A 129,850-nucleotide genomic window follows, 5' to 3' on the forward strand; every position below is an offset into this window, starting at 1 on the left:
ACGGGAGGAGTTGGCCACCAGAAACCAATCTGAGACTCGTATGAATGCTAGACTCTAAACCCAATCACAGTTATCCAGTTGTGAACTTCTAGTGATGGCTTCTAGACTCTAAACCCAATCACAGTTATCCAGTTGTGAACTTCTAGTGATGGCCAGACTCTGGTGGGAAAGGTGGAAGCTCACCAGCTCATTCCAGCAAGCAAGAACATATGAGCAAGCTTCAGAAAACGGGGTCCCATGATAATCAAGTCTGGGGGGTGGAGGTAGAGAAGATGAACTGGAGGGGTGCTATGTTTTGCAGGTGGAGTTGTTCAGGAGCCATACCTTGGCCATGGCTGCCATCTAGTGGACAGTTCTCCATTTGATCTCGCTTTTGCTCCACAACTACAGTGGTGCCTCGCAAGACGAAAAGAATCCGTTCCGCGAGTCTCTTCGTCTTGCGGGTTTTTTCGTCTTGCGAAGCAAGCCCATTAGCAGATTAGTGCTACAGTACTGTATTAGCGGCTTAGCGGGCTTAGTGGATCAGCTGATAAGCGGCTTAACGATAAGCTGATAAGCGGCTTAACGATCAGCTGATAAGCGGCTTAACGATAAGCTGATAAGCGGCTTAACGATCAGCTGATAAGCGGCTTAGCATCAGCTGTTAAGCGGCTTAGCCATCAGCTGATAAGCTGTTTAGCGGCTTGGGAAAAAGGGGGGGGGAGGAAAAAAACCCCGCAGGAACATTTTCGTCTTGCGAAGCAAGCACATAGAAAATTCGTTTTGCGAAGCACCTCCAAAACGGAAAACCCTTTCGTCTAGCGGGTTTTCCGTCTTGCGAGGCATTCGTCTTGCGGGGCACCACTGTACTCTCTTTCAGACATAAAATACTTTCCTGACTCAGTTGTGGCATACCCCTGGTGCTAATATGCTTGGTTAACCTACATCCCAGACATTGTAAATCAAGCCTGGTGACTGAAGAGGACTGAGTCAGAGGCTCAGAAGAAGCAACGGTGCTTTCTTTGGTCTCTGTTGAATTCGATCTGGGATCAGGGCACAATTCCTCTGGTTTTGTCTTATCAGTCTAACAAGATTCCACGAAGAAGGGCAACACTTGGATTTAATCTGCACTGTACAATGACAATCCTGGGGCAGGGGACGGGACTCTGTGGCCCGCCTGCTCCCCTGCACTGCAAATAGGTGTGCAGGAAGTTTCTGTGACTTGGATAACCTTTGGAAGTTGACCAGCAGCCAAGGCCGGCCCAAGACAGTTTGTCACCTGGCTCCCTCAGATCTACAGCAGGCTCAAGGGGAGAACAGAGATCTACATTGGGTTCTGCTGCCCCCATGAATCCTGCCACCTGAGGTCACCTCACCTTGCCTCATGGGTGAACTAACCCTGCACATTGCTGACTTGGATGGAGAAGGGGAGGTGGAGGGTATATATGGATAAAATGGTGTGTGAGAGAGAGGCTGGATGATGTTTGGACATTTCCATATTTTGAACTGCAAGCAGAATGCAGTATTTAGGAGGGAAGATCATATTTAGATGTGTGCTCAGTGCTCAGCAAGCATGGGTGTGGGGAGGAGATTGAAGAACGGTGTGTGTTGTGGACACGGATATATAGCCAGTATGAATTTTCACAATTCAGTTCTCTGACCAAAGAGTGGGTACCAAAATTCGCACATTAGGAGAAAGAGTGTGTGTAAATGGGCATGTGTCGGGGGGGGGGCGAATATAGCATATAGAAATGGCTTGCCTCAAAGATTGCAAATATGTGTACATTAGACAAAGCTGCATGCAAAATTGAGTTTATCAAAAGGAACACCCAGGAAAATGCTGGGGAATTTTCATGAGGACCTGTAAAAATAAATGATCCTGAACTGATTTAGCCCTGCATTTCAGAGGGTTGGACTAGATGGCCCCTGGGTACCTTCTAATTCTATGATGTTGAGAACAGGAGAGGTGGGCAGGATGGAGAGAGGAACTGAAATTAACAGATTAGCCCTTCCCTGCCTCCAAGGTTGGGGTCCTAAAGGGAGCACAAAGCGCTTAAATTCTTTGTGATGCTTGAATAGAGAACTGGAAGCAGCGAGTGTTTAGTGCCTGGTGATCCAGCCAGCTTTCTTGATTCTTTGGTCTCTAGCAGACCTTCCCAGGTTAGAGGATACTGGCCTGCCATTGGGTGTTCATAATTCTCATTATCCCCTCACCCTCCATTAATATTTATTTGCTAGGAAGAACATGGTAGACTCTGCAATCTCAACTAATGACTTGCTTGGCATTCTGGCTTTGAAGGCATCCATTTAGCGGTACATACAAGTGAAGGTGTGAAGGGAGAGAAGAATGATTTACCGCAGGAAAGGCAGTTAAAATAAATGTCTGCAAGGCCAGGCACGATCCTGCTAATGGACGAGAGCTGCAAAGAAATCACTTTGGCAAATTTCTCTCCCCGGCTCCTTTGCACTAATAATGTTGTGGAGAATCGGGAAAGCCAAGGATTTGGGGCCTGCAGGGATGGTGGTGGTGGTGGAGGAGGAAGAAGCCCCCAGCATGATCCATGCAGAGAATTAATGGTGCAGAGTATTCTGAAAGGAGACGGAGAGAAGTGGAGGAGAGTGAGAGGCAGAAAAGTGCCCTGGTGTTTGGTGGGCGGCCTCAGGGAAACCAGCAAAGTGTGGCATACCCTCCAACATTTCTCCAGTGAAAATAGGGACGTCCTAAGGAAAAGCGGGACATTCTGGGCTCAAATCAGAAACTGGGATGGCTTCTGTAAATCCGGGACTCTCCCTGGAAAATAGGGGCACTTGGAGGGTCTGGTGTGATGCTGTGGTTAGACCAACGGCAGCTCATGTGTTGCCTGTTAGGATATAGTTCTGTTCCACCTTAAAAGGGAACATGCATGACTATTGTATGTCACATGCCTGTTTACTTCCAGCACAGTCTGCTGGGAACTTCTGTTTGTATATAGCTTTTGTGTTACTGCTGTTTTGCTGGAGACGAAGGGAAGCAGACATGTTTTCCTCTGTTCCTGAACTATGCTGAATAAAATGCAGTACATTATGCTGACACATTTCTCTGTCCGCCTCTTCTGCTGTGAGAAGATTTATGCACTCTGCTGATAGAGCATGCACATGTCTCTAAACGTATCTGAGGCTCATGTCGCTAATTGATGCTGTTCCAAGGGAGATTGGCTGCCGGCCAGTGGCTGGAGCCAGCCAGATGCCTGCCTGATGCCTCCGTCTTCCCGGCAGTATCCCAACATTGCCTTCCAGATGTTGGAGCCCCAACCAGCGAGACTGATGCTCAGGGAGGATGGCAGTTCTATTCAAAACAACTTCCAGGATAAGCTGCTCTGCTTACATGAAAAGAGCAAGCAAGTGGGAGCCCAGCTCACAGGGGATTCCCCCCCCCCACTTCAATAAGAAGGACCACCAGTGGCTCAGCACAGACTTTGTCTACAGGAGGGCTGGACCTAGACATATCAAGGAAGTGATTCACTTAAACGCATTGTAAACTCATACAGGGAAATCCGGTAGCGAAAGACGGGACTCCACAGCGCCCTCTGGTGTCACAGTGTTATATTGCATATACAACGCATATATGTAAAACACTTTTTCTTTACCAATCTAGCTGAGTCCCAAAGTCTCAGGTGGATTCCTGGTGTCCCCAAGGAAAAGCTCACCAGGCCTTGTCCACACTGGGTATTACTGAGAGCCAAAGACTTCTGGGCACCGTTCACGTGACATTGTCCTCAACTGGAGCCAATCCCTCAATCCTGGGAAAACCTGAAAAGCAACATGCAAAGCCAGCCTGCTTCAACCTGGCTGGGAGAGATACCCTCCTGGCTGGAATGCTCCCAGAGCTGCTGCCAATCAGTGTAGACAATACTGTGCTAGATGGTCCCACGGATTTGAGTTGGTTTAAGGCTGGGCCCAGTGTTTCTATGTATTATTTTACTGTTAGCTCTAGATTTTATTCTATTTTATTATTAGTATTTTATTTCATAAAAAAAACAACCCCAAAAATCTCAAAGCTGTTTAGTTTTTAATTTTATGCACTGGCAGTGCACATGCCTTCGTAAACTAACTAGTTCTGATTGATCCCAATCGGGGGAAATAAGTAGCCATTCCACGTGGGAAATGCTAACAGTTTGGGGTGGTTTTTTTTAAGAGATACGTAGCTAATGCCGGGTGTTTGGTTAGTGCTTAAAAACGATCAGATGCTGCCATCTAGCGGCACACATCTCAAATTGCAGTTGTCCCTTTCCTTCGAAGACCCTGCGTGCTGAGTTCTTCCCATGGCCTTAGAGTAGTACGCAATGTGTGGGGAGTGGGAAGAGACTTCCGAGTGCAAGTGTGCTTGCACCACAGAATTATATAAAAGCATGACTAGTGCATGGGCAGCTTTACATTCAATCCCTTTCCTTATTGTACCTCCTCAGAGTAGATATGGGTAACATAACTAAATCAGAATGCACGGCCATCGTAACCCTGTCCATATAACTTAGGGGAGGAAACAAGGCAGAATGAGGGTGCCACACCAGTTCCTTTCCTTTTAGCTTTCTTCCTTTCCTCCCGGTTATCATAGGAGCCAACTCCTAGGGCAGGCACAGGTAAACTCGGCCCTCCAGATGTTTTGGGACTACAACTCCCATCGTCCCTGACCACTGGTCCTGTTAGCTAGAGATGGGGATGATGTGAGTTGTAGTCCCAAAACACCTGGAGGGCCGAGTTTGCCTATGCCTCTCCTAGGGGCTTTGGGGGCTTCGGTGCTCACAATAATTTTTTTGAGAGGGCTGGGCCCCCACAACGTTGATGGGCATTCCCATTCAAATGGGGTGTGTGCACTGCATCCTGTGCTCAGTTATGTGGGGTGGGGCTTACCTGGGCCCCCAAACTATTTTATTCAAGTTGGCATTCTTGGCTGTTGTTCCTTATCATAAATTGCATGCGCACCCAGGATTAGACCTAATGAAATCAATGGGCCTATCTTAGTCGTGTCCATTAATTTCCTTGAGTCTATCCTGAATAATACTTAGGCCTTGTCACAATGGGTGCCATCCCACTATATGTAGAACATCGAGTGGAGCTATGCAACCGGTGCTATTTTTTTAGAAAAAGAGGTGTTGGGATTTATCGTGAACGCCTCCCTTGTTCTCTTAGAATGGCACTGGCGCCCACCTGAGAGGTGCCAGAACTGAGTTCCAGTGAGTTCTAGCTGAAAAAAGCTGTCACTCGCTGTTACTAGTGTGAGCTCTAGGTGGCGATAGCACATTGTTATTGCCTTTTGCATCACATCGAAAAGAGAAGAGCTTACCTTTGCTCTTTAAAATAAACATGCTTATTTGCTTTGTTCGGTGGCTACCTGTTGCAGGTGACTTCCAAGGCCCCTCCTGCTCTCCCTTCTTAGGGTTTCTTATTCTTAAACCAGATTTGGACTGGGTACCCCTTCAAAAAAAAAAAAAAAGTTAAGGTGTTATTAATGCTCATAAATGTGTCACATTGTTAGATAGATAATACTGATTTTTATCACTTTGGTGTTTGCCTCCTTGAACTACTTTGGGAGGAAGGATAGGATAGAAATTTTAATCATCATCATATTAATAGAGAGCTGCCCTGTGCAAAGTAGGATGCGTTATAGTTGGGGGTTAACTTGTCCCCCCTGCGCCATTTTCCTTACAAAGAAAGGTAAATGAATTGCTATTCACCTCCAGTGGATATTCAGAAGTGATCCTATTATCTCCAGCAGTTGCCTTCTGAACCTTTCTACAGGTATATGAAAGCCATATCCATCTCATCTCATGCCTAAGGTGATCTGCATCTTGTCAGTTAGATGTTGCAAAATGGGCAGGGTCTGGACATGTCTCATCCTGTCAGGGCTTAGCAGATCAGAGACACACAGAGAGAGATGCTCCCAATTTTGCACTGATGAGCAACAGACTGCACAATATTCCCTTCATGTGGAATTTGTTGTCTTTTATCTGACAGTGGCTTCAAACAGCAGAGAGAAGAGGCTTGAGTTCTTGACCCCGGTCAGTAATCCAGGTTCCCTTTGTAACTTTGAGCAATCAGCTGTGCCTCAGCTTTCATTTCCCCATCTGCAGAATGGGAGGACTATTGCAATGACGCCTCACAAATTAAAAGTACAACACTGTCCAAACAAACTGTAAGGGGTACAGGTGGCAGAGGAAATTAGGAGCTTCAAAAAGCATTTGGCCCATAGACTTTCCTGTCTTGGTCCTTAACAACTAATCCATAGCATGCAAGTGTGTTTAGTCATCTTTTTTTTTTTTTTTTTTTTGCAAAATCTCAGATCTATACATCTCTTTCCATGCAATGATGACACCAGGCTGGCAAACCACCTTATGCTCTGGAAAATACATCTGCTGTGACAGCAGCAGGGGCCTTTAGGAGGAGAGACGGGACTCATGGGGAAATGCAAATGACTAAGACTTTGTTTACTTGAAGAGGCGAAATCATGTCTCTGTACCACTTCATTCAATTGTATTATGTACTTTCCTGGAATAATTGCAGAGTTTCAGAAAGGGTTCCTTCTGTCTCCTTCCCCCCCTTTATAGCTGAGTGGAGGATCTTTTGTTTGTTTTCTGAGAAGGCAGCGCACTGTCAGTATTTCCACAAAGCCAAAGCTCCCTGAGTAAAGCTGCAGGAGCCAGGACTGATTTTCAAAACCTGCTGTTTTGTTTTTAATTAGTAAGATCCAAGGATGCGGGTGGCGCTGTGGGTTAAACCACAGAGCCTAGGACTTGCTGATCAGAAGGTCGGTGGTTCGAATCCCCGCCACGGGGTGAGCTCCCGTTTCACTTTCCCAGCTCCTGCCAACCTAGCAGTTCGAAAGCACGGTCAAAGTGCAAGTAGATAAATAGGTACCGCTCTGGCAGGAAGGTAAATGGTGTTTCCGTGCGCTGCCCTGGTTCGCCAGAAGTGGCTTAGTCATGCTGTCCACCTGACCCAGAAGTTGTCTGCGGACAAACGCCGGCTCCCTCGGCCAATAAAGCAAGATGAGCACTGCAACCCCAGAGTCGGTCACAACTGGACCTAATGGTCAAGGGTCCCTTTACCTTTACCTAGTAAGATCCAGTATTGGTTCCAGGTTTCGGAGGAGCTTCGGACAAGACACCCTCCTTCAGTGAGTCTCTTTCCTCACTGCAGCAAGCCCAGGGCGCTCTTGTCAGTGGGGCCATTTCTTGGGCACGGGCGCTTGGTGGACACCTCACCATGCCGACCCCTGGTGGTAGGGTCTTAAGGTGCAAAAACACCTTAAGCTGCAGGATTCCTGCTTTGATGTTATTGGCAAATGGCTACAGAGGATTTCATGTTGGACTGAGGGCTGGGTCTCCTGCACCAGTTATTGACTTTAGTGCAGGAAATGAGAGACTGTGCCCCACCTTCACAAGAGCGGGAGGTCGCTGGGCCTGGCAAAGGCAGCAAGTCTTCTGGATGCCTGTTGCTGGATGACCCATCTGCTTGCTGTAGCCTGGAATCTGACACTCTATACAGTGGTACCTCAGGTTACAAACGCTTCAGGTTACAGATGCTTCAGGTTACAGACTCCGCTAACCCAGAAATAGTACCTCAGGTTAAGAACTTTGCTTCAGGATGAGAACAGAAATTGTGCAGCTGTGGCATGGCGGCAGTCGGAGGCCCCATTAACTAAAGTGGTACCTCATGTTAAGAACAGTTTCAGGTTAAGAAAGGACCTCCAGAATGAATTAAGTTCTTAACCCAAGGTACCACTGTACATAGAAATGGTCTCATCTGATGGGCAGAGACTCTCCGGGGTCTTGGACCAAGAGCGGCTCTTTCCATCACTTGTTACCTGAAGTATGGGGATAGAGATTCGAGAGATTAAACCTGGGACCTTGGGTTTTTTTTGTTTTTTTTAAATACAGTGGTACCTTGGCTTTCAAACTTAATCCGTTCCAGAAGTCCGTTCCAAAACCAAAGCGTTCCAAAACCAAGGCACACTTTCCCATAGAAAGTAATGCAAAATGGATTAATCCATTCCAGACTTTTAAAAACAACCCCTAAAACAGCAATTTAACATGAATTTTACTATCTAACGAGACCATTGATCCATAAAATGAAAGCAATAAACAATGTACTGCAGTCACACAATCAATCAATCAGTAGCTGAACTGGCTTCCACACAGTCACAAAAACAAAACAAAAAGCCGCAGAAACAAAAATGCAAAATAAATAGCAAAAACAGACAGACCTCAGCATAACACTCAAAATGGAAGTGTGGCACTCAAATCGGAAGTGAAACACTCAAAACGGAGCATGTTTGGCTTCCGAAAAATGTTCACAAACTGGAACACTTACTTCCGGGTTTGCAGCGTTCTGGTTCCAAGTTGTTCAAGTACCAAGGTGTTTGAGAACCGAGGTACCACTGTAAAAACATTTGCATTCGGTTGATCTAACCAATTAATTGGCTAATGCATCACTAGAGTGGCACTCCCACATAGTTTGATTTAAGTTACTTCCATTTAAGTTGACTGCCTCCCTGCTATGTACAGGACCTGAAGTAAGAAAGACAAAAGAACTCTCTGTTTCCTTTTCCCTCAAATCATACGCTGTTTTTGTTCAGTATTCTCAGTAAAGTGCTATCAGAATTTCTCTCTCACTCTCTGAACTCTATCTGTGCTATTTATATGACTTTTCTAACCTATAGACACATGTGCACCTGGCTCTTGGAGGACGACTGGCTAAAGAAAGGGCAGCTGCAATTTCAGCACCGGACCAAGAGACAGCACCTCTCTTTTATCTAAGTCCAACCCAATCGCGAATGGCTCATCCCATTACAAATAGCAAGCATGAGAGCCTCACTGCCTGGTCATGACCATGGTAGGGTTTAAACCCCACCTTCCTTCCATTCCTCTGTAGCTTCCATCTAAGCTGGTTATTTATTTTAATTTTAAAATATACCTTGCACCCCAAGACAACAAATGGTGCCTCTAGCCAAACAGAGCCTTAAACGCTTGTTGAGTGTCTAATTCAGAGGAGAGTGAGGAATGACAACCAAAGGAGTCAGAAGTTTAGTTGCCCTCGGTTCATTTGCCTGGAAGGAATCCAGGTGGCCACCCTGAGAACCATATCCAGCCCACTGAGCTGGCCAAGATCGCATAGATTGGCATAGACCTCTGTCTAGTGAAACTAATCAATGGCTAGGAGGAACTTCAACGAAGGCAAAACTGAACAAAAGAAAAATGAAATGTAGAAGATAAAATCCAAAGTCAGAGGGGTAGGAACCGGGTTGTAAAACTTCAACTAAATTGTTAAAATCGGGGGTTGTTGGCAGGTCAAGCAAACTCAACGATTACTCTGCATTTTATGTGCTGCAGTGGTAGCCAATTTGGAAAGCCAGCATCACTCTTTCTAATACCAAACTCAGTGCTGTCGGGCATTGAGGATTGGAGCAAAAAAAGGGCCATTGGGAATGCCCACTAAGGGAATGGGGGGGGGTCGTTTAACTTCGCAGCTGGTCTGCTTTAAGACCCTGGTAAAACCTCTCTGTTCTGCCAGAGATGCAGATGTTCTGCCAGACAACGGAGCTGGAAACATTTTTGCTGCTGAGTAGAGCAGTATGAAAACAAACCAAAGGACCATTTTTCTCCCTCCTTGTTAAAACCACGAGGAAAGCAGTGGATTTTGAGGGAAAGGGTTTCAATGCATGTTGGGTTTTTGCTTTCAGGACAGGGCTTTGGGTATTGACATGGGCCACCAAGTTTCAGAAAAGGCACATACTATAGAGCAGGCATAGGCAAACTCCAGCCCTCCAGATGTTTGAGACTACAACTCCCATCATCCCTAGCTAACAGGACCAGTGGTCAGGGATGATGGGAACTGTAGTCTCAAAACTTATTGAGGGCCGAGTTTGCCTATGCCTGCTATAGAGGCTTTCCTTGTTTTCTATTGATAAGAGGGAAGGTCTGTATTCTTTTGAAAGGGTATTTCACTGGGCAACTGCCTTGCAGATGTGTTTTCAGACTGGATACCAGTATCAGTCGTTATATTTAGGAGCTTTGAAGGTAAACTCCTTCTCGGTCATGGAGCTCAGAAATTTAACTGAGATCCGGGAAATAAACTTTGTGAAACCTGAGGTCTTAAAGCCAAAGCAGAGCTCTATGCAAATTGCTGGCTGTTTTGTAAGTTGGTTTAATTTAAATGAGGGGGGATTGTGGACTTCAACACAGCCTCTATTCTGCACCCACCTCAGACCCAGACCCTCTGACCCAGCACCTTCCTCTGAAGTCTAATCTCATAAGGCTTTTCAATGAACAAATGAAACATTTTGCAGCTCATTAAAGCTCCAAATGAGATTCTAGTTGCAATCCATCTGGTGAAGGGGAAAGTCCAAGCAAAGGGCACTAGGGAGCGAGGAGAAGAGCTCCAATTTAGTTAGAATACAAAAAAAGAAGTGTGTGGGGGGGGGAGAAGCAAAAGAAAATTCAGCTTGTACCTTGGTGGTTGTCTTTGTCCATGGAGTTTTCTTGGCAGGGATACTGGAGTGGCTTGCCGGTTCCTGCTCCAGGTGGATCACATTTGGTCAAAACTCTCTCCAATACTTTGGCCACCTCATGAGAAGAGAAGACTCCCTGGAAAAGACCCTGATGTTGGGAAAGATGGAGGGCACAAGGGGAAGGGGACGACAGAGGACGAGATGGTTGGACAGTGTTCTCGAAGCTACTAGCATGAGTTTGACCAAACTGCGGGGGGCAGTGGAAGACAGGAGTGCCTGGCGTGCTCTGGTCCATGGGGTCACGAAGAGTCGGACATGACTAAACGACTAAACAACAACAACACCTTGGTGCTGATCTATATGGGCTTGCTAAGAAGAGCCCGTGCTTGGCTAAAAGACAGTGGTGACAAATGCAGGACACCTTGTCCTCTAAGAAACTGTGGCTAAGTTTGTGGCACCTCAGGAGCCTATTTTTTTTTACTATAATGCCGAGTAAATTTCAGATTATAGCCCTGGCTAGGGAAGCTTGTGGCACTGAAATATGTGCCTCTTCCAACAGAGGAAATTTCAATAGCTTTGGAAAGGAAGAAAGGGGGAATTTGTGAGCGGTGCGCATACTTAAGAAATGTTGTTACAGTTCTTTCCTTTCCTTGTTGCTTGTAACTAAAGGCCAAGTGAGATGACATATTAGCTGCATTCTTCTGCCCACAAGTAAAGGTTTTTTTAAAAATTAAAAAAACAAAAACCCACAAACTGTCAGCACGGCAGCACGGGTGCCTGCTATAGGTTTGGACCCTAGTATTGGGGTGCAAGGTAGATTTTTAAGCCTTTGCATCTCTGCTAGAGTATTGATTTGATACCACCATCGCTGCCACCAGTTTGCACAGAAAAACAGCAGCTCCCATTCACTTCAGTGGGAACTTTCCACCTTATACAAATTGAATTTTTTTGGGGGGGAATAGAATGGAATGGCTAACAGCTCTAGATACTGCAACATTCTGTTACAGAGCCCCAGAGAAGGTCACACATGACGTCTGGGGTTTATTGGAATCCGAGGTTGCAGTAACAGGGCCATCCTGGGATGTGAATGATCTGAACTCCCTCCATCTAGATGCAGGTTGTATATACAGTGGTACCTCGGGTTACATACATTTCAGGTTATATACACTTCAGGTTACAGACTCCGCTAACCCAGAAATAGTACCTCGGGTTAAGAACTTTGCTTCAGGATGAGAACAGAAATCGTGCTCCGGCGGCGCGGCGGCAGCAGGAGGCCCCATTAGCTAAAGTGGTGCTTCAGGTTAAGAACAGTTTCAGGTTAAGAACAGACCTCCAGAACAAATTAAGTACTTAACCCGAGGTACCACTGTATGTTTAAATAAACCATATAGCATAAAAACAACACAGACCCCCCCCAAACCTTTTTCAGGTGAGCAGGCCATAACTGCACACAGCATTCCAAATATGGTGACACCATAGATTTGTATAATGGCGTTATTATATTGGTGTCTTCCTGCTCTGAGCTGTCGCTGTGCTCACTGTGGGAAGCCAAACCTTTAGTTGTGCGTAGTTTGGGGCGATGCCGTGTGAGAGAGACCCTTTTTGCCATGCGGCCGCACAGTCCTGAACTTCAGAGAGCAGAATGGCAGATGGAAGACCCATAATCGGCTCATAATCGTCAAGAACATGAGCCAGGGAAGACCATTTGGGACAAGTTGTGGGCAGGATGAGATGTTTATCCTGGTTGGCATTTCAGTCAGAAGAGAGCTACAAAGCAAAACAGACCCTCGGAATATGGAAATTTACCAGGCTGCCCCTCCAACCTTTAAGCACAAATGTGCATTTAAGTGACTATACATCCAGACCCCCTGGAGAGAAGCCTTTACAAGCCCTGAAATGGGAGAAGGCAGTCTGCGTTTATGAGAAAACGAGAACGCAGGCTGGGAGATTTTTAATATTTTTTTTTTAATACCGCACAAATAAACTATTCAGTCTTTGGCTGTCAATGGGTGATTTCCAACACACTGCCTCTTGTCTTCTGGGGCCCAGTTTAATTCCACCATATGAAATAGCAGTTGGCTCAGCGTTCCCTCCAGCAGAAAATAAAGCTAGGTGAATGGATAGGAATGACTCTGTGGATTTCAGCATGGGGCCCAAAATGCATGTTGGTTCCATTACCTAAAATGTGAGCTGTCTGGAAGATGAGGATTTCACATTCATCTTTCCTGAAGGAAGGAAGGGTGATAAAATTGCTAAATTGTCAACTTGGAAAGAAGAACTTTTTAAAAATATGCTTTTCTCCTAAAGGTAAAGGGACCCCTGACGATTAGGTCCAGTCATGACTGACTCGGGTTGCGGCGCTCATCTCGCTTTATTGGCCGAGGGAGCCGGCGTACAGCTTCTGGGTCATGTGGCCAGTATGACTAAGCCACTTATGGCGAACCAGAGCAGCGCACAGAAGCGCCTTTTACCTTCCCGCCAGAGAAGGTATCTACTTGCACTTTGACATGCTTTCGAACTGATAGGTTGGCAGGAGCTGGGACTGAGCAACGGGAGCTCACCCCGTCGCGGGGATTCGAACCGCCAACCTTCTGATCGGCAAGTCCTAGGCTCTGTGGTTTAACCCACAGCGCCACCCGCATCAGTACACCTCAGTAAAATTGGCTGTATCAGGCCAGTGGCCCATCTAGTCCAGCATCCTGTTCTTAGCCAGCAAACAACAGCATTTCCCCCAATTATGTTTCTCAGGAACATGCATCCAGAAGTTTACACCCTCTGTTAATAGAAACAGTACACAGCCATCATGAGTAGTAGCTATTGATACCCCCATTCTCCCTGAATTTGTCTAAACCCCTTCTAAACCTATCCAAAGAGGCTTTAATGGATGGTACCCAGCCTCTTCCTCACTGTCTCACCTGAGTGGTACATGCCCTGGTTATCTCCCGCTTGGTCTACTGCAATGCGCTCTATGCGCTCTACCCTTTGAAGGTGACTCAGAAACTACAACTAATCCAGAATGCGGCTGCTAGACTGGTGACTGGGAGTGGCCGCCAGGACCATATAACACCAGTCCTAAAGGATCTACATTGGCTCCCAGTACGTTTCCAAGCACAATTCAAAGTGTTGGCACTGGCCTTTAAACCCCTAAATGGCCTTGGCCTGTGTACTTGAAGGAGCATCTTTGGCCCCCATCATTCAGCCCGGACACTGAAGTCCAGCTCCGAGGGTCTTCTGGTGGTTCCCTCAATGCAAGAAGCAAAGTTACAGGAAACCAGGCGGAGGGCCTTCTCAGTAGTGGCACCTGCCCTGTGGAATGCCCTCCCATCAGCTGTCAAGGAAATAAGGAACTATACAACCTTCAGAAGACATTTGAAGGCAGCCCTGTATGGGGACATTTTTAATGTTTAATGCTTAATGTTTTATTATGATTTTGTATATGCTGGAAGACACCCAGAGTGGCTGGAGCAACCCAGTCAGATGGGTGGGATATAAATAATAAAATTGTTATTGTTTTTAATAGAGTCCCATTTCTTTTGCACCACTTTTATATTCCTGAATTGCACAAAAGAACTAATTGCTAACAACATTTCACACTTCAACACCTTTTCTCTAAAGGGACTTTGGTGGAATGCCCATTTTGCTGATGGGCAAACCAAGGCCATGTTGAATTATTAAACCGGAAAATTAGCAGTGACCCATACGCTTCTAGCCAAGGCAAATGGAGAGGAATCAGAGCTCATTATTGCTTCTTCATGCAAGGAAAGGTTACCGATGCTGAAAAATCTCTCTTCCAGTTTTCTGGGCGAATGTGTGAATTACATTCTTGAATGTGATATAATTTTGAGTTTAGGTTCCAGTTCAGCGCACGAAGAAAGTACAAAAGGGTGCACTATAGTGCTGATACGCCTGCTTGATTTTCTAGATTTAATACACAGCAAACTGGCAGTAAATGTGAATCATTATCTTTTGACAGAGAATGATGGTTTTGCTTTGCAATATCAATTGAATGCTCGTGGGCAAAGATTCTGCCCTAGTAGCTGTTGAAAATTCTTGATTAGTTGTTCGGTGGTGACGGTTTCCCATCTTCGCTGTAGATCTTTGCCTCTTTCCTAATCTCCCTTGTCATATATATTTTCCTATTTGAGAATGCCATTAAAAAGCCTGGCTCTTTAAGAGGCAGAAACTGTTGCCTTTCCCTCTATAAGTGAACGGGGAATGGAGATGAAGTAATTTTACTGGAGGTTTATGAAACAGGCCAATATTATAACGATGATGACAACGACCTGAAAGAATCTACTGTAGAGATTTAATGACTGGCCCTGGGAATACCAGAGGCAGCCCATTGCCATGATATTGCTTTGGTGGTTGATACAGATAACTGTCATTATGTATTAATCTCATCTGGGAAGAAAACTATGCACTGTTCTGCAAATATTGAGGAAAATTCTGCAGGCAGTCTTTTTTTTTTTTTTTTTTGCTGCTAAAGAGGGGATAAGGTCCGTATAGTTAAAGCTATGGTTTTCCCACTAGTGATGTACAGAAGTGAGAGCTGGGCCATAAAGAAGGCTGATCACCGAAGAATTGATGCTTTTGAATTATGGTGCTGGAGGAGACTCTTGAGAGTCCCATGGAATGCAAGAAGATCAAACCTATCCATTCTTAAGGAAATCAGCCCTGAGTGCTCACTAGAAGGACAGATTGTGAAGCTGAGACTCCAGTACTTTGGCCACCTCATGAGAAGAGAAGACTCCCTGGAAATGACCCTGATGTTGGGAAAGATGGAGGGCACAAGGAGAAGGGGACGACAGAGGACGAGATGGTTGGACAGTGTTCTCAAAGCTACCAGCATGAGTTTGACCAAACTGCGGGAGGCAGTGGAAGACAGGAGTGCCTGGTGTGCTCTGTCACGAAGGGTCGGACATGACTAAACGACTAAACAACAACAAAGAGGGGATGGAAATAGTTGACCACAGCAGAACAGATAATAGGGAAGAGTCTTCCCATCTTAGCAATTGTCACTCAGAGCTACTCAGGTGGACCTTATAGATCAGGTATAACCAAAGACGGGCAAAAACAAAGTTGTTGGACTACAACTATCTCTGACCATTGGCCATGCTGGCTGGGGCTGATGGGATCTGGAGTCCAAAACTATTGTTGGGGAACCACGTTGGCTACCCCTGTTCTGGAATCTGTGACAATTGTATGAAAATCAATATGCTTACATGGGTAACTAATACAGTCAAACCTCGAGTTGAATGTTCTCCGGGTTGAGCACGTTTGAGTTGCGCTCCGCGGCAACCCGGAAGTAACGGAGCACGTTACTTCCAGGTTTCGCTGCTCGCGCATGTGCAGACGCTCAAAATGATGTCACGCGCATGCGCGGAAGCGGCGAAATGCGACCCGCGCACGCGCAGACGTGCCGTCACGTCTTGCGTTCTGTTCAGGATACGAAGGGGGCTCTGGAACAGATCCCATTCGCATCCCAAGGTACCACTGTAATCAGTTTTATACAGAGAAGGAAGGAAGGAAGAGATGGTGATGAGCTGCTGTGGTGTAGTGACTGGGGTCTCAAGTCTAGGACCTGGGAGACTGGGGTTCAAATCCCCACTTGGCCATGAAGCTCACTGGATGACCTTAGGCCAGCCATTTTCTGCCTAACCTACCTCACAGGGTGGTTGTGCGGATAAAAACCGGAAGGGGGAGAACTGTGTATGCCACTGTCAAACTCATTGTAGGGAAGCTGGGATATAAATGCAATTGAAAGATGACATATCGTATCTCCCACCTGTGTAAATGGCTATATACTGGACAAACTGAAACTCCCATTATCAAAGTAGTTAGAATAGGGAGAAAGCATATTTGCTAGTGGAACTCTATTGTCTTCTTTTTGTGCAGTGGCAAGGACGTTGATTTTGAAACGTTGGCACACAGAACGAGTTATTGGGGGCAGCAGAGAGTTGGTACCATTTAGTGTTTGGTGCACAGAGCATCCAACTTGGAGGTGGGAGATCCAGGTTCATATCCTTTCTCATATGTAAAGCTATCTCTGAGCCTTAAATTACAACCCTCCTGCCCCAAGTCCTATGGTCATTCTTTGAAGCCCTCAACCCCAACCCCAAGTGAATCATGTGATATCCAGAAATGGGCCTCTCTGCCCAAGGAGGCTTGACAGGTGTCATCTTGGTTTTGATTTCAGCAACAATGCCATTTTAATTACCCATTTTTAATTCATCAGCTGTGCTGTGGCATCTTATGCATGCTTACTTGGTAATAAATCCCAGTGTGTTCACACAAGAAAAGGGTGTGTAAGAATGCAGCTTTAGTGAGCACTCTGCTGACTGCTGTTTTATTGTGTTGCATTACTATTGCTGTTTGGTTTTATCGTGTTTTTAATACTTTAATTCTGATTGCTCAGAGACCCTTCCTGGCTGAACTGTTGAAGAGCAGTAGCGTGAAAGGTTTTCAAAATACCAGAAATCTACCTCACAAAATTGTTGTGGAAGTAAAATAGCAAGGAGTTGGGGGGGGGCGGGGAAGTGGGAACACCACCCTGACCTCCTTGAAGGAAAAGCAAGATAAATATGTGTAATAGGGAACAGCAGACGGGGCTTTTTTGGTGGCTTCAGCTGTGAAGAGGCCTCTCTTGGGAAGCCAGCCGGCAACTGCTCTGCACTCCCCCCCCCCTGCTGTTTCGGTGTAGGTTGTGATTCTGCTGTCTGCTCTCAAATGATAGCATTTTAATGCTTTCTGGTGTTTTTTTTGTTTTACTTGGTTTCATCAAAATTGCAACTGCCTCCGGGGTCCTGTTGAAGAATGGTATAAATCAAACATATAAATAAAACCTACTAAGATGAGCATATCAAAAACAAACATACCCAATGTAACACATTTTGGGGGATACACTAAATCCACCAGGACTTGGTGAGAATGGAGTGTTTCTAGATCAGTATTTTTTTATTGGGTTTTTTTTGTATATAATTTTTATTAAATTTTCTGTTTTACAATTTAAAATACTCATTTTACACCCTTAAGATATCAATGACTTCCCTTCTTATTTTTCCATGGTTCATTCTGCATATCATAAATCCTGGCATATTTTACATTTTATTTTTTTTAAAAAATACCATTCAGTATTCCATTACTGCATCCAGCAAAACTTATTTACACTGTTGACTTTATCTTAATGCTGTCAGCGTTTTCAGCTGTACATAATTATTTCCCATATATTCAATAAACGTTTTCCAAGCTTTCAATGTCAGTGTTTCCTATTACAGGGACTACACGGAAGCTTAAAACCTCCTTGCTTGGCTATAAACTTCTATAGGTGAAATGCCGTCGGACGTGGTGCTTTTTACTAGCAGTCTCAGCTGCAAGAGCGTGAGCCTTAGGAGGAGAACGTGAGAATCCCTTTCGAGCAACCCGTGTTTAGACATCACAGCGCTGAGGTGCAAACAGGCGGGAGAGACTTGTCTCCGCCCACAGGCGCGCGGCTCTTCCCTCGCCTCCCTCTGAGGCGCCAATGACTTCTCCTTTCCCCTTGGGCTCTTTTGCGTAGCCACGCCCCTCCGCTCTCGGGGCTGCGCGCTGGGCCGCCATCTTGGACTCCTCGGCGGGGGCAGCGCGGTTACCATGGAGACCGCCGGGACGCGGCGCGGCCTGTGAAGGAACCCAAAGCCCGACTCAAGTCCGTCCCTGGTATTTGCTCCTAATTTTGAGCCTTTCAGCACTTTTCCTAACCGAAAATAGTAATTCCCGAGTCCTCCACCGGTATTCTGGGGAAATAGGGACTTAACTTTGGTACATTTAGCTCAGTATGGTCCGCACTGGCTGGCAGCGGCTCTCCAGGACTTCAAGGCAGCTCTAAGGGGAGATGTTGGAGCCTGTCCTCAAATCTGTGTACAGTATTTTTGACTTGGGGGGGGGGGGCAAAAAGTTGTTGAGCTTTTTTTGTGGGTGGGTGGGGGGAGATCGCAGTTGAGTTGTTCAGTTTTTGGGGAGATCCCAGATCATGAATATTTTATTTTAAATGTAAATAAAAATAAAAATAAACCCAGGGGTCAGGCATCTGTTTGAGGGTCAGGCTTTTGTTAGGCGAGGCAGAACCTCATTTTCAAGATTTATACGCAATTTATACACTCTGTGTGTGTGTATAGTCAGTGCTTTTTTCTGGAGGGGACGCAGGGTTACGCATACTCCCTAAACATTTTGTGAATCGTTGTACTTTTGTCCATTAACTGTATTTATTTTTCCCGATTTGAACTATAAAATGCTGATTTTCTTGAGTCAAAGTGAGAGTACCCCTAAACATTTTTTTAAGGAAAAAAGCACTGTATATAGTAATTTATAGACTATGGAGTGTGTAGCCAGAATCCAACTGGTGCAGCTTAAGCTCCCACCACCCTAGTGGAAGTATGGATATATAAAAAAACCCTTCCCTTGTTGCTCTTCTGCTTGCCATGCTATCTGTAAAAGCAACAGATGCCAACAACAGAGAGAGGGGTGTCCCACCTGTTCTGCCCCCAGAAGAGTCAGTTTATTTAGTGATAACAAATCTGTGTATTAGTATTAGGTAGAAGGAATAACCATGCTAACCCCTTTAAGAAAAAATAGTGCCCCCCCCCCTTTTAGATCTCTCCCACCCCCCAGTTTGTCTGCAGCAATGGGAAAGGCAAGGGCCTAGAAAGTGACTTCTTCTTTCTCATCCTTGGCACTGCCCTGTAAATAGCATCTCTCCCCCCCCTTCCCTGAAACTACACCCATTCTTGGATGCTCTCAGCATCTTCTTTGTCTTCTTCCCTCCAGCTGCTCCCACAGTTCCAGCTTTGCCCTGGATTGGCTTTGGAACACCAGAAATTAGACTCCCCCATCCACCCTTTTTTGCAATGCTAAAAGTGTTTCTTCCACGAGGGCCTTTAGTAGAAGGTTTTGCACTATTGGGACATATATAGTTTTGTTAGATAGTAATTCTGTACTGAGGATTAGTGAGCTCTAGCCCTGCCTCGGAAGTGTCCCAGTAAAAGCCATGGTAGTAAATCTGCTTTGCATGTCTGCAGCATAGGCAGAACTCAAAATTAGCATAACGTAAGTTACTGTTAGCCATTTCTAATGAACCCATGAAACAACCACAAGGTGGCAAGCTTTAGACATTATGAAATAGTTTGAGATGTTTTATAATTTTTCCTCTTCTTCCTTTCATACAGATTGTTTCAGTATTTGGGGTCAAGATGTCTAAAGAGCAGGAAGAACAGGATTTGCAGAAATTCCTTAGAGATGTGGATGAAGTTAGTAAGTCAACCATAAGTTTGTTTGAACAGTACCTTGCATGAGCTGAGCACCTGATTTTTCACTACAGCATCCTTTGGTGCAATTATAGGGAGGTTCTCCTTCTTTCCTAGAGAAGTACCCCGCTCAGCTAAAGTGGGAGAAATTGAAATTACTGCTGAGCCAATTTTTCTTGAGCTCCACTGTAAACATACTTACACTGCCTTTTTAAACAACCCCCAAGTGTTTGAGAGTGGTTTGACCCTCTTAACTTTGCCTTTCAGCTTCCTTTTTACCAATTCCCTCATTTTGGGGAAGTTGCCTCTTTTGAAATCAAATGTGATTGTGTTTGATTTTCTTGGCAATTGGCCCTGTGCATGTGGTTGCTTTACCTTTCTTTCTGTGAAACAATAATAAATGGCCCATTAGTGTTCTACACCTGAGGCAGCTGATGGCAAGAAGAAATGACTTTCACTACACAGGGATTTCAACCTGGATTTTATAAGAGGAAAATAGGAAGCTGCCTTGTATCAGGTCTGACTGCCCATCAAAGTCCAGCATTCTCTACTCTGACTCTCCAGTGCCTCAGAAAGAAAGAATTCCACTCCAAAATAGTCTCCATCCCAAAACCACTAAAAGACAGCCTCAAAGTAGAATCATACCGCCCAATCTCATTAATAAACCAAGACTACAAGATATTCACATCAATCTTGGCCAACCGCCTAAAAATCTTCCTACACAAGTTAATAGCCCCAGACCAGACTGGCTTTGTCCCTGGCCGCAATATAACAGACCCCATCAGGAAACTACTGAACCTGATCGAACAGAGCAAGGCAACCAAACTCCCATTGACAATTATGTCCCTAGACATCCTCAAAGCCTTTGATTGCTTAGAGTGGAAATACATATTAGCAGTACTAACTAACATGAAATTTGGCCCCAACAAATCCTCAAACAAATATACTCCCAAGCCTCAGCAAAATGCAGAACTAACAATATGGATTCTAATACTATAGCTATCCAAAGAGGCACGAAACAAGGATGCCCACTGTCTCCCTTCTTATTTATCCTGGCTCTGGAACCCTTAGCAATCCGCATCCGAGCAGCCACAGACATCAAGGCAGTGGAAATAAAAGGCAGAACCTATAAATTAGGGCTCTTTGCAGATGACCTAATGGTCACAACACCAGACCCCATAAGCACAGCAACCTCCCTAATCAGAGAACTCAACACATTTGCAATGGTGTCGGGCCTACAGGTAAATTTTACAAAGTCAGAAGCTATGTGCTTCAACACCCCTCCTCACACCCAAAAAGAACTCACGAAGGTCACCAAAATAAAACTTTGCCACACCAAGTTCAGATACCTAGGGGTACAAATAACCAGAAACCTCAATAAATTGTACCTCCACAACTACAAGCCCCTGTGGCGACAAATTAACAAAGACCTAAAGAGATGGAATAACATGAATTTCACTCTCTCAGACAAAATAGCCATGATCAAAATGATCACACTCCCAAAACTAACCTGCCTATTCCAAACCCTCCCAATCTGGATCCCCTCAACCCAACTTCGCAGTTGGCAGAGAAAACTACACTCTTTCATCTTCTCACATAAAAAACCAAGAATAAGCCTCAAATACCTGCACCTCCCCACCTCAGAAGGAGGATGGGGAATCCCCAACATAGAAGCATATTACAATGCCAACCAAATACGCCATATAATCCCATATATAGTAGAAGATGAGACAAAACAATGGGTACACCTAGAGAGGGACACAATTGAAAATACCTGCACCACAACATACCCACTCCTCCCAAACAAACTAAAGAAAATTCCCACAACACTTAACAGGTACACACAGACCATGCTCAAAGCATGGAAAACACAAATAGGCAAACTATCCCCAACCCCATCCCCACTAATCCCCCTGGCGTACCACCCATTATTCCACCATGCAGCACAAAACCTCCAGATAAAAACCTGGCAAACCAAAGGCTTATATCGCCTAATAGACTTTTATAAAAATAACAAACCCTTGTCAACACAAGAAATACAAGACAAACTAGAAGACACCCAAATGCCCTGGTTAACACAACACCAACTACATGCCCTCTTAAACAACCCAACAGTAAAATCAGCAGCAACTAGGCCCCTGACAACCTTCGAAAACCTCCTCCTAACAACAAAGGGAAACGGCAAAGGGACGGTATCCGCAATATACAAAATACTACTCCAAAATCCCGCAAATCCCCTAGATGCAATCAAAAAACAATGGGAGAATGACATAGGCTATGAGATTAACCCCACTCAATGGACCAGAATGTGGTCTAAACCCCCCTTTAAATCCATATCAACGAAAAGAAAAGAACTCACACTGAAACTCACCTACAGGTGGTACCTAACACCAAGGAAACTAGCGCTAATACACCCAGGAACCTCACCAAAATGCTGGAGAGGGTGCACCTCCACAGGCACATACCTCCACATGTGGTGGGAGTGTCCCAAAATCCAACTATTCTGGACAACAGCCATACAAGAAATATGTAAAATAACTAAGCAAGTAATAGACATCACCCCAGAATTGGCCCTACTAAACATCTTCCAAGACAACAATGCCCATTTACACCACAAAGAACTCATAACCCACCTACTTTCAGCAGCCAGAAACACCATAACCAGACACTGGAGAGACCTGTCAGGAGTAAACATGGACCAATGGTACCAAATAGTATGGGAAACAGCCCTACTAGAAAAATTAACTAATTAACTGAAACTGACACGGGGACAGACAGAAGAAGATGGCTCCCCTTTATCACATACACAGCCCAACAGGACAATGACAATAATCCACCAACAGCATACAAATCAATATGGCTAACCTGATCCAAAACACCCACCCACCTCACTCACACACGAAAACAAAGATCACCACAGCCAATCACAAGCAAACAATCACACCCTAGGCCAACCCCAACCTCTCTCACCACCAAAGGAACACAAGTGAACAACACAAGCAACGCTGACACCAAACTCTACATACATTAAACATAATAGAAACACCGCCACCCGACCCCACCCCCATCCATCTTCCCTCTCTCCACCCCCCCCTTTCTTTTTTCCTTTTTTCCTTCTCCCCCTAATGCCTCTACAAATGAAACGGATTTGTAAAAATGTTACATGGGGGGGAAAAATACGAGGCATTACACTTACTTCTGTAAAACAAGAAAATCCTTAATAAAATATTTAAAAAAGAAAGAAAGAAAGAAAGAATTCCCATTAACTAACTGATTATTTAGATCGTAGTTGCCAGAGATTGAGCCTGGGTCCTTGTGCAGGCAATACGTGTTCTCTAGCATTCTGCTGTGATCCTTTCTTAAACTCAGTATTTTATCCTCTTTGCTGTACTGACTGATTTGCTGAATTACACCTATGATGAAATGAAGCGTTTATATCACACCTTTCATCTGTGGTACAGCACACAGAGTTCTCAGTGGGTCTCTATGCAGGGACTGACCAGCCCCAGAATTGCTTAACTTTGATGAGGTTGCTGCTACATGTGCCTTCAGATCATGCCCTGAGTAATGAATCCAGTGCCACCTTTTAGAATAACATCTGTCAGGAAATGAAAATTCTGTGTCACTTAACGGGCTAACATTGTTGGTCCCTTTGAAATTAGTCACCTGTGATGAAGCTGCAGCTCCCCTTGACCACTGGATAGCACCAGAACCATCAGCTTGCATGGATTTTAAAATCAAGAGTTGCAAAACACTTTATTTAGGCAACACATTTCCAGCCATTATCTGACAATTCAAGTAGTATGTTCCAGCTTACCCTGAACACCTTCCTAAAAGAATTAAGAAGCATAGGAAAGATATCTTGAAAGCACCAAGATAGTGAAAGAAGCAGATGATTTATTACAACAACTCTTTCTAGTAATAGTGTTCAGAGATGCAAATATTTGATCACCAGACTACACAGCATTACAGCTATATCTGACAAGTTCTGCTGTCGGTAATCCTTTGATTTACTTGTTCTCTGTGTTGCAAAAATTGCGTTAAAAATTGATGCTAGCAACTGCTCTCATGACAATCAATAATTTAAAAGCCTCCTAGTTTGGCTTTTTTTTTAAAATGCTTATGAGACTATGAGCTTGACAGCTCATTCCATACAATAATTTTGGTAACTCTTTGTAAACATTATTTTATTTACACAGTTTCAAAATCTTTTTGAGTTAGATAATCTGAACCCTGAGATTTGGAAAAAGAGCACAGAGCTTTATAGAAATATGCATAACAAATAGTATTTGGTGACAAGCAATGCGATACGACAATAAATAACCCACCTTCCCGCACAGACCTCCCCGCATGGAAGGGGAAGGATGACTAATGCAAAACACTCCTACCCTCATTTGCAAAACTGTGTATCAGTATTATAAAAATGAGATTCTTTGAATGTTATTTATATCCTGTCTCAGTTGCTGAAATGCTGTTCACTTTGGCTAGCCTTTGGTTTATTGTACCTAGCACACTATCACATAAAATCTCTAGCTCTGTGATATAAAAACTGCCCTTTTCTGCTTCTTCTTTTCTTCCTCTTCTCCTTGTCTTGTCCTAAGGGAACTACTACTTAATACAGGTTTTATATTTCCAAAATAAGTGTTTTTCTCCCCAGTTTTTCTCTATGGTGGCATCAGTATAGAAAAATCTGAAGCTTTATCAGAGTGACATATCTGTAATCTAATTAATTTTCTGCTCCAGCTTCTCCCCACACACTTTTAAACAAAATGAGGGAGAAGATAAAGGTACAAATACAGTGATTATGCCACCATTTTGTTATGAAAAGATTACTGAAAGCTGTTCAAGGATATAATATGGAAATAAAAAAACCTATATTCATCATTTATGTAGAACACTAGTATATAGTGATTCTCACATAACTCTCCACTCCAGACATCAGACTGAAATATATTTACAATTTCACAAACTACTTCACATGGATGGTTCACTGGGTGACTTTGTTAAGATTCAAATACGTATTATTTTAAGAAATCCCCTTGTAAAAGCAGAAAGGAATTGTCAGTCATTGTGATGTATTTATTGTTCTAATATTGTCTGACCCGTATCTAATCAGCTTCAAATTTTGTCTGAATGTGTCTTTGCTGTTTCATGCAGCATAAGCTAAATTGTTCAAAATTGCCAGTCCCATAATTTGCTGTACAATTCTCTATAAGTCCTAGGTATTTGGTTTATTTCCCAGTGTTTTGGAGAAACAATTCTAGTTGTCACAATCATATAAAAGAGGAGAGTTGCCTTATCCTTTGTCATCTGTCCTTTACTGTATGACTGCATCCTGTGCACTCCCATGGCTGATTTGTAAAGCTGTGTACACACCATGTTAGCCCCAGTCCACATCTATCTTGTACTTTTTTGAGACACGATGCATTTTCATTCTTTTCTCCCCAAATCAACTTCAGTGTTTCAGTTTGAAACATAAGCCACGTGAAGACATCCTTGTTGGGATACTGCCAGGGAGACAAAGTCCATCATGGCCCCCAAGTCGTCTCCGGACGTCCATCGATCTCCCGTAGACACGCAGTATCAGCAGTTAGCGACACGAGCTCCAGAAATAGCTTGCCACATTCCAGAGCCGATGCACGCTCTATCAGCAGATAATGCACAGCGAAAGATGCATGCAGGAGAGCATTATTTACAAGTTTATTCAGCGTTGATCAGAACAAAGAAAACATGACTGCCTGCTTCATTGTCACAGACACAGAGAGAGAAATGAAAGCAAAAAAACACAACATAAACTTCCTGTGAACAGGAAATACGCAGACTCTGTGACTCACAAAGCCTGCTCCCTTTTAAGGTGGAACGGAAATATCCTAACAATCCTTACCCCCTCTCTGCCCACTGGTGTGGACAGACAGCAGATGACATGGAATCCCATGTACACATTGTACTGATGTGTAAATGTGATTTACACAGCAGGGAATAAATAGCCTTGCTGCATTTTAAGCCAGTAATGTTTGCACAGCCTGTGCTGGAAAGAAAACTTTAGGGAAGCCTTTTCCAACCAGGTGTCCTTCAGATGTTTTGAATGACAACTCCCATCAGCCCCAGCATCATAAGGTAATGCTGGGCGAGGGCTGATGGGAACTGTAGTCTAAAACATCTGAAAGGCAGCAGGCCGAGGAAGACTGCCTTAGTATCAGCATAGAGTTTAAAATTTATTGCTTCTTGAATTTCTTTCCTGAATTTCTTTGTTTGTGGTCCTCTGCAGCCGTAGTGCGGCATTTTTTAATTTCCTCTGCTGTCTGCTTTACTTGCAAGGTACAGACAGGGGTTGTACAGGTCATCTGAGAAGACGGGAAGATGATGGTTGTTCTTTGTTTTGGTTTTGCTTTCTGCAGTATCCCCAACTCATTTCGCCTCTACCACCTCGTGAATTAGAACTGGCTTTCCTATTCATGACTTGGAGAAATCTCAATTATTGCTTGGGTCATCCATTTTCATATAAACACGAGTGCAACAAAGCCAGAACTTCAAGGAGAGCAGGCGTCCAGAACAGCCAATCTGTTCTGCAGAGATAAAATGCTGACTTCAGAATTAAATCTTGGCCTAGTTGCACTGCTTTGCAAAAACATTTCTTTTTTATATCTTTCTCAATGTTTTGAAAGTGGTGTACATCATGCCAACTTCTGAGAAAGCCCCCAAATTAAATCTGAGCTGAGCAATTTGTTCAGCATTGAGTCTACATCAAAATGTTACTTTGCCAGAGGGCAGCACCTGGTTTGCATATTTACAGTATTTATTTATTTTTTAAAAAAACATTGTTTGCATATTTGAGTCATAGGAAGTCAACATAAAATATTCCTTTCTTGAGCATGTTGACTACCACTCTATGCAAGTGATGGGTGAGTATCACTTGAATTCTAAGTTCATGAAAGTTAAAAATAAATGACAGAGAAATAAGTATTTCTAAGGGTCTTTTTAAAACAAACAAACCAAAAACCCAATATTACAGTTTTCCTTTTGCCATTCCAATTTAAAACACATCTGTGCAACCACGAGGGATAGAAGATTTGTTTTCCTACAAATATCAGATTTGTAGGATTCTAGCTAGAACATCACATTTACAACAAAAATCATATTATATGATTAACAAATCAGTGTGGCATTTATAATCTATAAAATGATATTAACAACACTAACAAAATAGCAACTAAAAGCTAAGCACTGTTAAGTTCATCCACACGTTCTCCATGTCCCCAAAGACTATGGTCTTTATTAAAATACACATAAAATACACATAATGCCCACTGTTAAGCCAGCTCAGCCAGATACTGGCTGGGGTCCTTGGGTAGTGGGCCGTGGTGGAGATGATGGGGTTCTTGGGCCTACCACTAATGGTAAGGTGGATGCTGACTCTGGGTAGCCTGCCCCGTGGCCCCTTTGATGAAGAAGTTTTAAGCTTAGTTATTAATCTCAGGGTTGTGGGCTTGAGCACCATTTGGGCACAAGATTCCTACATTGCAGAGGGTTGGACTCGATGACCCACGTGGTCCCTTCCAGCTCTATGTCTTTATGATTCTATATGTTGCTCTTGATAATCAGGAGGTCCCTTCCCCCTTGAGGAATTCAGAGACAAGCCTGTCCCTCTAGTACTGAGTTGGTGTAGAAGCCGACCAAGAGGTCCAGCAGTGCCTGCTTGCTCACGATGCTCTTGCTGTGTGGTGGCCCATCCACCAGCAGGTGCTCCAGCTTCTGCCACACCTTGGTGGCAGCAGAGGAGGCTGCTGCTGAGGGCAGGCAAATTTCTATTTGGCTTAGCTTTTCTCTGGTTGGTGTGGTTTGTTATGCTCTTATACTTTGTATTACCCGAGTGGCTTTTATTGATTTGTTTGTTGTTCTTCTTATTTGTCCTTTACTTGCTCGTTGCCCTGGAAGCCATGTGCAGAAGCAGTGGGATGTAAATTTCTGAAGCCTATTACTCAGGGCAGGAGTGAACTCCTTATTTGTCTGACAACTTTTCTATTCCACGCTTAATTGTTTCGTTTTTCTTCCCGTTTCCAGCCAACCTGATTCAAGGCCTGAATTCCACAGACCCTTCTATCCAGGAGAAAGCCATTGCAGACACAGAGAAAAGATTAAACTCCACTGCTGTCAAATGTGAGGATAAGCAGAAGCCCACAGTGGACAGAACATGCATCAATACACGAGCCCCGGTAAGGCTACGCTAATCCCCGTACCCTGATGGTACACGGGACTTTGAACAATTACATCTTGTACTTTTAAGCTATTATATAGCAAACCAGGTGAGACTTCTGTTTACAGGATGCCACTTTTGCCTTTTGTCGAGTTTCTTTTCTTGGAAAAACTATTTAAGGTTTCTCTGTATGCTGCTAATTGCTGTATCATTTCCCAACGTTGCTTAAATGCACATAATATTAAAACAAAATGCCACTGTTACTTGAGAACAGTGTGTGTCAATATTAGGAGAAATAATATCCCTTTTATAGCCCTTTCCTGCTGTTTCCTTGCTTTGATTGTTTGTCTCTGATTATTGTGTTTGCCCATTCTCATTGACAGTTCAGACTGTACTTGGGTGTAGCTGACTGAGGCCTGCATCCACGTTGGCAGCACAGTTAGATGTTAGTAGATTGGCCTATGCCACTTCTGACTGCAATTGAGGGCTGCCATTTTTTACCTTAAAAAAAACCTGCAAGTTGAAAATAGCATTCTAGCCCAGTCTTCTTCTTCTTGTGCTAATTTTCTAAGGGTTTTTTTTTTAATGGCATTCCCTAATTTGTAGCCTGCAGTGCAACAGACCATTCTGTCATTTTTGGGACCCTGTAATCTCACCCTATTTTGCAATCTAAAGACAGTCTGACCATTCTGTGACTATGGGAATCCGTCATCTCATTCCACCCCATTGTTCTGCATGTTTAGATACAGACGGACTAACTTCCTCAATCAGCTGTAGCAAAATTAAACTGGCTCCAATTATGAAACTCACATACTTTTTTATTCTGGGCTAGTAGAAGCTTGACAACCCCCCCCCCCCCGCAAAAAATAAGTAAATCACTGAAAGCAGGAGTTTTCCTCAAACTGGGACGTTAATTATGAAATGTACAACAGCGTGCCATTATTGCTGTTTTAAAGTGCCAGTCCACAATGGCAATTTACCCTATTGAAGTGTCTGCAAAATCCTTCTCCAAATTGATTTTAGTTTCCTAAGCCCCGAATTACTGGGTGGGAGTTTGTTTTGTTTCCTTCCCGTGGCTTTTAATGCTCCTGACGGAATTAATTTTGACAGCTGTTGAAAATGTTCTTCTTTTTGAGGTTATTATAGGTTATTATTATTTTTTAAGTGGCTTTGAAAAATGAGCCTCATTTTCTTTTCATGCAGCAGGTACCATTAAACCCCCCCCACACAGCCAAGCAGTATGTTGCAGCATGCTCTTTTTTCCTCCGAACTTGCAACTAACTTTTTGCTTTGATGCACCTCTTTTAGGATTTGCCAGATCAGCAGGAAACAATGAATCCAGGTAAGCGGCTCAATACGTTGCTCCAGTGTATTTTAAACTGGGAGTACTACAGGAATCTCTGTGATATGCAGGTTAAACAAAGGATGCATACATGTATTGTAAGCAAACTCTAGCCCAGTTTCTACATTTGCCCATGGGTGGGTCTTGAAAGAAAGCCATATCCCAAGAGACTCCTCTGCTGTTTTCATTTGTGGGGACACATGGAATGAAATGGAACAGATCCTGTTCCACAGATTGGCTGCCCGTCTATTGTCAACCTATAGACCGGCTACCCCATCAGATACATACACCTCTGTGAGGACGGAGTGTCATGGTAGTAGCAATTCTGATGTTCTTTGTCAGAGCCCTACGATTAATTGCACATGAGTTAAGGGGTGGGCAGTGTTGACATGTCCTCAGACTCTTTCCCCTTTGCCTTGATTGGCTCCTTGTTCCCTGTATCTAGTTGAGGGACTGGAATGCCAGTTATCTCTACTAATCCTGAGACATCTTATACCATTAAAGCCACTTTTTCTTTTAAATTCCCAAGTCAGAACTGGTTTCATTCATCTACATAACAAGCCCAGATGGCTTGCATCTTCAGTGTGTGAAGAAGTGCTTTTCAGTATCTTTTAATCACTTCATTATGCAGAAACTAGAAAGACCCTGTCGCCTAGAAATGTGGGTTTTTTGAAATGTAGGGATTAAAATCACTATCAGCGCTATGGGTCTCTGTTTAAATGGAAGCTTATTACCCCTGTTCTGATTTGATGTCACATTAATGAAACAGCCCTTTTCAATTTCCATTTCACATCTCAGATATGGCTTTGCTCTTCAATTTTACCTTCATCTTTCCCCTTTCCAAAGCGATCAAGCTCTTTTTGTTTGATTGAACTTGCATCTCCACTTTCTTGGCTTTTAGAGAGTTTCATGGCCGTTTTAGAAAAGGATGCCAAAGAGCGAGCAAGGAAAAGGAAGCACAATGAAGCCTTAGCAAACGGTAACAGTTTGGTTTTGACATGTCAGGGGAAGGGATGGGAGCTGTCTAGAAAGAAACCTTGGTTTTATGTGATGAAGCTGTTCTATTTTATTTATTATTTATTTTACAGATTTATAAACCACTGTGCCAAAGCTATTGAAGTGCTGCTGAAGAAATACAACCTGTGCCGTTAATAATGATTGTGCAACCTGTACAGCACATAGGCGACAATTATTCACACAATTAATATTCTTGTTCACCATTTATCAGATTTGTGAGAATAAGACAACTACTTACAAAATCCCCTGAAAACTTATAAGCTATGTAAAATAAAGTGAACTTGCAGTATCAGATTTTACTAAGTTCTTACAACTTCTTGACTCAATTTTTGTTTTTTCTTGTTTTTAGGTAAGTTCAAGAAGAAGGTAGGTAATTGACAGGGCCAGTTTATTGGGGTTGGCTGATAGTCCACTCCCTGAGCACAGTTTTCTGGGCTTCCTCAGTAGTCTTAAGCTTTTCAGTTCTTTATGCTTAAGCCAAGAAATTGTTTCTATAACTACATTTAGCGCTAATAGACACATTAATGGCTCAAGACTACTGAGGACGAAATAGCAGCTCTTCAACTTTATGGATTGCTAGGGCGAAACAGGGATAGAACGCTGGCACCCTGTCTTTCATCTGCACTTCACAGCTACCAGGAACATCGCTACCTTCTTGAACTTACCTAAAAAACAAGAAAAAACAAAAATTGCGTCAAGAAGTTGTAAGAACTTAGTAAAATCTGATACTGCAAGTTCACTTTATTTTAGATAACATAAGTTTTTATGGCATTTTGTAAGTAGTTGTCTTATTCTCACAAATCTGATAAATGGTGAAAAAATTTTTTTGAACAAGAATATTAATTGTGTGAATAATTGTCGCCTATATGCTGTACGGGTTGCACAAAGCTATTGAAGTAGCATACCATGAGATAAAATAGAAAAGATAATAAAAACCAGTGCTACAGTTGTACACATAAGATTTCATAAAATGTCTGGGTCACACCTCAGGCTACAGAAGGAGGGTCCTGCCACCACAGATTCTGTGAACAGCACTGATAAGGCATAGTCAAAGAATAATTGATCATTTGACTGCTCATGTATCTTCAAATATAGTTTACGGTGGTCAAATATTTAATAACATCAGGTTATTACAGCTCAGCAACGGCAACGAGAGTTGATGAAAGTTTTAACAGGATATGAGAATCTTGCAGCTCAAGTCCTAGTTGTTTATTGTGAATCAGGATGTTGTTCATACCCCCCACCCCACCTACTTTCCAACCAACATTCTGGGTCTTACCTAACAAAGGCTTTTTATGCATCTGGTTATCATTTCCACAGCACTGAAAGAAAAAGGGAACGATGCTTTCAGCAAAGGGGACTATGCACTGGCTATTCAGAAGTACACTGAAGGCCTCAAGAAGCAAAAGGATATGCAGGTGCTATACACCAACAGAGCACAGGTCAGTGTGGGGCAAGAACGACAAATGGTGGCCACTCTATCCCCACAGCAGGTAGTTGATTTGGTGATCTAATCTTGAGTTTGAATATAACCAGTGCTAAAGATAAAGCCATAGATTCATGGTTGCAATTGAAACAGACCACCTGGTTTATTGGTAAACGATGCTTTATCTGGAAAATAATATTATTTTCACATTGGAAGATTATGAACTTGGAAGGAAAACATGGCAATGTTATTCTAGTCATTTCTAACATTGGGTCACCAACTCCTGCCTGATCTCCTGCATTTGAAATGCATTCATTTTCTTTATGCATTGCATGGTCCCCAGGACTGTATGGCCTTGGCTTACTTTTGCCCTCCTAGTACCCACCTATCTGCCAACACATCGCCTGCTTCTCTCATGAGAATTGCACAGCTGAGCATCAGTGATGCCCGTTTTCAGGCAAATTTTGACTTTGGGAATTGGCATAGGGGCATTTTCCATTTCCATCACAACATTTTCTGGTGCCCCACAGAATTGTCTAAATTAGCATGTTTATTTAGCAAGCAGTGCTAACCACTGAAACTTTCAGGCTTGCCAGATATTGTATTTGCGATTTCAAATTACGTCCAATCATGTGCAGTAGTCAGAAGCATCATCTGCTTATGCAATCTGGGACCTGGATATTCGAAAGGTTTCCTCTGCCTATGTGAAACCATCCCAATGCCCTTTTAAAATGTGTTGGGCTATTGGGTTGTAGTTTTTATTTTGATTATGTATTTTGTGGTTTTATATTCTGTTTTTATTTTGGGAAATGGCCTGAGACCTGCGGGCATAGGGCAGTATATAAATTCCAATAATAATAATAATAATAATAATAATATCATCCAAGGTTGCCATTTCAGGTCCCCTGCCCCATGCCCTGCCAAAAAGAAATCAGACTCTCTGGGCTTGTGCCAGAGATTGGGCCTTCTCCATGCTGGCACTAAGATTTTGCAATTCCCTCCCCAGGGATATCCAACAAGCCACATCTTTGTCTATTTTTACATGGACTTTAAAAACATCATTGTCCCTAAATGTTTTTTTTAATGTTTGTTTGTTATTGGTTACTTTCTTTTTATGCTGTGCTGCTTTATTAATTGTGAGATTTTGTTGCTTTTATTATTTTAATTGTAAATTGTCATTCAGCGAATCTGTTCTTAAAAGGTGGGATATGCATATGTGTCAGGGAACTGCCATCGGAAGGAAGGGAGGTGAAAGGGCTCACACAGGTTGGGAGAGACTCAGCAGCTGAAGAGGGAACCAGTAGGGGGAGAGGAGCTGAGCTGAGGGAAAGTGAGCTGGAGGGATGGCTCAGAGACACTTCCAGCGAAAACAGTGGGGAGGTTTCAGGACCTCCTGTAGGGACACCCACTCCTCGCCGGAAACTGTCACGCAGAGAGTCCAGAAGACGTGTTTCCGTTAAGGAGCTTTTATGTTGGAAGCGATTCCGAAAGCAACCACTGTCGGAATCTGCTAGTGACTAGAGGAGCCATGTCTGAGGGGCTCCGTCACAGACAGAGGTTTGTGGACTTGAACAAACTCTGAGGGGATACGATTTTACGCACAAGCAGCTCATCATCCCATCACAATATGTAAAGTAAAGAAATCAATAAATTGTGCTAGTTCTTATGGATACATAAGAAGGATGCATATATAAGAGGCATGACAGGTTCAAAAGAAAAGTATAGATTGGCGGGATTACCGGTAGTATAGCACAGTGGGTTTTAAAAAGGGGTGGTATTCAGCTAAGTTTTGAATACACTGTTGTTTACATTAGTCTGTCTCGAGAGATAATGGAGTGCACCTCTGGGGGTGAAGTCAAACCACTGTGTTAGCAACACCAACATGACCTCCCTGGAGTGCAATCCTAGGCAGTGTGTCGTCATCTTCTTCTTCTTCTTCTTCTTCTTCTTCTTCTTCTTCTTCGGCAATCACTCGTAGTCGAGTAAGATTGTTTTCCATAAACACGATTTTAACAATGAGTCTGTAAGTGACTGTGGAGGGCAGTTGTGTGTATGGAGGTCCTGGTCTACCCAGACGACAAGGCCCTCATCTTGGCCTCGCTGATGTGGTCCAAAGGGGAAAAAAGAGCAATACGTTTGGCACCAGCTTGACTGTAGGAGTTGACAGAAGGAGGCGTACAAGGAGCCATGCATCCGTTTTGGAGACTCCACTCCAGATTTGTGTAGGGTTTAATCCTTAGCCTTTTCTTTTCCCAAAGATATCCTGTAGTGTAGTGGTGGTTTAGGATCAGTGTTTCCTTCTCCTACCTTCCCAGGTTGATGAGCCCCATCTGCCCCTTTCTTCCCTCTGCACACAGCAGGTGTAGTAGCTGCCTTTTTAACAGTTTGACCCACTATTAGTTTCATCTGCTCAATCTGCCAGAGTCTGTCTTCACATGCAGGGGAAGTCCCTAACTAACCAAGGGTTACCCTCACCTGGTTGACCAGTCGAAGTCGTATCTCAGGGTGTGGCTTCTGTCACATGCTGACAGCTTCTAGGTGCCACAGGTGATAGCTGAGTGCAGGATGAAGACCAAAGGTAAAACTCAAAGTGTTTGCCAACCAATTTCCAACCAATACCCTTTTGGAGGCACAAGTAATTCAGCTAAATGTGCATTACAGTTGCTCCTTTGAAATGTAGCCAGACCTTCAGCACCTTCTAATGGGAACATAGACATAGTCTTTGTGGGCCTTTCTAGAGTCTAAGCATGTTCGAAATGAGCTACAAGCAGCTCTGTGCAATTCTTGCGTCACCTTTCACATTCCTTATAATAGGATTTGATGTGCTTCATTTCTTGCCATGTTCTCAACAATGAATATTAATAGGATATCTAGGAGAAAATATGGTCGAAAGTTACTGGCAGAATATTGCAGACTCTGCTCTTTGACAAAACTCATTCAATTCCACTTATCCTGCATTCTGCTCTGTTAAAGGGGATGCAACTCAGGCATGCTACATGGCTACTGCTGACATCCTGAAAGATGCTAAAAAATGAAGCCAAATTCTCTGGTACAAAAGTGGTGTAAGACAGTGTGCATCTGTGGCTCCTTGGGGGCTCTTAAAATATCAGAGTCCTTAGATATTTGTGTGTGTGTGTGTGTGTGTGTGTGTGTGTGTTCCAGAGTATCCATTAGAAGGTGAACCAAGCTTTCCTGGTCCCAACATGTCATAGGGTTGGGGAGCTGACAGGCTTTACACACTGGAAAGCATGGGGTGTGTCGGGGCAAGTTGCTTCCCTTCCCTTGGGGTATATCTTGGTCACCAGGTTGTCCACTACAGTGCCTAACTGGCAGCATAAAAACTCCAGGACACATTATTTGAAAGCTCACAAAGTGCCACTGCTCATCCTTCATAAAGAACTGTATGCACTTCACATCATGAGTGGAACTCTCCAGATCTGTACTGTCATTTTGTCAAGCATTTTAAGAGGCTATTACATCATGTGGTTGGTCACGAACTCTTAGATTCATCTCTCACAGGACAGCCAACTGATGCAAAACACATCTGTAATATTGTAGTTTTGACCTGCAGCTTTTTGAAGAGTCGGATTCCTCTGATTTAGGACTTTAACTCTTAAATGCCTTTGTAGGAGGAACAGCTTCTGTTCTAATTAATGGTGCTTTTGACAATAATTGAAACAGGGCTGGAATTCATTGCCTTAAACCCAGAGGCATAGAGGACCCTTTCTGATCATGGGTTCAATGCTTTTTGACCTCTCCCTGTTTTCTCTGGTTTAATTTAATTGAAGACTCTGTGAAGGTGTGCCTGGGAGAGTAAGGAGCATCTCTCAAGGGTTACTTTTTGTAGCCTTTCCAGAGTGTGTGCAGGTTTTATCACTTTAATTGAGTTTAATTAATTAGCTGAGATCAGTTGAATACTTTGAACAAGGAAAGATTCACAAAAATGACCTGGCCTTTAGTTAGCAACTGTACTTCAACTTATAGTCCTCTGTCGATCCATTTTGTTTCAGGCCTACATCAAGTTGCAAGACTATGAAAAAGCTATCAGTGACTGTGACTGGGCTTTAAGGGTAAGAGACCCCCTACATTTCTCAGCTGGCCAGTGCTGAAGAGGGAAAGTGTTGGGTACATTCAGCCTAGTGATGTGTGAATGAGACAATACAGGTGATGGAGGGACTGGGTAGATCCATCTTCCAAGCTATTAAATACAAACCAACCATTAAAAGAAAAAAGTACCCCAAGGAAAGTTTAGGCAGCCAGATGAGCCACTTTTCATGGCACAGGGAGGTAGTAGCTATTCTAGAGCATTGTGAGAAAACTCTCACGCTTTTCCAAACCTCTGTGCTTAACAACCCTTTGTTGCCATGAACCTCTCTGTTGCTTTGTGATGGCACTTACAGATGATAGTCAGGCCAGGTAGATGAGGATCTGCACTTGGATCAAGGGGTCCTTGCTGTTAGGCAACCCAGTCACTCTCTCAAACCATATTGCTGGTGGTAACATGGCTATCATGACTAAGCTACTAGTCTTGAATATATTACTTCCCTTACCAGTTGTTGGCTATCACAAATGGGGAGAGTTCCATTACTCTCATACCTTACTGGTGGGCTTCCCAGAGGTATTTGGATGACCTCTGAGAACAGGATGCTAGACTAGATGCACCATCTAGTCCAGTAGATGTTCACATGCCTGTTCTATAAAATGGAAATCTCAGGAGGTCAAAATGTGCTGAAGATTCCAAAATTATTCGCAATTAAAGAAAGGTGTTGCATTGGTTATGATTACTGGATTAAAATTAAGTCCTATGCTTCCTTAAGAGACACTGAGTTGTCTTCCTGGACACAGTTTCTGACTTTTCATTAAAAACCTAAATGAGATGCTAGATGTCCCAGAGCAGAGAGGTTTAACATTTATATCTCTCCTTTATGGAACAAATCTCCCAATTTCTCATTTGTTTCAATTCAAATATTTAATTAAAGACTGATATAATTCATGATAAATTAATTATCTTGTGACACTTTCTAAGATATGTGTAAAACTTGAAGATTAATATTCTTGTTCAGTTCCCCGAGCATATGTGACATTGACATATTCACTTGACACCCGGAACAAGGAAGAGCTGAACGATGATGCATTTTAAGTGATTTTTTAAAAATCCTGATTTCCATTAAGCAGTGCATTGCTGACAAAGCTCAATTGTGTCACCTCAGATATATTAAGATATTCATGAGTTTGTGGCATTCACTTAAGGCAGAAGAGACCAGCTGATCCACTGCCATTTGAAATCTGATTTTCTTGGTTCTTTAAAAAGCCCACAAAACTTATACTGGAGTACAGGAAGTCAGAATACTGTTCCAGCTAGCTCAGTATTGTCTACACTGTCATTTGCTTTCGGGGTTTCAGGCAGCGGGTGTTCCCAGCCCTCCCTAGAGATGGAACCGCAGACCTTCTGCATGCAAAACAGATGCTGTTCCGTGAGCTGGGGCTCTTTCCTCCAATCAGCAAGGGCCTGTTTCCACTCTCATCAGTATTTATGCAGTCACCCTGTGAGATTCACTCAGCCATAGGCTCCCGTATGACCACCTGGAGTGATTCCTCAGGCATTTGTGCTCCTTGGCCTGCCAAGGTGGCACCCTGTATTTTCCCTGGAGGATTCCTATGCTAGGGTTCCATAGAATGTCTTACAGCTTGTCCCTCCACAGAGCTGGAAGAGGAGTTATGCCAGGCAACTCTTTCCTGGATTGCCTGGGAAATGCACTCCAGCTGCTACTTCCCATGTAGTCAGCTTGCTTATTAGTTGCAGATTAAAGTGCTCTTCCAAGAGGTCCTCTATGTTGTATGTGGGTGGGAGTGATGTTGCTGTTTTTGGCTGAGAATCTGCAGTTTCACAGCCGTAGGGTTAATCTGGTTGTGCATTTCCCCAACTCAGTTCCTTTCTCTTTGTCCTTTCTCGATGAATAATTTCTGCTTATTTTGTCAGGGTTCCAAGGGTATAGCCCTATATCCTGATCTGACTAGGATTTTTCATCTCCCGCCAGTCTTTACTGGCTTTTGACATTCTGTGTTTGGGGCTGTTCACTCCCCAAAGCCAGAAGGCACATTAACGCCACTTCTTGCAGCCCTGCCTGTCAGTGGATGTTGAGTGAATGTTGTCCTTGGCTGTGATCCTGTAAGTACCTGCAGCCAAAATCTCCTTTGTCTTCCAATGTTGGTGTTGCTGTCCCAGTCATTTGCCTTTAAGATGAGAAGAAAGACTAATGTCCACTTAGGATTTGAAGCCTTGAAAGCTTTCTGAAAGATTGTTTTTCCTGCCACTTGTAATATCATAAGTGATGTTGATTTAGCGGGGTGAGGGTGGAAGCACTAGACAGCAGGCCAGCAAAGGTGCAGCAAAACATCTGCTTTCCCCAAAAGTCTGGTGAGTATCTGTCAGTATAAGTGATGACCACATTTCAGTATAATTTCCTGCCAGGGTGGCTGAACAGCGTTTTAGATGTCCTGATAGCAGACACCTTTAAGAATTAGATCAATCTGGGAGCCCATCAGTTTGTTGTTGCAGCTTACTTGGAGACTCTGCAGATGTGAGATTTGGATTGTGGGACCAGCCGTTTGACCTTGACTTTGAACAGAAATGTGTTGGCAGGAAGGTTTGGTGTCTGCCCTTGGCATGACTAATGCTTTGCTGGAGCAGCTGCATGAGAAAATGAACTTGATGCATGAAAAATTGGACCTGATGAGTGCTGTGGCCAGTGAATATGATTTAACAGGGAATAAGGATAAAGAAGTTATACAGCGATCAATTCAGGAACCTGGTTTGACAAGGCAAGTCCAAGGGCAGATGGAGAAAGAAGAGGCAGTGATTACTCCTCAAACAACACAAATGGAAAGATCCAAAGTCCTGCAGGAACAAAAGCTACTGTGTTGGAAGATTGAACTTGGAGACTGCCGGGAAGTATTTGAAGTCAAGGAAGCTTTTAACTCTAGTGGGACTATGAAACAGGTGAACAACTATCTTCTGGATAAATATTTTTTGGATTACAAAGATGAAGACGGGGAGTGGGACTGGGGGGAAGGGGCCAATCTGATGAAGGAAAATGGAAACTATTACCGGATGGAACCCTCCGGAGACCCACTCCCCAAGAAACCAACAATTGACAAAGAAGTGCGCAAGCACAAACAGGAACAAAAAAGTTTGCAGAAGGGGCCTAGAAGAGATTTAAGGGCCTCGGACATTAGAACACCAGATTGATGGACTGGATGTAATGGACAGAAAGGACTGACATGACCCGAAACCAGGAAGAAGGGACGTTGGATAAAAATTAGAGATATCAAGGGAAATTCTTTTTTTAATTTTGGAATTACTGCAACATTAATGAAATTTGAGGGAATATGCTGGAAAGGAATTAAATTGGCTTTAGTAGAAATGATTTTAAGGAGATATGTATGAATATGATGTAAATTTTGAAAATTTAAGATTTTTAAGATAAGATAAGGTTAAAGAGATTGAATAACAGACTATATTAAAAGATGGAAAGGTTATTTTGATTAATAAATAAGAGAGATTGTGAAGATTAATCATTTAAATTAAAATTGAGAAACATGGGAAGAATTTGCTGAAATAACGAATTAAACTAGAATACAAAAAGGGAGGTGTGAGGAGGTTCAAGAATTAAGCAAATGAAAAGTTGCAATCTGAGATTTGTATCTTTCTTCTTTCTTTTTTGGGTTTTTTCCTCTTGTTCTATTTTTTGCTGTATATTTTTCCTCTTTTTTCTTTTTTTCTTTTTTTTCCTCTGTGTTTCTTGTTTTTCTTTTTGTGTTTATGTATTGATGAAATTTTGAATAAATATCACTCAAAAAAAAAAAAAAAGAATTAGATCAATCTATTTGATTTAACTTCTTGGGCCCCAAGAGAAGCATTGCTGCCTTCTAATTACAACATACCTGCTGCACAGGTTCACCGTTCTGTGCTCAGGGCTTGAAAAAGAAACACGACAACAGACCATTACCAGCTCTTCAACTGCCAGTCCATGGTTTCCCAAACTTGGGTCTCCTCCTCTTTTTGGACTACAACTCCCATCATCCCTAGTTAGCAGGACCAGTGGTCAGAGATGATGGGAATTATAGTTCAAAAACTGTTGGAGACCCACGTTTGGGAAACCCTGTTTCAGTCAATCTGGAGACATTTTCAAGTGGCTAGAATGTGGTTTCTTAAAAACTTTGTTGGCTGCCTTGTGTTTTGAATCATGGCCAAAGTCCAGGCTCCTTAGCATCCTGCAGTGGCATTCCTTCTAAGGGTGGTAGGCAGTTGGTTAGCATGGCATTTCCCTATGAGTCTGGGAAAAGCTGGAACTCAAGGGCAGAGCACATACCTTGCATAGATGAGGTCCCAGGTTCAATCCCCAACAGCATCACAAGGTAGGGCTAAGAACGTCCCTTGCCTGAAACCCTACTAGTCAGTGTGACTGGGTGGGCCAATAGTCTGACATGGTATAAGGCAGCTTCCTGTGTACCTGGACTTTGTCCTGGCTTGGTGGGACACTTTATTATAAGATAGTACTCTAAAGGTACGGAACAACTGTCAGTTTGTAGTAATTGACTGTTGCCGTTATTGTGTAGTGCCAGGTCAATAGTGGAGACCGATAGCTGAAGGCTTAACTGAATAATTCTGTTCAATACAGTGTGATGAAAAATGCATCAAAGCTCTCTTCCACATGGGGAAAGCATATTTGGCCCAGAAGCAGTACAGTAAGGTAAGACCTGTTGACTTTTAGGCATTCATATCTGTTCTATTCCAGTTTAAACATTCATTTAGACAGTTATCCAGAATTCTCTTGGTTTTCACACGGCTGACTTCTGTTTGTTCTTACATGCTTATATGTTTTTAGAAAGAAAGGTGAGCGCCAAAAAGAAGGTATGCTAAGCAGCCTGGTCCTGATGAAATCATGTTCAGAATGTGTAGGTTTGCTGCTTTTGCAGTTAACTTGCTGACAAAAATGTTGCAAAGCTTTTTTATGGGTTTTATTTTAAATCACTGGTTGTCTCTATTCTAAAAGGAAAGGAGTTGATCCATGTCTGGGTTGGAGATACCCAGGAGAAAAAGTAGAATTTCCTTTCTAGTGCCTGTCTACAGGAATGTTTGATAATGAATAGATTCAGATCAGGCAGGGAGGGGAAAATGTAACCCTTTCTTGCCCTTCTTTAAATTTAACCTATTTCCTCTGAAGTCAGTATTTGCATTGGGAGGAAATCCCCCATTGATGGATCTCCTGTAATTGTCCCTCCTGTAAAATCTTGCCCTTTTTCTTTCAGTCCAGAGAATGCTACCTGAAGATTTTAGACATTGATCCTGGAAAGGAGAAGCTGTGCAAAGGTAAGGAGTATAAAGAGCCTTTCACTTTCCTGCTGCTGTCATCCTGCTGTCGACTTTAAACTAACTTCCTGAATTTTGAAACACGATGTTTGTACTTTTGGCTTGCTGCTACTTAAGCACCAGGACCCGACACTTAATTGGAACACCGTGCTTTACGTTCACTGAAATCCGTTCCATTAGTTTTTGCTATAGGTTATGTGTCCTGTTTAGGTCTACATCCCCCACCCCTTTGGACTTTCAGACTACATACACCAAGTAGACCTGGAGGAGAAAAGGCAGCACGAGGAGGAGAGGGCCATGGAGGAGCTTGAATCTGGAAAACACACAGCTGTGTCGGTGAAGGAGTTGCTCCAGAAGCTCCGCATCCCTGATGAGAACATTCTGTACTATGCGGATGGGATTAGGCTTCTGACTGCATTGATGCAAGACTGTGAGTACCCCCAGGATGTGCATATAAGTAGCAGGCCTCATGTTTGAGAGGTGCTCAGCACTTGTGACCTGAAATGCTGCTTACTGAAAGCCTCAAAGAACACTGTTTTGAGTGGTTTGTGCTATGCTGCTTGCTGCTCCCTCTGTCAGCCCTGACTTTAGTGATCTTGTTTCTTATCTCTGGGTATTGGGTGAGCATGTCATGATACTTCTCTGACATGATTATCTTTGAATTTGTTACAGGCACTGAGCAAGCCTTATTTAGGACAAACAATGGCTTCAGTATCATCAATGACAACGCAGTCGTACAACGGTAAGGTCTCTCAGGTGAAGAGAACAGAAGGGTGTTACAGGCCAGAGCAATAGCAAGTCTATTTCCAAGAAACACAATCGCCCGTATGAAATTCAGATGGGCTGATCATCCGATAATGTGGCAGCCAGTTGCAAAGTTTTACTGACTTCTAGGTGACCCTTTGCACACACACAAAAATCTGCTCTTTTGGATGTGTAAAGGAAAATTGACTTTGGTGCATCCTCCATGCTCCTTCTGAAGGCTTAGTCTTTTTAATTTGTCAAGCCTGTGGGCAAGTGTAGGTTAGGAAAGCATAACATAAAAGGGTATCAGATCTAGGAGTTCTAAAGCACCACATTCACCCAAGGCGGAAGACCTCCACTAGTTTCAGCCAAAGGCAGTGTACACTTTGCTGATTTTCACCAGGAAGGGATTTCAGGCCCCCTTTGCTCTAACTGCTGGAACTTTTTCTCAGTATCTCTTTAATGTTTTTAGAATCAAAGCAGAGGATCTTCCTGCAGGATTTATGAGCTCCTTGCTTCATAGTGTTTCATTTTTGCAATGTGCTAAGTTGTACTTCTTGAAAAGCGATAACTCTGGTGACTTTAAGTGCTACTCTCAGCTGCCTAAATCTGACGCCTGGAGGAGATCAAAGACATTTGTTCACTGCTGATTTCTTTTTAATTCTTTCGGAAAACAGAACAAAGAGAGATCCAGGGGAGCTGTAAGTGGAATGAGTGAATGCGAGCAAAAGCCGTCTGTGCAAAATGTAATAGTAACTTGAATGGTATCTTGAAGTCTGCAGTGATTCAATCCATTAGGATGGGAAGAATCTTTTAATGGCCTTCTGGGAGAAAACAGGAGGCCTCTTGTAAGGCACCTGGAGAAATGTTAAAGCTTAGAACTGAGGTATAAGAACATAGGGAGCTGCCTTATATTGAGAAAGACCATCAGTTTTTGCTTTCTAAGTAGACAGATAAAATCCTGCACTCTCTGCTGGTGTGGCCCTGAGTGGTGTGGGGGGAACAATTTTTTTGCCAGCATAACATTGCTGTGTAAATAAATACATGGCCTGGCTGGGCAACATCCAGCCTGAGAAAGCACCTTTCATGATTCAAAAGCCTGCACCAATGTTTTAAACCCCAGTTTGTCCAAACAAAAGGCTGTGCCTCACTTGCTTCATGTTTCCTTGTTCTGTGGGACCAACACATCTCCTAGGACCTGCCCCTCTCCTTGATGTTTAATGAACCTGTTTATTTTCCAGGGTTTTCCACACCAAGACAAAATCTCCTGATGAAGTGGAGCTGTTTATTTCCATTCTCCTTCTGTGGCAAGCAGCCTGCAAAGACAATGGTAAGCAACATCAATTATTGTTAATGTATTATGAATACGGCTTTGACTCTGCTTGGAAGCATTGTTTTTAGTGATTCACTCCTGCGAGTGCTCATCTTTCCAATATCCTGCAACAAAGATTTGCAGGTCAAATGTAATTACGGCAAGTACAGCATTAGCAGTGAGCCTCTGGACTTCCCAGTAACAACTCCCTGAGGCCCTTCACAAAGCTTCTGCCCATTAAACTTTTTATATTCAATCTACTTCTGGGAACTCCCACCTTGGCCTCCTCTTTGCTTGTGCTTGGACCTCAGGAGCACTTTCTTAGCTATTAATAACTAATAGTCCTTTGTAGTTAATAATGGCAGTGGTGTAGCAAGATTACCCCAGGGGAGAGGTTTTGCATCATCTTATTGTCTTTTATGTCCATGTGGTTCTGAAAATCCTTGACTTAAGTTATGTGTCAGTGCCAGATTGAAATGGTTAGACATGGCTCAGTCTCACATTTGTGTTAGACAAAGGAGTCTGGCTAGCGTCAAGCTTTCTCTGAAGGCATGTTCTCAGAAATGAGATGGTTGCAGGATAGAGCCAGAGGGACCAGAGGTTTCTTTCTTTAGGGAATGGACTTTCAAAAAGATGGTGGAGAGAAATAAGCTAGACAAGTTTCTGGAGCATGAAGTTGTTCAAATTAAGCCTTAAGCTGCACTTCTTGTGTCCTCCAGTGATGCTTGAAAGGTAGGACTAAAAGAGACATGTGAATTGCTTCTCATGTATGAATGAGATATATAATTTGCCCTTTAGAAATGGCACGAGGGAGGAGAGAGGGAGGGAAAGGGAGTAATGGAGAGTGCAGACAGAACACTCTTCCTTTTACATTACTCCTACAGACATATCCCTCAAGCAGATGACAGAGCAGTGCTCACATAGCTGAGTGATTTTGGAACAGAGACAAAATTGCTGACAAAAGACTTTCAGAGCACCTGGTGGAGCAAGCTGAAATTTTCTTGTTTTTCTTTCTTGTTTTCTTTTCCAGAGGAGAACCAGCGCCTACTTCTCACTCATCCTGATGTCAACCTGCAACTTCCTTCTCTGTTGCTTTCTGAGGTGCCCAAAATCCAAGAAGAGTGCTTAGCCCTGCTTTCTCTCTATGCAGAAACAGAGAATGGGAGGATCCTGTTGGTCCGACACCTGGACACAACTAGGTATTGTATTTTGACCTGGCTTGCTTAAGCAGTCCCAGTCCTTCTGCAGAAACAAGGAAGAGCAGGAAAAATTGTCGGGGCTGAAACATTCATGTTGGGGCTCAGTCTCTGAAGCTGAGATCACGAGCAGTACAAGCATCCTACGTATTTTCAGTCCCAGTGTTAGCTTTTCAGACTGCTTGGAATGGGACCTTGGTTTTTAAAGTTTGAGGAGCATTCCTTCAGCATCTTTTGCTTTTGGATTGGGAATTGGGCTTGTCTTCATTGAGTCTGACTTGACTTCCTTTTTTCCAGTTTCTGAAGAATCTTGCATTTGGCCTTGGGGCTTGCACTTCACTTTCCAGTGTTTTGTCAAGCAGCCACTTACTGAGGGGTGGGGAACAATTTTCAGATTGAGGGCTACATTCCCTCATGGGCAGCCTTCAGGGGCCACATGTTAGGGGTGCTTGAGGCAAAAGTGGGCAGAATAATAGGTGCGACAGAAGGGTACATTCTAGCCACACAAGCACCAGAATTGCCTGCCTGCCTCCTTGTATCTCTCTCACCCCTCTCTCCATCCAGGCAAGCAGGAGACCTAGTCACAGTTAAGCACTTGAAGAGGGGGACATATTCTGTAAGAGTTCCAAGGGCCAAACAGAGAGGCCCAGAGGGCTGGATTTGGCCCCTGGGCATGAGGCTCCCCACCCCTGTGCTCATCCAATCCTACACACCAAGGCTGTCCCTTTGGGTGGAAAGCAGGAAAAGGAATGGGGGTAGGGAGATTCTGCTTCCTCCTCCTTCAGCAATAGCTCCTTCCAGAGAGCCAGTGTGGTGTAGTGGTTAAGAGTGGTAGACTCGTAATCTGGTGAACCGGGTTCGCGTCTCCGCTCCTCTACATGCAGCTGCTGGGTGACCTTGGGCTAGTCACACTTCTCTGAAGTCTCTCAGCCCCACTCACCTCACAGAGTGTTTGTTGTGGGGGAGGAAGGGAAAGGAGAATGTTAGCCGCTTTGAGACTCCTTCGGGTAGTGATAAAGCGGGATATCAAATCCAAACTCTTCTTCTTCGTCTCCTTCGTGCTGGGCACCAGAGTTCAGAAGTGCCAAAGCACTTATAGACAAGCTGAAGCAAAATGGCTGCTCCTTAATTTCTTTGGGGAAACGCACATCGATCTCCCTGGGTCCTCCCACCCACAGTAATAAGTTTGCTGGTAATAAAGAAAAATTCCCACTGAGAAAAAAGAAACACAGTCTCTGGTGTAAATGACACCTCAGTGGTGTAATTAAAAGGAAAACACTTCACTGTTTTGCATTGTTTGTAAGCCTAGCCAGGAATTAAAAGGCATCTCAGTGTGTTGAAGAAGTCCCATCTGGTATCATGGTAAAAGGCTGCGCTCTTGCCTGCTTGGAAAGTGTGGTTTAAGCTTGTCTTGTTTTGCTATAGCCCTACATGGCGGATGGAGCAGGAATTTGCAAAGGTTTAGCAGAAGGTGAGGTGTAGATGAATTTGCAGCCGTTCGGGACTCAAAGCTATTCTCCTGGCATTGAGGATGATGGAGCCACCAAGACAGTGGCAGACTGAATTCCTATCTATTCTCTCCCAGCTCTACCATAGCTGCTGTATTCTCTGGGTGTGCTACATTGCCGCTATGGCAGATGTCAGGACCAGGGAGTGAATGAGCTGCAGCTGCTTTCTCTCTTGCTGCTTCTTCAAGAGATTTAAAGGTCTATCCAGTGTGTCTGAGAACATTGCTCTCGTTAGGGCTATAATACACAGGACAGAGATGACATTTTGTGCTAACAACCTGGTTGTTAAGCCAGTGCATGAAATGCTAGGAGTGAAGGAAAACACTTTTTTTAACCTAACTGATGCTACTCAGATAAGATAAGTCAAGCACAAGGGACATAAAATTCTTACTTTTGCAAAATGTGGTAAACCTCATATTGAAGCACCTTTTTGCAGTTAAGATACCAGGCATATCACTACAATTGCTTATATAAGCATGTGTTTCCAACTGCAATCAGGACAGATTTTAGTTATTGACTTGATCTTGGAGAAAAAGATCCACTTGCATTCTTCTTGTGCTTCATTTGGACCTTGCATCAATATTTTTTTAGTTTTAAGCTTGTGCTAGTCGATTTGGAAATTGGAATCAATAACTTCTAGGACTATAGTGCCACTGTGCAGCATTAAAAATGTGTGCAAAAGGGATAATCCACTTCGATTTGCTGTTTTTAACTTGGACAATCCCCCCAATTGAAGAATGACATAAGTTTAAATACATCATTTTGAAATCACAGAGGAACAAAAGACATTTCTAACACTTGTACCAACATTTTATAACATGAAGTTCCGACACTGAGGCAAATACATTTTTTTAAAAAAAATAGAATTTCTATTCATAATGCAGCTATATTTTGGTGAGTCAGACTCCTTTGTCCACTTCTGTAGAAAAGACTCAACACTTCACTGACCGCTTACTGTTCCAGATGACATAATTTGCCTGTCTACGCCAATGAATTGCTTGTCTCACCCACCCACTCTAGCTATTTCATGTGATTTTCTTAGCATGAAAGAAGGTGCATCAGAGATACTTGGACTGATAGTTTTCATTGGGAGAGTGATTGCTTTGAGTATAGCTTGGGTTTGTTTCCTTTCAGTGATAAGAACTCACTAAAACTTAGTCCTGTTCTCCCTCCTCACCTCTCTGTCTGTCTGTATGTCTGTCTGTCTCTCTCTCCCCCCTCCCTCTCCTAGGTGCCTAGTACAAATAAAAATTCAAGGTGACTTGGAATTCAAATCCAAGGCTTAAGCAGCCCAATTGGGATTCTACCCTGCTTGCTTACCTCTGCTATCTCGCTGACCCAAGACATATTTGGCTTTGTTTTTCAGGTGGCTACACATCTTTATGTCCTTCATCAAGGTTTTTGACAGCAGAGCTAGATGTGCCTTGAAATTGCTGACCAGCTTAGTCCCAGAGGAGAAGTAAGCTGCCCTTCTTAGATTCCTTCCTCATCCAGAACTAGTTTTGGGAGTTTACTGAATCCTGACAATCATGACTAAACTGTAGACTGCTTTAACAGGGCAGGGCTTGCACCCTATCTCTGAGAAGACCTAGGTGGCAACCACTAAGATGCAAATCTCTAAAGAGTCATCTTGATTGGAATAGTTTTATGGAGGTTTGCTTGTTCAGAGGCAATGTATTGATGCCTGCCAATTGCTAGGGAGCAACAATGAGGGAAGGCCCTGGACTTCAAGCCCTGCTTATGGCCTTCCTGGAGGTATCTGGCTGGTTGTTGGGAGAAGCAGAATGTTGGAATACACGAGCCCACCTGGGTCTGGCATTGGTATGCTGTCTCTGACAATGGAGATTCCATAGGGCCATCATGACTAGCATCCATTGAAGGCCTTGTTCTCCATCAGTTTGTCTGTTCCTCTTTCAAGGCCATCGGAGTTAGTGTTCATCACCATATCTTGTCTTAGTGAATTATGACACTGAGTCAGAGGTTTGGGCATCTGTTTGGAAAGGCTTGGCAGGCTTAATATGTCCCTCCAGTCATCTGTGGAAGAACAAGAGCCCAGGCATCTGGTTGGCCACTGTAAGAACAGGATGAGTCATTGGCCTGATCCAGCAGGCTCTTGTGTTCTTAAGGTCTAAAGATCAGTCTCACTTTGTTACCAGGTTCAAAATTCAGTGCCGTATCAAACTCTCCACAGAGGCTTTGCCACTATTCATAGAATTACTGGTAAGAAAACCTCTCTCTCTTCCTGAATTTTGCTGCTGCAGCTTTGTTTCATTTCAAATTTCTGCAGGGATTATTTACAGCTAAAACTGAAATCCTTAACATAGATCTGGAAGATGATAGGCAGGATGAAAAGTTAGAAATAATTGGAGGCTGAATAAGGAAAAAGAAAAAACAAATGGGTAGCTTGGATGTTTCCTGAAGCTCTTTTTGAATTCCCAGATTTGTCAGAGGGATTGTGAAGGTGGCAGGTGGGCATGATGAGTTTGGGTCTTGAGTAAGCTAGGCAGTTGCTTGTCTTTTGCCGTACCCTTGTGCCTAACTCTGGTGCACTGAGACTGGAATCACCATGGAGTCTGACTCTCTGGATCCGTGAAAAGGGATCCTGAATCTGTTTCTAAGTACTTTTACAAATAGTAAATACGAAATCATGGTAAGACAATTCAGATAGAACTTTAGGTTCCCAAGGTGCTTCTGTCCCTCATCAGTGCTTAATCCATTTTTGTCCTCAGCAGTGGGGAAAGAGTTTGTTCATGGGTTGTGTTGCACACTGGAATTCAGTTGTTTTAAGCAGCAGCCCTGGAAATCCCTCCACTGCTTCTGGAGTTGAGTGACAAGGACATGGCATGAGGTCCTCATAACAGCTTGATGAAGCCGTTTCCATTAAAAAGAAAATTGCATTGTTGGATTGTTTTCTGCTGATCTCAGGGCTGCCCCCACAGAGATTTGGCATTTCCTCAGGAATGTTCATTTCCAAATACTGTAATGAAGGAATGAAGGATTATTTTTCAGTAGAGAGGGAATCTTCTAAAATTTCTAGTCTGGTTGTGGAGTATTATCGGTGGATATACAAGAAAATTCACATTGTCCCAACCTGTTTTCACTCATTTCAAAAGAGTTCTGCTGAGACACTGAACGAGCTGGGCCTCGCCCATTGCATTGCCATCATGGGAGACATGTGCTCAGACGTGGTCATCCGAATGCAGATGACTGAAAGCCCAGATTGCTGGCAGGCCTGTTTGAGCTTTCTGGTGAGTAGGTGTGACCTGGCAGCATGCTCTCCTTTGCATTGGCTGGGTTTGTCCCCTCCCGTCTGGTATGGACTGGGGTTGCTTCCTTCTCCTATTCCTACCTTTGCTTCTCCTACTGTGCTACCCTATTTTCAATATTTAATTCTTGCTTCTTAAATAAAACGCAAAAGTAAATACTGTCAGTATCATCAGCCCACAGGCAGAGGTACCTGGCCTCCCCCGAGGCAATTGAGCGAGATACTGTTGTTTACCGTCCGTCTGCGACTCCCGGCAGGCTAGGTAAACAAACCCGGCGATCCTCCTCAAACGTGAGCAGGACACACCCTCCTCCTTCCTCCCTCCCTGCATTCCTTCCCAGGGAGGGGAAGAAGAGACAGACAGGAGTCCTTTCTACATGTTTTATTCCTGTCACTCAACAGTACATAGAAATGTGACTGTTCCCTTCAGACTCCATCAGAAGAGTCTCACACTCCTCCCCTGTACTTCCAGTACAGGTCATATGACACACTGAGCTAACATCCGGTGCTCAGTACAGAGAATAGGCTCCACCTTTTCTCCAACAGTACATCTGCACTGTTTTGCATTCCAGCCATCTGGAGCTGGCTTTTGCCTTGGTGCTTTTTCCCAACATCCTCCCCCAAAAGCATCAATAGGCAAAACATGATCCAGAGAAGAAAACAAACAGTTGTTATACATATAACAGTCCCCTGTTGTTTCAGTTCCACCCTTGGAACTCCCCACCACTGGTTTCACCAGTGTACCTCTCTGGTTGTCTGGCTTCCAAGGAATGAGTGCTTCTGCATTACCTTGGCTAGCTACTCTCTGTTGTGTCTTTGTCTCTGACTTAGACACTGCTTCAACCTGCTTTGAGTTGTTAGCAATAGCAACACATGCAACAGCTAAGTTAGCAAACTCTTTTGAGTACCTCTTTGGTGGTACACCCTTTGTAACTCTCTCAGACCTGCGTATGAGGTTCTGATCCTCTGTGCTCACTGGTTCAACCTTTGGACTCTGTTGAGAACCAGTAGCAATCAGTGGTTCTTCCTTCATCTGTGAAGGTCTATCCATTGTGTGAGATTTTCTCTCAATGACTGTTACAACTGAACTCTCTGAGCTATCACTGTCATCGTCAGTACCACTGTAATCTGTGACATCAGAAAAATCATCATCATCATCTGAATTGCCACCTGTGGGAAATGTCTGTACTACCCGCTCTTGCTCTGGAGCACTCTCTAGGAACTTTGTGAGAATCACCTGACCAGATTCAGACAAAATTACTCTGTAGAGACCTTTTTCATATCCCACAAAAATGCCTCTGGCATTCTTTACTCCACCTGGAGCTTCTGTTCTCACATGAGACCCGAAAACCTTAAAGTAGGCAACAGAAGGTTTTCTATTGAACAGCTTCTCAAAAGGAGAACATCCCAACTCTGTTGAGACCTTTCTCAACCACACATGAAGATAGGACGCTAGCGATTCGGCCCAATATTCATGTGGCAAATGTGAACTCAGCAATTGCGCATGCATCCCCTTTTGCAATTCTTTGTTCACTTTCACACAGACCCCCTTGTTCCACGCTTCTTGCGAAACTGCAACTTTGTGGTCTATCCCTTTTCCATCCAGGAACTTCTGAAACTTCTGTAACAGAAAAATTTGTTTCTCATCTGTGAAAAGACAATCAATGTTAGCATCATGCATATTATTAACCTTGTCACAAAACTCCTGAAACTTTTCTAAAGTTTCTTGCGGTTTCTCCATCATATAAACCCAAGAATAATTAGTGAAACAATCCACACACAAAAGGTAATATTTTGCATTGCCCCTAGATGGTTCTAGAGGACCAATCACATCAGCATACACCCGCTGAAATGCTCTGTCGACCTTCTTCGTCACCTTCCTGGTGCTCACACTGGTCACACCTGCAATAGAGATTTCGTTAGAAACAGAAGAATTACATTTCATGTAATCACTTTGATCAAAAGTCAACAAATACAGTCCATCTTTCTCTTTGGCAGTAAGAAACAGTTCTCCATCTTTGTAGATCTTGCAGCTTTTAGCATCATAGGACAGTTTCAGTCCTTTCTTTGCAATCTGCGACACGCTCAGCAGATTAAATCTCAGTTCTGGAACCAGGTAAACATCACTTATAGTCAAGTTCAGACTCTCAAGATACACAGTCCCAATTCCAGTCGCTTCCAACTCCTGACCGTTGGGCTGTTTCACAGTGAAGCTTTGCTTCCTCAACGTCGAAAATAGTCCTCTGTGCGGGCACATATGAACCGTGGCGCCCGTGTCAATTATGAACGAGTTCCCAACATCTGGCGTGGTTCCTTTCGCCATCATAGCCTTTGCAGGTTTCACCTGGCACTTGGTACGGCTTTTGCCTGACGCCTCAGGCTTCGTAGAGCTGCTCTTTGCTCCTCTTGACTGGCGCGGCTTCTTACAGTTTCGCTGTAGATGCCCAGTCTGTCCACAATTGTAGCATCGGACAGCACTCAATGCTACTCCATGCTCCCTAGTAGCATCAGCAGTGGGGGAATTAGAACTCTGTTCTTCCCTCCCCCTGTCAGCAACACCCATTGCACCTTGTTCAGGAACACCAACAGTTCCAACAGCCACAGTTCCTGCACTCTCCCCTCTGGGGTCAAAGCTCTCCTCAGCTTTCGTTGAGCTCTTAGGAACTTGGCCAGCATCATGTTGGCTCACCCCTTCTGGGGTAGTTATCCATCCAGACCCTGATGAATAACTGTCTCTGGTTAAGGGAGATGAGTTAGGCAAGCCTCCCCCTTCTTGGCATCCATTTTGAAGCCAAGCCTTCAGCTCACACTGTCAAACAAACTGTAAAATCCAACAGTTGTTTTTTCCTTTCTCACGCAGGCAAAACTGCAAGTTGTTTACGCTTTTTGCACCTGGCAGCTAAACTCAGGCTGCTATTGAAAGTCCCTTCCAAGGGCACGTAAACTTTGTAGCCAAAACACTCTCTGGTTTTGTTTCGCTTTTCTCAAGCTTCATAATCACAGTCCAGCCCCTTTGCCAGTAACTTTCCAACTTTCCGTTACTTAGCAACAATGCATTTCAATAGGACTTCTTATCTTAACCACAAGAATTTGTGGAATGCAGGCCTCTTCTCCCGGAGCTGTATTTTTCCAAAACGCAGCTCCCCGTGAACCAGTGAATTAATCCGACTGCGTTCACACTTTTAGCCCGAAATGCAGCATACCTTGATCTTTGTTGCTCTGGAAAACACCTCTTCTTTCCAGCAGCTGTCTGTTGAGCCTCTGGCATCTTTCAGACGCTTGCCTTCTCCCTTGGAGCAGAGGAGGACAATCCACCAGCCTCTCATGCAGATGTCCGATGAATCGCAACCATCCGAAGGCTGCCATATGTGTTTGTATCATCAGCCCACAGGCAGAGGTACCTGGCCTCCCCCGAGGCAATTGAGCGAGATACTGTTGTTTACCGTCCGTCTGCGACTCCCGGCAGGCTAGGTAAACAAACCCGGCGATCCTCCTCAAACGTGAGCAGGACACACCCTCCTCCTTCCTCCCTCCCTGCATTCCTTCCCAGGGAGGGGAAGAAGAGACAGACAGGAGTCCTTTCTACATGTTTTATTCCTGTCACTCAACAGTACATAGAAATGTGACTGTTCCCTTCAGACTCCATCAGAAGAGTCTCACACTCCTCCCCTGTACTTCCAGTACAGGTCATATGACACACTGAGCTAACATCCGGTGCTCAGTACAGAGAATAGGCTCCACCTTTTCTCCAACAGTACATCTGCACTGTTTTGCATTCCAGCCATCTGGAGCTGGCTTTTGCCTTGGTGCTTTTTCCCAACAAATACTGAATGCAAAATTGAGCTGCTAAGACATATCCCACCCAATAATAATCAAACACAAATGTTGATGCAATCATGGATAGAAAGCTCCAGAGTCATTTTTTTAAATGTGGCTTTTTGAAATGACCCTATAGAGCAGGGGTCAGCAAACATTTTCATCAGGGGTCTGGTCCACTGTCCCTCAGACCTTGTGGGGGGCCGGACTATATTTTGAAAAATATAAATATCCTGCAAGCCAGTCCCGCAGCTGCCTCTGGACCTGGAGGAGGAACGCACTCTGCACACTCTCAGGAGCACGTCTTGGCGGCACGCGCTCACCGGCGTTGTTGACAAGCAGCAGCTGCTCCGTCGGCCCATCCCCCCGGAGCTCCCAGGCGGCGGGCACCACATGCTGTAGCCCACCATCCAAGGACAGGTCAGCAGGCAGGCCGCGCAATCGGGGCACCAGGCAGGCGGCGCGCAGCTCACCCACCAGCTGCTCCAGCGCGGCCGCCAAGCGTGCCACCACCAGCAGCGCCGAGCCGGGTGCCAGGCATGGGGCCAGCAGGTGCGCCAAGCTCTGGCTGAAGCCCCGTGATGCACCCATCATGATGCCCATGGCGCAGCCCAGTCCCGCTGCCTGCCTGCCGGCCTCTCCATCCATGGCCGTGCCAGATTTACTTCTGTGTGTGTGGGCGGCGAGGTTTCGGATTGGCCCCAGGAACTTCCTGCAGCCAATCCAAAGCTGTGCCAGCGTCACCACGCCCAGAGGCGTCCGCGGCTTCAGATTGGCTGCAGGAGCTTCCTGTAGCCAATCTGAAGCCGCACCAGCGTCACTGCCTGCCCAGAAGCCATGCCAGCATCGCGGAACTCAGTCCCCACATGGCAAGGCGTCCGCAGCACGTGGGGACTGACCGAGCAGGTGGCAGGGTCCGCGGGCCGGATTTATGAGCCGGGGGGGGGCATCTGGCCCCCGGGCCGGAGTTTGCTGACTCCTGCTATAGAGCATTAACTTAAGTCACTTTTGCTTTAACCATACTCTTCCAAAGCATTAACTGTTTCAGAAAATAAACTTCATTCCTCACAAGTAGAAGTTTGTAATCTCACCTTTGGAATGGTGTGGGAAGACAGTCAGCTTGAAAGGGAAACCCCACCAGAAACCTTCCTTTCCTGTTGCAATGGAAAGATGACCACCTTTAACAACCTGTCACTGTTTTAATGGCATCATACTCTCTCATCTGGATCTACTACGGTGTTATGGTCTCATGTAACTAACTACCTGAAGTTGCCTCATACTGAGTCAGACCATTGATGCAAATAGTCCATTAATGTTTGTGTAGTAATTGGCAACGGCTCTCCAGGGTCTCAGGGAGAGTAAATTCCTTTTCATCCTTTCATCTGGAGATGCCAGGAACCGAACCCAGGACCTCTTAAGTAGAAATATGTGCTTTGCCTGCCCCAAGGAGTGGTCAGATTCAATGAGTGACCAAAAGGGGAGTGCATAGTCCCTGGAGCAGGAAATATGAGGAAGCTATGAGCCCCAGACACTGAGATTTCCACATACCTGAACTGTTTTTGGGAAATCCTAGTGTGCTTATTTTGTCTTCTCCCTGTGAAGGATGAGTGCTGGAACAAAGGCAAGGCCACCAAATACCCAGAGTGTCTCTATGCACTGCTTGGCCTGATGATGAACCTCTCTTTGGAACCCAATTTGCTCCTTCAGGTAAAGTGTCGGGCTCTCTCACCTATCCTTTAGTTGATTTGTTGGTTTCCCAAAGTGGATTTGAATTTAATACCTTTTGTCAGCCTTCCCACCTCTACTGCTGTAGCTGTGAAGCTGTGTGTGTGGTCTTTTACTTTCCCAGAATGTGCCACCCCCAGTTCCTAAGGACAGGTGCACCAGCCAGTGACCTCTTTTTTAAAATTAGTTTTTATTAATGGTTTCTTGTGTTGCAAAACAACTAAACGGGGAAGTATCAGCTCCACTTTTTCAAAATTCATTTACATTTAGTGAGACACACTTTTGTCATAGACATCTTGCAGTTTGGGGAAGAGAGAAAGGGAGGGAGAGAGATGGGGGTACTGTTTTTCGTTCTGTTTCATAGTGTTAGCGTAGGGATTTAGGTCAGCATCACGTTGGTAGGCCCTTTGTTTATATTTTTATTTTTATTGACAAGATAGGGGGTCCAGAGCTTGGTTCCTCCCCACAATCAAAGAGCAATGGCAGCATCACATAGGATACGAAATAAACTGTGGTCTAAACCACCATTTAAGTTCATCTCAGCCAAAGGAAGAGAACTCACTCTGAAATGTATCTACAGTATAGATGACATCTAAACACCACAGGCATTATTATTATTATTATTATTATTATTATTATTATTATACCGCCCTATACCCAGAGGTCTCAGTGCGGTTCACATAAAAAGATCACAGTATATAAAATAAAAATAAAAGCAACAACCCAATAATACCCCCTCCCTCCAAAAAAGAGCCACATTTTTAAAGGGTATGGGATGTTGATCAGGTCAACCAAAGGCCTGGTTAAACAGGAATGTTTTTGTCATGGATACACCCAGGAACTTCATCTAAATTCTGGAGAAGCTGCACCTCTATAACTTGCCAAAATCAGGCTTTTGGCTCTTGCAATTGCACATGAGTCCACTGTAATTGTTATTTAATATTATGCAACTGCATCATCCATGTCCTTGACACTTGAGAAAAAAGGAGAGGGCAGGATAAGTTGGGATGAGACATAGAGTTCTATCTAAAGTAGTACTGAGTTAAAAGTCACCGAGCTGTTTGCTTGTTTCACTGTGCAGTGTTTTGGGCCAGTGGAACGCTGTTGCCAAGAGAATATATGAGCAGGTTGCTGGTAATTTGGTTACACGATAGGTGGCATATTATGCTGTTCAATGAATTTCCTCCGGTGCAGCTGTTGCATTCTTCTGTTGTGCTGCATTAAAACTCACCGGTCTGCTAGTACACAAGTCCTTGCACTTAACTGACGGAGAATGTTAGATGCAGTCCATAGTGACAAGCATTGTCTCCGAGAAGGGATCTGAATCAAAAACTGTCCAGTCCAAGTATTAATTTACTGCCCTGTGACTTAGAGCACTGTTATATGTCATACCTCAGAGGAGCCTTCCTGCTAATCCAGTAATTAGGAGCAGTAATTAAGCTGCTGTTCTCAGCTGACATTCTCACCTTATTGGTTCTTTTCAGGATCTTGCCATAGAGATTTCTGGGAAATGCATGTCCCTCTTTGACTGTAAAGAGGGAAGAATTGTGACAGTAAGTGGTACTTGAGTTGAAGGAAAGTGGTAGGATTAATGTGTTTTGTTGCTCTCACAGTGCTGTGATGTAAATTTGTTTTCTTATTGAGGTTTAATTATATATATGTTATATTATTATGTATTATATAATGTTGTACTGGCTTTGGTTTTAACAAAGAGAGGGCTATAAATTGCCTACATAATGCTCTTATGTCTATTCTTATCGTCTCTTGAGGAAGCATGCAGATTGGGACTGGGATGTTGCCAGAAGCAGAAAAAGGTTTGGGGGCAAAGGCAGTGGGAAGGAAAGAAGCAGGGGCTAGCTTGGAATGCCCACACGCTGCCTGCAGAGGATTATAGCTCAGAAATGAAGTAGCAGTATGTAACTGGTGAATCCTCCTCCTTCTTGGGAGTCACTTGTCTTTGCTCCCAACCGTGATGCCTTTGCCATTCCACTCTGGCTTTAACTAAGGATTTTAGCTTGGGAACTGAAGCACAAATAAACATAGGAGTTGTCCTATAGCCTGAGCTATGCTTTGTCTCAGATTAATACCAAAACGAAGAGCCACAGTTTGTCAGGCATGATGAGCTTCCTTTCCAGATAATGAATGTTGAGTATTGGCTTGCTGTTTTATTTTCTGCCTTGACGATGTCTATCCAGCAATATATAAAAGTAAAAGGTCCAGTCAGCTCTAGCAAAGGACCATGACATGAACAAATATGATAGCTTGTTTTTTTGAAAGAAGACAAATCAACTTCTCTCTCTTACTGCCACCTCCAAATTTCTTCTCCTTAAGCGAGCAGTTGGGCTTTTAAGTCACATCCTGCCAATAAGTCCAGAGGCACGGGAAGAGGTGATAAAAGATGGCGTGGTGAGGAAAATGATCAGATTTCTCAAGGTAATTAGCCAATTTCAGGTTTCTATAACATCTAGAAAGTCAATGTTTTCATGACAATGCCCTGTACAGTGAAGGTATAGTTGAACCTGGGATATAGGAGCATAGGAAGCCACCTTTATACAGAGTCATATGATATCTACACTGGCTGACAGTGGCTGTCCAGGATTTTAGCCAGAGCTCTCTCCCATCCCTACCTAGAGATCCTGGCGATTGAACCTAGGACCACGGGTGAAACTAGGCTTTATTTCACCTGGGTCAGATCCAGTTTGGCACTCCCCCATGTGTATTTGTGGACGCACACACACACACACACACACACACACACACACAGAGGCTGGGAGCCTCAATGGCACCCGTCTGGAGGCTTCACCCAGGGCAAAAAACCTGGCTAGCCGCCCCCCCCCCCCCCGTTACAGCTCTGCCTGGGACCTTCTGCATGCAAAGGAGCTGCAGCCCTTCCCCTGCCTTATATTGAATCTGAAGCAAAAAGCACTGGGTACAAAATGGACCCTCTAGTTATACAAAAACTAGGGCTGCTTGTTACAGACATCTCTCTTTCTTTCCTGAAAATGTTAACACTTTAAGCTATATGGAATCAGAACTTTGATGCATCTAGCCTGGTACTCATTGCTGTTTTTGCTATAATGGAGCAAATTAGCCCAGCATTTGCCAGTTCTGAATTGATAGTGTTTTCCCAAAGTCTGTCTTGCTACCTGCTGCATGAGATGCCAGGGACTGAACCTGTGGCCTACAAAGCATGTGCTCAACCACTGAGCTATAGGCCCAACCTTTCCTTAGTATATATACACCTTAGAAATAATGTATGGGATTGCCCAACTACCTGCACTGCTATTCCGGTCCTCCCCCTGCTGCTCCTTCCCCTAAGTTGGCAATGTTCTTTCCAGTAATTTCTATAGTATTTTTGCCACCCTCTTCTGCTGAAAAAGGAGAACATAAGATAGCTGCTGTCCTCAGCCTTACAATCTAAAAGAAGGAGTTAATAAAAGGAAGGTACCCTGAATACGGCGGTGCGGATGGCGCTGTGGGTTAAACCACAGAGCCTAGGACTTGCTGATCAGAAGGTCGGCGGTTCGAATCCCTGAGACGGGGTGAGCTCCCGTTGCTTGGTCCCTGCTCCTGCCAACCTAGCAGTTCAAAAGCACGCCATAGTGCAAGTAGATAAATAGGTACCACTCCGGTGGGAAGGTAAACGGCGTTTCGGTGCGCTGCTCTGGTTCGCCAGAAGCAGCTTAGTCATGCTGGCCACATGACCCGGAAGCTGTATGTCGGCTCCCTCGGCCAATAAAGCGAGATGAGCGCCGCAACCCCAGAGTCGGTCACGACTGGACCTAATGGTCAGGGGTCCCTTTACCTTTACCCTGAATACATTCAGTGCCCTGAATACATCTTAGCCCTTTAAAACCAAGGGAGAGGCAGCAGTGCACCCACCTACAATGGTACTCTCACTGCTTTCCGCTTCCTCGCCCAGGAATCCCAGAAGTTGTAGTTTAGTGAGGAGGTTGAGATACCTCACCTCTTAACGTAACTATTATGTCTGGATGGAGTTACAGCAGATAAAGGATGCTTGGAAACTGTATGAGATTCATAGCATTGCTGTGCCTCACTCCTAGCATATCCAGTCTGCAACCATTTGAAGAATTCTAGGCATTCCTTTGGCATCTTAGCATGGCAGCAATGAGGTCAGTGCCCACTTTTGCCACCATTCCATCTTCACCCATGCAGGCTACTGCATGCATAATATAATGAATAGAATATAATGAATAAGTATAAGATGATGAAAAGCAAAATTTAGAAAATTGGCTTCCAGGTGGAAAAATCAAAACTAGAAACAGAACTGTTAGAACCCAAAACTAAGATTTTGTCAAAGATGTATAACCTGCTGTTGAAATGGAATACTAAGGATGAAACGGTGAAATCTGCTATGATTAAATGGGCACAAGATGTTGGACATAATATTATGTTTGCTGACTGGGAACAGTTGTGGACCACAGGTATGAAATTCACGGCATGTAATGCCCTAAGGCTAGGGACGCGGGTGGCACTGTGGGTAAAACCTCAGCGCCTAGGACTTGCCGAATCCCCGCGGCGGGGTGAGCTCCTGTCGTTCGGTCCCTGCTCCTGCCCACCTAGCAGTTCGAAAGCACAATTAAGTGCAAGTAGATAAATAGGTACCACTTTCTAGCGGGAAGGTAAACGGCGTTCCGTGTGCTGCTCTGGTGCCGGCTCGCCGGAGCAGCTTCGTCACGCTGGCCACGTGACCCGGAAGTGTCTGCGGACAGCGCTGGCTCCCGGCCTATAGAGTGAGATGAGCGCACAACCCTAGAGTCTGTCAAGACTGGCCCGTACGGGCAGGGGTACCTTTACCTTTACCTTTAATGCCCTAAGAGAGAATATTATGAAAATGATATACAGGTGGTACATGACCCCAGTCAAGCTTGCAAAAATCTATCATTTGCCTGATAATAAATGTTGGAAATGTAAAGAAAACGAAGGTACATTCTTTCACCTTTGGTGGACGTGCCCAAGGATTAAGGCTTTCTGGGAGATGATCTATAATGAACTGAAAAAGGTATTTAAATATACCTTCCTGAAGAAACCAGAGGCCTTTCTCCTAGGCATAGTCGGCCAATTGGTGCCAAAGAAGGATAGAACTTTTTTATGTATGCCACAACAGCAGCAAGAATACTCATTGCAAAGTATTGGAAGACACAAGATCTACCCACCTTGGAAGAATGGCAGATGAAGGTGATGGACTATATGGAATTGGCAGAAATGACTGGCAGAAACCGAGACCAGGGAGAAGAGTCGATGGAAGAAGATTGGGAAAAGTTTAAAGACTGTTTACAGAAATATTGCAAAATTAATGAATGCTAGAATGATGTTGGATAGAAACTAAGTGGTCTTTAGCTGAAATGTTATAAGGGAATATGAAAAAATGGATTATTAATAGGTAAAAATTTAAAATTACAATACTTTATGATTAACAAATATACAAGGATATACAAAGAGGGGAGGGATTTGCTGAACTAACAAACTGAATTGGAATACAAAAAAGGGAGACGTGAGGAGGTCCGGGAAATAAGCAAATGAAGGATAAGTAATAGAAAGAATGAATTGTTTTTAATTATCTTTATTTTGCATTTTTCTTTTTTCTTTTTTATCTTGTAATACTTTGAAAACCTTAATAAATATCTTATAAAAAAAGAAAAGCAAAATTTAGCAGGAGCAGTGAGGAAGGAAAATAATTTACAGAGTGTTGGATGACTCCGTGGCCTTAGCTCTTCACCTCTAAATAATGTTTCGGCCCAGAGAAAATGGTCCGGGTACCTATGAAAGCTGAAAGAAGAGACCTTTTATACGTTCTATTTAATGTGCAGTGAAGCCATCCCTTGGATGGATTTATTCCCTTATCAGCAATTCATGTATGGAAATGAACCATAAGAAGCATCATTAGAACTGCATATTCTTTGGGAGTGCCCATATTCCTGTTAGAGGTCACAGACTGTTGTAGTGTTAGAGCTTGAATCTGATTATGAGGCACTGTCTGGGCATAATTAGGAGCTAATATATTTAAAGATGGAAGAAAATTATTACTCTCAGAATGCCTAAATACCCCATGATTTGCTGCCTTGTCATAAAGCACCCATAAACTTTCTGGAACTGAGGGCCTTGTCGTATATTTCCGAGCCCCAGAGTGCATAACTAGACGTTTAATGGATGCCTCTTTTTTTACTCCAATCCAGGCAGATGGGAAGATCACACATGGCTATGCAATGAAAATCCTGGCTGTTTGTGCCAAAAGTAGCCAAGAGGCACAGGAAGAGATTGTGAAGCTGGATAAAAGTAAGTCTGGCTGCAAAGAGTTGATCTGGGGCAAGGACCACAGACAGGGATCTCTGCTGTCGACAGGATGAAGCAGGACCGTTAATCCTATCTTACACCCTGCAGAATCCAAATACATTTAACAAACAGGGTAGCCTTCACCGCTGCATAATACGGCCTCCAGTCATTCTTAAAGTGCAGCCTGTTGTGCCTGTTTTCTATGGAGAAAATAGGTTTGTGTGCAGAACAGTAAACCACCATCTTGGAAGAGGAAACAGTATCTTGCACTCGTTTAAAGGGAACAGTTTAAGGAGCAGAAAAGAAGGACTCTGTACTGTAAGCAGAGTTGTTGGTTTTGGGGGGAGGAGGGGAAATCTATATTATAAGGCAAACACAAGCTTCCTTGTGAGCTTCACTCTTAATCCAAATGTGGAGACCAGCTGGGGGGCACGTTTGTAGAGTAGAGATTAACTGTTCCCCGTCAGATTCTCCCTTAAAAATTCTCCCCTCTCCCAGCATCAATTTTGACATAGTCCCCCCCCCCCCACCACCACCAAAAGCTGGAAGCAATTGAGCTGGGGGAAGAAGGGTGGGGAGAGAAATGGCTCAAAAGAGGGGAGATTGCTTTGGAAAACGCGCAACTTTGGAAGGGTTATGCAACCTCCTCCGTTCTCTTCTTTGGGTGCTCCCTTTTCATCACCTTGGCAAATGTGAGTTGCTGCAAACACTTTGCTGAGGGGACACATAGCAAATAAAGTAACTAGTTCTGCCCTTAGGAGGATTTTATTGACCCCGATAGGGTCAAGGAGAGGAACCCTCCCACCTCCCCAGTTGTAGCCTGCCTATGGCCTGTAGTGCATTTGGGCCTCTAATGAGAAGCTGAGTTTTTGAGATTTTTTAAAACAATAGATGAGTGACAGCTTGATGCAGATACAGAGACATCACCTTGCCAACAAAGGTCCGTATAGTTAAAGCTATGGTTTTCCCAGTAGTGAAGTATGGAAGTGAGAGCTGGACCATAAAGAAGGCTGATCACTGAAGAATTGATGCTTTTGAATTATGGTGCTGGAGGAGACTCTTGAGAGTCCCATGGACTGCAAGAAGAACAAACCTATCCATTCTTAAGGAAATCAGTTCAGAGTTCTCACTGGAAGGACAGATCGCAAAGCTGAGGCTCCAATACTTTGGCCACCTCATGAGAAGAGAAGACTCCCTGGAAAAGACCCTGATGTTGGGAAAGATGGAGGGCACAAGGAGAAGGGGACGACAGAGGATGAGATGGTTGGACAGTGTTCTCGAAGCTACCAGCATGAGTTTGATCAAACTGCAGGAGGCAGTGGAAGACAGGAGTGCCTGGCGTGCTCTGGTCCAGGGGGTCACGAAGAGCCGGACACGACTAAACGACTAAACAACAACAACAACACCTTAGTGCAGGACACCCTTTCTTAGGGCCACTTCTGAAAGCATGGTTCTGATATTATTCCTGAGCAACAACTTCAAGCTTTTGATCTTAGAGCTCATTTCAGTTCTCTTCCCCACCCCCAAATCAAGTTGTTGCATACCTTGGAAGCCTGCTCTGGGAAAGTGACTGCTCAGACAGTCATTAGAAGTCTGCGTAATAATCTCCATCTAATTGCAAGGTAATATTGGGACCCTGCCTTGGAACAGGTTGACTTTTAGATCATTAGCATGTAACTCCTGCAAGCCAGCTTCCACGTGCATAGTGTTTCTTGAAAGAGGAGAGCAGTGTCTCTGTTACAATGGGATGAAGATGTCTCTCAAAGAAGTGTGAAATCCTTGGATCCACCCATAAGCAGGCACCTTGAAGGAAGCTCTCCTACCCTCCTAGCTTGTGGAAAGTCACACCAGACCCCTCTCGGTACAGAACTGCCCTTTGCTGCTTCAAAACCTTTTCAGCCCGCCTCTCTGGTACCCTGACACTAAATTGCTTTCTGTCCAGGCCCTGTAGGTCAGCTTGCAAAATGGCTCCCCTGGGATGTGGGTGGAGCAGCAAGTAGCAGGTTGGCTCTTTTCAATTTATTAAAAGATTTGACATGAGTTTAATCTGCATTTTCTCCCTACTCCCTGTCCACAGGGCAGCCGTGTTGCTGCTAGATCTTCTTTTCCAGAGAACCATGAGGGTGTTTGGCATTGAGGGGACAGAGTCTTTGTTTACAACCCTTACTCTTTTGCTGATGTTTGACACCGTTTCTCTTTGGCTCCACACAACCTTGCAGAATGTAAGATACTGCTGAAGTTTCTGCGCTCAGAGAATGAGGTGTTGGCAGGAAATGCTGCTTTCTGCCTTGGGAGATGCTTTGAGGTGCCCGGAGCAGCCACTAATTTGCTCGACGTGGATATTGTGCGGATTTTATTGAAAGTTGCTGGCAGGGATGCTCAGAGGACGTCTGCGCAAGAGAACGCAGCCATTGCTTTAGGAAAGCTCTGCACAGCTGATGCCAGGCAAGTATCCACAGATGTGGGCTCACTGAGGATTGTCCTTGTTCTGTTGGTTTTATTTATTTGTTTATTTGGCATATTTATGTCCTGCTGAACTACCAAGTGAAGTTCTCAAGGCAGCTTCCAATATATTTAAAATAAAGAAAGATGCTAAACGTTACTATGCATGTAATCACAAAAGGTGAATATTAGTTTTCCCTTGCCCTAGAAATAGCTGCCAAGCCCCTGGCAGGTAAGTCTCTCCTTCCCTCCCTCATTGCCTCCCACAATCCCTGGCTCTGGAGACAGATGCAAGGCATGCTGGGGGAATAAAGGCTGAACCTCTGAGAAGCTCATTTTTTATGGCTTTCTGGTCTCGTTCTGCATTTGTTCGTGCTAATATTTATTAGCAGCCACCCTTGGAACTGATGTTATTTGGCAGATTATGAACAAATATTGTAAATCAGTACACATTCAGCCACTTTGGTGGGCTTTATACAAACAGCTGTAGTGGTCAAGGCATCAAGCGGTGAATGATTTTTGTGAGAGAGAGATTATTGCTTGACTGTTCTGACACATCACAGCCAAGTAGTGAGATCAGGGTTTTCCAGTTAGTCAGGTTTTTATCATTCTTCAGACAGTGTCCATTATAATATCTTTTGTTACCCTCTGGAATCCCTTTTGACGTGTGGAGTGGGCCAGGAAGTGCTGAGTTCTGAGTGCACAACATGTGGCTTTACTGTGCAGGGAGCATTTGCAGGAGATGTTGACTTCAGAATAGCTTCACCAACATTACATCAACATGTAAAAAAAAAAAAGCATTCATGGGCTTGCAAAACAGATTTCTGTCTACATAACACATTTTAGCAGTCCTGAGAAGCTTGAGTGGCTGGATCTTATCAGACTTGATATTCCCAGCTGGAAAGACACCAGGCTTATCCCCAGGCCAACAGCATTGGGCAGAATGTCTAAGGCTGCAGTCCTATGCACACTTACTTGAGCCCAGCGAGACTTGCGTCTAAATAAAGGTTAATTTGATTGGGGCTGCAAGCCTCTTTGGCTGTGATCAAACTGGCTTGTGGGACTGGAAATGAGGGGAACTGCTGGATTATCCTTCTATTCCTATAAGAGAAAGCCATTCACAGCCAGAGGGGCTTCTTCTTTCCCAGTTGTCGGAGCCCCTGGAGCCTGCCCCTGCCAGTGAAGGGTTTTGCACAAGAGAACCTGCCCTACCCAAAGAGAATTTGAGCATTTCTCAAAACTGACCATGAAAATAATCAAAAAGCCTCCATATGCTGCATAAGCTCCTTCAGTGCCTGTGCTTTAAGCCTGGTCATTCTCGATGTGGTGAGGTTAGCCTGAATTTGTTCTGATATTGGCTCTTCCTTTCCCCAGGCCGGAGACTGAATGGGCAAGGTATTGGCATACAGCCCTCGAGCCTAATTGCACCTTTTTGAAGCAGGACAGGTTTTGCCAGTTGCAGATGGGATGTTTGTGTGTGTGTCTCATGCAACAGTTTGTGCAAGAGGAAAGCAACGATCTGCGGTGAAAGCGGGAATGTGCTGCAATGTGAACACACCCTCATACAATAGTTCTCAAGAGTGTGGCGTGCTTTGATTCAGAACACATTAAAGTACTTCTTCACTCAGTGGAATGGAACTTGCTCCTTCCCACAGGAGGCAGTGATGGCTACTTACTTGGGTGACTTTAAAAGAGGATTAGACAAATTCATGGTTCCTACCCAGGGTTTCTGTGCTCTGCCTCCATGGTCAGAGGCAATATCCTTGGGAATTGCAATTGCCGGATACCACAGGACGGGAGATTGCTCTTGTTCTTGGGTCCCGCTTGCACGTTTTCCATAGGCATCTGGGTGGCTACTGTGAGAACAGGATGCTGGATTAGATGGGTCCTCTTTGGCCTGATCCAGCAGACTCTTCTTAAGTTATTAGGGCGTTGTGTGAGAGAGATCTGGTGCCAGCCAATCCAGCTCCCCTGCTCCCCAGTATGCCAACAACAACTAAACTCTGTTGTGTCGGGAGGAGGAGGAATTTACAAATAATAAGCTTTTTTATATGCTGGGAAATCTATTGAAGAAGGCATGCAGGTTCCCTTTCAAGTTGCTTTCTACCTACTTGAAAACATTGGCAGCATTAAGATAAATTCAACAGTGTAAATAAGTTTTGATGGACGTAATAATGGAACGCTGAATGGTTTAGTTTATGTAACATATGCAGGGATTTATGTTACACAAAATGAACCATGGAAAGAAAAGAAAGGAAGTCACTGATATTTTAAGGTTGTTAAAATGAATACTCTACATTGTAAAACAGAAAATTTAATAAAAATTAGAGAGAGAAAGAGAGAGAACTGCTGTCTACGACTCTGATAAGTGAGTGACGCATAACTTCATCTTTTGCCCTGGCAAGTGCCTTTGACTAAATCTTCCTCTTTTGCTTTGCAACTTCTAGGCACACTAGTCGGCTGCGGGAGCTGAACGGAATGGCAGTCCTCAACACCTCTTTGAAGCACATGCAGGGATTTTAAATGCTTCTGTAAATATTCCAGAGCATGTTTACAAAGTCTGCCATAGCTCTGGTCAGGGCTGCACTTTGTTTTTGTAATAAAGAGGATTAATTGGAACAAGGCTACTGTTTGGTTTTTCATGGAGGGGGAGATAAAAGTATTGGAAGGATGACTGAGTTAATACAAAGCCTGAGGCCATGCCTGGATGAAAGAGCCTTTTTCCTCCTTTCCGAAAAGAGGTAACCTTTCCATAAGCAAATTTCTTGGTATGATAGAAGTTGCACCTTTTCAAGAGGGCTCTAAAATAGCCACTGGTTTCCTTGTTGCAGAAGCCACTTGTCAAGTGTTAATCAGCTATCTTAGGTGTCGATTTTCATGCCCAGATAGGTAGAGAGCATGAAAAAGAAAATGAGTAAATGTGTTCCTTTTTAAGGTGAGGGTGATGTAAATGTCCTAGACAGACATTGACAATAGAAGGTTATTAACAAAAATGGGCAGTTGTCAGTCTTAAAGAATCAAAGAGGACATTTGAGGCGGAGCTGTGTGGAGGGTAAATTGGACCCTTTGCAGCAGCAGCAGCTTAGCTCATACCTCCTGTTTGTGAAAGACCAAGCAACACACTGAATGCACACAAAAATCTATTGCAAGGTCAGATGTGGACCTGTCCCCCAGACAGGCGTATTTAGCTTCAGTACTTTTTTGCTGCTTAATCAGGTTGCAGTAATATAATCAAAATGGGCAGCCAGCCTATGAAGAGGAGAAAAGAAACAGAAAAGTAAAGGGCAATCTTATTTGATTTCAGATTGGCTCTTCTCTTCTCCCTCCTTGACACTTTTAGATGGCTATTATGCCAAAAGCAGCAGATGTAAAATTAGATATCATTATGTCCTCTTGGGAGCAGCTGATGAGTGTATTAATCTTCCCCACTTCAGAGGAAGGTGCTGTTTGGAGTGAGTTGGGCTTTCTTCCAAGCCAGATATGATGGCTGGCTGGAAGGGGCTGCTGCTCATTTGACACTGAACACTAGCACAATGGTGTTGGTCTCTTTGGGTTGTGGGCCCTGGTGGATACTCGTTTAATCACCTTCACTTGGTGGTCACTGTATTCTGCACATTTTAATTGAGTAGGTCTCAGGTTGTACTTTTGCATTCTATTGCTATTCTTTACAACATTTTCCTGTCTGCTCATGTATATCAAAACCTGTTTTCTGAAGATAACCCTTCATGCATCTGATGGAGCAGACTCTAGTCCACAAAACTATAAGCCAAAACAAAGTTTTTATCTTTAATGTATCACAAGACTGGATGATTATCATTGTTATTATTAGTGTCATTATTTTGATTAAAAAATGCACACAAACATCTCTGATCCTGCCGATGTGCGCAAACCCACCCCATATAGGCTGCCCATGCCAGCAGTGCTGTTCTAAACTAAAAAAAACTTTGCTCCTCACCCCCCAAAGTTCAACAATTCTGCTAAAAAAAAATGCAACAACTTTTCTTTCTGGATTTTCACTTTCTGAAATATAGCAACCCTAACCACATATGAATCAGAAGACTCTTCTTTCCATTGACTCAATCTCTTCAAGTGATAGCTAAAACATACTTATATGTTTTTATAGTGTCACAGGATAGTTTTATAGTTAATCTGTTGAAGAGAGTCAGGAGCTTCTAAAGAAGGAGCCCCATAACATGTTATCTTCAGTACATCTTTGAGGTCTTCTTTGATTCCTTTTCCCCCCTTCCAGGCATTGACCAGACCTCCAGGACTTCTTTGCTTCAGCAGAGCTGCTGTTTCAGACTATGCCTTGGCCCTCTTGATCAGCAAAGTTGGCCCTTTCCCCCTCAAAGTCACATTTTACCTTCTCCTGTAGAAGATTACAACATTGATTCTGGAGCTGTGACACATTCTTTATACAATACAGGTATTATTTCATGTTTGCAAAGCTCCATACTGGATCCTTCTGCACCCATGTCAAGTGATGGATCCAGAGTTCTGTTCTTTTTTCTGCCCCTTTGATTGTGAACAGGCTCTTCTGTAACCACTAGATGGCAAACTGGTTACTCATTAAATTCTTCCGCTAAGACACATATGCAAACTATTTCAAGAGTTGCTTGGACAATATCCATTGCAGTTGCTGATCACAGCAGATGGCTGACATCCATTGTGCTGTTAGGATTATGTTTAGATGTACTAAATCAGAAGTGTGCATTGGTGTTACTGTGAGTGCTGAGGTCTAAGCTTGACACTAACTCCCTGGGATTGGCTTCCTAGAATTAAAGAAATCCAGCACGACTTAAACGGAAAAGATGTAAAATCACTTTCCAACTTTTTACTGGGCAGTTGCAGATTCTAAATGCGGAGCTGCTTAATCAAGAAGGTGCTAAGCATTCACAGCCTCCTTTTGGAATCATGCACAAGTCTTTAATGAGGCTAAGTTTGGAGCCAGCCTCCTTTGAATTTAGTGCAGAAACCGATTTTTTTCAGCGCTAGGATTCAGGCTTAAAGCTTGTGATATAATAGTAAGAACAGAGACTATTTTTCTGTCGCCTGAGTTGACCATGGCTGGTATGAAGAGAAAGCTTTCGAAAAGAGCGTTTCTTGTTGCTTTGTAGCCTCACACAACCTGCCTATAAGAACGTAATAAATAATAACAGTAGTAGTAGTAGTAATAATAATAATAATAATAATAATAATAATAATAATAATTTTACAGGTTAAGAAGTAGTCCTTGGGCTCGTTGTTCATCCCATAGATACTATTTACTCCAGAAAGCAAAAGCCACAGTAATGGTAGCAGGGAGATCTGTGGGACTAGAAAAAGGATTCTGAAGAACACCACCACCACCAGCCCTGCCAGCAATAACAAGATCCCAGGGGAGAAGACTTTTTATAAATGCCTGCAGTCTCCCCAGTACTTTCAACAGCTGCTGGCTCTGAAAGTTCCAGGCACTGGAGGCTGTTGATGGCACCTTCCCAAAGCTACAGAAAGTTCTGCTGAACTGGGGGAGGCACCATCTTGCAGGAGAGCAGATCGAGAAGTTACGTGATAGCCTAGTTTGGCACCATCAGCAGCACCTTGCTGTTCACAAGGACAGTTCTTTCATTGTGAGGGCAAATAACATCTGTTAATATATCTGATTTTGCTGTTATGATATAGACACAGGAAAAGAGAGAGAAGCTCTGTCTCTCGCACAGTGGCAGAGCTTTGTTTTTTTCCCTAAAACATCCCCCCCGCCTCATTTTCTTGTTGCCTTTATTTTATTTTTGAAATAAGTTTTATTAGATTTTACAAGTGTAAAATACCGAATACATATTCATATTTAGAGATCCCTCTGAATCTCCAGATTTCCCACTCCTCACATCCTATTGTCAACATTTTCAACTGCATATTATTTCATCCATATTTTATATCTCTCCATATTGTCCGTAGTATTTGTTTCATTACAAGTATTATTAGAATCCTGCTAATGTTTTCATTTGCTTACAGTGGTCTCCTAAATAAATTATAAATCTTTCCAATTCTTTCTTGAAGTTTTTGTCTTCTTGGTTCCTGAGCCTTCCTGTCAGTTTTGCCATTTTGACGTACTCCAACAGCTTAATTTGCCATTCTTCTCTGGTAAGGACTTTATCTTCTTTACATCGCTGAGCTAGTAGCATCCGTGCGGCAGTCGTAGCATACATGAAAAGTCTTTTCTGCTCCTTTGGGATCTTGGTACCTACAATTCCTAATAAGAAAGCTTCTGGTTTCTTTATAAAAGTTATTTTAAGCACATTTTTTTCTCAAATATTTTCATACTGCCTTTCTGAAAACCATCAAGGGGGGGTCCATCATGTAAGAATAAAAATAAATAAAAAAACAACTACAGTTTGCACACTCTCCTAACATTGTATTTACAGCTCCTACTAAAGTATCCCATCCCCACTTTTTCCATGTTGTTTGTTGACTGCTTTTAGAAACAGAATATTGCATGGATTGAGCTGGTTCTGGTCCATCAAGGTAATTCTGAGGTCCTAGCATTTACCGTATTTTTTGCTCTATAAGACTCATTTTTTCCCTCCTAAAAAGTAAGGGGAAATGTGTGTGCGTCTTATGAAGCAAATGCAGGCTGCACAGCTATCCAAGAAGCCAGAACAGCAAGAGGGATCGCTGCTTTCACTGCGCAGCGATCCCTCTTGCTGTTCTGGCTTCTGAGATTCAGAATTATTTTTTTCTTGTTTTCCTCCTCCAAAAACTAGGTGCGTCTTGTGGTCTGGTGCGTCTTATAGAGCGAAAAATACGGTAGTTTTTTCACAATCTACGCTTGACTCTCCTTCTGCCCTGCACACCTCTTGTTTGACTTGTTCACACATTACAGTGAACATAGGTACAAGCTGTCTACACATGCACAAGTGTTTGTGTGTATGAGTGTACACGTGTTAATTTGTAAGCTCATCTACACAGACTGTACACCTGTTGCACATTACATGTGGGTAACTACAAGTGTACAGCTCACCCATGAGTGTACGCAGATTGTACACTCATTGAATGTAGCCTATCTCAGAGAGTCCATACAATTTAGTGTTTTAACTGGATGGGCACTTGGGATTTTTTAACTGCAGTGGTTCCACTCCAAATGACTTGTCTAATATTTACAGAAATATAACCACAGTTGAACTCCTTGTGACAGAGACCAGCTTGTGAAGAGAATGCTATGGCAGCTCTTACATGGGACAGCTATTCCTGTGGCCCTCCAAATGTTGCCGCACTACAACTCCCATAATCCCCCTGCCCATTTGCCATGCTGATGGGAGTGGCAGTCCAGCAAATTTGGAAGGGTCCCAACCTAAAGTGTCAACTCCATGTAAAAGGTTAAGGGCCCCTGGATGGTTAAGCCAGTCAAAGGAAACTATGGGGTTGCGGCGCTCATCTCGCTTTCAGGCCGAGGGAGCCAGCGTTTGTCCACGGACAGCTTTCTGGGTCATGTGGCCAGCATGACTAAACCGCTTCTGGAGCCACAGAACACCATGACGGAAGCCAGAGAGCATGGAAATGCCATTTATTTTCCTGTCACAGTGGTATCTATTTATCTACTTGCACTGGCGTGCTTTCGAACTGCTAGGTTGGCAGGAGCTGGGACACAGCAACGGGAGCTCACCCCTTCGCTGGGATTCGAACCACCAACCTTCTGATCAGAAAGCCCAAGAGGCTCAGTGGTTTAGACCACAGTGTCTTTTTTTTTTTTTTTTAAATTTATTAACCGACCAATCCAATCAAATCACATCACATAAATTCCGAATTACAAAGCCGAATTTTAAATTTTTGTTGAGGGGACCCATATTTCAAGATCCGAAGGGGGATTCCGATCATCTTGCTACTGCGTTCATATCCAAATCAGTCCAAATAAAGTTCATAATTCTATTCAGTCTTATCTTGCTGTTTCCACATCTCATCTTGTTCGTATATTTTTTTCCTTTTTCTTTAAGATCTCTTCTGATAATCTCCTTAAGCAGAAAAACACCAATTATATCCTGTGTGGATTTTTCCGTTCGTCCAATCCTCATATCGAGATCGTTTCCATATATCATCACTTTCATAAATAACATCGCTCTTTCCATCATTAATCTCAGGAGCTGTCGTTCTTAAGTCCCACTGAGGAGTCTCACCCATAATATAAAAACAGCTCTTTTACTCCTCCCAGACTCAAGTCCTCCGACAGAGCTTGCCAATATGGCGACGGTATTTTTAACTGCGTCATTCCAGAGCTCTTAAACCTTCCACGCTCTTCTTAAAACATGCTTTGGTTAGAAAATTTATCTCCACACAGTCGTAAATCCACAGCTTAAGTCATTAAAACGGCATTTCTGACTTGTGAGGGGGGGGGATTCTTGTTTAATCACATAGAGGAAAGAAAGGAAAGTTTTTTCCCCCTCCCCCATCCAGTCCCTTTGCCATACCGAGTCTTGGCGTATCTTCTCATGATTGATTCTTGTTCCTCCGACTCGTCTTGTTTATCAGAGAACTCTTCAGTTAGCAGTCTTTACTCTCCCTCCTTCCTTGAAAGGTTTAGACCACAGTGTCACCCATGTCTATGTACCAACTCCATGTAGGCTGTCCTGCTTGGTAATAAATACTGACACATCCTTCTTTTAAATGATGCTTCTTCCTTTCCACCCAGTATGGGATTTGAATAGGCTTTTCTACTTAATACAGAAGCTGTAGGTCGCAGGGCTAAATGCATTTGTTTCCATCCACCCTTGTCTTTGGTGGCAATGAGGTTATGATGACTTCATTCAACGAGATCTGTTTCATGTCTTTATAAGAAAGGCAGGCACAGCTGGCTTAGCCATAGATCTTTCAAAATTATGTGTGCGGTTCACAGCCAAGGTTAACTGTAATGCTTCTAATCGAGTCTTAAACTGCTCAGAGAACTGAATACAGCCTTGCCACTGCCTGTTTATGAGTAACAAAACATAGAAGAAATATTTCTTCCGAGAAATTGCTTGTGGGTACCAGGACAGGCACCAAAAATGCTATCCTGGTATGAATTCACAACAAAGGACCTGAATCTTGTCCAGACCAATGAAAACTGACAGGCCTGTGCTGTTTTAGGGCCAGACTACTGTTGGTTACAAATCTCTGCCTTTTAAGTTCCAGAGTCCCTCCTGCCCATATTTAATTGGGTCTCAAAGACCTGAAAGTTTCAACTCGCTTTACACTGGTCTACATTTCATGAACTGTAGTTTTAACTGTCCCTGGTATTTTTTTGGTTTGCACTGAAGTGGGGCATGGTATGCTACTGATTTCATTAATTGCATTTTGTATTTGTTGCTGCTTTATGGCTTTTTACTAGAAAGGTTAAAAAAAGAAAATATTTCAAGTTAATCAATTTTACACCTGCCTGGGAGTTGCTGCACTGACATTGTGCTTTGGAGAGCACCCAACCACCCTATAAGCAAGGTCATTTTAAAAAAAAGTTTATTCAGGGAGGGAGGGGCAGGATACCTGGCACTCAGGCCCCCTGACCCACCCCCTAACAATGCCCCTGTTTGTAAACCAGGCTTTGCCAAAGAGAACTGCATTTCATAAAGCCGTCTTCTTAGCCAACTCTCTCTGTCATCTAAGCCAACCGAAATCTCAAAGCAGAGAGGAATAAATCGAGCACACACAGCCTTGGTTTGTGTCATCACTTCCACCTCTTTTCTTAATCAGTACCTTCCAATTGGCTGGACTTCTCTCCCTCGCCCTTTTGCAATTGGCTGCTGTCTGGCCTAAAGACTTTTTTATAAAGTATGTAATTCAAGACTGCTCACCTGTAAAGTGAGGTTTGCAAATGCTTCATTGCAAATGCGTCGCAGCATCTTCTGCCCATGGTGTGAGCAAGGTCCCTTCCAGTGCTTCAAGGGCTCTTGTGTTCAGTTTGAAGCAGAAAGATGGACAGCAGCTTCCCCACTTCCTTGCTGGTGGTGGCAGGGCTACTGAGACTGGCTGGTGAGTAAGAGTGGTGGAGAAATTTGTTTTAATAAGAACCTTCAAAATTTGCAACATCTCCAAATTTGCCAATGCACTTCCGCAACCAAGGAATGCATACGAAAATGTGTAGGTTAGCAAAAGATGCACATGAAATTAGAAGAAATTACAAAAATGTTTCTCATTAGGGGAAGCATTGCTTGCAAAGCATATACTAGGTAAAAATACATACTGAAATGTGCATGTTAGTGGATATGCAGAAAAACACGTGCAGATTTTAATGCAGTTTTCTTGTTAAAAGTTACAAACTGTTGTAGAAATGGGGAGAACTGAACTCAAGATTGGAAAAAAGAAACAGAGAAACTGAAATGAACATACTTGTCCATGCCTCACTTCTTGTTTCTCTGTAGGCTTATTTCAGCTACATAACTGTCACAACTCAGCGCTTGAATTTGCTATTATTATATACAATATGATATTCATCCATTCAGCCATCTGTGGAGCGTTCATTTGCCTTGTGTGTTTGCAATTAGCAGATGCAGTGCTAATTTTCTCCAACAGTTTTCTGCCCTCTTGACTTGAACTCCTGATCTTGATCTCCGCTGTAGCATGTTCTCTGTGTCCCACAGGGTGAGACAGCTAGCAGATTTGCTGATCTCAGAAGTCACCGCTTGAACACTGTTTACATTTTTGCAAAGTGCACATATTCCACTTGTCCCTGCTAATGGCATACACCTGGATTTCTGGGAGCACAAATGTGAAGCCTTGGCAAAATGCACTGATGCGCTTTTTTGCGCAGCAGAGTTTAACCTTCTAATCATGAGGCTCAATGAAGACCTTGGGGATGTCAACAGCTGCTACAGTAGCAGATGTGTGATACGGGGGGGAAAGAGAGGTGGTTAAAAAGATGGTCCAGAAATTTAAAATAATGCTTGATTTTGATTTGGAGATCTCAGGGGGATAGGTATCACTTTATGTGTGGTTTGTTTTGGACTTGGCTGATGAAACAAAGCAGCTGTAAGCCAACTTTATGTTCCCACTTAAACCAGACTTACAGCCACTTTGGGCCTCTGACATTGTGCAGAGAAATCTCTTCAACAGGAGCATTGACATTTATGAGGATTTACTGGGGTAGTTTTTATCAAGATCAATTTTGAGTGAAGGAACCTGTCATTCACTTGTGTGCTACTACTGGGGAAATATTACTGGGATTGTTGTGATGATCGTTTAGGGCCCTGCCAATTGGAGAGTTTTATTAACAAGACTCAGTTTGGCACCAGTTGCTTACATAAGAATATGTTAAATTCATTGGGTGTGGGTAGGTTCATCAATGACTGTTTTTACATAGCCATTCATTCCAGCTGCCTCTATTTACCCGCAATCTATGTTTTCTGGTCCCTGCCTCTGGTGAACCACAGCCTGAGTTTTCTCCCCAGTTTTTCCTTTAGGGGATGCCTTGTTAAAAATGTGAGCTACATTTACTAGGTTTGGCAATCTTCAGAGGTTACCTGCCACACACACTTACACACCAGGATCTCTAAACATATAATCTTAGAGTGAGTGACAAATGGATACATCATTTTTATTTATTTAAAGTATTTCAGCTTGAATTTATAATATTGCATAATCCAACAATACAATACAATACAATACAATACAATACAATACAATACAATACAATACAATACAATACAATACAATGAAGTCACACAATTCATATAAAATATCAGTTGTATGTTCCATTGGTCCAATCATGCGAAGAATAAAAAGAATGCACCTATTGTGATATACATATGTATAGGTGCGTAAGAAAATGAGACAAAATGGATAACAACAAAGACAATGATGGATGCATCTTCTCTCATGCACATCCATGCACAGGAATGTGCATGAACACTAAAGCCTTTGTGGGTTGCCATTTGTTATCCAGCCGATCAGGTTCTGGGTCCTGGAGGGAAGAGGGGAGGGTGCTGATGGTCTGTCCAAGTGGGACAGGAGCAGTTGGGTGATCCAAAAGAGGGCAGGGGAGCAGAGCCATTATTACAGATGATAGAGGTTTAAAAACTGCTTTTTCTTTGCCCCCGACTGATTATAGCAAACAAATGCAACAAACTGCTTTAACACACTGCACTTCTTCTTTTAAACAAATTTAGTTGGTGGGATTGCAGCTTGCACCTTCTCCTGGAGTTTCTTTGAAATGTAAAGGCAAGCAGAGAGGGCTAGAGATAAATTGCTGGGACTCAGGAGCAAGTCTGAGTCTGGTGGCCTGGGATTGGCCCTCAATAGTCAGGTGATTGGATGCCCAGGCTGGCTGATGCTGCAGCCTAGATGGCACTCTCCAAGCACAGGGTTTGGTGTTTCCTGGTTTGCAGAGAAGGAACAAAGCAGTGGTGTCACTGGAGCCCAGCCACAGACGGCATTGGCTCTGATGCTCCTCTGGGTGCCTTACAAGAAGTGTAAATTCAGCCTGGAAGTCAGAGACTGTGTTTGTTTGTTGGTTTGTTTAGAACATGTATAAACAGCTTGGTCAAAAAGTTATCCAAGTGGAATTAGGGGCAAAACACAGCTAAAATCCACTGTCCGTTTGCATCCACCATGTGTATGGATACTCTGATCTACACACCAGCAAATTAAAAAAAAAAGTAGAATATAAATATTCAGTACTAAAACTGCGCTGCACTAAAGGAAACTAAATCATCCTGAAATTTCAGCCCTCCCTAGTTGCCTTTACATTTCAAAGAAACTCCAGGAGAAGCTGCAAGCTGCAATCCCACCAGTTTAATTTGTTTTGAAGAAGAAGTGCAGCAGACTCATCCCTACAGAGGACAGAGGTTTAAAAACTGCTTTTTCTTTTCCCCAGACTGATTATAGCAAACAAATGCAACAAACTGCTTTAACACACTGCCTTTTTCTTTCTCTTTTGGTATGATTTTTAAAGGGTTTTTAGGTGCCTCCAAGAGTGAACTTTGGTCCAGTCCCTCTGCACACAGAAGCTTTCTTGGTGACGACCTGGTGACAGCCAAGATTTCAGGGACAGAAGATGACACAGAAAAAGTGACACTTCGATTTGACAGCTTGACATCAGACCTTGCTAATCAGGATGTTTCTCATTTTCATGAAGTCAGTGGAACGGAGGTGGAAGCAACCTCAGAAGATGGAGGCCAGACACTTCCTGTTCTTGCTAGAAAGCCTGCAAGCCCCAAACAGTTCTTGGTTGGAGCCGTTTTGGATCCCCAAAGCAAAGCTCCCGTCACCAGCCAGTCCTTGTTTACCACAGGCATGCCAAAGTCAAAAGCAACATCCTTCAGTCCCCTGCTGGAACTGTTGGTAACACCCCTGTCTAGGGAAGAAGGAAAAGCGGAGGCAACATCTCAGGAGCTCAGCATGACTCTGAAGCAGCCTGCCTCCAACTCCAGCAAGGTAGTAGTGATGGGTGTGATTGCAACTGTGCTGCCTGATTCAGAGCCCTCAGGAAGTGCTGGGCAGAGGGTAGAGTTGTCTATCAACCCTTCTGTAGTGGCAGCCACTACCTTTGCTTTCACTGAGAACAGAACAGACACTGAAGGATACCCTGCAGAAACCATGCAGACCCCTGCCAAGAAAGGGATGGATAAATTGTTAACATTGATCCCCAAAACTAGCCAATGGACCCAAGCTGAGCATCAACAAACCCAGTTGGATATGAGAACTTCAGTTGTTGGCAGCACTCCAGATCTCCTGGAGCAGACACAGAGTCCATCCCTTAAGGGGAGCTCCACAGTTCTCTTCCATCAGTCTTTTTCAGAAGAGAAAATGACAATCATTCCCAGGACAGAGTTGACGCAGCCTTCCTCCTCGGCTTCCTCTCCATATAGAGAGATGGTGTTGGAAGATGAAACCATTGAGTTTAGAATGGCTGAAAACCCTGCACGTCTAACTGCTTCTCAAAGTAACACCGTCTCTTCCTCATTGTTGTTGACTCCAAACACCCTCTCTTCAGAATCCCCACCACACTCTGCCAGGCCAAGGAACACCAGCCAAAGTGTTCTGCCCAAACTTCTCTTTGTGCCCCAGTTTTCCTTATTCAGTAAATCAGGAACATCTGATGAATCAGAGGAGCAACTTCAAGACGGCTTAATTTTGCACCACGAGACTGATCATCAGACAGCCTCCCAGACTTCCCATGTCAGGCTTTCTCAAGCTGTTGGTGAGCCAAGAAGAACGCAGGCTGCCCCTAGTCTGCAAGAAACCACTCTTGAAGGCTGGCCAAAGTCATCTCTCCCACTCCACTCCACTGCACAACCACTGGACATTCCTTTCCTGGTTGATGACAAGCCACAGGTAAGCATGCTTGGCATGCCTCAGCTAGCCCACCCAACATCAGCTCATGCTGGACCTACAATGTCAAGCATGGGTATCTCTTCCACTGTTGCATCGCCATCAGACACTGTGTCTGCCCCTGTTGGTTACATTATGCAAAGCACATCCAAATCTCAACTGCCCAACACGTTTTCGACAGTCCATGGAGGGCGACCATCTCCCAGTGCTCTTGTTCCATCTCTTAGTGAGTCAGAATCATTGGATACATCTGCTCTCACCAAGCCAGAGACTCATGGCACCCATGATGGGCAAAAGAGACCTGTTTCACTTGTTTCTCCTTCTTCTGCTGAACATGAGTCAGAACCATCAACTGTGGCTTCGGCTTCTGCCTTTCCACATGCTGGATTTAGCACGTCAGTTGTGGCAGAGTCTTCCCAATCTGAGCCCAGGCAGTCAGTGTTGCCAACTCTTGTACCCAGTGAATCACAGAGAACAGCGTCAGGCACATCTGTGCCATTCCAAGCTCAGCAGCAACTGCTAGGCAACTTTGCTTCTACTCATACTAGAGCAACAGCTTCAGGGTCACTTGTTCCTTTTCGTGTTGAACCAAATATGTCAGGTACATCTGCTGCTGCCCTGAATGCCCCAGGCACCACTTTCCTTGGCCATAGCTCTCAAAAACTGTCACCAAACACGTCTGTCTCTTTTTACACTAAGGCACCCTCCCTGCCTGCCCAATCATTGCAACCACAGAGCATCCATCCTCATGCTAGTGGTGAGCTGCAGATGGGTATCTCAGGCACGAATGTGCCATCACATGCCAAGTCGCAAATGCCTGCCTCTTTTATTGATGAGTCCCATCTTTCGGTCACATCTGCCCGTGTTGAGCCAGTGACAAATGAGGCATCATTGGAACAAGGATTGTCAGTCTCTGTTGATGCCAAACCACAGATAGCAGAGTCTTCTGCCTCTTCTCCCACTGAGTCGCAATTGCTAGTGGTGACTGCCCATGCCCCCATAGAACATGAGTTCTTGGATGCCTTGGGAAAATTGCGGGGCCTACCCCAAAATGAGAGTTACCCACCAAAACCACGTTCCTCTACCCCAGCCCAGCACCCTTCACTTCAAATGACCTTCCTTGGCCATCTCAAGTCAAGACTATCCAATGCCTCTGCCTTTGGCCATGCGTTATCCCTGTTAACAGAAGCACCAGCCTCTACAGGTGCTGAAACCCAGATGCCAAGTGGACTCACATTTGTCCATCCTGGTTTGCAACTTCAAGCTGCACCTGGTCTTCCCATGACTCCTCACACTGCTGAGAAAGTGAGTGAAGGAAAACACTCTCCACAAACCAGCCTTCCAACACCTCAGTCTGGCACTCAAGGGACAACTGTGCAGGATGTTTCTATCCCTGTCTCCTCAAGAAGTCCTCCTAGTTCAGATGGTCCACCTTCCCCTATCAGCCACCAAACCAAAACAAACATTCCCCTTCCACTGGCTCACAAGGTGGAGGAAAACATCACCAGCCTGAGGACAACACCAATGCTGGTGGTGGCTGGTGCTCAAGATCTCATGCAAAGCTCCTTGGGGTTCTTTCAACACCTCAGTCGGCCAGATATTGGAAGTCTTGACTCTTTTGCCTCTAGTGGCATCCTGGGAATGTCTCCCTCCCTTCAGTATTTGTCCCACTTGGTCCAGAATGCTGAAAACATGGTGTGCCTACAGCCTATGCGAAACACCACCCCAACTTTGGGAGAACCAATTGCTAGTGGGCAGGAAATGCTGGTTCTGACTTCTGCCCTTGGCTTCTCCCATCCAGGGGTTTCGAGTCTGATACAAATGAGTCCATCCAGTGTCATTCTGGTTAAACCTGTGTTTGTCTTCTTACCACCAGAGGCACCTAAAGGTCATGTGCTACTTCCTACTGAGGAAGAAGTGGGCCATGATGCTAGTCTTTCATTCACCAGCAAGGCTGCTCAAGATTTGGTTACTCCTGGTAGTATCCAGGAGCGATTGGTGGGAATTGGTCCTCTTGTGTCCACCCTTAGACACTCCTCAAGGGCAAACACTCATTCTCCTAATTTGATGGATCATCTAGTCATTTCTGGGCCAGCCTCCAGTGCTTCCCCAAAGCATATAGGAGTCAGTCTGGTGAGATCCAACACTTCAACAGCCAATCCATTCCTCTATGGGTTGAGGGATCGTAGCACTAGGACAAAGCATGGACTGATCACAGACCACAATGAAGACTTTCAGTTGTCTGCTAGAAGGCTGGAAGAGGACAATCCAGTTTCGTTATCTGCTGGAGTGCTTGTGAAGAACCATATCGCAGCTGCTCCACCAGTAATGGTGCCTATCCAGCAACAACCCAAAGCATTATCACTCACAACTGAACTGTTGAGCACCCTTGACAAGGCTTCCTCTCGGTCCTCCTTGACAGAACCCTCTGCCTCTCAGATGCCAACAAGCTCCCTTCAGGCTGCAAGTAACCCCCCACTGCTGAGCTCAACAGTAATGCTTCACACTGAAGAGCATCCATATGGTTCAGTAAGCCCCATTACCCACATCAGTAAGAACTCTGAAGAGTCCTTGAGTGCATCTTCAGCTAGGAACACGAAACTGCCATTAGAAGTGGGACAACATCTTGCACCTTCAAGCTCAGCATCACGCGGCTCCTTAATCAATGAACACTTTGGAAAGACTCCTTCTAAAGTTCATTATGTCCCCAACGCGGTGTCAACTTTTCCAACGTCCTCAACTGGAAAAGAGCACAAAGAAGCTGCAGCCTTAAATAACCCCTATGCAGAAGCATTTCTTGTGGCAAATGAAACATCTCCCTATCATACGAACACTACCTTCCACAAGCCTTCTGATTCCCATCACATCCCATCCAAGGCCCCCAGGACAGATGAGAGCCTGGAGACACCATCTTTGTCTTCTCTGTTCTCAGCAGATGCTCTGATGCAAATGACTCTGCCTGGAAAACATCCTGAGGACATCCTGAATCATCAGACACATTCTAGACCATCTGCCGATGTTCCTTCCCAGGTAACAACAAATTCCTATTCTGCCAAATTGGTTACGGAATACAATCCAACCACTGTAACGCCCAGGGGAAGGGCCTCTCTTGCAAGTGCAGCAGAACAGCTGGAACCAATGCTGAGTGCTGTAGAAACCAAGACTTTGACAGATATTGAAACTTACAAGCAAACCAAAGCAACTAGCTTGATATCAACCATGCCTGGCACAGATTCTGGGCATTCATCTGCTTCACTGGTTGCCACAGATTTCAGATTAACCTCCTCCTCCCCATCATCATCATCATCATCATCGTCGTCATCATCATACTATGCTGCAGGATCTGCAGATCATCAAAAGGAGGTCCATAAGTCACCTCTGCACCCTGTCCATTCATTTGCACCAAATTCTACTCTTAAAGATGTGACTCCGCCACTTGTGGGTGAAGAAGCACTGATTTTGGAAACACTGCAGACTGACTCCTACAGGCTACAGCCTAGTGTAGGTGGAACAACTGAAATGGTAGTTTCCTCACCATCAGCAAGCAAGGGCAGGTTTCTTAAACACAGGAGAAACAAGAATACTGGGACTGGAGATCAGTTCCTGGTTGCATCTCACTTGCAACCTCAGCCAGCAAGTTTAGAAGCTGACTACCCTGAAAGGCCCAGGTTGGCAGGTGATGAACAGGGACAGGAGGAGGAGGCTGCTTCTTCCTTGCCAATCTCCTCAGTGTTTTCTACAGCTCTTAATGCACCAGCATTTCTAATGACCACCTTATTTCCCAGCATTGCTGCTGATGGACTTGTTGGTAGTCTTCTAAACCAGGCATCCCATTTGCAAAGTCTTCCACCAGGCGTCTCTGAGATATTCCTAAGTTCTGCAGCTCAAGTCCAACCGACCCCGGGGAGCCTTTCAGATACACCTGGTATGAAGGCTGGTGGAGACTTTTCTGCAGATGCTACCAGCACCAGTAGAGGATTTAATTCACACACCTCTGAAGAGCAAGTTCCCATTACAAGTGATTCTACTGGAGGAGGAGGAAGAGAAGACTCAGTAGCTGATTTGCCACCATGGGACCCCAATTTGACTCTGTCAGATTGGACAGCACACCACCAGAGAGTGATGCGCTCAGATGATGTTTTCATGGATGGGTAACTATTTGGAGCTGGGGCTATTGGAAGCCTTCCCCTTCCTCCAAATATTTATGGACTGCAGCCATTGTAGTCCAGAACATTTAGTAGTCCATGGGACTTGTAGTCTAGAACATTTAGAGGGCACCAAGGTGGGTAAGGATAGCCTCAAGTGAGAGGCAGTCATTTCAATGCTGTAGGACATGCAAAATTAAGATTATTTATGAATCGGGACAGCTTTCTGTTAAATGAGCTGTTCGGTGCTTAAGATCAGGAACTGAGGCCTTGCTTTGGATGGCCTCACTTGTGGAAGCAAGGTGAGTGGTAACTGGGCAGGGGGCCTTGCTTAGAGAATACTGCCTCTGGACAAGGCATCTACAAGCTCCCTTCAGATATCATAAACTGCAAAGAACCCCCCCACTGCTCCAGTGAGGGTTTAAAACCATTCTACACAGGGATGCGGGTGGCGCTGTGGTCTAAACCACTGAGCCTCTTGGGCTTGCCGGTCAGAAGGTCGGCGGTTCGAATCCCTGCGACAGAGTGAGCTCCCGTTGCTCTGTCCCAGCTCCTGCCAACCTAGCAGTTCGAAAGCACACCAGTGCAAGTAGATAAATAGGTATGGCTGTGGCAGGAAGGTAAATAGCATTTCCGTGTGCTCCGGTTTCTGTCATGGTGTTCCATTGCGCCAGAAGCGGTTTAGTCTTGCTGGCCACATGACCCAGCAAGCTGTCTGTGAACAAATGCTGGCTCCCTCGGCCTGAAAGCGAGATGAGCGTCACAACCCCATAGTCGCCTTTGACTGGATGTAACCATCCAGGGGTCCTTTACCTTTTTTTACCTTACTTTTTATAACTGTTCAAATGATGGATCTTCAACTGCCAGGACTGCAGTTTATTTCATTTTCACAATATACTGATAGCTTTTCTGTTTCATTCCTGAGACCTCCCCACACCCCAAATGGCTGTAATAGCAGAATTTTACAAGTGGCAACTGCAACAAAATGTGGCAGTGTGTCCTCCTCACCCATTAACAGGATGCCTCTGTTCAAAGTGCCAGACAACCATGTCCTCAGGGTTATTTCATTCCATGCTCACTTGATTTTCTATTTTCTTTTCCATGTCCAACATTCCTTGGCGACTGAGCATATTCGCTTCTCACCCACCCGCCGTGCTTCCTTAGATTATTTTTTCATTTAAGATTATTGTTTTTGCTCTTTTTATTTATTTATTCATTTTGCAAAGCGGATGTTGTAATACTGAGCTATGCTCTTTCCCCAGATATTTCCTCCTCCCCCTTCATATGCATATAACCTGCTTTTTTATTATTATTAACAGCCTAACCAAAGAGTGGTAACTAACAATGTTCTGCCGCCGTTTTCAGTTTACAAAAGCATAGTGTTGGTGCAGTTGGGCTGTGGAGGCGTATTCCCTTTTGCAATTCTTTTTGGTGTTTTTTTGTCCTTTTGAAATTCAGCAGGGAGATTAAATATCTGTGGTTGCTCATAATAAATTAGGGCATCTTTCAGAGCCTCATGGAAAGACCAGCAGATTTATTGTTTCATCAACTTTCATGGACTAACATCCCCTTTATCAGATGCAGGAAGGATTGTTGTTACTTCAGAGGCATATATGTATTATATAGTGAGATGTTAAAGGAGAACAATTGGGCTTTGGAAGGGATATTTGTAGTTTAGCCTCCATTTGGGGGGATAATCCCCACCTCCTTCCCCACTCGCACTCCCTCTCTCTTTCTCTCCACTCAGCTTTGCGGTTGTGTCTGACGATGCCTGTGGCTCTGGCAACTACACTGCGGAGATGAGCCTACAGACTGTAGCCATGGGCAAGACTCCATCTCTCCCTAACAATTTCCTGGTCCAGATCGTTCTACAGGACAACAGAAGCCACCCGACTCTGAGCGTCAAGTCGTGCTGCGTTACTCCTACCGCCAGGCCTGTGGGTCCAGAGGCTGCCTGCTGCCTTTTCCCCAGGTCAGGTGGGAAAGCAACTTGAGGCTGAAGGATGCTTGGTGTGAGGCGGGAAATGGATGCTCCAGAACCTACCTTTGTCTGGGGCATCAGGGACTGTAGAAAGGGATGCTGTCTGGCGTCTTGGTGGTGGTGGGGAGTGCATGGATTTGGCCTTAGATATTCAGCATGTAATTGACAGCCATATAGGGATGCGGGTGGCGCTGTGGTCTAAACCACTGAGCCTCTTGGGCTTGCCGGTCAGAAGGTCGGCGGTTCGAATCCCCGCGATGGGTGAGCTCTGTCCCAGCTTCTGCCAACCTAGCAGTTCGAAAGCATGCCAGTGCAAGTAGATAAATAGGTACTGCTGCGGTGGGAAGGTTAACAATGTTTCCATGTGCTCTGGTTTCTGTCACGGTGTTCCGTTGTGCCAGAAGCGGTTTAGTCATGCTGGCCACATGACCCAGAAAGCTGTCTGTGGACAAAAGCTGGCTCCCTTGGCCTGAAAGTAAGATGAGCACCACAACCCCATAGTCACCTTTGACTGGACTTAACTGTCCAGGGGCCCTTTACCTTTACCTGGAAAGCCATATCTGAGTTCAGGAGAGCATTGCTCCCATGACAAATTGGTTAGAGGCCCAGGAGGAGGAGGAGTTTTCACTTTTCCCTGTTTATGTTTGGCTTGGCCTGATTGTTGCACCAACACCACCACAAACACATTAGAAAAGCTCTGCAGGATCAGAAAGAAAATGAAAAGACTCCTTAAACCCAGTTTCATGTTTCTGACAGTGGCCAGACAGATGCTTCTGGGAAAAGGGAACAAGATGGACTTTCATTTATTTATTTATTTATGAGACGCCGTATAAAATTAAATCCCGTGAGAGTTGTACAAGATTAAATGAATGAATGAATGAAACATCATCATGATTATTGGTTGCACTTATTAGTTGCTTTTCTAAAACCAAAAACAAAAGGTCTCCCCTGTCTCCCTGTACAGTGGTACTTCGGGTTAAGTACTTAATTTGTTCCATAGGTCCGTTCTTAACCTGACACTGTTCTTAACCTGAAGCACCACTTTAGCTAATGGGGCCTCCCGCTGCTCCCATGCCGCCGGAGCTCGATTTCTGTTCTTATCCTGAAGCAAAGTTCTTAACCTGAAGCACTATTTCTATGTTAGCGGAGTCTGTAACCTGAAGCGTATGTAACCCGAGGTACCACTGTACTGTTCTGAAGCTTCCCCAGGCACACATATCTCTAGCCAATTCAGGGGACACACAGGACAGGTTGGGAACGCCCTATTTCACTACTGGAAGTCCTTGCATAGGTTTCCGCTAGGATGACTTGTTAATGTAGTTGAATCTGGTCCAGGGATATTATGATGAACAGCAAGAGTGGGAAAATTGGGGGTGGGGTCAAAAGTTGCATAATGGATCAACCGTGCAATCCAGAAGTAAGTCCTATTGATTTTAGTGGGTCTTACTCCCAGGTAAGAGGGGTTGGGTTTGCACCATTAGGCTGTTATCTACATCCTTTGGTGCAACAGCCGTGAAATCCCCAGCCTCTTCCAACAGCTGATTTGTCTGCTGCAACCCTAACAGCTTATTCAGAACCTGTGTCAACTGTTAGCAAGAACCTCCCCCACCCACAATCCATAGGTGGCAAATGGTCATTTTGGCTGTTCGCCTGTATCTTTGTGCCAGATGCAAATCCATTTGCCCTTGGCCTCGACTACATGAGGACAAATTCATTAATTCATGGTGACTTTCCTTCACTGTCATTATCTGTATGTGAAGGCTTAGGGGTGGCTGGCCAGCAGGAAGGATCACTTCTGCCATGTTGTCAGCCGAAAGAGGATCAAGGGAATCATAGAGAACCCACACCACATCTGGATGAATCTGCTTAGCAAAATCACCTTGACTTTTATTTTTTTTTAAAAAAGGAGGGATTTCTCCAGCCCTGGGCAAACACTCTTTTCCATAATGCAATAAGACCCCATTGGCAGTGACCCCACTGACTGCTGAAAGAGCATGGCTGTTCAGATCCGGCCAGGTGTCACATCAGCAAATTGTAGGAATATCACAAGTTACAAACTCAGAACCAACCATCTATGTAATCCAGACAGCTGTCAAAGGTATAAGGTAAAGGTAAAGGGACCCCTGACCATTAGGTCCAGTCGTGGCCGACTCTGGGGTTGCTCGCTTTATTGGCCGAGGGAGCCGGCGTACAGCTTCCGGGTCATGTGGCCAGCATGACTAAGCCACTTCTGGCAAACCAGAGCAGCGCACGGAAACGCCGTTTGCCTTCCCGCCGGAGCGGTACCTATTTATCTACTTGCACTTTGAGGTGCTTTCAAACTGCTAGGTTGGCAGGAGCAGGGACCAAGGAATGGGAGCTGACCCTGTCGCGGGGATTCGAACCACTGACCATCTGATCAGCAAGTCCTAGGCTCTGTGGTTTAACCCACAGCGCCACCCGCGAATATGGGGTTTTCATTTCTCAGCTAATAACAGATATTGAGAGATTTGTCATCCGAAAATCTATCTCATTCTCCCACCACCACCCTTAAATTCAGCAGCATCTGGGCCCATCACAGCATGTCCAGAGTTTGAATTCCTTGTTCAGTTAAGGATTCTCAACACTTTGTGAATTTACAGTCTGCTGATTTGTTGCATATTGAGCCGCTATGCAGGTGATTTTCTCTCTCTCTCTCAACTAGATCACTGAGGGAATGTACACATATTCAAGTGCTCCAGAACAGCAAATCCCAAACAGCCAACTTCACCATCCAACTTTTTCAGATGGTGAGCCACACTGTGGCTTATCTGCACTGTGAACTCAGTGTCTGCCTGAGTGACGACGTTGGATGTGAACAGGTGAGCTCTGTTAGAAGACAGAGAACCAAAGGGTGCCGCTAGAGTCTCTCAAGAGGTGTAAGGGTAGAAAATAGAAGCACTGTGTAATTTACCCCTCTTTTAGTTAGTTGGCAAGGGTGCAAGCTAAGGCATCTCTCTGAGCTGAGCTGCCTTAGTAGCAGCTCAGGTTTAGCAAATATTCTCTAAGCAGCTGATGTCTACGCAGTTGTTATGCTACCTAGCAGCCAAGTTTCAGCAATGATCATTTTAAACAATTAAGAAAAAAGAAGGTGCTGAGATTCTGTAAGCAGGTGTGTGAGTGTGTGGGAAGAAGCTAGCCTACTGTACAAAGGTAACATTTGCATTTTCTGCTTCACTCACTTCCGGCCCTCACCTCACACATCCCCACTGACATGTGACCCTTGGGAGGTTGCCCAGAAAAGAATAGGGTACCTCTGAGCATATCCAGAATGCCTCTCCTTCCAAAAGTCTCCAGGATTTGGGGAACAAAGGGAAGACACTTTTAGACATGACATCCAAACCAAATTATCAGGCGGTAATTACCCCCCTGACTTATTTTCTTGCTTTATTTAATGTGTTATGTTTCTCCCCTTCCTCTCTTCTCCAGTTGCTGTTCTGTAACCAACTCCTGCCACAGACCGCCATTCTAGAAACCAAAAAAGCTGTGGATAAAAATAAAGCCTTTTGCTGAACCTTGCATTTCTGCAGAGGAGAATTTAGGGGAGCATGACCAGTTTGGTCACCCAGGGTGTGGACTCTCAGGAGTGCCGCAGGGCATAGGAGCCAATTCTTAGGAGTTGTGGGGGCTTCAGCCCCCCACAATAAAATATTTGAGGGGGCCGGGTCCCCACAAAGATAATGGACATTCCCATTCAAATAGTGTGTCTGTGCACTACGTCATGTGATCAACTATGTGCGGCAGGGCTTACCTGGAGCCCTACAATATTTTATTCAGGGCTGCAGGGGAAGCCACAACTATTATTTAGAATGTAGCTTGAGAGGCGGGGGGTGCTGAATTATGGCATTGCACAGGGCACTGCTGAAATATGAGGCCCCAGGTCCCCCACTGCACTCTGAGCCTTAATGGTGGTTCTTTCCCCTTTCCAATTTGTGTGGGTGTTTTAATGTTGTGCTTTCAAGGGATAAATAATGCGATAATAATAAACTGAGCTGCAGCCTCCACGTTGAATAATCCTTCCATTTCCTTCCCAGAGCTGCTTAAGTACCCTCTCCAAGCCAAGCAGCAGGGACAGTTACCAAACCCGCCACAACATAATCTCCTTCGGACCGGTTCCAAAGACCCAGGTAGAGTTTGCACCTGGACCAGTTACAGGTGTGTGTGTGTGTGTGTGTGTGTGTGTGGCCTGTGTTCTTCATTCTTCCCCTTGCCTCAAGGTTTCCAGGTAGCAACTAGAGAGTTGCACAAGTCTAGCAGCTAGAGCCTTCTGCTGCCAAGGTGTTTTGGACCACAACTTCCATCACAGCCCTAGTCAGCACATCCCTTTGCTGCTGGGACATATCATAGAATTACAGAGTTGGAAGGGACCATAACGATCATTTAGTCCAACCCTCTGCAATGCAGGAATCTTTAGCCCAACGTGGGGCTTGAACCCACAACCCTGAGATTGTGGGTCTTATGCTCTACCCACTGAGCTATCCAACTAGTTGGTCTGATGGGAGTTGCAGTCCAACATACCTGGTGAGTGCCAAGTGGAGGAAGGCTGAATTTGCTCCTTGGATCTGGGTAATGGATTTAAGTCTAACTTCTGCCATGAGTTTGGTGGATAACTTTGAGCAAATAATTCTCCCACAGCTGTCTACCTGTGAAACTCTTGCAAGGTTGCTGGGATGTGCAGAGAGATGTGCAATGCATTCTTGAAGCAGGAGAGAGAAAAGACATTCCCTATAAATGATAAATATGAGCAGTATACTAGCTGCTGGCTTTTCCTAGGGTTGCAACAAGGTCATCAGAAAAGGAGTGCTTGAAGGGACATCATCACAGATTGAGAAGCGGGGATTAAAATTAGGTTTGCTTATCCAGCTAATCCCCTCACCTTTGCACCCCTGCTGTGGGCGAGAGGAAAGGACAGGCAGCCTTAGGCTGGGTTCTTTTGTTCCAGCTCCACATTTCTTATGGCTTGATCCCATGCATATTTCAGCAAAAGTGAGCCCTGCAGGATTTGAGTTCTACTATCTTGGGGATAAAAAAAATCCTTCCAGTAGCACCTTTAAGACCAACTAAGTTAGTTCTTGGTATGAGCTTTCGTGTGCAAGCACACTTCTTCAGATACACTGAAACAGAAGTTGCCAGATCCTTCTATATAGTGAGAAGGTGGGGAGGGGTATTACTCAGAAGGGTGGTGGGAATGGGAGATTGGCAGATAGCTGAGATGAGCCTGCTGACGTGAAGGATAGAAGGTGAGATGAGCCTGCTGACGTGACGTATAGAAGGATAGAAGGATAGAAGGTGAGATGAGCCTGCTGACGTGACGTATAGAAGGATCTGGCAACTTCTGTTTCAGTGTATCTGAAGAAGTGTGCTTGCACACGAAAGCTCATACCAAGAACTAACTTAGTTGGTCTTAAAGGTGCTACTGGAAGGATTTTTTTTATTTTGACTATGGCAGACCAACACGGCTACCTATCTGTATCTTGGGGATGATGGGTCTGATTTCTAAGCATGGCCTTCTCTTCTGCCAGCATTCAAGGATTGACACGCACACAAATGAGTGAACGTTGGGGGGGGGGGGAAAGGACATGCATTCACAAACACATGAACACAAACATGCACACAAACCCCACACACTCAGGGGTGGCTGGTGCCCATTAGGAGTGGTGGGGTAGAGAGCAATGTTCTTGATCCCTCTTGATCCTTTTCTGCTGCAGAATATTTTCTACATGCCACCACAATTTCTGAGTGGCAAGTTCAGGGTTTGGTTTCCTTGGAATGAAGGTCAGCAGAGAATATGGTGTCTTTGGGATACAGTCGTACCTCGGAAGTTGAACGGAATCCGTTCCAGAAGTCCGTTCGACTTCCAAAATGTTTGGAAACCAAGGCGCGGCTTCTGCAGGAAGCTCCTGCAGCCAATTGGAAGCTGCGGAAGCCCCGTCGGATGTTCGGCTTCCAAAAGAACGTTTGCAAACTGGAGCACTCAATTCTGGATTTGCGGAGTTTGGGAGCCAAAACATTCGAGGTGCAAGGCGTTCGTCAGCCAAGGTACGACTGTACAGTGGTACCTCGGGTTAAGAACTTAATTCGTTCTGGAGGTCCGTTCTTAACCTGAAACAGTTCTTAACCTGAAGCACCACTTTAGCTAATGGGGCCTCCCACTGCTGCCACACTATTGGTGTGCAATTTCTTTTCTCATCCTGAAACAAAGTTCTTAACCCAAGGCACTATTTCTGGGTTAGCGGAGTCTGTAACCTGAAGTGTCTGTAACCTGAAGCATCTGTAACCCGAGGTACCACTGTATATGGTTTTATTTACACATGTATGTCACCTGAGCATAGGTTGGAGGTGCTCACAACAACAACACCCCAACAGATCTTGCTTGCCCCCAGGTTCCCAGGGGAGCCACTGCACAGAGCAAAACATGCCTCAGTGTCTCCATCTTACACTCACCAACTCTATTGTTTTCCTATGTTGCAGCTCAGTGAGGGCGGTGGGGGAAAGCCAGCCCATTAGGCTGGAGAGCACCATTGCTGTTGCTGCAGCTCTTGCAACATCTTTGAGATGCTGATGAAGGCAAAATGGCCATTACCTTAACACAGGGACTGATTGGGCAGGTTCTGCAGCCTCTTCAACTAGATTCTAACTCTTACTGGATTGTAGGCCAGGAAGGGATTCAAGGATATCATCCAGGCTGACCCCACAAAACCCATAAATATCTCCTCGTGCTGGCCAAGTGTCCAGGATTTCAGCTTCTCCATCACATGGGCTCCTGGATTACCACTGCCAGTCCTGCATCTTGGGTTGGACATTTGCACAGTGCCGGTGGCACTTTGTTCTCACCTGTGGGGAATTTTAAATTTACATGTCTGCAATACTGGGGACACCTAGGAAAGAATTACTACCACGTTGCAACATTGGCCAATCCCACCCAACTCTCGTTCCATTTATCTTTCCAGGATCTGACATGACCATGATGCTCCCTGCTCTTCTAGGCTTATTGACTGGCATTGTTGTCTTAACGTCTGTCATCGTACTTCTCTGGTTGTATCGGAAGCGCCAAATCAAAATGGCAGCAGCCTTGGAGCCCCAAAGAATGGAAGCTCCTTGAAGTCCTCAGTGCTAGCTGCTGCCAGTAGCTATGCCATGATTTGATGCTGCTGCCGCTGCCGCCAGTGTAAATTGGGAACACACTGCTGCTTGCTTTTTAAGTCTCTGCTTCTCTCTCTCCCTTCCTTCTTCATGAGAGAACCTAAGAACTGCAGAGGTGTCACTGGAGTGAGCGGCACATTCTGAAAGAGAGAAAAGGCTTGGCTTGAAAAGGTTTTGATGGGCTAATGGACCCCATGTGAGTTGTGTCTCCACCTTGGAGACTGGAAGTTCAGAAGCCAAGGTTGCGAAGAAAGAGGGGCCCTTCTTTAGAGCCTAGTTGGCAGCGTTGATCCTAAATAATTTGGGAGTAGAAATGCCCAAGAGTTGACATGGGTCAGGAATCTTCCTCCTGAAAGGAGATTGTTGGGTTTCACGGTTATTATCTCCTGGGATTTAACTGCCGTATCCCTGTTTTTTTCCATGCTCTACTGTGTTAGCAATATTTGCTGCAGCATTACAACTACTGGCTTAACGTTCAGACGATACTGGACAGGCACCTTGGCTTGCATTCATGTGGAAGGAATTTGTCCAAGTCAAGAAAGAGGTCACAGATCTGAAGGGAGGGGGAGGGAAATGAAAGGATAAGCAAACAGGTCCTTTGCGATCCATGGAAGTTAGAAGAGCTGAACCGAGACTTCTCCCTGGATAGTTCCCTGTTTATCAGCAGTGGTGCTGTCTAGACAGGACTAGGGGGGCAGCAGTAGTCTAGGGCTGGTGGGTCCCCCAACTGCAGCTGGGCTGACGTGCCTAATTTTAAAGGAAGTAAAGTATTGCATATTGACCAGGGGTGGGCATAAGACCACTCAGGTTCAGAGTTTAAAGTTTCTTAACTGCACCTCTGCTGTTGATTCTTTAGAAATCCTTTAGCTGCTGTAAAAATGACTAGTGGGTTCCTTGCATCTCTCCCACTACCCTGCCTTCCCAGTCATTTGCTTTCTGAATGTGATTAATGCCTTGATAGCTTGTGCATCAGTTTTAAGGGTTCCTTTGTCCTTCACCTCATCCACCTAGCCAGGCTGCTTAATCTGTTGACATAGAGAAAACTATGATTCCCAACTGATTTGGAGATTAGTGCTCCTTTGGCACTGACATCACAATGCCTGTTGATTCATTTTTCAGTTCGGTATTCTGCGCTCTAACATCATTTCGGGCTTTTTCTCTGCCTCGAAGGAAAAGGAGTATGATATTGTGAAGTGGGATTTGGGGCCAAGTTTGGGCAGATGGTTACTTCAAGCTGAAGTTCTAGTCACTAAACTTGACTGACTTGATTCATAGAACCTGCTTTCTGTACTAGACCCTGGAAGCATGTGAAATAATAAAGTATTCCTCTGAGCTTGTGCACAGTTCTCTTCCTTGCTGACAAAAAACTTTTTTTAACTTACCTACAACTGGGGGTGGGGAGGAATTTTCAGGACAAAGAACATCCAGATGTTGGAATTTGGCAGCTCTCAGTTCTGTAATTAAGCTCTGTGTCTGATAGATCAGAGAGAGAGAGGGGGGGGGGAGGGAGAGAAAGTGTGCAATTAAGTGAAATTAATTCCCTTTCTCACTGCTGGTCAGATTATGAAGCAACTTGAGCCACTGATCAGCAGGACTCATAAAATTTTAATTACTTGTTGGGATGTTTCTGCAGGGTTGAGCTGTTTGGGATGGGTTGGGGATTTTCCCTTCTTATGTAACTTCATAAACCACACCATTCCATTCCTGAGTGAAGGAGTTAAGCAGGAGACATTTGAGAATCAGGTGTGCCATGTGATCACCCTGGGACTTCCCAGACACTGCACACTAGTGGTGACATAGGTTTCTATGTGTTTGTGGAGTTTCTGCCTAACATCCCTACCAATGCTCCCTCAGGCAAGGTTTCCTCCTGAGAAAATGTGCACCGGATGATCATACCCTTTTGTAGTTATTTGTATATATGTAACACATTACCACCCTACTCTTCTACAAAGCAGGCAAACACAAGGCATCAAAATCAGTAACATCGCTATTGAAGTACACATAACAACACATACAGTGATTCATTCATTTATTTAAAAACTTACAGTGTCAACGGAATGAAACAGTCAGAGACCGACTGAAATAGGATAAATGCAGAAAGAGCAGCCCCCTGCCCCACACTTGACATTTTATATTTATATTTATCCATCTCTATCAGGTTACACTCAGATATATTCCTCATTAGGAGAGACAACCTCTTAAACTCCTCATGCCCTGAAACTAGAATAAACTTGTTTCAGGATTTGATTTCACTTCTTCAACCCTATTTGACCTAAAAACAGGCAACGCGGCGGCCATTATACGCCAACAAATCTAAACCATGGTTCGATCAGGAATGCCTCGCTATGAAGCACTCTTTGTTGGGAAATACATCTCCATCAAAGCACAGTACAAGAATAAATAAACGGGAACAGATCTCTGCCCCAAGAAACATACAATTTAATTTTTGACTGTGAGGAGTAGAACAGACAGGGTGAGAGAAGGATGGGTAAGAGCTTCTTTCAATGGCCTTGAGCACTTGTGCCTCTTCATATGGGCCAAAATAGCTCACTTGAAGGCAGAAAAATCTCCCCACCCAGACAGGATTATCACACTGGAGAGGCCTCTGTGTGTGTACTGTACAGTGGTACCTCGGGTTAAGTACTTAATTCGTTCCGGAGGTCTGTACTTAACCTGAAACTGTTCTTAACCTGAAGCACCGCTTTAGCTAATGGGGCCTCCTGCTGCTGCTGCACCGCTGGAGCATGATTTCTGTTCTCATCCTGAAGCAAAGTTCTTAACCTGAAGCACTATTTCTGGGTTAGCGGAATCTGTAACCTGAAGCGTATGTAACCCGAGGTACCACTGTATCTCTCTCTCTCCTCCTTGCTGTCTTACTTGTATAAGATCTGGTCTGTTGCGGAGAGCACTGCTGCCTGCTGCAAACTGTGGATCTTGTGACTTCATTAAGAGTCATGCCAAACAAATGCAATCAACACACACAGCTTTCTCTGCCCGCCCTTGGCAAGCCAGAACCAGGAAGTCAGTCCTCCCTGGGCTTTCCTTGTCTCATCAGATGCAGAGGAACAAGAGGCGGAGGCAGCTCTCCAGAGGAAGGCTCCTCCTGGCTTGTTCTTCTGGAAATGGACCGGCATTCAGGCAGCTTAACCATGTTCACCAAGGAAGATTTTGAGGACGATTGGCTCAAGGTGGCCAGTGGGGTTTTTGGCGAGGTCTTCCGAGTGAGGCACAAGCGATGGAGAACCACCTTTGCAGTGAAGTGCTCCTCTCGCCTTCCCCAGGATTCCAGACCTGACAGGTAATCTGCTTGGCTGTGCTAGGTGCTTTATTTGGAGAGGGTTCCCTTGGCAGGTTTCTGTTTGAAATGCTCTTTGGATGTGCTTAGCTCACACCTTGGCCAAAGCAACAAAAACAGCATTCAGTGGGAGGCGAGTTGAGACTGGCCTGGTTTGCTTCAGGCCCACCTTGTCAAGTGCCTGAAGCTAATTCTCTTGGCAGCCTTTAGCATGTGTTGAGCTGCACCAACTGGTCAGGCAAGTTATTGAGCAGAATGTGAAGCCAGCTGAGAAGCAATATAAAAAAACTGTTGCATTGCACCCAGGCAAAACAAGACTAGATACTGCAATGGTTGCCTGTTCTGGTATGGAACTTCCAAACCAACCAACTGTCTTTAAAATATCCATTATGTAGATGGGCTCTGTCATTCACTGCTAAATTTACCCCAAAGTTTCCCTGTAATCCTTGTAATTAAGATTTCTTTTCTTCATTTTTTTTGGGGGGGGGGGGGGACCAGTCATGAAGCACATGAACTTTTAAAAGGCATTTGAACACCCCTCACTCTTTGTGACCCTTTGCACTTTTGAAACCATTTTTCAGTCGTACTTTAGCCAGAGATTTCCTGCCCTCTCCTTTCTCCCCTCTTGATCCATGGTATACTCTATAGCAGGGTTTCGCATACTTGGTTCTCCAATGGCTTTTGGACTACAATTCCCATCATCCCTGACCACTGGTTCTTCTGGCTAGGGATGATAGGAGTTGTAGTCCAAAAACAGCTGGAGACCCAAGTTTGGGAAACTCTGCCCTATAGGAAAACAAACCTTAAAGGCTAAAAAAATTAATGACACAGGTTTTGTGAACAATGGTCCACTCCAACAAGTACATGGAGTGTTATTCTGAGGCAGGCATCCCCAAACTTGTCCCTCCAGATGTTTTGGGACTACAACTCCCATCATACAGGACCGCCTCTCCTGGTATGTCCCATGGAGGACCTTACGGTCTTCAAACAAAAACACCTTGGAGGTCCCGGGCCACAGAGAGATTAGGCTGGCCTCAACCAGAACCAGGGCTTTTTCGGCTGTGGATCTGATCTGGTGGAATGCTCTGTCACAAGAGACTAGGGCCCTGTGGGACTTGACATCTTTCTGCAGGGCCTGCAGGGCCTTTGGCCAAGGCACAGTCTGACCCCCTCCTTTGGTACTCCTCACAGAACTCTAGCCCAATGGTTGCCTTTAATTTAATTTTGAATTGATTTTAAAGTGAATTGCTTTTAGAATGCTGTGTTACTTTATTGTTGTTAGCCGCTCTGAGCCTGGCTTTGGCTGGGGAGGGCGGGATATAAATATATTAATATTATTATTATTATTAGCTAACAGGACCAGTGGTCAGGGATGATGGGAACTGTAGTCACAAAACATCTGGAGGGCCGAGTTTGGGGGTGCCTGTTTTGAGGGCTCATCATACTTCCATTTGGTCTGTGACTTCTAGGTGGTCCAAGAGGTTTTTCTTTTTTCCTGCTGCTTTCCTTGGGAAAACCCACTATTTGCTGATGAATTGGAACAAACGTCAGCCTTGTTTTCTGTGGATTTTTCTGATTCAGAAGCAAACAGTGGGTTTTCCCAGGGAAAGCAGCAGGAAACCAGAGCCCATGCTTTGAAATCACAGAACAAGCGGAAGTGTGGTTGAGCCCTGAGTTGCAGCCATGTATATACAGTGGTACCTCGGGTTACATATGCTTCAGGTTACAGACTCCGCTAACCCAGAAATAGTGCTTCAGGTTAAGAACTTTGCTTCAGCATGAGAACAGAAATCGTGCTCCGGTGGCGCGGCGGCAGCACCCATTAGCTAAAGTGGTGCTTTAGGTTAAGAACAGTTTCAGGTTAAGTACGGCCCTCCGGAACGAATTAAGTACTTAACCTGAGGTACCACTGTATGATTGGAGGAACTATAAGCACTGAGGTCAGAAGGAAATGAAATGCAGCTGAACCAAGCACAGCCAGAGGTGCAGTACTGCCTCAGACTGCCTCAAGGCTCTCTGATGTCACAGAGGGGCTTGCAAGCCCATGGGCAAGCAGGTAGTGAACTTGCTTGTAGGAGTACCACTGCTATTGATGTGGTGAACACAATGCATATTGGTCAGGTTCTTAGTGCAGTCCAGGTGTTCTCTCTGTGATGATGACTAAGCTGTGATGCGCTGTTCACACGCTTCTAAGTCATCTTGATGCTACCCTCAAGAAGGGCTGGACATTGATTGCATGTGTAATTCCAAACTGGGAATGGAGTTTCCCCAGAATTTCAATGTTGGGTTTATCTGCACAGAATTTCAGTCATTTCCATGATGCCAGTTATTTTTTTATTGGTCTTTAAATACCTCGGCCTTATTTTCCAGTCAACAGGGTCATGGGAAGCCCATCATATGCATGCAAAGCAAAAAGCCTCCCAAAGTGCCAAAATTCTGATGTGCCTTTTCCATACCAAAGGTGGCAATCACATACCCTCAGCTCTTGAAGTGTTTAAAGCTAAACCCCTAGCACAGTTATATATGGGTCTCAGATTTGGAGAGGCACTCACCTTGGATCTACAGAAGCTGTTCAAAGTTCCTAAGGCATTTTCTTTTTCTTGTTCCATCCTGTGTTTAATTCCATCCTGTGTTTAATTCCATCCTGTGTTAACATTTAATTATTGGCTTCGCCTAAATTTAAACCCCACTGGTCTACTACCCTTAGTATCGCAAGATTGTCATGAGAGCACTTGGACCAAAATTGTCAACCAAAAGCTTTACTTTTCTGGTTTATCTTATCTATAGAATTTCAATCATTTCCATCTCACTCATTGAGCTAGATGAGATGCCAGTTATTTTTTTATTGGTTCTTCTAAAAATATGAACAATTCTCATATACTCGTTTTTTACATATACCATTTTGCTCCAGGTTACCAGTGCATAAGCATATACATGCAACAATGCATATAACTGTATAAAATTATAAAATAATGCTGCAAAACTGTAGTATAGCAAGGGACCTGACTATCTATCTATCTATATAAATTATGTGTGTGTATATATATATATATATATATATATATGCATATATGTATATGCATGTATAATATATGACTTTTGTGTGAATAGTTTTGTATATAATTAGGATTTTTTTTTAAAAAAATAATCAAATCCTGACACCAGAAGAGCCTGCTGAATCAGGCCAAAGGCCAATGGCCCTTCTCATCCAACACCCTATTCTTCCCATCACCACCTCTTGTGGGAGCGATTTCTAACTGTGTGCCGGAGTCCTTTCTTTTGTCCGTTCAGTTTCATTGGATGTCTCCAAGTCCTAATATTATGAGAGAGGAAGAAAAATGTTCCACTCATGAGTGGCTTGGACATAAGTAGGCATTTGATGCCAAAGGTGATCCAATGAAGGCAAAGGCACAAAATTTAATGTATGCATCTATTTAAACTGGATTCTTCCTCAGTTTCTAATCCAGACTACACAAATCATTCATTGAAATGCTCACCGTGGCACCATCACCATCCTGTCTAAGCTTCATCACTTGGTACCATCTCAGCCAATCTTTTGCACTGACCTGCATCTACCACTGAAGTTAAAGTACACTAATGTGTTGTGCTGTTGTTGTAAAACTGAAACAACAGAGCTTGACAACATGGATCCGACCCAGCAGGCTCGCCTTGTGTTCTTATTTGTGTCTTTCACTGTTTTGAGACCAAAACTTAGCAGTAATGCTCCACATTACCCCCCTGTAGAACCAGCACAAAGCATCTCGTTGAAGAGGCAGCCAAGATAGAGAAAATCAAGTTCCAGCACATTGTGTCCATCTATGGTATCTGTTACAGCCCTTTGGGGATTGTGATGGAATATATGGTCAATGGGTCCCTGGAGAAGATTCTCCCCACCCACCAAATGTCTTGGCAACTCAAGTTCCGGATCATCCATGAGACGAGCTTGGCTGTGAACTTCTTGCACAGTCTGAAGCCTCCTTTGCTTCACCTGGACCTAAAGCCAGGAAACATCCTACTGGATGCAAACATGCATGTGAAGGTGAGGTCAAACTGGGGAGCAGGATTCAGGTAAAGGTAAAAGGTAAAACACCGCTGGATGGTTAAGTCCAGTCAAAGGTGACTATGGAGTACGGCGCTCATCTCGCTTCAGGCCGAGAGAGCCAGCAATTGTCCACAGCATGGCCAGCATGACTAAACTGCTTCTGGCGCAACGGTACACAATGACAAGTGCCGCAGTGCACAGAAATGCCATTTACTTTCCCGCCACAGCGGTACCTATTTATCTACTTGCACTGGCGTGCTTTTGAACTGCTAGGTTGGCAGCAGCTGGGACAAAGCAATGGGAGCTCACCCCGTTGCAGGGATTCGAACTGCCAACCTTTTGATCGGCAAGCCCAAGACGCTCAGTGGTTTAGACCACAGTGCCACCTGTGTCCCTGGGGAGCAGGATTAGTGTGTGTGTGTGTGTGTGTGTGTGTGTGTGTGTGTATGTGATAGCTCAGTCCTGCATGTATGATGCAGCTTTGCTTGTAGAAAGTCCCAGGTTCTGTCTCTAACATATCCAGTTACAAGTTTCAAGGATGGGAAAGATCAGGGCTGATGCCAACGGTTGGCGTGATTGGGCACCTACTGAGGGCCCAGATCCTGGAACGCAGTCCAATGACAAGAGCCCCCAGGACCTGCTCCTCCTCTTATTCACTGCAGCACTGCTTATTTATCTGCCTCTTGTTCTGGCCAGAGGATGTTGAAAAATTAAAACATCTGTGAATTTGTGGTTTTTGGCTCCAGTTATAATTAAAGTAAATTTTATATAACATCCATCTACCCACACCAACAAACTCTCACACAAATACAAAAAGGAGCCCATGCCCAGAAATAAGGAGACAAATGAAGTTACATCAGTGGTAGGCATGGAAGTGAAAAATGTACTTTTATTTCACCTTGACTTCAGATTTCAGATTTTGGACTCTGCAAGTGGATAGAGGAATCAAGTCTAATGGAATATATTGAGAGGTCAGCCCAGAGGGGTAGTTTGAGCTATATCCCTCCTGAGATACTTCTGCAGAGCTCCAGTCCACCAGGAACTAAATTTGATGTCTACAGGTGAGGACCAACCTGCTGTCTCTTTGAGTTGCTGGCTATCCATTCTCTGGTGGAGTTGACTTACCTTCTGACCACTGTTGAGTCTTGCTTGCCACTTCTCAGCTTGCAGTCTGCGCCCAACCCAACCATTAGGCAGAATGAGGAGGATGCTTAAGGTAACAGATGCTGAGGCACTTGGAGCAGGAAAAGTTCAGGTATACCATTGAGTATACTCATTACCTGTGTTAAAGTAACAACATCCAACTGCAGTTTGGTTGGTTTCCATACATGGAAAGGGGGAAGGAGCCATTTTGTCTTTTCTTTCAGGCTGCAAACTATATTTGGGCCCACCCTGTTGCTCCACATGACCATATTTCATAGCTTTCAAATCCCTGTTTTGTTTAAGCTCCATGTGTAACTATTTCCTCCTAATAATGCTTTGTGTTTTTGTTTGCATTTGTTTCATCTTCATTTCTTTCATTCTTTTTCAAGCTTTGGGATTGTCATCTGGGAGATTCTTACCCAGAAGAAGCCATATTCAGGTAATTCTGATGGGGTGAGGAGATGGAAATCACCTATTCTCCCAGGGTTCTCGTTTGCAGAATGCAGGTGAGGGATTGGAACAGAAATTTCAGTACAGGCTTCCAATAACTCCTTCTAGGACAGGGATGGTAAACCTGTGACTACTTCCATATGTTATTGTCTAGCCATGATGGACAACGGTCAAGGATGATGGGAGCTGGAGTCCCAACAGCATCATGATGGCCACAGGTTTCTCACCCATGCAAGAACAGTTACATATCCAGAGTTCACTTCTTTATAACCCTATGAGTGAATGGTGAATGTGTTGTTAATGGAGGAAATGCCTTTATTTTTATTTATTTAGAGCAAGTGGGATAGGCCCCAATGTTGCTCAATAATTCTAAGAACCACCCTCCCCCCCCCAAATCAGTGCAGTTTAGAAAGCTTCAGCCTGCCATCTTGATTCAAAATGGCATCTAATTTTATCCAAGCATAGGTGAAAACCTGCTCTTTGATCTCAGGAACCCAAAATTTGATTATATCTTAAGAGCTGTTGAAATGCATAGAGAACAAACAACTTTCCATAACATCTAGTAAATGCCTGGCTTTTTTTTATATCTGCTGAAATTTATATTGCTCTTGGTTTATTTATTTTAAGCAGTCTATGTTTTTAAAATAACATTTGCGCTGCTTCCATATAAACCATCTAGCTGCTTCTTTCAAAATCTATTGTGTTTTTATGACAGGGAAGCCGCCCCATGTGAGCTATGCCTAAAAAGGCAGTCTTTCTATACATTAACAAAAATTAAAAACAACTAACTATCTGTTCCAACCCACCCACCCCCAACCCCAGATTTAAAGCCTCCTTTTCAGCTTGGGAAAAGCAAACTTCCAAAGTGAGTAACAACCAAATAAAGAGAATTTGCACAAAGGGAAATTAAAATAAAAACCATAAAAACAGCAGGAAGAAAACCGCAGCAAAGAAGCAGATGTAAAATGAAGTTAACACTTATAAACAGTGGGATAAAATCCTTTTGAATCAACCCAGCTTAAGCACCACTCTGTAAAGCCGGTTCAGATGTCTTGGTGGGAGGGCAGGGGGTATCTTGACTGGCTCAAGCTGAGGGATTCAACTTGATCTTTCTGGAGAGGATGTTTCTGAAGTGGACTACCACCAGAGAGGAGGCCCTTTTTGCCACTCACCACAAGAGATGGACATATCTGCCCGTTTGGGTTTCTCTCAGTTTCTCATTTTTGCCAGTATTAAATCTAGTGTGTCACAATGTCACATCAGCTGGTGATTTTTTTTTATTATTTTTAAAGTCCTCACAAAACCTGTCAGCAATTTAGTGCTCATTTCTCCTAACATACATCCACAGTTTTCCCACTTAGGAAAAATATGTGACAGAAGGTGGTCCTTTTTCGTTTTCAACAGGGGTCAAGACAATGGCTGTCATCGTCACCGTGGCAACAGGCCAGCGCCCCTCCATGGAGCCCATCCGTGATGACTGGCCAGCGGAATGCCAGCAGATGGTTGACTTGATGAAGAGATGTTGGGACCAAGAGCCCCAGAGGAGACCAAGCTTCACAGGTCTGGTAGCTGAAAGGATTCCTCCTGAGAGCTATTCCACATATGGGATCCCAGCTGGGCTTTTGACCTCATCCAGAGATCGCAGACCTTTGATCCATACAGCCCAAGGATAGGCAACCTGTGGGGATCGATCAGATGATACTGGGCTACTACAACTCCCATCATTCCTTGCCACTTGTCATGCTGGCTGTTGGGGCTGCTGGGAATTGGAGTCCAAAACTATCTAGAGGACCACAGGGATTCCAATCCTTGAAGTGAGAAGAGGTGTTCTATGGTTGCAGGATGGAATGCCTCTTGCAGTAGAGAATGCTACTTCTTAGATCAGGGATGGGGAACCTGTGGACCTCCAGATGTTCATAGAATCATAGAATCATAGAGTTGGAAGAGACCACAAGGGCCATCGAGTCCAACCCCCTGCCAAGCAGGAAACACCATCAGAGCACTCCTGACATATGGTTGTCAAGCCTCTGCTTAAAGACCTCCAAAGAAGGAGACTCCACCACACTCCTTGGCAGCAAATTCCACTGTCAAACAGCTCTTACTGTCAGGAAGTTCTTCCTAATGTTTAGGTGGAATCTTCTTTCTTGTAGTTTGGATCCATTGCTCCGTGTCCACTTCTCTGGAGCAGCAGAAAACAACCTTTCTCCCTCCTCTATGTGACATCCTTTTATATATTTGAACATGGCTATCATATCACCCCTTAACCTCCTCTTCTCCAGGCTAAACATGCCCAGCTCCCTTAGCCGTTCCTCATAAGGCATCGTTTCCAGGCCTTTGACCATTTTGGTTGCCCTCCTCTGGACACGTTCCAGTTTGTCAGTGTCCTTCTTGAACTGTGGTGCCCAGAACTGGACACAGTACTCCAGGTGAGGTCTGACCAGAGCAGAATACAGTGGCAGAATACAGAATACAGATGTTGCTGGACTTCAACTTTCATCATCCCCAGTCATTGGCTTTGCTGGCTTCTGGGGCTGCTAAGAGTTGGAGTCCAACAATATACAAAGGGCTACATGCTCCTCATCCCTGATCTAGTCAGATGATGCCCAGTCTGAGAGGCAGCTCCTCCTCAGGGTCCCAGGCAAGCGTATTTCCCATTACGTCCTACCTGAGATCCTTTACCTCTTGATGCCAGAGCTTGAACCTGAGACTTTCTGCATGAAAAGCAGGTTTTCTGCCATGAGTGACATCCTATAAGTGCTGCTGCCACAGAGAAGGCCCCATCTACTATATCTCTGGAACATGGACCACAGCCTCCCCAGAACATGTAGGATCTGGTCTCCACAACTAACTGGCATTTCAGCATTCTTAAGCTGCATGGGAAATGGAAGTGCAGGTCCTTGAAACGAGCTCATTCCCAATCTTTTCCACTTCCTTAGATGTGGTGGTGGAGACAGACATGCTATTGTCCCTAACCCAATGCCCCGTGGTGGACCTGGAGAATGAGCGCTTCTCCAGGAAGATGTCAGTGAAGCCTCCTTTCTCTAGAAGAGAACAGGTAAGGGGAAAGCTGTCCTGCTACCTTGGTCATTTTAGGCAGAGCATTTGCCCTAAATAGGAAGGGAATTCTCCATGTGTTGCATCTTAAGAAGGGTACAGAAGTAGGACCTGAAATGATGCAAAACATCTCAAGGTCAGTTGTGGGACTTGCTGTTCTGATGGGCTCTGCATATTTGTAGTTCTCCAGTAGAAATGATTCCTAGATAGATATAGATAGATTTTTCTTTATTTTCAAAAAGGCCATACAAGGTGAACAAAGAAATGAATGCCTTTGTGTAACAAGTGTGTAGCACACAAAGTGAAAATGAATATAAAACACAGCACAATCCAGTAAAGAGGCCTTTTAAAAGAGATATCATGACAGAATAGCACATGGCTCATGTTATTACATTGCTAACTGTCTCCATGCTCTTTTCCATGTCTTCAATACAAAGAGAAAGGGTACAAATGGATCCGGTCCCTTTCAGGAAGCACACAACAGTGGTGAGTATCTGCTTTTGTAGGATCTGAAACACATTTTGGAGTTCTGCAAAGTCCTACTGCTCAACATGTTCTGTTCCAAGCGGGATAAGGGAATCTGACCTTAGTGCATTGCACTGAATCTTGAGACAGCCTTTTCCCATCATTCCCCACTGCCCTGTTCCGGGTCTTGAGAGGTGTGGTGGCTAGCAGCAACTTCCAAATCATTTTGAGAGTTCTCGGTCTGAATAGAGGTTGGAAGTTAGGCTTACAAACAGGAATTAATTGGATCAGTTAAAGAAATTATCTCAATGACCTGTTAGTAACTAGAATGTAAGTAGCTGAAAACCTATTGAAACACAATGAAGCAATGATATAAGAACCAGTTGGGACTTGAGTAAATCAAGTCCTAATCGATGGGTGTTTGTGTGTAATTCCAGCATCAATTTGGGGTCAGGCAGAAAACCACAGTTCACAAACCTATTCAGGGGTGAAAGTTCAGACTAGTGACCCATATGGAAAGGGGATAGAAATGGTGACAGGGGGTAAGCTCAAACTGAGCAGCAGAATGCATTGCTTCTTGTTGCAACCTGCAGTATAATTCTGGTGGGAAAAAGAAATAAGCTTGGTGTCAGATATGAAAGTAAACATTACCATCAGTTGTACTGGAGATGTGGGTCACAATGCACAATTTGGACGACTTCACAGACTGACTGGATATGTGGGGGCAGCTGTGTTTCTAATGAAAATGACCAAGGGAAGGACTTCTTATTGCTGAACAATCCAGTAGTAGAGCTCTGTCTGCTTGAGAATGTAGAGAATGGCGCAAGCAAATATTTACAGATCCTAGAATGCAAAATTAGTACCATATATGACAGAGATGGATCATGCCGTATATCAGAGCCAGTGTGGTACATTAATTAATTAGAGTGTTGAACCTGGGAGACCAGGATTCAAATCCCCACTCTGCCATGAAACTCAAACTTGGGTGTCTTGGGCCAGTCACCATCTCTTCGGCCTATCTCTCTGGGTTGTTGTGAGGAAAAAATGGGGAGAGGAAGACCCATCTATGAAATTTTGAGCTCCCTGGAAGAAAGGTGGGGCATAAATTAATAAAATTAATAAATAGCTTGGCCACAGCAGTTGACAATAGTACTTCATAGATGGCATTGGGCCACATTTCAGCAGAACCAAAGCACCTGATATCACCAGATCTCATTGGTTATGTTCTCAGCCCCTTTTAATTTTGTTTCAGCTGAGAATGAGAAGGATCAAGCCCACTGTTTCCCTCAGAATGAGGTTGAAAGCTTGGAAGCTCTGGTAATGTCAGAAGAAGTTAGCAAGAGCCACGAAGACACCCTTCACCTCATGGTTGCTTCAGGAAACCTGGAGAAGGTGAAATTCCTGTTGAGGCAGGGAGCTGATGTCAACAAGAGGATAGCCTGTGGCTACACACCCCTCATCCTGGCTGTCCAAAAGAGGTCTCTGGAGACCATCTTGCTCCTTATCCAACATGGTGCAGATGTCAACATGGCTGATGAGGACAACTGGTCACCTCTCCATTTTGTGGCTCAGAACGGAGACGACAGGATTGCACGTCTCCTACTCGATCACAAGGCCAACGTCGATACCCGAGAACTTGATGGGTGGACGCCCCTTCACTTGGCCTCTCAGAACAACTTTGAGAACGTGGTGCGGGTTCTCCTCTCACGCCAGGCTGATCCCAATGCTCAGGAGAATGAGGGACGGACTGCCTTGCACCTGGCAGCTTGTTATGGGCACATCAAGCTCGTTAAAATGCTGGCCAGCCAAGGCGCAGACCTGGAAAGGAAGCAGAGAAACCTCCGGACCCCTCTTCACCTCGCTGTGGAGAAAGGCAAATTCAGGGTGGTCCAGTACCTTCTGAAGAACGGCGTTGAAGTCAACAGCCTGGACCAGAATCACTACAGTGCTCTGCATATGGCTGTAGCAAAAGGGAAATACCTTATCTGTGAGAAGCTGATAAAATATGGAGCCATTGTGGACCTGAGGACAGACAAAGGATGGACGCCTTTGCACCTGGCTTCCATCGAAGGCTATGTGGACATCATCCACCTCCTGGTGGACAACCATGGTAAAGTGAATGCCAGAGGAAGCCTAGACTGGACTCCCCTTCACTTGGCAGCACGCTACAGTGAGGCGGCTGCAATTTCCGAGTTGCTAAGAAGCGGAGCGGACCCCAATGCAGCTGAGAATTTGGGCTGGACTCCACTCCACCTGTCAGTACAGCGGGGGGCTTTTCTCAGCATCCTCAACCTCCTTGAGCACAAGGCAGATGTCAACATCAGGAACAAGGTGGGTTGGACGCCCACACACCTTGCGGTGCTCAAAGACAATGTGGCCATCGTAAAGACTTTGCTGGATGCTGGGGCACTGCTGGAGCTGGAGGACAATGCTGGGTGCACGCCGCTCCAACTTGCCATCAGGAATGAAAAGCAAAGCATTGTGGATTTGTTGCAAGGCATGGAGTCCTCAAAAGCCAGCCCAAGGAGCCAGGAGGGATGAAGGGAAGGCTCCAAGAAAACATCCAAACAAATCCGAGGTGGAACTGGATTGACCTCAGAGTTTGGGAGAGGGTCAGTACCAGCATGAGGAATTGAAGTGGGCAATAATTTCTCTGCTTCTGTGGATGTTCCCTCATAAGACACGCTTGAGTTTGTGCCATTGTCCTATTAGGCACTTTCAGGAAAGTTGGTTTGAGATGTGGCAAAAAAATGAGTCCATTTCATGGGAAAGATATAAGTGGTATCTAACTCCTCTTAAATGTTCACATCTGTCAGGCAGCTCAAAGTGCTGAAGAAGATGGATCATATTCAGTCAATTTCTACTAAGTGTAGATTTGCTGAAATTAATGAACCTAAATTAAACAGACCTATAACTTTCAGTGGGTCTGCTCAGAGTAAGGCTAGAATTGGTAGAAGCTAATATAAAGAGTTGGAAACGAAAGGTTCACCTAGACTTCCACTTGCCCACTGCTTTCTCCCAGGAAAACCTGATCTCTACAGCTGAAAGGAGCAAACATCAACTGGGGTTTCTGTGGATAGGTGTTTGTTCCGATTCAGCAGTAAAGAGGGAGTTTTCCTGGGGAAAGCAGTGGGACAAATGTAAAACTGCTCGGATCCCTGTTTTCTAGGCACAGGGCAAGCATAAGTGTGGATGACCCCTGACAGTGAAATCTTGGAAATGGAGTCACCCAACTGTAATTCTGTTTACGATCTTGAACAGAGTCTCCTGCCAGATGTGTGGGTACTACAGATGATAAAAATAATGTACTACTTTTGAAAATGCTCTCTTCACACGCATTATTTCAGGGATCCACATAATGACAGTAAGTCATTGTTATCCCCATCTTGCAGAGGAACAGACGTCTCTGCTTTACCCGGAGTCAGTTCATTGCTCCCACTAGCCCAGCACTGTACAGACTGAAGATCAATGGCTCTCCAAAGTGGGATTTAATTGGCTCCGGTATGCAGCCAGGAAGATTATGTGCGATGGAAATTTAATTGTAGGTGGGTTTTTTTGGTGAAGTTAGGCAATATGAAGTTTAATAGGGAGTTTGCTTGCTAACTTAAATAAAATAGAAGATGAAGACAAATAGTTTCCTTTCAGTCTAACTAACTTTATTAATGTGACCTTGTTCAGCCCAAGGACCAAAGCTGGGGAGGGGGGAACGTGCCAGTGGTGGGAGGGGCAAGAAGTGGGCGGAGAGACAGAGGGAAAAGTGGGCGGAGTAATGGAAAGGATTTTTACCTTTGCACAGCAGGCTGTAGTCCAGCCACACAAAATTCAGAGGTACTCACTTGAAGCTGTTCAGACAAGCAGGAGGCATCACCGCAGTACCAGGAAACATTTCTACCAAAGAAGGTGCCAAGTGTGATCAATAAGAGGGGTGGCTTGGAAAGCAGGGGTATGGCCTAGGGGGAATTCCAAGGGCCAGACAGAAATCTAGAGGGCCGAATTGCACACACCCCACACTCCTGAGGCCTAGGGTTACCCTCTTCAGATTGATACAAATAGTATACAGTGGAACCTTGGTTGTCAAATGCAATCTGTTCCAGAAGACCTTTGACTTCCAAAACATTCAACAATCAAGGTGCAATTGCCAGTCGGCAAAATCCATTGGAAAAATGGAGAAACATGCCTCAGAAGCCATTCGACTTCTGAGGGGCGTTCAAAAACGGAAGCATTCACTTCTGGGTTTTCAGCGTTCAAAAGCTGAAACGTTTGATTTTCGAAACATTCGACAAATGAGATTCCATTGTACAGTCGTACCTTGGATCCCAAACACCTTGTGACTCACACATTTTGGCCCCTGAACACCGTTCCAGTTTGCGAATGTTCTTTGGAAGCCAAATATCCAATGTTGAGTGCAGGAAGCTCCTGCAGCCACTTGGAAGTCATGCCTTGGTTGTCAAATGTTTTTGGAAGTCGAATGGAATGGAATGGATTCCATTTGACAACCGTGGTATAACTGTATTACATTTTTACTCTGAAATTCTTTGCAAAGACCTCCCCCATTTCTTTTATGATTGCTTTCTCATTTCCTTTCCTTCTTTGCCACCTTTCTTTCTTTATTGTGATTCCTATTTCCATTTCCCTCTTCTTCTTTTCTGTCATTTCCTCCCCCTTCCCCTCCTGTTTTCTTCCTTTTCTCAGTTAAAGAAATTCTGGGGAGGGATGTATTTTTTTGGGTGGGGGGAAGGTTAGGCCAGCTGCTTGGGCAGTAAGCTGGAGGATGTGAAACTTAGAGTAAGCTCTGCTCCGATGCCTCACAACCGTTTCTGGCTCTGCTATCTGAAATCCTTTTAATTTGGGACACCTCAGATTGAGTCTGGGACCATCTACATGTGAAGTAAGTTATTCACCACAGGGTATAGCTTGGAGATGTCTGAAACTGAGAGGCAATGGAATGTTCCTTGCTTTCCCCTCTTCTCCTCTAGCATGGACATGAGAAGGCAGTCAGAAGTTTTCACATCCATTGTTGAATAATCATAGTTTCTAGTGTTTACCAAGGTTTATTGGTGCAAGGCAGGGTCATTATATATTTGATTAGTCAATAAGCTGCTTTTCAAGAGAAAACCCTTCAGAAAGTGGCATAAAAATATCAAAAGTAAACAATCGTTAAAACAATGCAAAACAAAAAACTAAAACTTTTTATACACCCCAAATTCACAGGAAAAAGCAGGCTGGGGAAACAACAACCAGCCTAGCATAAAGCTAAACATAATATAAACAGTTCAAATAATTGCACCATCATTGCTTAAATAATCAATAAATAAATGGAACATGACAGGCAGCAAAATGAAGACAAGTTTTCAAAGTCTGTTGAAAAGTACCAGTAGAAAAAGTTTGCTCAATATAATTGGAATTGAATTTATCAAATGTGAAGAGCTACCCTGTTCTGTTTGCTCAGCAATCTGAGCACCTAAGCAGAGGCTCTGCTGAAGATCATTAAAGTCTTCTTTGGCAATCACTCATAGCCGAGTAAGATTGTCTTCCATAAACACGGTCTTAACAGTGAGTCCGTAAGTGACTGTGGAGGCCAATTCTGGAGCCACATGTTCTTCCACAGTGGGGATATTGGTTTCTGGGCAGGAGTTGATTACCGTGTGGATTTGCCAAGCGTGCCTTCCTCTTAGCACGTTTCTCCCTTGTGTCCAGGGTTCGAGTGTCTTCAAAGCCCATGACACCTTTGGTAAAAGCTGTTCTCCAACCGGAGCACTCGCAGGCCAGTGTTTCCCACTTGTTGGTGCTTATACTACATTTTTATAGATTTGCCTTGAGACAGTCTTTAAACTTCTTTTGTTGACCACCAGTGTTATGCTTTCCATTTTTAAGTTCGGAATAGTTCGGAATAGAGTATTTACTTTAAACACAGCTGGAAGTTGGTTTGCTTCAGTAAACCATAGGTAGTATGCTAGCCACAAGCTATCCAGGTTTGGACACAAGAAACTGTGGTTAGTTGAAAACAGATACGAACCGTTCCAGTCTGCAATTCAGGGAGATGGGAGGGGAAAGCACATGAAGCTCATGCATGGAAGGCTAAACTATGTTACAGCTCAACGTTACAGGAGAACACAGCCAGCAGTTTGTCAAGAGCTAACTACAACTTTATGGCAGAGACAAGTTTTGAACCAGTCAAGGACTTCCAGATTCAGGGTTTGTTCACAACATCTAGAGAGTACCACACTGGGAACCCCGATGTGGACATTATTGAGATAGATGAACCAACCTTCAGATTGGTTGTACAAATGCAAGACAGCATTTTTTTTCAGTGCTCTACTGTATGCTTAACTACTTGGCAAATTGGTTGTACAAATTACCCTGCCAAGTGGTGTGTGTAGAATTCCCATTTTCCCCGAAGAGTGATACAATCCTTTTGCCCCCCTGGTGATGATATGGATCACTGTCTTGCCTAGCATGGCATGACTGTGATTCACAGCTTCTGCCTCCTAATTTCAACCGGGGAGGAAAGAGTGAGCCTTTCCTCTAATTGTCTTAATTTTCAAACCCAAAGTGCTCCAACACTCCTGCTAGGCCTTAAGCTGTTTTGATGATGGTTAAGCTGTCAAAATCAAAATATTAAGCGACGATTTAATTGCTGATACATAGCCCACTCCCGGTGTGACTTGTGTGTGTGTATCTGCTGGGGATATGAATTTTAAGAGTATTACTCTCAAACCTTCCCCTTCCTTGTTAAGCTTCTGCAAGCAAGCAGATGTACATTTTTTAAAACCTGCAAGCTGCGCCTCAGATTTAGTGCACAGCTCAATCTGCTGCTATCAGTCCTCTTTCCTTGAGGGGTCTGCATGTCCCACTGGGTGGGGAAATTTGCAGTGCTTTTCTTCCTCTTTAATCTCATTGGAACAGAACTCAGAAACTCAGAAAAGCGGATTAGGATAATTTTCATGTTTTGGCTACAATGGAGGGCTCCAGCACTGATCCATCAGAGTTCCCTAAGGCATGCTTAGTTGGGAACAAGCACTGTTGAACCTAGCAAATGTGTGTAGAATTAAGCAGGAAATGCTTGGATGAAGTTTGTTGTGCGGAAATGCTACAGCTGCTTTTTGGAATGGGGAAGGAGGACTGGACAGTAGCTGGGCAAGATGGATAAGCTAGGCATTCATGAAGGAGAAGACTTTTGCTGGCTATTAGTCAAGATGGCTCTATGGGACTTCCACTTGCAGAAGAAGTCTACCATTGAATACCAATTGCTGGGCTGGGGGCAAGAACAGGAGACAGCTCTCATTTACGTGCCCCTCTTGTGGGCCTCTCAGAATCATTTGCTGAGCTCCTCTGATGTTCTTAAGTATCATACGAGGACTTAAGTCTACCTTCTCCTTGTCAGAAAGGGTGCACTGCCAAGTAGAGCCTGGCATTCTTATGCAAGAGAAGACTGTGTGACTCCTGTTGAAGTTGGGGTGCAACTCAGCTTACAGAAAGGGGTTTGCATAGGGTAAAAACTTAGAGCAAAGGACCTCCAGATCCCCAGACTAACCATGTATATTTGATGTCGCAGAGGAGGGCAACCAAGATGATCAAGGGTCTGGAAACTAAGCCTTACGATAAATGCTTGAAGGAGCTGGGTATGTTTACCCTGGAAAATATGGGTGCATATTGAGAGGATCCATTAAAAAGCAACTGTACCAAAAGGAGTTATTGTGAAAATAAGAAATATTGGTGGGGGAGGTGATTTCATCCTCACTCAGGACACCACATTACGAAAGTCCGCCCCTGCCCCTTTGAGATTCCTCCGCAGCTTTGCAGTTCCCAGAAGCGCTCTGAAGCAGTGGTCTTCAACTGGTCCAGACCCAAGGCTCACCTCTGACCCACTTCCATGTGATTTATGCTGTAATGTAAATGAGGCACATTAGTAATCCTAAAATGGCAATTCAAAGGGCAATATATACCTAGGGTTGCCTGAAGATTACTACTAAAACAACAACAACAACCCAGTTATTTTTACAGTTGTTCTTAGCCAAAAGGCTCAGAAGCTATTAAGAATCATTAGTACCATACTTTTTTTAGGTTAGCTGAGCCGCTGTGCAGCTGAGTTAACCAATGCAGTGGATACTTCTGCATTCTAGTCCCCAGCAGAGCAGTTCTGGATGAAGTCTAGAAAGCCAGAGAAACAGACTCGAAAGTGAACAGAGGGTCCCTGCTCCATAGAGAGCTCCCTTAGCCCTCTCTATCTTCTTTCCCGAGAGAGAGAAAAAGGGCTCCTGCCTTTCTCCAGCCACTCATGGAAACTGAAGGAACGAGTGTGCCATCAGAAGAATGTGTTTTCGCCCAGAGAAACTGTATTCAACTGTATTGTTTGGTTTGGTGAGCCTTAGCTGGAATCCAAGACAGCAGCGATGGCTTTGCTGAGACTCACCATGGCCTTCTAACCCAGTGTCGGAATCCTGACCCACTGGCTGAAGACCTGTGCTCTAAGGCACCCAGCAAGTTGGCTAGGTACCAACCTTGTCGGTGGGAACTGCTGTGTCTTTGGAGACTCCCATTGCCTTATGGGTTCTTAGGGGTTCTGAAAAAACAGCCAAATGTCTCATGTTCTCATTTTTGCCTTCAAGATAACAAGAGCCTTGTCAAGTTCTGGAAGTATTAACCCGGCTGCTGAGGAGTTTTGCTCTAATCCGCTTCTTACATTCCTTAATTCTCCGATTTGCTGGAATTACCAGCCTTTAATACGGCGCGCGATCGTGACTGCATTGTAAGCAGAGCGCAGGTAAAGTCTTGCCTCTTTACGGATCGGGAGATTGGATATATACCGTAACGTTAACATACTTTTCAAATATAAGTCCCCCCCCCCCAGCCCCGGCGTGGGGGAGAGACCTCCCTCTTTGTAATGCCAATCCCAGATTTTCATCGGCCTGGAATTGGGTTCCAGTGGTATCAGTTAGAATTTCATATCACTCTTTGTTGGGCAGGCTTCAGAGGCAACATTTGTCTTGTAGAAAATGCAGATTTGAGAAATGGTGCTTTTTTATATATATAGTATTTCTTTCTGTTAAAGTTCAGCACAATGGCTCCATGATACATTTAAAGCAGCAGCATATCATTTTGAATGGTCATGGCTCCCCCAAAGAACCATGGGAACTGTAGTTTATGAAGGGTGGTGACAGGTGATTGCTGCTAGGAGACCCCTATTCCACTTGGAGAGCTGCCGTTCCCAGAGTGGTTTAACAATCAATCCCTCTTCCTGGGAATTGTAGCTCTGTGAGGAGAAAGTTGGTTTCCTAACAACTCTCAGCACACTAAACACTAAAGGCCATCTCTGGCAGAATCATAGAATTGGAGGGTACCACGAGGTCATCTAGTTCAACCCCCTGCAATGCAGCCCAACATGAGGCTCGAAGCCACGACTTTAAGAGTCTTATGCTCTACCGACTCAGCTGGCTATGTGAAAACCCTTTAGTTATCCTAGTCCCAAGCTACACACCAGAACCAGCACTTTGAATTTTGCCTGGTAGTTAAATGACAGCCATCGCTCCCTGTTAGAATTCCTGCTCCATGGTTGCAGTCATGGGATTTTTGTCTATCACATGACGGTGTATGTTTTGACTCCACAAAGTGGGAAGTGACGGAGACAGGATGTACTGTGTTCCGTGAAGTGGAACTATTATCCTTTGTTCTTTTTCTCTTTGCTGTCTGATGCTAGAGAGAGAGGGAGCCATGTTGCAGTGCTCTGTGTGTGTTTATATGTAAATAAAGTAGATTAGCCAAAATGCTGAGTTGCTGAGTTCTGTTACACAAGCTGCGAAAACTCTGTAGATCCCTAAGTGTGCCGATGTCTGTTGGCATCGGTTGCTGTGATGTTCGGGTTGAAGAAAGCTTATGAAGCTCCCAAACGAATGACCAGGAGGGAGAGAACATCACAGTTGGTCATGTGTCTCTGCCAGGGTCCTACTCAAGAGTAGGATGAGCTCCTGACACTCCCATCGGTCCTGGCCACTATTTCCCATTGGTAGAAATGGAACGGGACTTAGTTATATCAGTAACTGATGGGCAACTGTTTTCAAACTTGGCAAGCCCATGTTCTTTTTTCCCTTTCTTTTCTCTCTCCAAAGTAAATCTCACTTTGCTAACAAGGCTTATTGCTGGTATGAGATGGCAACCTTCACATGCAATTCTAGCCTTGTTTGCTTGGAAGGAAGTACCACTGCATTTATGTACTTGCTCCCGTGTGAGCGTCTATCAGATGGCAACCTTGGTCACAAATAACATTTTTCCAATTTTGTGTTCTCGAGGGCTGCTGAGCATTAAAGCCCTGCTAAGTCACACTGAAATCCTTCTGCAGCCAGGGCGTATCCAGGATTATACGGAACCACGTTTAATGAAAGTCACACAGCATTTTGTTAGATCATGGCCTCCAAAGCTATGACCAGAGGTTGGAGAAGGGGTGGGGGTCACCGCAAAGCAACTGCGCTGGGTGGTAAAAAAACTTTTAGTTTTCAATCCAGGAGTCAAGTCATGCTGCAAGTTGTCCTTCAGTGCTGGAAGCAGGGATAAATATTGCACTTCAAGAAGTAATGGAGGTCTTTAATTAACAGGGAGATGAAATGCTGGGTCAAAGTGACTTTTGCTGCTACTTAACATCTGAGTGCTGGCAGCAGATTCCTTTGATGGGTGATGCTCAGGAAGATGTGATGGTCTGAGTGGATCAAAGAGAGAGACGGAGGCCACTTGTCCAAACTGGAAAAAGGGCAAAGTGCTTTCTGCTTTTTTAGATAGTGGTTAGAAATTAAGCTCGTCAAAAGGGCTGCATTCCCCTTAAAAGCACAATTACATTCTCAGAGATTTGCCTGCTTATGTCTTGCCAAGGTCAAAGGGGGCACAGTCTCCTCTGGAGCTTTTTCACAAAGCTTTCTGCAGGGAAATATGGGGAGACCTTGAAAGCTTTTGGTTTCACGCGGCTGAGTCCAGTTCCTAGCCTCAAACACCTGAAATGCTACAAGCTTGTTGAAAACAAGAGAAAAGAGGACGAAAGCTTAAAAAAACAAACAAACCCCAAAAACAAAACAAAAAACAACCCTTTGGAAATCTTTGATTAAAAAAAATAAAATCTTAAGAAAACAGAAATTACTGTTAAGAGCGTGCGCACACACACACACGCGCGCGCACACACACACACACACACACACACAATGCTTTTTGTTGGTTTTGTTAGATATTACAACTATTCCATCCATCTTCAAAACAACATAGAATACAGAAAGTAAAGAGAAAAAAATCATGAAAAGTCACCCATAAAGATGTTCAACACCTTATATATTCGGAGCCTTAAATCATGGTTAAATAATCTTCTATTTTTTGAAAGTGACTTCCATCTACCTCACTGCAGGTCCCCCCCCCCTTTTACTGCATCCTTTATCGCCTTCACAATCATCAATATTGTATAAAATACATTACCCATCACTCATGCAATTTGCAAAAATTAGTCAAATCCAAAGTTTTTAATTGGGAACATTGTTTTCTTTAAATACCCTCTGTAACACTCCCACTCCTTTATAAACTTTTGGTTTGTTTGATTCCTGATTTTTTTCTGTCATTTTTGCAAGTTCCAAACAGTCAAACAGTTTAATATGCCATTCCTCTTTCGTTGGAATTTTCTTTGCCTTCTGTTAAGAGCAGATCCTTTCTTCCTCTTGGCTGGACTTTGCTTAGGTTGAGTATGGAGTTTTGATTAGATTCAACTGATCCCAGGATTTACAGCACACCAAGAGTCAGAGGCCTCCAACTTATGGCATGCTACAACTGTATCACCATCCCAGGTCTGCTGCAAAGCTGCAGATTTAACTTTCTGGATGCCTTGGAAATTCGTCTGTTTATTCTGTAATTTTTGGGTGCTCCACTCAATGCTGTACCAAACTGAATCAGGTGATTGGGACATCGTCCCTATGAGGAAAAGCTGAAGCCTTTGAAGCTTAGGGCAAAAGGTGACTGCTTCAGAGAGGGTTATAAAATGGGACATCATGTGGAGAAAGGAGAGAGAGAGACAGAACTGCCTCACCCATTCTCATAATGCTATGACCTGGGGGTGGAGGGTCACCCAATAAGGCCAACTAGCAGCAGATTCAGAAAAGAGAAAATGAAGGTATTTCCAAGATGGCGACGAAGGTAGCGGCTTAGTTAACTTCGTCTGCCTTTAGATTAAGTTTTAAGTAGTTTTAAGTAGTTATTTTAACCCCCCTCTGGGTTTTTATTGTTTTATTGTTTTTAGACTAAGTTTTAAGTAGTTCTAAGTAGTTTTTTTTAACCCCTCCGGGCTTTTATTGCCTTATTGTTTTATTACCTGCTTCGTGCTTCAGCCTTGCTGCCTTGCCGCACCCCCCGCTGTGCATTTAGTGCTGTGGAGCTGAGTAATCTTCTGAAACGAGTGAGTGGGGAAGGGAAGAGGTCTGGCCTGACTCCCCTGCCGTGAAGGGACTCCCCGTCATTGGAAAGGAAAAAACTCAAGGTGGGTGATCGGAAACACCGAAAAAAAGGTTGAAGCAAGTCCTCATTGAGTCTCGTCTGAGTCCCGTCTGTGTGAGTAAGACCATCTTCAGCAAATCAGGCTGATAAAGAGGCTCGGCTTGGAAAATAATTACCATCCTACACCTTATATTAATTAACCCCCAGCTTCTATCAGCTTTCATCAGTAAAAAGGACACTGGGAGCTGACGGAAGAGCTCTCAAACCTTCCTCCCCTCCTCCCTCTTCCAGCTCCACCAAAGAAACATACTGAGAACCAGCGCTCGCTGATGAGCTAAGCAGGAGAAAGCTGCAGATTCACCCCTACTCATCCATTGGCCCTGCTAATTAGGCAGAAACACTGGGGGACAACTGGTTTTCTAATAGGAAGACAACTACCCAACATGGTCCTCACTAGAAAGATATGTAAGGAGTTGGGTATCTTGCCAGATACGCCACTTAGCCCCCCGGGACCTGGAAAGAGACAAAGTAAAATTATAAATTACTTCCCCAAGAGGGAGGAATGCATGAGTGAACAAATTGAACCAATTATTGACGAAGTCACTCCTCTCCCCCTTACTTATCTTGACCGGTCACATTACTTCAAAGAGCTTCAACATAACTCTGGAAACACAAATTCCCCAAGAAGCCTGGCGCAAGAGCTAGTTCTAGCTGAGAAACTTGAGGAAAATATTTCTGTCACCTATAACCAGCGGCCCCTGGCAGAATTAACAACATGCCACCAAGACCAGGCGCCCACTTCCAAATATACTCAAACTGAACTGAGTGATGGCCATCTTCAGGCCCATTTCCAAGATATAAATATAGACCTTTCCAACATAAAAAATTACTTGACAATAACAAATGGGTTATTGCTGACCCTTGTGGAAAATTTTATTCCCCAACCAAAAGAGATAACAGCAACCGATGCACCCCAAGTGCATAAACCAGATGAACTTGTGCATAACCCAGATGAACTAGTGAAGATGAGACAAGCAGTAACAACCAAGAAATTGCAAAAAAATAGATCAAAAGTCCGGGAAAAGAAAACTAAGAACATTAAAACAACAAGGAAAATAAAGATAAGCCGACATAAACAATGGCAGAAATTATTTAATCTACTCCCATTGGACTCAAATAAATCTGCTGCACGAGATAAAAAAGAGAAAGGCAGGAAGGGGAAAAAGAAGCCATCGCCAAAGCTAATGGCTAAGGTGGCATCTCTGAACCAGAGTTTAGAACCAAGTGGGAGGACGGAAGCAACGTCCCAGAGCTCTGGTAACAGTTCACTCAGTGAGCCAGATTCTGGGGGAGAAGTGGTCCCTAACAATGAAGGCAGCAAACCGCTTAGCAAATCGGGAAATGGGGACGATGCAATGCCCAATCGCGATGACAACACTATACAAGATGGGCAAACCTTTACTCAGGCAAGATGTTGGAACCTGATTTTAAATCCCCAAAAATTAGTATTTACAAACTTCCCAAAATCAAAGGGCTTCCTTACAGGGAAAGAACGAAGAATGAGCTCCTTGAACGTTCTGAATGATATATTGCCAGGAGCAGTAAAGCCATATGACATTATTTCTGTAGATTATTTGCATCATGATGGTTGTTCAATGAGAGCAATGATCACATTTAGAGACCAGAACCTGGCCAAGTTTATCTACAGATCAAGATATATATTCTTAAAGGCCCAGATAAAAATTCTTAGATTTTTTGAAAACAAGGCACCACCGAATCCCCTTCTGGAAGCCAAGCACGCAAACCCTAGTAAGGAGAAACAACCTCCCAAAACCCGGCCTGGTCTCCAGAAACGAGAGCTTCAAAAATTAAAAAGGAAAGATGCCCACCTGCAAGACCTGCAACTTCAAGAGAATGAAGATGAGGATCTTTTTTCCGCGGAAGAAAATACCTTAATTAGGCAATTTTGCCATTTTCCATCTCCAATACAAGCTGAAATATTAGAAAGATTGGATATGCTAAGAATTAAGCTGGCTGGGAGAGATATAAACAAGGAAATCAATATGGACGCCCATAAAAAGGACCAGACTTCCTATAATTTGAACCCTACACAAGAACAAAACCCAGCGGCCTGTCGGCCATGTTACCTTCAGACAATGGCTGAGATTAATCTACCCCCAATTAAGGAAGCCCAGCACACTGAAGAGAACACTACACCACCTCCAATAAGGAGAACCATCCCGAAGGTGAACTCACCAGGCTCTTGGGACAAGCTGAGGTACCTAGATGAGGCGGAATTAGGCCACAATCAGGTTCCGGAAAAATACCTACGGAAAGAGATAACACACTTCAAAGGCCCGGTGACCACTAATGTCAGTATTCAACAGTTAACAGCCGAAACTATAGAACACTTGGCTAGTTTGCCATGTATGGAGAGCAATGGGCCGGCTCATAAAAAAGTAATCCCTAAAAGCACCTTGGGAAATAATTGACAAAGATCAGACCAGAGACAAACACCAGCCGGCTCCCTATCTCCGCGGAAATCCGACATCATTAGATATGAACAGACTCAACCCTCACTCACAAATCAAGCAAAAGCAGTTGTTTCCTTGAAAGACGCACCCAACCCATCCCAGAGCCTTAAAATTGTCTCCTGGAATGTTAACGGCTGGGCGACAAAGCAAATGGATCCTGAAGCAATGAATTTCATCTCTTCTTTCGACATTGTGTGCCTCCAAGAGACCTGGTCCCAACAAAGTATCGTTCTCCCAAATTATTGCTCCTTTAGCTCCTGTGCTCGTAAACTAACCAACAGGGGTCGCCCCCAAGTTGGCCTCGCCTGTCTTATTTCAACCAGCTTATCCCTCACTATTTGCGAGGAAATTAAATCTTCCCCTTACTTTCTCACCATAAAGATCCATCTCCCAAAGACCAAAAGCCCATGGTTGATAACTACAGTATATCTGCCCCCAGCAATTAATGATTTCGACCGCAATGAAAGGTGGTCTGAACTTTCGTCTTGGCTCCATGATCTTCAAACAACTAACCCAGGACTCCCTCAAATCCTCTTAGGCGACTTTAATGCAAGAATAGGTCCCAACGACGATGATATAATATCTCCCGCAGCACTCCTGGACAATCCCCTGCAGCCCCCCTGGGGAAACAGATGCTCTCTTGATCCTATAACAAATGCGTCGGGGAGGCTGATGGCCCAACTGGCCATGGAAAACGATCTCTGCATCACAAATGGTAACATTACTCCCTTGTCCTCGCAGCAATTAACGTGCATCACTTCCCGGGGAATCAGTGTTGTCGACTACATTTTATTGACGCCGGAGCTATTCTCAATTTCTACAAAAATGGAAGTGGCTGAATATTTTGGTGGTGACCACCTTCCATTGACTCTAATGTTAAACCTAATAGAGCCACTTCCAGTCCCCTCAAACTATAGAACCATGGTACAAAGCCACCCTGTATACAAAACAAAGAAATGGACAAGCCTCAGCTCCTCTCTTGCCCTGGACATACAAAAATCATTTGATATGTCTGCAGTTCCCTCTGATCCAATCCTGCCCGCTGACCAATACCGGAAATTACTTGATGCTTTCTCAACAACTTACATAACCACCACCTCGCCTACTTACCAACGCCTCTTCTCTGAATCGCCCTGGTTTGACAAGGAATGTAAAGCCCTAAGAAGGCGAATTAGGAAAATGGTCAGAATCATCAAATTTTCCAACGACCCCCAAACCCGTGCAAAGCTTATAGATATTAAAAGGACATATAGAAACATGATTCATTGCAAGAAACAGCAGCACATCCTTGAGGCTTGGTCCACTCTTCGTTCGGCTGTAGAGAGGCATGACTCCTGCTCCTTCTGGCGCCTAGTTAGACCTTCGGCACCATTCAATCCAGCTACCCAGATTTCCGCTGATGAATGGATTGCCTATTATTCAACCAGTTTCGCTTCTCCAAACCATCTTACAGATCTCCTTCAATCCCCGTCGGACCTCAGTTCCTGCTCTCTTAGTCCCACTTCTTCAATAAACTTTACCTCAACTCGCATTTTCAACATCATAATGTCAATGCGAAGGAATAAGGCCCCCGGCCCAGACATGGTCCCGTTGGACCTTTTCCTGACTGATCCTCTTTGGTGGAGCGAACACCTGACTCCTGTATTCACCGCTATCTCCTCCGCCCTAGACATCCCCGACTCCTGGAGAGAAGCTATAATAGTTCCGATCTTCAAAGGCGGCCAGCCAAACATCCCTAGGAACTATCGCCCCATCAGCTTATTATCCATCCCGGGGAAAATATTTGCCGCTGTTTTACTGGAGGAACTTCTCTCATGGGTCCAGGAGAGGAACATTCTACCGCTAGAACAGATTGGTTTCCGAAAGTCAGCGTCAACCATGGACCACTGTCTAACTCTCTATCACCTTGCCAGTAAATACACTGCTCCAAGGCAAGGCCACCTATTTGCCGCTTTCATGGACCTGGAGGCCGCCTTTGATTCCATTCCTAGGCAGAGATTATGGTCCAAACTTGCCCATCTGGGAATTGATCCGCACCTCCTCTCCCTAATTATCTCCCTTTATTCAAACACCACAGCTCGCGTCCGAACTGGTCCTAACGGCTCCCTCACTACTCCATTTCCAACGGCCAAGGGCGTCCGACAAGGTTGTCTCTTGGCCCCTTTACTGTTTAATCTCTATCTTCATGATGCAATTTCCACTCTGAAGCTAGCATCTAAGTATCCTCCTCACTTAGCAGGCCACCCCGTTGCTTCCCTTTTCTATGCTGATGATGCCGTCATCTTATCCAGAACAGCTGCGGACCTAGCAAATGCAGTTAATGCATTTATCGCCTATTGTAAGGCGGAAGCTCTTAATATTAATTATAAAAAATCGAAAGTCCTCCACTTCACTCGTTCCCGCAAACTCAAGTTGGAGCCGCTTAAGATCACAGGTGGCTACTTAGAAAAGGTAAAAGCCTTTAAATATCTAGGCTTAATATTCACTTATAATCTCTCCTGGACCACCCATCTACAATCTGCCTTTCTCGCTGCAACCACGACCTCTAACGCCATTGTCCGATTTTACCACCAGAAGGGCGGCAAACACCTTCCAGCAGCAATTCAAATATTTAATGCCAAAGTTGTCCCTAAATTATTATATGGATGCGAAGTATGGACTACAGCAATATCAGGTAACTTGGATCGCCCACTTCATATGTTTCTGAGATCTCTTTCCGGCGTCCCGAGATGTGTCTCAGGTGCAGCCCTACGACTCGAGTTCGCCCAGCCTTCAATTGTTAGACGAGCATGGAGTCGAGCCATTTCCTACACCTTCCACCTATTAGCATCGGATGCTCGAATTAGAGGTGGCTTTTCCAATCTGATCCTAAGAGATATTCATAACTCCCCTTGGAAAACTACAATTAACCTCAAATTCCGCTCTCTTCTCAATTTGAATTGTAAAACTGTTCTTAACTTAGAGTGTATCAGCCCGGTGGCCCTACCCCCAATTAAAAAGAAACTACAGCAACTTGACTTCTCTAACACAGCTTCTTGTGCAAGAGGACCGTGTTCAGGCCTAGCCCTAGCTATTCCACCTCCTGAAGGGATCCCTCTATACTGCTTCACAATTTCTTCGGAGGCTAAGCGAAGGGCCTTTACCTGTGCCCGTCTCAACTGTTTTCCTACAGCAGTTCTGTCGGGTCGTTATTCCAGAGTTCCCATCGCAAACAGAACATGCTCCTGTAATGACACGGCCCTGGAGACTATGGAACATGTAATGCTCTTCTGTCCCAACTGGACAGATGAAAGATCTCGGTTTTTAACTCCCCTCGTGAATAAGTTCCATCTCCCAATCCAGCCTTGGATAGTGTCCCTCTTTTTGCAGGATTCTGATTATTGGATTACCGAGATGACAGCTAACTTCCTGCTTAGTGTGATGAAGAGGAAAGCGGCACTAACTTCTTCCTTAACACCACAGCTGCAGTCGATATGCTGCACAACCGAACGAAGTTCCAAGTAGCCTTATTGTACAAGGACAATCGAGTTAGGACTAATCTGAGGAGCTGAAGGACCCTTCAACGGTCCTCCTCCAGCCTCAGCAGTTCTTGTTTTTTTTTCTCTTTCTTTAAGTATTCGCCCAGGACGATATCTACCTCTACCTCCCCACCCCCATTTTATGTTGTTATTTCAATGTATATCATGCTATGGCCACACGGCTAATGCAATAAATCTAAAAAAATAAAAAAAAATGAAGTACTCCAAACACAGCCCATCGTAATAACCAAAAATCTGCCCTTATTCCCTTACGAGGGACACAAGAGCCCTTATAGAGTCCTTTGTAGGTTCTCCATCAGTCAGAGAAAATAACAGAGGCCAACCAGAGAATATTGAGAAGCAAAGCAGCTCGTAAGCCTGTTGAATGTTGCAACAGGGTGTTCCCCTCACACGCAGGAAAGGAGGAGGACTTCAAACCAAGGTGTGCCCTCCCTAAATAGACATTTTTAATTGCCCGCCTTGGAGTCCAAGACCACCCCCAGAAACATCATACCTACATCACAGAAAGGGATGTAGCTCAAGACTACCCCCCCCCCCAGATACATCATACCTACATCACAGAAAGGGCAGTCTACAACAGAAATCTGAGTGCATTGTTTATCTCCTGTCTGGCAGGTTACCTATTAATGGTCACTTGGTTGGATTACCTGGGGAGCCTGGCCAGTCTTTTGTAATGATAAATACTTAGTTCCTGATCCAGGTTACAGGCTCACCCTATTCATTCACAGACATACTCTTAAGATAGGATTTGTGAACAAAAAGACAGTGGGGAGGCTTTTCCATTTTCCTTCGACCTTGCAGAGAAATATTTGAGAGCAATTTGGGAGGGACAAAATGGTTTATATATATAAAACCTTAATTTTTTTTTATTTCATCATTGTTATGGAATTCCTTGCCACAAGTTGCAGTGGTAGCCATTAGCTAAGATGGCTACAAAAGGGGATTAGGCAAATTCATGGAGAGAGCTGAAGAGGTCTATCAATAGCTGTTAGCCCTCATGATGTCTAAATTGTAAGAGTGAGATCTCCCTACAGAGGAAACAATAAAAAAGAAATTCCTTCCAGTAGCACCTTAGAGACCAACTAAGTTTGTTATTGGTATCTGAAGAAATGTGCATGCACATGAAAGCTCATAAATTTTTCTTTTATTTTGTTCCGACTGTGGCAGACCAACACGGATACCTACCTGTAACTAGATCTACAGAGGAAGTCTGTCTCTAAAAGGCCAGTTGCCGGGGATCAACACCAGGGTGGGCCAATTGCCTATGAGTCCTGTTTGTAGACTTTGCAGAGGATAGCCACTGTGAGAAACAATATTCTGCTCCATCTTGGCTCTTTTTATGTTCTTGTATTCTGAAGGAGATCCGCTTTATCCAGCCAGTCTTTTGTTCCCACCAAGAGCACACCCACCACACAGCTTTGCTGGTGGGAAGCTTTGTCCCCAGCCAAACTGACAGGTTGCTTCCTTCACAACAGCAGCACTTGTTTGACCAATGTTCAAAGCCCAAACACTTTACTCCTTGGCAATGAAAATGTTCCCTGACAGCAGAGCAAGTCAGCAAAAGATTAGTTACCGTTTACTGATGTTGTTTACCAACTAACACCAGCTTTCCGGAATGCTGGTGGAAGAAGAACTCTGAGGCAGATTTGAACATGAATATGAATCGCTAAGAAAGAAGATAAAGACAGAAAATGGTTGCATTAGCAACCTCTGCCTCCCACCCCACTCTCCTCTTTACAAAAAGTGATAGATCGTTCCCCAGTTTTTCTTTGTCCTTCATGACCCTCCAGCCAACCATAATCAGGCAACCTCCTGCAGTTCTACAATTTATCACACACTTTCCTCTTTCACACATGACTGTGACTGTCCCAGAGATAAAGAGAGCGAGGACTGTAGAGAACTGTAAAACAATGACTTCTTTATTGAGGAAGATTTTCCGGAGCAGCCCATTTAATCAGGCATCAAGAGCTGTTTGCTTTTCTGTCAGCTTCTGCATTTTCTTTTATTTCCGTGGTTCCTGCTTTTGCAAAAGCTTATTCTTAGCTAGAGCACAGACTGGCCTGGCTGACGTAAAAAGGGATACGGCTCCTATCTGTGCAGACTCTGCTTCCAAAAAACATTTCTCTGTGTGATGGGGAGGGGGACAAGGAAGCTGAAAAGAAGTCAGCAGCAAGGCTACACTCCCATCTCTGTTCAAATTCCAACATTGCAAAAAGTGCTATTCTTTCCAGTGCTTTGTCCTGAAGATAGGGATGGATGAATGTGCCCATTTGTGGTTCCACCCCATTTCTCATTTTTTCCAATCTTCTATTCAGTTCTCCACATTTCCGCATCAGTTTGCAAAGTCACCCCCCCCCAAAGAAATTTGTGGAAATTCACCGGCATTTTAGTGCACTCTTAACCTAAACACATACTGTATGTATGCCCTTTTGCCAAATAGAATGCACTTTTGCTTGTTAGGTTCACTAATCACTAATGCACATGTCTTTAAATGTAGACTTTCCCCAAAAATGTGCACTTTTCTGCACAGTATTTGGATTGCAGAACCACATCACCTCATTCAGAGCAGTGCGAGTTTCAGAGGTTAGTTTCATTTTGGTTGATATATTGTTTCAGGAAGGGCCAGTTAGATAGGATACACCCCTTTACCCTGACCTTTGGCACCTGAGATACATATATATATATATTTAGATGACCCTTTTAAATTTTATTTATAATTTTCATTATTAGCATTTCCAAAATCACATTCACGTTCAAATATACATTTCCACCGTTGTCATATTTCTTTTAATAAAAACATTCAATGACTTCCCTTCTTCCCCTTTCCTGGTTCCTTGAATTTTTCCACCATTTCTGCATATTCTTATATATCCATGAGATGCATATTCTTAGGACCCATCCTGTTCTTTGTGACTGCATTTTGTCATTGTAAGTTTTTGTTTTTATTTTTTAGTATATACTTTTTATTAAATTTTCTGTTTTACAGTTTAAAACACTCATTTTTACATCCTTAAAATATCAATGACTTCCCTTCTTCTTTTTCCACGGTTAATTTTACATATCATAAGTCCCTGCATATTTTACAGAAACTATACCATTCAGTATTCCATTATTACATCCATCACATTTTATTTACACTGTTGAAGTTATCTTAATGCTGCCAGCATTTTCAGCTGTACACAGTTATTTCCCATATATTCATGTCAACATTTTCCAATCTTTTCTAAACGTATGTGCTTCTTGTCTCTTATTCTATATGTTAAGTCTGCAAGCTGTGCATATTCTGTCAACTTAAGTTACCATTCTTCTTTGGTTGGAACGTCACTCATTTTCCATTTTGGGGCTATCAAAACACGGGCTGCAGCAGTGGCATACATAAATAACCTTTTTTAACACCTGGAAGGACTCTTGGGTAGAGTACTTTAAAACATTTTTTTCAATTCATTATGGATCATTTCGCAATACCGTACTCTTTTACCCTTTTATAAGTCCACCACATGTGAATTCATTGTAAGCTTTTAAACTGTTCAAGCTCTTGTGCTTGATTCCTTCCTGTAGGTTTCTCCCTGCCATCGGTTTGGGCTTTGTGACCAGCAGGCTACTCTTATGCAACCTATCCTGGAGCCTTAAGGTGAAAGGCAGGTAATAAATTAAGACAACAACAACAGTAAGAAGAATATGTGAACTGAACTGAACTTCTTCCCCAATCTCTGCTTGTAGAGTCCAGTAAGAAAATTCAGTGGTTTCCCAGCCAAGATGGTTGCAAACTCCTGCAAAATTCATGAGAAACTAAATCGCTGAAAGGGATTCTCTGTGCAGGCCAGGAACAGAGAGCAACCTTTTGGCTGCCTGTTGTTGTTGTTATAATTATTATATTTAATTTAAAACTTCTAAAACACATCACAGTCACAGGAATAGGGTGGGTCTGGAAAGCACACAAGTGTCAAAAACCAGAGTAAAAATTGAGGGTCTCTCTCTGTTTCTCCCCCTTTCCCTTTAGGGGCAGATTACTCTTGCCAGGTTTCAAGATATTATTAGCCCAGGTGCTGCCTGTTGCTTGCAGACTGCTTGCACAGGAGGTTCAACTGCATTCATTTTAATCTATTTATTTAGCTATGTACTGCTTAATTGCACAAATATCCCTAAGCAGTTTACATGAAATGGCACGAAATATCCATTTGAAAACTGCAATTGAAAACAGACTTTAAAAACAAGTAGGGATAATAAGACCACCACAATATAGATAAAACCAACATGTTTGTTTTTTCAAAATGCACATAATAAAATTACATGCTTATTTAGACATGCCTAAATGGGGGAGGGGAGTGTTTAGGGAGCATTGAAAACTGTATAATGAATGTGACCATCTAATAATAATAGGCAGGGAGCTCCAGTGTACTAAGAGATCTATTTCTTCACAAGTGTGGTTAGAGAATGGTGCTGATAACATCAAGGTTGCAGGTTCGATCCCCGTATAGGACAGCTGCATAGTCCTCATTGCAGGGGGTTGGACTATGTATTTATGTATTTATGTTTTTATTGCATTTATACCCCATCTTATTTCCAAGAAGCTCAGTGTTGTGTACATGGTTTTCTCCGCTCCTCATTTAATTCCCACAACAACCCTGGGAGGAAGGTTAGGCTGAGAGGCAGTGACTGGCCCAAGGTCACCCAGGCAGTATCATGGCCAAGGGAGTTTGACCCTGGTCTACCCATGTCCTGGCCCAACACTTTAACTACACTGGATCTCTCCAGTGTATCCAAATAGCATGATGGGTTCTTTATGCTATTTCCCCTTCACTTCCATTCCTATCACTTTCAAGGGAGCGCAGTGTGCATTCCTCAGGTCCCAGAGCAGCTTTGAAGCTCCTTAATTTGCCATTTACGGATTTAGGAAAGGCAAGTACAAAGAACTAGAGGCTCCGGTCAGCGTCCCTTTTCTTCTGTGTTCTAGCACGAAGGGCAGCCTCCTAAGTACTTTCCCTCTCTCCCATTTTGCCTTCTCTTTTCATCTCTTCCCTCTGATGTAAAATATTCATGATTAGCTTGAAACAGCTGAGATGTGTGGTGGAGAATAACAAGCACAAGGAGGCTCCAAAACAGATTTCCGTGGTTATAGAATCATAGAGCGGGAAGGGACCGCAAGGGCCATCAAGTCCAACCCCCTGCAATGCAGAAATCTCAACTAAAGCATCTATAACAGATGGCCATCGAACCTTTGCTTAAAAGCCTCCAATGAAGAAGAGCCCATAACCTCCTGTGGGAGACCATTCCACTGTTGAACAGCTCCTGCAGTCAGAAAGTTCTTCCTGATGTTCAGTCGGAATCTCTGACTATTCTTCTTGAGATAGATGAACCAAACAGGCAACCAGTTTCCCCAACCACATTTGCCTGAACACGATGGTGGCAGAGGGCCGCCTCAGCCCAGTATACCTGAAGGAGCATCTCCACCCCCATCATTCTGCCTGGACACTGAGGTCCAGCTCCGAGGGCCTTCTGGTGGTTCCTTCACTGTGAGAAGGGGGGTTACAGGCAGAGGGCCTTCTCGGTGGTGGCACCTGCCCTGTGGGATGCCCTCCTATCCAATGTCAAGGAAATAAACAACTATCTGAATTTTAGAAAGCATCTGAAGGCAACCCTGTTTAGGGAAGATTTTAATGTTTGATGTTTTATCGTGTTTTAATACTCTGTTGGGAGCCGCCCAGAGTGGTTGGGGAGGCCTGGCCAGATTGGGGGGGGGGTATAAATAATAAATTGTTGTTGTTGTTGTTGTTGTTGTTGTTACTGCTAAGGTCCCCTAGAGACCTTAGGGAATTCCAGATAAAGGGGAGTCCAGATAAAAAACACTGGAAGAACCCAACTGACTGGTCAGATTAAAGGCCAGTTTAGTCCATCATCCTGTTCTCACAGTGACCAACCAGATGCCTCTTCTGGGAAGCCCACAAGCAGGACTCAAGGGCAGCAGCATTATCCCCACCTGTGATTCCTAGCAAATGGTGCTCAGATGCATACAGCCTTAACAGTTGAGGTAGAACATAGTCATTGTGGCTGGTAGCCATTGATAGCTTTCTCCTCCACAAATTTGTGTGATGCCTTTTTAAAGCCATTCAAGTTGGTGGCTATCACTGCTTCTTGTGGGAGCAGATTCCATAGTCCAACTATGCACTGTGTGAAGTACTTCATTTTTATTTGTCTTGAACCTTCCCATATTCGGTATTATTGGGTTGTCCCAGTGAGTTCTGGTACCATCCCTGAGTCTATCAAGGCTTTGGGTAGGGTGGCTGAACTGTTTTCGGTCTCCACACCCCTTGGCATTGCAGGTGTGTGCATGTGTGTGTCTAAAATTATCATTACTGGGGTGGGGGAATTTGTAAAGGGCTGGCAGAAAATAGAGCAAGCTTTTAGAACCCCAGCTCTTTCCCTTGATGTGAATCGACATGACACCCTGACATGTATCTGTGCACTTGCATGGTGTCTGTTTCGTCCCGGGATAGGTGCAAAGCCATCACCTCACACTTCTCCGTCTGACCTTCAAGGGTAAAGAAGGCCATATGCTTCCATTCAGCACAACGGCCCCAAATCACACCCCTCAAACTGGAGATTAGGCACTCCTGGGTTAAATGATCTAAGGCACAAACTCTCCCTTGAGGAGCCACTGCCAATCAGGGTAGACAATATTGGTATCAATGGATCAATGGGCTGATTTGGTTTCTCGGTGATTTAAAGCTGTTTCCCTGCCCTTGTTGCTTGCCTTGCTTCAAAGCTGGCTCTCCACACCTCACCCATTTCTTACAGCGGCAGGAGAGAGCAACTCTTTCCATTTCTCTAGCTAGCAAAGTTTTTCTTAATTGAAAAATAAGCACTTAATTATCACCATATTTTCCTGATTAAAGAGCAAATCTGTGCTGTTGGTGAGCAAATTTTAATCTCTCTCTGCTTTTGATTCATTTTTCCCCTTCCTCCCTCTCCCGATGCACTTTCTGAGGTTGAAAAATGAAGGGTATTCATTAAATGAATGGTAGTTCATTAGAGCTGCTCGTTAATTACATGATTCATAAAATTGCCTGTGTTAACTAAGATGCATGCCTTGCAGCCTAGTGGAGCGGCATCAAACATCTGTGTCTCAGGTTTGAAATGGGGAAAGTGACACCCGTCCAGAGACCAAAACTGCCTTGAACAATCTCCCCCGCCTTCAATTCAAGAAGGCTGATCACAGAAGAATTGATGCTTTTGAATTATGGTGCTGGAGGAGACTCTTGAGAGTCCCATGGATTGCAAGAAGATCAAACCTAGCCATTCTGAAGGAAACCAGCCCTGAGTGCTCACTGGAAGGACAGATTGTGAAGCTGAGGCTCCAGTACTTTGGCCACCTCATGAGAAGAGAAGACTCCCTGGAAAAGACCCTGATGTTGGGAAAGATTGAGGGCACAAGAAGAAGGGGACGACAGAGGACAAGATGGTTGGACAGTGTTCTTGAAACTACAAACATGAGTCTGACCAAACTGCAGGAGGCAGTGGAAGACAGGAGTGCCTGGCGTGCTCTGGTCCATGGGGTCATGAAGAGTCGGACACGACTAAATGACTAAACAACAACAGGTGGCAGTCAAGTGGGAAAGGCTAGTGATGGGGCTGGCAATATGGGGAAGGCTGGCAATGGTGGCAGTCAAGTGGGAAAGGCTGGCAATGGGGGACTCCAGGTGTTGTTGGGCTCCAACTCCCATCAGCTCCAGCCAGCCTGGCTAATATTTAGGGATAATGGAAACTGTAGTCTAGTAACGTTTGGAGGACCGCAGGTTCCTCACCGCTGCTTCATGCCTTCTTTGTGCACTTCCCAGTGGCTTTGGGTTTTCTGCTCTTGGATGTAGGAAGCTGTAGGACAGGGATGGGAAACCTCTGTCTCTCTAGGTGTTGCTGGACCTCAGCTCC

The 129,850-nt window shown here is 44.3% G+C and overlaps 3 protein-coding genes across 9 annotated transcripts; all 3 read left to right on the top strand.

The window, feature by feature from the left end:
- The first annotated feature begins 18,004 nt into the window (after nt 1-18,004).
- Nucleotides 18,005-66,016, top strand: TTC12 (tetratricopeptide repeat domain 12). 7 transcript variants are annotated; one of them, XM_080983475.1, is made up of 22 exons: nt 18,005-18,157; nt 19,663-19,747; nt 27,802-27,953; nt 29,243-29,276; nt 30,178-30,255; nt 31,614-31,735; nt 35,730-35,789; nt 40,401-40,472; nt 41,032-41,092; nt 41,334-41,522; nt 41,765-41,834; nt 43,078-43,166; nt 44,179-44,347; nt 47,219-47,311; nt 48,009-48,072; nt 48,966-49,100; nt 54,536-54,640; nt 56,143-56,211; nt 56,990-57,091; nt 60,856-60,955; nt 63,172-63,397; nt 65,842-66,016. In XM_080983475.1, exons 2-22 carry the CDS (start codon nt 19,687-19,689, stop codon nt 65,915-65,917), a joined length of 2,127 nt encoding a protein of 708 aa, XP_080839601.1. In that variant the 5' UTR covers nt 18,005-18,157; nt 19,663-19,686; the 3' UTR covers nt 65,918-66,016. The 7 variants fall into 7 exon arrangements, with proteins under 7 accessions (XP_080839601.1, XP_080839604.1, XP_080839603.1 ...); XM_080983481.1 differs by having other exon boundaries at nt 18,025-18,146; XM_080983476.1 differs by having other exon boundaries at nt 18,074-18,229.
- Nucleotides 66,017-66,053: 37 nt separating this feature from the next.
- On the top strand, nt 66,054-92,239 carry LOC308464329 (uromodulin-like 1). Its single transcript, XM_080983672.1, has 5 exons — nt 66,054-66,135; nt 83,555-83,779; nt 86,472-86,628; nt 87,841-87,961; nt 90,757-92,239. Exons 1-5 carry the CDS (start codon nt 66,065-66,067, stop codon nt 90,906-90,908), a joined length of 726 nt encoding a protein of 241 aa, XP_080839798.1. The 5' UTR covers nt 66,054-66,064; the 3' UTR covers nt 90,909-92,239.
- Nucleotides 92,240-93,963: 1,724 nt separating this feature from the next.
- On the top strand, nt 93,964-107,029 carry ANKK1 (ankyrin repeat and kinase domain containing 1). The gene is made up of 8 exons (XM_080984170.1): nt 93,964-94,247; nt 97,989-98,283; nt 99,196-99,347; nt 99,819-99,868; nt 101,284-101,439; nt 102,816-102,934; nt 103,371-103,419; nt 104,651-107,029. The coding sequence occupies exons 1-8, from the start codon at nt 94,072-94,074 to the stop codon at nt 105,937-105,939; spliced, it is 2,286 nt and encodes a 761-aa protein (XP_080840296.1). The 5' UTR covers nt 93,964-94,071; the 3' UTR covers nt 105,940-107,029.
- Nucleotides 107,030-129,850: the final 22,821 nt, after the last annotated feature.

Source organism: Podarcis pityusensis (genome assembly GCF_964106645.2).
Source record: "Podarcis pityusensis genome assembly, chromosome: 15".
NCBI lineage: Eukaryota > Metazoa > Chordata > Lepidosauria > Squamata > Lacertidae > Podarcis > Podarcis pityusensis.

Coding starts and splice junctions, on each gene's coding strand:
- ANKK1 (XM_080984170.1), top strand. CDS start 94,072: ATGGACCGGCATTCAGGCAGCTTAACCATGTTCACCAAGGAAGATTTT. Junction 98,284..99,195: donor ATGCAAACATGCATGTGAAG/GTGAGGTCAAAC, acceptor CCTTGACTTCAG/ATTTCAGATTTTGGACTCTG. Junction 101,440..102,815: donor GAGGAGACCAAGCTTCACAG/GTCTGGTAGCTG, acceptor CCACTTCCTTAG/ATGTGGTGGTGGAGACAGAC.
- TTC12 (XM_080983475.1), top strand. CDS start 19,687: ATGTCTAAAGAGCAGGAAGAACAGGATTTGCAGAAATTCCTTAGAGAT. Junction 44,348..47,218: donor CGACACCTGGACACAACTAG/GTATTGTATTTT, acceptor TTTGTTTTTCAG/GTGGCTACACATCTTTATGT. Junction 47,312..48,008: donor AGCTTAGTCCCAGAGGAGAA/GTAAGCTGCCCT, acceptor CTTTGTTACCAG/GTTCAAAATTCAGTGCCGTA.
- LOC308464329 (XM_080983672.1), top strand. CDS start 66,065: ATGACTGAGTTAATACAAAGCCTGAGGCCATGCCTGGATGAAAGAGCC. Junction 66,136..83,554: donor TTCCTCCTTTCCGAAAAGAG/GTAACCTTTCCA, acceptor CTCTCCACTCAG/CTTTGCGGTTGTGTCTGACG. Junction 86,629..87,840: donor ACGACGTTGGATGTGAACAG/GTGAGCTCTGTT, acceptor TTTCCTTCCCAG/AGCTGCTTAAGTACCCTCTC.